This window comes from Ammodytes marinus (assembly GCF_949987685.1).
Source record: "Ammodytes marinus genome assembly, chromosome: 3".
NCBI lineage: Eukaryota > Metazoa > Chordata > Actinopteri > Uranoscopiformes > Ammodytidae > Ammodytes > Ammodytes marinus.
The window spans coordinates 11,534,912-11,665,705 of NC_137232.1; the positions used below are offsets into that span (position 1 = coordinate 11,534,912).

Consider the following 130,794-nt stretch of genomic DNA (forward strand, 5'->3'; position numbering starts at 1 on the left):
ACACCGTCGTACAAATAAATATGCCATATTACTTCAAGATTAAATACACACATAGGCCTACGCCTACCTTGTTGATGGATGATACCACCGCACTTTCCAAATCTGTGTCTGACACTAGATTTCTTCTACGAAGGTTGTGCTCCTCACAGAACCTCCTCACCGTCATCACTGAGCACTTCGGAGCACCGGCTTCCTTAAGAGCGGCACTGATTTCTTCGTGGGTCTTTCCAGCGTCAAATAGTTCCCTTACATATTCCCCGTAAGGCTCAAGTGCGGCCATAACTATGTAGTGTAGTGTAGTAGTGCGGCTATTAGATCAGATACTATTTTAGCTGGTTTAGGCGGTTTGCTATTTTCTTTGCCTTCTGTCTTCCGGTGTAAATGTATCTATTTTGTTTCTGTTGTTCTGTTTCGGGTTTAGTTAGTTAGTTAGTTAGTTAAATCTTTATTGTCCACGGTGTGGAGATTCGTCTTCGGTCTCATACAAAAAACAACAAGCAGGACAACACAACAACAACAACAACAAAAGCAACAACAACATTTACACACAGACATCTTCAGGGCAAGAAGCAGGACAGCAGTGGCAGTATACACATCAGCGGGACATGGTGTTCAGTACCCCAATCGCTTTAGGAGTGAAGGAATTTTTAAAAATGTTACGATTTGCCCTTGGCACTCTGTAACGTCTACCCGAGGGAAGAAGTTCAAACTCCCTATGGAGTGGATGGGACGGATCGTTTGCTATTTTAACAGCTTTTTTCCTCAGCACTTCGTCGTACATACAACTTAAATGTTTCTGTTTTGTCCCTATGATTTTTGAGGCAAGGTTTATTATTCTCTGTTGCTTGCTTCTTCCTTTTACGTTTAGGTTACCATACCACATTGCGATATTACAGGTTAAAATGCCCTCAATAAGGTTCTTATAAACTGTTTCCATAATGTGCTTGCTCACTCTGAATGAGTTGAGTTTGCGCAGTAGATGGAGACGTTGGTTACAGGTTTTAAAAATATAGTCTGTGTTTTCACTAAAATTTAGATTGCAATCAATAAATGTACCTAAATATTTGAAACTGTCTACTACCTCTACAACTTGTCCCCTAATTGTAAGGGGCTGCACATGGTCCTTTTCATGAAAAACAAGTTCCTGTGTTTTTGTGACATTCATCTCTAAGGAACTTACATCACACCACTTCTGAAGAGATGACACATATGCTCTATATACTCCCTCTCCGACTGTGTCCCCCTTCTTTAATAAGGCAACCAGGGCCATATCGTCAGCATATTTAAACAAACGAAAGTTTTCCAGATCTAATTGGAATTCGTTTGTATATATGGAAAAAAGTAGTGGGGATAAAATGGTCCCTTGCGGGGCACCAGTATTAAGTACAGTGATGTCGGACCGAGTATTATTAACCAGAACCTGTTGAGGACGGTCAGAGAGGAAGTCCCTAACAAGGTGGATAATACCACCGTTTACTCCTATCTCGATAAGTCTTTGCAGCAAGATGTGAATCTGCATGCTGTTAAAGGCGGAAGTAAAATCGATAAACAAGGCCCTAGCAAAGTGGGAGGGGGCTTGAAGGTGCTTTGAGAGAGTGTGGACCATACTGATGGTTGCGTCATCGGTTCCCCTATGGCTTTTGTAAGCAAACTGAAGATGATCTAAGCTGTTAGAAACCGATGCTGTGATTTGTCTGCTTAAAAAACCAACACGCACACAAAAAAAATGCAGTTAATTTGTTTATTCCTTATTCCCTTTTTCCGATTTGAAACCAAATCAGAAAAACCAAAAAAGAACTCTGTTATTTGGTTTTTCTGATTTGGTTTTAAATCGGAATGTTCAAAGAACAAACCATACACGGATTGAATCACCGCTCGTAATTTCGTTTTACTGTTTTCCAGCTGGAATGCAGAAACAAAAATACCATCCCTTTCTTGTTTATTGGTACAAAACCAAAAACTAATATGACAGAAACAAGGAAACGGGAGAACGGAGATATTTTCTGTTTTATTTCCCTTTGTTTGATTCAGACGTGAAAACAAATAAACGAGCGTCATTGGCTATTGCATCTGTGGGCGGCTTTCTTCTGATTGGTTGCAGTGCTCCGTCATCTATGACGCTGAGAGCGTCCGACTTCAGTATTTCCATTGTAAAAGGGACCTTTATAGTAGGCTTGTTAATGATCCGTTTGCCGGACCCATATTGAGCACAATCTGATTAAAAAATGATACATGTTTGAATAAAGTAATAGCCCACATATTGTATTTATTTATTTAAGATTACACTCACTGTCTCCTCAATCACATTGTCTCCTCAATCACATTGTCAACGCAGGTCTACTATCCACAGTGACCCTGACAAAAACTGAACAGCAGGTGTCGCACTTCCATCACGTCCCAATATTGTCAGATTTTGATGTGGGACAATATAGCCTACCTCTAGGCTATATATAGCCCAATCTACTAATTTCGAAGAACATAATCAAGTTCAGTTACCAAGAAAAAGTAGGTTTTTATTGAGGATAAAGGGAGTTGTGAGGAAATAGAAACATAGATGTCTCGATTGAATAACAGGTGCTCTGGTGGCGTAGTAGGTAAGGTGCACGGCTGGAAGACTGTGCTCGTCTGACTGGTCGCTGGTTCAAACCCAGCATTAGGCGTTGCATTTTTGAACTGTAAAATGAAGGTTAAAAGATAGCTCCCAGAAATATATTTAATTTAAAAATGAATGTATAGGGGTATGTATGACCGGAAGCGGAAGCGTGCAGGAAAAGCGTGCAGGAAAAGTTTGTTAAACTAGTTCGGGGAAAAAACGACATAAATCACTAAATTGATTAACTTTTGCCTGTGCTAAAGTTAAGTTGTCTTCGGTTAAAACTATGGGAGACAAGGAAGAGAGGTCATCGCGGCAAAAAGATAAGAAAGAACTTGAAAACACCGATATGAACGCAATTCTGTCGGAGCTCAGATCGCACCGGGACGAATTTAAAACACTTAAATCTCAGAGTGCTTCACTCAAAACACAGATCGATGAAGTACACACCTCCCTGGGAAAACTTTTGGATCGCAAAGTGGAGCGTCTTGAGAAGCTAATTGCTGAAAATCGAGAGGAGCTAAAAGCCGAGATGGATACGAGAGTAAAGCAAATACAGGCTAATCTCGATTTGGATGTTGGACATTTAGTGGCAAGAATGGAGAGGATCGAGACTAAAGCGGAAGAAACGAAGCACTCGTCCGCCGCATTTCACCCGGAGGTGTCCATTATTATTGTGGGACTTCCCTTCATGGACGGGGAATCTCCATCAGAGAGAGCTGAAGCTTTGTTAGCGGAAGGATTGCATTGCGAACCTATGCCGGAGATCGTCAACGCAGAGAGAATGAAGCCGAGAGTTGGAGGGCCAGGAATAATCAAAGTGGAACTCAAGACCCAGCAGGATAAAGTCGCTGTGTTACGTCGTAAGAAGAATCTGAGGAACAGCGAGAGTTTTGGCCGTGTTTTCATTCACTCCGCGAAGTCACATGCAGAGAGGATAAGCCATATGAACTTCAAAACTCTGCTCAATGAACTTCCAAGGGGGAAGGAGTATTTCCTGACAAGCAACGGGAGGGTGGTGAAACGCCAGACTCCGGAGGAGACAGATGACTACCGTGGGCCGAGGAGAGTGTCGCAGAGCAGCAACTGAGTGGTAACTGCCCAACCCTTAAATGTTAGCTTTGCCGTACCGACTGTTGATAATCTCACAATAATCCACTGGAATGTAAATGGCTGGACGGAGTGGAACGGTGACCTTAGAAAAATGATACTTCTCGATTGTAATCCAGATATTATCTCTCTGAATGAAACGCATTTAAAGGGCAATGACGTTATTCAGGTACCGGCTTACACCTGGTTTGGACAGAATCGAATGATGCACATTAAAGCAGTTAAAGGATCAGGAGGGGTCGGTTTCCTTGTGAAGAATAAATTATATGAGAGTTATGATGTTAAATTAAAGGATAGTTCAGTTGAAGGGATATTAGCACTTGAGTTTAGGAATAAGTTCTCCAGTTATTGTTTTGTTATTTTGTCATGCTACTTACCCCCGGAAGGCTCTACAAGATCAACTAGCACTCAATTCTTTGATTACTTAACAGCTCAAATGTTTATCTTGTCTGATATGGATGCTATCTATGTTTGTGGGGATTTCAACTGTCGGATTGGTAACCTTGATGACTGTATAAGTGATGTGGATAGCATTTGTAAAAGATCATGTTTAGATTGCACTATTAACAAATACGGAGAAACATTAATTGAGTTTTTGAGGGATACAAAATGTTGTGTGATCAATGGTAGGATACCCTTGGGCAGGGATAATTTTACCTCTGTTTCAGTGAAAGGAAAGTCAGTAGTAGATTACATTATTGTTCCACATGAAAGTCTATTAAATTGTGTGGAATTTTGTGTTTTAACCCCAATTGAGTTAATTGAGAGATTAGGGGAAGAAGGATTTTCATTACTGGGGTCGAGATGTAAACTACCAGACCATTCTTTGCTCATGTTAAAAGTTCAAGTAAGATCGTGTTTCGTCAATGACGACATACATGTATCATTTAAAAGAAAATCTGTGTTATGTCGGAAATTCCATGATTTATTCATGTCCTCTAACCATTGTAGGCGGAGGCTGATGGACTTTATTGATCAACTTGGGAAAGGCAAAATTAAACAAAAGGGTTTGGACACGTGGTATGATAACCTGTGTAACTATATATATTCAGAACAGAGAGCAGGTGTTAACCAGCAATCAATTAGCCAAAAAATGCCAAGAAAAAAATATAAACCCTATTGGAACCGGGATTTGCAGACTGCATGGGATCATTTAAGATCAGCAGAGAAAAAATTCCTCAGATGTAAGAATAAAAACTTTAGGGATGAGCTGAGGACAGAATTTAATAGACTCCAAGCAGTGTTTGATAAGAAGTTACGCACTGTAAAACGGAACTTTGATAGAGGTATCACGTTGCATATTGAACACCTGCAAATACACAACCACCAACAATTTTGGAATGAAATAAAGAAATTGGGTCCCAAAAAACCTAATTTTATTCCTTTGGAAGTAAAGCTAGATAATGGTGAATGCAGCTCTAGCCTAACGGTTGTACTGCAAAAATGGCAGGAGGACTTCGCAGATCTGTTTTCTGGCCCAAAGAGTTCATTTGATGAAATATTTTTAAAGGAAATAGTCAATTTAAAAAACCAAATGGAATCTGAAATGAAAGCGGATGAAAAAACTTGTAATCCATTTCTGAATACAACATTTGCTCTGGAGGAAGTGAAAAGTGTAATCGATAAATGTAAAGTTAGAAAAGCTATGGGAATTGATGAAATTTCGAATGAATTACTGAAGTTGCCGCAAATGTTTGATGTTTTATTTGAACTTTTCCAGTTTTGTTTTGATAGTAGCATAATTCCGGCTCTGTGGCATAAGTCCTTTATCAAACCAATCCCTAAATCCTCAAAAAATGATCCTAAAATTCCACTTAATTATAGGGGTATAAGTCTTATTAGTTGTGTGTATAAATTATACTCGTCTATTCTGAATGGTAGACTTGTAGACCATCTTGAAAGGACTGGAGTACTTGTGGATGAACAAAATGGATTTAGAAAGGGCAGATCATGTATTGACCACATTTATGTAATCTCTTCTATCCTTCGTTCAAGAACTAAAATGAATAGATCTACTTTTGTTTGTTTTATTGATTTCAAGAAGGCGTTTGATTGGATCAACAGGGAAATGCTTTTATATAAGCTGTTAAAAGCAGGAGTTAACGGAAAATTTTATCTTGCCATAAAGTCTCTGTATCAAGCACCTGCTGCTTGTGTTCAAGTTAATACATATACAACTGGATGGTTTCCCCAACAGTTTGGTGTAAAGCAAGGAGATGTATTGTCCCCAACATTGTTCTCTGTTTTTGTTAACGATTTAGCAATTTTGATTAAAGCCACGTCAGTGGGAGTGAAAGTTGATGACCAAATCATTAATATTTTATTATATGCTGATGATATAGTCTTGCTTGCTGATTGTGAAGAAGATTTACAGATTATGTTGAACATTGTTGCAGAATGGTGCTGGAAATGGAGAGTAGTGGTAAACCAGGATAAATCTCAAATAGTACATTTTAGACAAAAGCCCCAGAAGAGAAGTTCTTTTTCTTTTTCTCTGGGTCCAATTGCTTTGACATACACTGATCAGTACAAATATCTCGGTTTAACATTGGATGAGCACATGACATTTAAAGATGGCGTTAATGTCCTGGCGCAGTCAGCAGGTAGAGCACTGGGATCTGTACTAAACAAGGTTAAAGGGTGCAATAACTTAGGGTTCCACGTCTATACACAATTGTACAACTCATGTGTATGCCCTGTGTCAGATTATGCTTCTGGTGTGTGGGGCTTCCCTGAACAATCGGGTTCAAATATGGTGCATTATAGAGCGATTCGCTCTTTCTTGGGAGTCCATAAACGGACATCAGTTCTGGCTGTGTGTGGAGATATGGGATGGGTACCACCCAACATCAGACATAAATGTGAAATGCTTAGACTCTGGAATAGATTTGTGAAGATGTCTGATCAGAGGCTCACTAAGAAGACTTTTTTATGGGATGTGTCTCAATGTCATCCCTGGGCAAAGGAGCTAAAATCTTTGTTTTATACACACAATTTATCTTATGTTTTCCAGAATAGATTACTTTGCAACATTCAAGACACAAGGAGCGCCATGTTTCATAGGTTCAAAGATAAATGGTCAGTTAACATATGGGACAAACCAAAATTAAGAACATATTGTTTAATAAAAGATAGTTACAGCTTAGAACCCTATGTAAATTATAATTTAAGTAAAGGCAAAAGATCGTTGTGTGCACAGTTACGCTCAGGAACACTACCACTAGCGCTGGAGACTGGTAGGTTCAATGATACTCCAGAGGCAGACAGGCTCTGTTTGATGTGTGACCTCAGGGAGATTGAGAATGAGATTCATTTTATGTTTTATTGCCCAGTTTATGATGATTTGAGGGATGTATTGTTTACTACGATGTCTTCCATTTATGCTGATTTCTTTTGGTTCGACGACTATGAAAAACTTGAGTTGTGTTTTAAAAAGGGAACCTTTTATGTTGCAACCTTTCTCTGTAAAGCCTGGGAGAGAAGAAGAAGTATGTTGTTCAGAGACCCAGCTGTACAATATTCTGTATTTTGATTGTAATGTAGTATGTGATGGTGTCCTATAAACCCATGAGGGTTGGGCACTTTGAGTGCAGGACACAAAAACCAAAATAAAAATGAATGAATATAGTATTGTCGCTTAATGTTGTAGGCCATCTATTAAGGGTGGACACTGGTTAGAAGTTGATGAATGGCCAACCCTCCTTCAAAAATAGTATGCTACAGGGCACTCTTGTGGCATAGTGGTTAAGAGTGTGCACTCAAAACACATTGCCCTTTTCTTAGTGGTGGCTGGCTCCGACTCAACCAATACTCTATGGTTTTGGACAGTTAAATTAAGGTGATGAAGGGCCAACCCTTTGGCAAAGGCCTCTGAAACACTTTCAAAAGGATAATACAGCTACTCTCTTAGAATGTCACAGCTATTTTCTCTCTAGTGTTCTGCTATGTGTATAAAAACCCTCCTGTCATGTCATGAAAGTCAAGAATCCATAACATATTCAAATGTATTCAATACAAGCACATCAGTCAAGTAACTGAACATAATTTATTGATTTGAAACATAGAACATGGAAATAAAACCTTTAAAAATATTTAAAAAAACTGAACATAATTTATTGATTAGAAACATAGAACAACATAGAACAAGGTGGAAATAAAACCTTTAAAAATATAAAAAAAACTGAACATAATTTATTGATTTGAAACATAGAACAACATAGAACAAGGTGGAAATAAAACCTTTAAAATATATTTAAAAAAAAAACTTTAAAATATTACGGCCGGACGGTGTCCCTGAGGGCATTTACCACCTCCTCCATCCCAGTGACCTCAAAGGAGGTACTGGCGAAAGCGGGGTCCCTGCATTTGGGGCAGTTCCCCTGAGCTGCTGTCCACTGTCCCACACAGGCTCTGCAGTCAATAAGACTGCAAGACGGCAGTGGAGTCTAACGCTGACAATGCCTCCTTGTTATATTGATCAAGTCTCTGAGCCCTTCTTTAAAAAGTTCTGGCTGATTGTTAACAGCATTCCCCAACATTGTGCTAACATCTGGCCAGTGCAGAGCAAATTCTCTCTGTGCAGCTTCCTGGTCCTCTCTAGTAAAAAACGGGTTTGTCCCAAAGACTGACACCAGTGTCAGCGAACCGACCTCAGCTCCGTACCAGTCTGCAGCCACTGAAGTATCTGGCAGAAGATCTGCAGACACTTTTTTGGGGCATCCCTCTCTGGCCAGGAAACATGGGATCCCCTTTCCTAAAATAAATTGAGCAAAAGAAAATAAGTTACTATAAATATATATTACATTTTCGAAATGTGCTGACAGAATCCTGACCTTCAGGATGAGCGTAACTGAAATTAAACACTAGGTGATAGATTCAAGATCTCCTCTATACTGTTTCAACCTCATTGTTTGACCAATAATTATTTTCACCCAAAAACAACACTTGTTATCTTACACAATGTTGTTATAACAGATTAGTTAAGAGGCATCAACTTATAACACTGGTTTTATGTTAACATTTGAAGTTAGCAGTTATTTGATTTGATTTCATTAGCAATTACTACTGAAAACCATGATGGGATTGCATCACACATGCAGCTCAGTTTTTGAAAGCAAAGCCCACCCCCCCCGCCCCCCCACACATACAGACTAGAATAATCTGTATTATAGTCAAATTCATACCTCCAAGAGAAGTTGACTCTAGATCAAACCTTATTTGAGGATAGAGGGCTTATAAGCTATTTTTTCCGAAAGATAAAAATCTTCAAGAGATTCAACCCGATTATAAAACTGCCGGCTCTCATGAACCAATATTGACAGATAACATTTTTTTTTTATAGTCTTGTTATTTATTACAATATATTGTTTAGTATTGTATAAGAAAAACCTGTACTACCTTCTAAATATTTAAAAATAACACATTTCACATGTGTTTAAATTTGTGTAGAAATACAGATCAATTTTCCAATATCAAAAAGAATTGAGAGCACATGGCTTGACTTGCATGTTAAATTGTAACACTTATTTGGGAAAAGTGAGATGCCTTTACGCCAGCTTTGTTTAGTGCTTAGTACACAGTCTGAGACTCTGCTGCACTCTAAACAACTGGACTGGAGCTCCGCTTGAAAGAGGTGGTCTCAGGGCGTTTGAAAGTGAACTCTGGAGCGGATCATCTCTGGTGTGAACACTATCCGCAGTAATCACAGGAAGTGGAGTATTTATGCATCATTTCACCGTCTTTTGCATGTCTTTCATTAAATACATGTGTTAAGTTATTTAGCGCACGTTGTCTCAGAGCATAAACTCAAATGCTCTGCCCGCTACAGTCTGCTGATATTGATACGTGGGCTGACAGTGGAAAGTAGCAACACATTTAGTAGATTCTTGCTGTTACAATATGCGTTCCACATTAAGCATGAAAATAACCGGCAAATGCTCGATGATTTAGGCAATGGTAGAAATTGCGAGCAATCTGACTTTTTACTTGCTGAACTGTCTGACAGCATTTCCGTGCTTGTGGCTTTTGTTTGTACTGTACTTTGGTACTTTGGTGTGAACACGACCTTAGACTTTCCTTACTCAAAAGTGTACCCAATTACACTCTACCTTGTCACACTTTTTTTTGACAGACAAACCTGGAATCCTGTGGGCGTTCCATGCTTGCACCACGCGGTGTACCCCGAGCTGGGCAAGCTGACATGTTAGCGATGAAACGCTGAATTTGGTCAGGTTGTCCTCCATATCCAGCTCCTCTTGATCAACAAGATTGACCAAAGGAGCTTTTAAAGGGTAGTTTACTCTGTTGTTGACCTCTGGCCAAATTCTTTCAATTGTGTGATTCTGTAAAATATAATAAAAATCTTCAGATTGTAACACTTTTTTTTTTAATTACAAAAAATCCTTGATATTTGATTTAAAATGTTGAGAATGATCTTCTTTCAGCTCTCGATGATCACAATCATCATTAATTAAAGACTGACATATTGTTTCCTATTACAATCAGGGTGTGTAAAATGTTAGATTCACTAAACAGTATATATCAAGTTGTTTTCTAAATACAATCACCTTGGTCGATGGTGTTTGCCTGTATGGTGGCCTCTCTGTGTTGTGCCGGTAACTGGCAAGCTTTTCCTGGACATACAGGGTGAGGTAAAACTCTTTACCGTGGTCTACTCTGACCTGGTCCCACATCCCATGCTCCATTACCGCAGTTCTGCAAGAAAAAAGAATATCTGATCTGAGTTTGATTTGCTACTTCATGATGACGGGATGATTTCTTCACGGTCTCGGTTATTCATACAGGGTACTTTTGGTGTTTTGGATACTGAGACAAAGATGTTTAAAATGAATTATATATTACCTGTAAACGTTGTTGTAAATTGTTAGGTTGTTTTTAATAGGCATAGTGGAATGTCCAACAATTTTGCTTGAGAAGCCATCTATCGCCATGACGTGAGTCACCCCAAACATAGCAAGTTTCTCATTTTGATCCATGTGGATCTTGTGACCCACATAGGCTGCTCTGTATGGAACCGGATTCAGGTTCCTGGCTCCCTTAAAGACGAACAAAAAAATTATCATCGGGACATTACAAAGTAAAACATGAAGCACCCCTACTTTACTTTATTTAAGTGGGGGTTCTTAGGTACTTAGGTTTTAACAGCATCTTTTATAGAGTTCCAACACTACCATTGACTAACTCCTACAATTGACGTTACTAACACTACAATAACTTCTGGTGCAACAATTCGCCAATCATAGTTCTGCTAAGAATAAAACAGCTACAATTTCTAATGTTTCCACAAATACTATTACAATTAGAATGTTCTAATGTTTCCACAGTTACCATTACAATTAGAACTGTCTTACAAATACCCCCACCAATTAAAATACATGAAATAATCAAATTGAAAGTCATTGGTAAGATACGGATAATGAACACAAAATAAGCCTTCCAACCTGACATCGTGCCCTATGATAAGGGTGATTGATGTTGCGTAACACGGCTCCCACGCGGACCTCTGATGCTGCTGCAAGATAGCCGGTCATCATTTTTCGTCCATAGGTAGGACCCAGGGCCGCTGCTACACTTTTGGGTGCCCTAAGCAGAAATTGTCAGTGATGCCCCCCCCACCCCCCTCCCCCCAAAAAAAACACCCAGAAGCTCGCGTCCGCAGGGCGCGAGCGAACATTTTTTGCCCTTGAAAGATCTCTGCGACTGCTTTTTGGCACATTTGCCAGCATTTACTAACAGAAAGAACAGCTTAACTTGTGAAAAAACTGCCTTTGCAAAGGAATTGAGTGATAGGATCATAGACTGATTATGAGATAATGGGCCCCTGGGCTTACACTCTTAAAGGGCCCCCCACTTGTCCCTATCCAGTCAGGTACACTGAATTTTCTACACGGATACATACAATTAATGGCAAAAACATATTAAGGAAGTCAGTGTTTCCCACAGGATTTTGGGGTATTGTTGGAGGGACCCTGTACCTTGTTGGGGGGTGGGTGGAATTTTTTTACCTTTTTAAAGTAAAATGCATCAATCTGGTGCACTTTGTGAGGAAATTTTAGAGACTAGAGAGATATCAAATCCTGAGATGCAGAAGGAACATTATTTTTCAGATTTTTCTTAAACAGGTAGCACTCTTTACTCTGCAACTGTAAAAACAGTAGATTGGTCTGCAGACCCATGTTCTATGATGGAGGGGCCCATTTCAACAGATAAAGGGTGGATATGAACAATTTAGAATTCACACATATAAAGTTTATTTGTGTATGTGTGAGGGGGCCTTCAACCCCCTTAGACAGAGCTACTAATGCTGTTGTTTTTAACTTGCTTTTGTATTTCTCCCCTACTAGTTGAGGGGCCCATGATGATTTCTATCTTGTTACATTTTAATGAGTATTTATATTTAGGCTATTCCTTTTTGGACCCTGTTATTGGCATCAGTGACTGAGCTCTTTGACTATGCAACATGAAAAGTTACTATCAGTATCTCTGGCTAAGGGCCCCCCTGAGCCCTTGGGCCCCTGGGCCTGTGCCCAGTGTGCCTGTGCAGTAATCCACCCCTGGATAGGTTACACAATTAAGAAAAAACAACGATGGGCCTGTTCATAACTAATTTATATATTTTTTGTAATGTAATGATTATCATGAACTTTAAAAAAAAATAAACTATTTTGGGGGGGCCCCGGACCATCTCTTTTTCCTTTTTAATTAAAAAAAAAAAAAATATATATATAATTTTTTTTTTTGTTGGGGTGCCCCCCCCCAGGAACTTGGTGCCCTACGCAGTCTGCGTACTCTGCGTATAGGGAGCGGCGGCCCTGGTAGGACCAGTCTAATGTGGAGAGAGAAGAAAATTGATTGAAATTGTGTTAGACCGAAAGGCATCAAAGTTATTTCACAGTTGGACACTATACACACTTTCATACCATAGCATAGGGGGAAAATACATTTTGTTTCGTAGGTGTACGCTAGGTTTTGTACATCCCTTTCATGGGAAGCACCTCATGATTGTTATTGGTTTAATATACTATATAAATAAATACACCTGCTCTTCTTCATTTAAAATTGTTAAACCATAGTCTTTGTAAATAGGCTACTCTATTCTGATTGGCTGGAGTCCATTGCGTTAACTTATGATATATGGACACCTATTGAATTCCTAACTGGTTCCAGCAAATCATTCTGTCCACTTGTCCAAATGAATGGTCGCCCCTGAGCTATAACAGATTAGTAAAGCCCAAAATAAATCTAGCCTGCCTGCCTATAAAACAATTTCGCAATATAATCTGAACACCACAGGATGGCGCTCGTAACACACGAGCTGCAATAATGCTAGTAGTTAAATAAGTGGTTAAAACATTAGTATCCAGCTGTAGCCCCGGAGGCAAACACCCTGATGGGACAACACCACCAGGCGGGCTGAAGTACTGTGGTGTGATGAACGTTACCAGTACGTTAGATTATTTTTTATTTTTTTTGCTACGTCATTAACTGCTAAGTTGGAAACAACGTCAAACAATAACAAGACCGCAGACAGATATAGGCTACTAAGTTTGTGTTATTTATGATTAGGTTCACGCATCACAGCTGGGTGGTTAGGGTTAGGGCAAGTGAGTGATGTAGCAGACATAAAAATCACGTCCGTCACACCACAGTACTTCCGTGGTGTTGTCAAGCCAGGGTGTTTGTCTCCGGGGCTGCAGCTGGACTGTACTCGGCTGAACTGAATGACCGCTGGATATTTCCCAATAGTTTTCTTATCAAACGGTGATTAGGCCCCGTGTTTAATTACAAAAAGTTAACCACTCAAGCCCGGTTTCACTTTATCTGAGCTTAGGCTACTGCTATCAGTCACTGTTCAGCCTGTAGGCCTATTGTCAGGCTGCCGCCCATAATAGGCTCGGGGGAAACGAATGGAAAGTTAGCTTGAACTGTTATTAAAGTGTAACTGCACCCCTGTTTGAGCGTACTGCACACTTTTGAAAAATGCATTCAGACCATGGATTCTGAAATTCTGTTTTAGAACCATTTTTTTTTAAACATTCCGACATCAGCCGGCCGAGATTCGTGAGGGAGGGGGCGTGCGGTGTCTGTGAAGGAGGGGGCTAGCTGCTAGCTGTCACTCAGGGAAGATCTGAATGACATGACTTCCTTGAAAAACTCGAGTGACACGAAGTCTAACGGCACTACACAGTGAGCTCATATGCCACACAGATGGGTCGAGTGAGGTGGAGGACTTTCCTTATTCTAAATTGTTCGCGGGTGTTTCTATCGTAGCGTTAGGAGGTTAGGAGACAGAGTAGCGCAAGTAAGCTAGCGGCATTGTGTCTCACACAAGCGAGATAGTGCAGACACTGCCGGTCGAAGTTAAGGGTGTTAACCCCCGAAATAACATCCTTGGAGGGACAGTATAACCCGCTCTAGTAGCTCATCCATGGACCTGTACAGAGCGTGCGTGACCGGCTTTGTGGCGACGTGATGACGTACATTAAGCTCAATGTACGTCATTTTACGAACCCGAAGGAAAAAGTTTTTTTCAAATCTTAGTAAAGTACTAAAATAATTTACGGGGCCCCCCTTCCAGATACGATCTCAGAGTTGCTTGGGAAACTGAGATGGTTGTTAAAAACCTTAGCCTATATTTTGACAGCAAAAATAAGTGACCATAATATTATACCGCCCTTTTCCGCCGCCGCGGGACAACTTGCCGCCTTCATTAATTTCAATGACCATATTATAAGCGGGTTATGGTATAGCGCAGGCAGTAATGTTGGCACTTTGTTTTGAATAGTGATTTACAAATCATACACTTTACAACAAGGTGTATTTTTTTAAAGACTTACCTCTTTTATTGCGTTGGAGACGGCGGCTTCCAGCTTGTGGTCATCCACTTTCTGCCTTTGAAGGCCATGGTCTGAGCAGAAACGTCTGATATTTGCAATAGATCCCCCTTTCATCAAACCACATTGAACCGTTAAATGGTTCTGTATTTCCTTGTCCGAACTTCCACTACTCATCATACTGGCTATCAGTTCCAGGTATGGCAACAGCTGTGACTCCATGGTTGGCAGGTTTGACAAAAATCGCAGCCTGGGGCTGGGCGGGATCCGGATTGTTATTTTATAGTTGGCGCGCTCAAAAAAAAAAGGGCGCGCGTGGTTATATCGCCAGTCATTGGACTAGAAGAGAAGTAGTTAGCCAATCATAGCGCTTGGGGACGGATCTCGGACCAATACATAGGACCAATATTGGAAGCTGGGGAACATTCGTCCGTATGAGGGGGGGGAGAAGGGGGAAAAGAAGGAAGGAGAAAAAAAGGAAAAAGGAGAAAAAAAGAAGAGAAAAAAAGGAAAAAGGATGGAAAGGAAGAGGGCGTCCACCCTCAACTACAGGGTCGGTGGTTCGATCCCCCGTCCCCCCGACACATGTCCAAGTGTTCCAGGGCAAGACACTGAAGCCTAAATTGCTCCCAATAGTTAGTTTGCACCATAGATTGTATACAAAAGATTTGCACCCTGCGTGGTAGCTGCTGCTATCGGTCTATGAATGTGTGTCACTCTGGATAAAAGTGTCTGCTGAATGACATGTAATAATAATAAACTATTAAATGAGATATGTAATGACCAAAAAATGTACTACTTTGTGTGTTTGTTGTTAATGTAGACATTTGACTGTTACATTAAATAATAGGCTAGTTATTACATAACTGCTAGGGTGGTCAACCCTTAACTGCAGGGTAAAGAAAGGATGAAAAGCAATCTGAAAATGATCAGAGAGCAAAGAGTGTCTCTGATCTTGGAAGTTCAAGATGTTGCCTCCTTGTCAACACCTCTTGATTTACGACAGGTAAATTACCTGGGAAAGCTCGCATTCCAAAGAGTGTAAAACCTTTGATTAAACCTTTGTTTTTTTTCTTTGAACACTGATCACAACAATCCATTTTGCTGCTTTAACAGTGTACATTTTCCAGCTGTGGGAAGAATAAAGGGATATCATATCTAAGTGCAGTGCTGACAGGGTAATACCACTCTAGATATAAAACTGTGGCATGAAACTGGTGTTCAGGTTTATGTTTAATCAATTATCCAACTGAGTTTTCTTTAGTCCTGTTGGTCACATGTTTTACTTGATCACTTTGTTGAGCATGGTTCAAGGAGTGATATACAAAACGTTTCATTCTTGCTCTTACCTTTCCAAAAAATGACATATTTGCTATAATGAAAAGCAGAGGTACTTAATACAAATGAAAAGGGGATGATTGAAGTAAATGCAACATCAAGCAACATTTTTGTATACACATTTATTGAAAAACAATAAAAAATCTATTTAAATGAACAATAACACAACACCAATAACAATTATTTACATAATTACACTGAAGCTAAAACTTAATGTTCAGTTTTTTTTTCCAGGTCTGCTGCCTGCATGGCCCTCAACCACTCCTCCTTTGACATCTCCTCTGTTTTTGGGCAATATATCTTGCCTTTAAACTGGCTGTGGCCAGTCTCGACAGTCCGGTACTGACCACACTTTCTGCAAATATTTGTACTAGCAGTCCTGTTATACTTCCGTTTGGGAAGCTGGGGTTCGGTCGGGGCATTTGGTGCAGTGGGTTCTGGTTGTGGGAATGCAGAAGGGACAGGGTAAACTAGGGCAGCTGGTGCAGGAAAGAGCTGCCGCCTTGACCCTTGCTGGATGTGGGGACCATGGTGCTGGACAGATGGGGCTGGAGGCTGAACTGCGGTGGATGTGGGTTTTTTGGACTTGGTTTTTGCCATCCCTGCTGTATTCGGTGGCATTGTGTATGTTGCGACCTAGAATTGCAATATATCTAAATTGCACTGAGCTAAAAATGTACATGGGAATAAGATTTAACAAGTTAAACAGATGTTATTTTATAGCTTTATTTTCTTGTTAAAAAGCGGAAGTAGTAGTATGACCTTGTACGTTATCAGGATGCGTTCCTGATTGTGGTGTGTTGAAAAGTTGACCGTGAATAAGACATGCTGTGAAAAAGTCCGGCTGCTTCGTGAAAACCTTTCTAAAAAAATGCAGTCCGGGGAGAATAAAGTTGCCAAAACGAAAGAAGACAGAGTCGTTCTTTAAGGGTGCAACATAATTTTGGTGTTTCCGCCCGGTCTTATAGTTTGTGGAAACGAAGCAAATGGATTGTAAAGGAAACAGACGGACCAACGCAATACCGCGACACACGGACAGCAACAATAGCTGCTAAGCTAGCATGCTAACAACCTGAAACAACGTGAACCAAACGAACCAAAGCAGTAGTGAAGGTAAAAGTTTCCTATCATGGCTGAGGCCTGACCAATGTCGCTCGCTTGGGAGAGTGTATTGGCGGAGATAGAAGAAAAGTTATTGACGTTATCTGCACCGAGGCTAAATGACGTCTGTGAAGCACTAAGTGTGATCGTGAAGGAGAGTGACAAAGACTTACCACGTAAGTTGAGGAGACTTATCCTTGAATATTTGGAAAGTGAAGATGTAACGTCCCAAGAAGATGAGGGAATGGCCATATTACTGACGATAAATGACACTATTGACGAGATAAAGGGGAAACGTGACGGCTGTGATGAGCCCCAGGCTAAACAGATAGAGCAACGGCGTGGCCTGGTGGACATAGATGGTACTGCACCCAATAGTCCAGATGACGGTAGAGAATGCAATCCTGCTCCAAATGTCACAAAATCAGCCACTGTCTCTGTCAAAAAACCCAGAATTGTCCACCCATTCTTCAGACGAGATTTAAAAATCGTTGGGCAAATAGGAGAACCCAATCAAAAGGACAAATTGGGATATGCCAGCCTGGAAAGACAAATCCGAAGTGCATTACAAAAAGGATATGATGAGGGGGAAGTTGTGGAGGCCGTCATTCTAGCCATTGTCCCGGGAACTAAGCTGAAGAGTTACCTGGAAAGCAGGGTTGATTTGACATTACAGGCTCTCAGACAAATATTACGGACGCATTATATCGAAAAGGATGCAACAGAGCTGTATCACACCCTCACTCTTGCGGCCCAGGAGCCAAAGGAAACGCCAATTCAGTTTTTGATGAGGGCAATGGACCTGCGACAACAAATCCTCTTTGCCTCAGAAAGAGTTGAGTCTGGACTGAAGTATAGCTCTGAATTGATTCAAAACCAGTTCCTACAAACGGTAATCACTGGTATCCATGATGACACTATTCGAGCTGACTTAAAGCCATATTTACAAGACTCAAAAGTAAAAGATGAAACTCTTTTGGAAAAAATGACGGCTGCATACACGTTGGAAATGGAAAGAAAGAACAAGTTGTCAGCTGCAGCAAAAGCAAGAACGACAAGAGTTGCAATGGTGAGCAAAGCGAATGATAACACTGAAGAAGAAAGCGACACACAAGAACCAGACAAGTTAAAAAAAAGTGAAAGACAGAAACGTGACACATTGATGGAAAAGGTTGACCAAGGTAACAAAGCGATATGTGAAGCTATCCAAAGCCTTACCACTCACATTGCAAGCCTAAATCAGATGCCCCCACCCCAAACAATGAGAGCGAGTGAACAACCGAATCGGAAATATCAGCTGCAGCCCAGAACCACAAACACAAGACAATGTCAGCAGTGTCAGGTGTCCAATCCGGAGGGAAGGTGTAATCACTGTTACAAATGTGGCAGCGCAGAACACTGGTCAGCGGGTTGTCGTGCTAAAAAGATCTCAGCCACCACCAATAAGATTGAAATCTCTCCACATCCTGGAGGAGATAAGGATAAAGTGGACCAGTTCACCCTGACAGCACCTCTCTCTGGTAAGCAACAACAAGCCGCTAAGCTGGTAGGGAAGAGATGTCTTGTCCGAGCGGTCCTTGGTGGTGTCGATACAACAGTACTGTGGGACACTGGCTCTCAGGTGTCAATAGTGGGAGACAGCTGGAAAAGAAAATATCTTCCAGATGTTGAAGTGAGACCAGTTGAAGAACTGATGGATGAAAAAGAACTTGATCTTTCAGCAGCAAATGGAACAGCTATCCCCTATGAAGGATGGATGGGAATCGAGTTTACTCTGTCCAAAAACGCTGTGTCTGGAATGAGTGACAAACCAGTACTAGTCCCAATTCTGGTTGCTAGCGGTGACCTTGAACGCCCCATCATTGGATTCAATGTAATCGAAGAGCTGGCAATGGCAAATGACACTTCTGGAGATTGTATTCACCGTGATCACATGGTACAGAGACTATGTTCAGCACTAGAGGTGAGACGCAAAACTGCAAGAGCTGTATTATCTGTTTTAAAAAAACAAAAGGCAGAAAGCAGCCAGACTGGGCAGACTACCAGTTATCATACCGAAAAACAAAACCATGGAAATAAAATGTGGTCATTTGAATAAAAGTGTTCTGAGCGGGTCACATGTGCTGTTGGAGCCAGATCAAGAGGCAACATGGCCCGCAGGACTAACCATCAGAGAACAGTTAATTCAACTGCCCCAAGAGGATGAAGGGAAAATTGTAGTGACCGTTAGAAACGCAACGGACAACGACATTACACTGGCTGGTCGCACCACACTGGGCTGGCTACACAGTGTTGATGCAATTTATCCGCTGGAAACTGAGTCTATGGAGTGTCAGGAGCCCCAGTTATCGGACAGCGATGTTGCACCTCCATTGAAGCAGCCATGCCAGACGCCGCAGGGTGAGCCCTGGGATCCAGATGTGGACGTGAGTCACCTATCAGAGGAACAAAGACAGCAGGTAAAGCAAATGCTGAGGGAGGAGTGTGACATATTTGCAAAGGATGATTGGGACACAGGGTGCATAAAAGATTTACAGATGGACATTCTGCTAACAGATAATCGCCCAGTACAAAAAACCTACAATGCAATCCCTCGTCACCTCTACCAAGAAGTCAAAGCACACATACAGGACTTACTACACCGAGGCTGGATCCAGAAGTCCTGCTCTTCATATTCCTCACCTGTGGTTTGCGTCCGGAAAAAGGATGGGAGTCTTCGCTTGTGCATAGACTACAGGCTTTTGAAAGGGAAGACAATACCTGACCGGCATCCAATCCCGAGAATACAGGAGATCCTGGAAAACCTGGGAGGCAACTCCTGGTTCACAGTGCTGGACCAGGGGAAGGCCTATCATCAGGGCTTCATGAGTGAGAAAAGCAGACCCTGTACGGCATTCATAACACCATGGGGACTTTACGAATGGTCCAGGATCCCATTTGGCCTCACCAATGCGCCAGCGGCTTTTCAGCGCTACATGGAGGGATGCCTAGGGGACCTAAGAGATGAGATTTGTGTCCCATACCTGGACGATGTGCTTGTTTTCAGCCGCAGCTTCGAGCAACACATCCAACACGTGAGGCAGGTATTGCAGCGACAAAGGCAGAGTGGAATAAAGTTGAGGGCAAAGAAATGTGACTTTTTCAAACGAGAGGTGTGTTATGTGGGTCGAATGATCTCTGAAGAGGGCTACAAAATGAATCCTAGAGAGGTGGAAGCAGTACAAGCTCTGAGACATGAGACGCCAACTACTGTACGAGAGGTGAGAAAGCTGATGGGTTTCCTCAGTTACTACCGGTCGTACATACCAGACTTCTCTAGGACAGCCAAGCCTCTCTATGAGCTTCTAGCCAAGCCAAAGACTGGACAAAAGAACACTCAAAAGAAAAAGGGGTCTAGTCGCCAAGCTGCTCAATTACCACCATCTCACCCAATTCTGTGGACAGAAACCCATCAAGAGATACTGAGTAAGTTGATACATCAGCTGACAAACCCACCTGTTATGGCCTACCCAGACTTGGAAAAACCCTTTATCTTGCATACAGATGCTTCAGAAGAGGGCCTGGGTGCTGTTGTATACCAGCGACAAGATGGAGCACTCAGAGTGATCGCATATGGATCCAGGACACTGACGGCCGCCGAAAAGAACTACAAGTTACACTCTGGCAAATTGGAATTCCTGGCGCTGAAATGGGCAGTAACGGAGCGCTTTCGTGACTATTTGTTTCATGCACCTCATTTTACTGTGTACAGTGACAATAATCCACTGACGTATGTCACCAAGTCAGCAAAACTCAATGCCACAGGACACCGCTGGGTGGCAGAGCTAGCGGATTACCGGTTCACCCTCAAGTACAGGCCTGGATCATCAAATGGAGATGCAGATTTCCTCTCCCGGCGACCAAAGCCCATGGAAGAAATTATGCAGGAATGCACAGAGGAGTTTCAAGAGGAAGCTATGGAGGCCATCGGAAAAGCTCTGAAGGGGGAGAGAACAGGAGAAATGAATTGGATCTCTTCTGTCACCTGTAATATAGATGCATTACCAGAAGAGACCATTGTTCCAGAGTCCATTCAGCCTGTTGCAGTAGAAGACATCAGAGCTGCCCAAAACACAGACCCAACAAAAGCAGAATCCTTGCACTGAAAAAAACACATGCATTCCTAAAACATAAACACAAGCTAGCAGAGAATGAAAATGTCAGACAACTCATCAGAGAGTGGCCCCGTTTGAAGATCGACGACGAGGGGATCCTCAGGAGGGAGACGGCATCCAGGACACAGCTGGTGGTTCCTGAGTCCTTAAAGCCCCTCATCTACAAACACCTCCACGAGGAAATGGGACACTTAGGTGGAGATCGGATGGTTGCTCTCGCTAGGGAACGCTTTTTCTGGCCTAAGATGAGACAGGAAGCAGAGCACTATATTTCTCATGTGTGCCAATGTGTAAAAAGGAAAAAACCAAACAGGATAACTAGGACGCCACTCCAAAACATTGAGACCTCTGCACCTTTTGAAATGATTTCAATCGACTATGTACACTTGGAGAAGAGCAGTGGAGGTGAAGAATATATACTCGTTGTTGTGGACCATTTCACGAAATATGCACAGGCATATGCAACCAAGGACAAGTCTGGGAAGACAGCAGCCAGAAAACTCTATGATGATTATATCATGCGCTTCGGCTTCCCATCTCGGGTCCACCACGACCAAGGGAAAGAGTTTGAGAATAACCTCTTTCACAAACTCCAAGGTTACTGTGGCATTCGTCATTCCCGCACAAGCCCATACCATCCACAGGGCAACCCTGCAGAACGCTTTAACAGGACTCTGCTGGGAATGTTGCGCACATTAGAGGAGACCCAGAAATCCAAGTGGAAAGAGCATTTGAATAAAGTAGTCCACGCCTACAACTCGACAGTGCATGAAGCGACAGGGTTCTCTCCGTTTTTCCTCCTATTTGGGCGTGAGCCATGTCTGCCAATCGATATATTGTTCCCAAGGAAGACAGAAGAGGGAAACAGGTCACACGCTGACTACGCAGATAAATGGAGAGAAGCTATGCATGAAGCATATGTTATTGCAATGCAAAACATGAAAAAGTGTGCAAAAAGAGGACAGAGAAACTACAATCAGCGTGCATGGAGCTCCACTCTCAAGACAGGTGATCATGTTCTGGTGAGAAACTTAACGCCGAGAGGGGGGCCAGGAAAGCTGCGTAGTTACTGGGAGGATACAGTCCATGTGGTCAGTGGGAGGAAAGGCCCTGACAGCCCTGTATATTCAGTTGAGCCACTACAAGGAACAGGGAGAAAACGAGTGTTGCATCGTAACCTGCTCCTGCCGTGTCCCTACCTGGTTGAAGAGCGAAAGGTCAGTGACCCCAACCCAAGAGAGAAGGAGAACAAAGAAAAACACAGGGTAAAGAAAAATCAGAAAGTCAAATATGATCGTAACCTGACAGATACAGACAGCTCTGATGAAGAGGAATATCATGTTTGGACTGAAGCAAGACAAGAAGAATTTCCCTTTAATGCAGAGGCACAGGAATTCTGCCCTCAAAGAGAGACACAGCAAGAGAGAGCCGAGGAGCTGCTCATACCTGAGGTGAACCTTGAAGAGGAGCAAGTACAGGATGAAAACCCGATGGAAGAACAGGCAGAAGCATCTTCTACTGGATCTGAGGACGAACAGGTGGATGTGGAAACAGGGACTGAAAGACCGATGAGAGCCAGACAGCCCAGGCGTATCTACACGTACGACCAGCTAGGTCAACCGACCTTTCAACTGCTGAAAACCTGCACTGTTGGCGCCACAACATCTCCCAGAACCAACCATGCCATCTCTTCTAGATCATCCATGTGTCCTTGTAATGAGTAGATAAAAATGAGGCAGAGACACTAAGTTTATTTGGCAAGTTATAATTGTGGCCTACTATAACCATTGTTACAGTTCATGGTGAAGTAATGTGACTACCTGTATTACAAGTAATAGAGAAACAGGCAATCTGTACATTTTCTTTGAGTTAGAATAAGTACAGTGAAGGGTAACTATCTGAGTATATGGGTTTATATCGAGTTAAAGCAACATGTGGCTCACACGATAATAAGAAAAGGAATTGTGTGTACACTTGTTTGGATAGACTAGCTGAATGCGTGGCATTGAAATATGTTAAAACATAATATTGTGTGTATATGGTAATTTCCTTGTCCCTAAGTGAAGATTGGGCACCCACCAATACTTCTATGGACTATTCACACTTCAATACTGTTGGACTTTGGACACTGAGTCGAGTATTTTTGCCATGGCTGTTGAAGAGATGAGAACTGAGACACTAAAGAGAGATAGTACTACCTAACCCTGTTATATGTAATAATGTGTGTTACAATTTACCCGTCACCAAGAGTTTGATTGTTGATACATGTTTAGTATCATTGTTTGAAAAGGAAATGTAAGGCAACATTTTTTTCAGTGGGGGAGGGTGTTGCGACCTAGAATTGTAATATATCTAAATTGCACTGAGCTAAAAATGTACATGGGAATAAGATTTAACAAGTTAAACAGATGTTATTTTATAGCTTTATTTTCTTGTTAAAAAAGCGGAAGTAGTAGTATGACCTTGTACGTCATCAGGATGCGTTCCTGATTGTGGTGTGTTGAAAAGTTGACCGTGAATAAGACATGCTGTGAAAAAGTCCGGCTGCTTCGTGAAAACCTTTCTAAAAAAATATATGCAGTCCGGGGAGAATAAAGTTGCCAAAACGAAAGAAGACGGAGTCGTTCTTTAAGGGTGCAACATGTATCTAAGCAGGAGATGAGGTTGATGTGGTGGTTGTTGCATAATAACAGGCTTTCTCTGGGCAGGCGGTAGAGGCTGTGATGCCACTGGCCGTGCCTCAGGGAGCTGCACGGCTTTGAGGAGGATGGAAAGCTCTTGCTGCTTCAGGCGCTTGTTGTGCCATTGTATTAATGTGGTCTGATTTACAACGACTGGCTGTAGGGTGGTGTGGTCCAATATGACCTGGTTGCAGAGAAGCAGCTGGCGAATTTTATCATAATCACTGATTATGAGAGACCATCTTGACAGGCTATCTGTCCCCTGCTTATTTGGGGACCTATGAATCATACATAGCCTGACAAAGACGGTCTCAATCAGCCGGCAGCAGTTCGGCCACTGAGCAGGCGAGCCCGTTGAGCCCAGGAACACCCTCTTTGTGCTCTCCACTCCTGGTGTGAAATCAGACTTCTTTTTGCTAATTTGGTAGCGCCCATGCACCAGCCTCTCCTGGTGTCGAGCAGCATACTCCACCCTCTGCTTGTCCAATCCCTCTAAGTTTTGCCACAGACTCACAATTGTGTGAGCCTGCTGATTGGTCAGGGTTAAACCTGTTTGATGGCGTAGCTCCACCAGGTACTCTGCTAGTGCGTCCACTTTCTCCATGCCAGGAACACCATGGTTGTCCACGGCCTGGAGATGGGCTGGAGGGAGAAGAGGAGCTGCTGGCAACACATGTGATGGAGGGAGGAGAGGGAGGAAAGGAGCTGCTAACTGTATAGATGGAGGGATGAATGTGGCTGCTGGCTGCACATGTGATGGAGGGAGGACAGCTGCTGCTGATGGCTGCACATGTGATGGAGGGAGGAGAGGAGCTGATGCTGCTGGCTGCACAGGTGATGGACGGAGGACAGCTGCTGCTGCTGGCTGCACATGTGATGGACGGAGGACAGCTGGCTGCACAGGTGATGGACGGAGGACAGCTGGCTGCACAGGTGATGGACGGAGGACAGCTGCTGCTGCTGGCTGCACAGGTGATGGACGGAGGACAGCTGGCTGCACAGGTGATGGACGGAGGACAGCTGCTGCTGCTGGCTGCACAGGTGATGGACGGAGGACAGCTGCTGCTGCTGGCTGCACAGGTGATGGACGGAGGACAGCTGCTGCTGCTGGCTGCACAGGTGATGGACGGAGGACAGCTGCTGCTGCTGGCTGCACAGGTGATGGACGGAGGACAGCTGCTGCTGCTGGCTGCACATGTGATGGAGGGAGGACAGCTGATGCTGCTGGCTGCACAGGTGATGGACGGAGGAGAGGAGCTGCTGATGGCTGCACATGTGATGGAGGGAGGACAGCTGCTGCTGCTGGCTGCACAGGTGATGGACGGAGGAGAGGAGCTGCTGATGGCTGCACATGTGATGGAGGGAGGACAGCTGATGCTGCTGGCTGCACATGTGATGGAGGGAGGAGAGGAGCTGCTGATGGCTGCACATGTGATGGAGGGAGGACAGCTGATGCTGCTGGCTGCACAGGTGATGGAGGGAGGAGAGGAGCTGCTGATGGCTGCACATGTGATGGAGGGAGGAGAGGAGCTGCTGATGGCTGCAGATCGAAAATATTTGCCACTGTGAAATCCTCTAACGTCACTTCAGCAAATCCTTCATCCTCTTCCACATCCAGCTCCTCCAGTTGCTCGCAGGTTTCTAAACAACTAGTAGACAAGACCTGCAGTGGCACATTATTTTGCCTCAGCAAATACTCAATGCCAATCAGCTCCCCTGAGAAGATAGTAACAGTACAAAATATTATTAGGTATGTTATTATTATACACATTATATATGTCAATCATTTTGAAAATGAAAAAAAAAATGCAGTCACTGTAAACATCCTCACCAGTGTACTGCATTGGTGGCATGAACTGAGGAAGCAGTTTCCGCCCAAAAACCTTTTGGAAATTTGTGTTGACAGAGTGAATCAACTCCCCCGTGTAACTACGAAGGTGAGTTGGATCCACTGCATCAGCAGCAGCACGGTCCTGTTTCCAGCGGTGGAGACCTTCCAACAGATATATCTGGTAATTGACGCTGTTGGCGCTGTTCCCTGAATTCAGTAAAGATAGACAGAAGGAAAGAGAGAGGACAACAAGCAAAATATTAGAGCCAATACTGGTATAGAAAATATGTTAAGGAAGTAAACATTGTGAACATTAAAATGTTCTTTCTTTGACTGCAAATTGTTATAAAGACAAGTTTGTTAAAATATAATCACCATGGATAAAGAACACTAACCTGGGATGAAGCGAACAAGGTGGCAGTGAAAAGATTCCAAAGATGTGGAGCCCCTGGCACACCGGTATGTTCTCAGCAAAACCCCTCCCTTGGTGAGGCTTCCGGTGTCAGTGTAAAGCAGCACACCTGGAGGGTCCTGAATGCATGCCACATGCCGTTTCTGGGTCCGCCAGATGTGCTGCATCCGCTGATAGTCTATCAGAGGGACACCAAGTGCGTCTTTCCCCTTGCTGCTCAGTTCCTCTATAAGCTGGTCAAGGAGGAGAGTGGTCTGCTCCTCTCCCCGGGTCCTCCGCCGACAGTGCAGTGCCAGCTCAGCCTTAGTGATGTGGCGATCCAGTTCTTTCTCCGTCAGCCTCGGCCAGTTCTGTTGCGTCAGCTGCTCCCTTTTGGCCCTTCTCAGCAGAGCCAGATCTTGTGCATCCCATTCAAAAATTGATGCTGACAGTTTTGCCATGAACGTCCCGAACAGCTGATGCGCGTCTGTCGTGCAGCCAACTGCCAGACGCCGCATGAAGTGCCAGATGTCAAGGCGCACGATGAGATCTGGCCACCCACCGAAGCGCAACTTCAGCTTGGTCTCCCCTACTTCCTTGCAGCAGCCACAGTCCACATATAGGAGAGGAGGAGGAGCCACACCTGCCTGCTGGTACCGGTCGACAAGGCCTGCAGCCATAAGGTCCAATCCAGGTCCTTCACTGGCTGTAAGGACACTCACAAGTATCTGACCCACTTCATTGCCAACTGAAGTGAGCCATTGTGCAGTGCCCTTAGCAGGTCCTGTCAGTTTTTTTGTGATCTGAAAAATACAGACAAATAAACACAGTGTTATTAGGTAAGCTATGAAGTGTTCAACTCGATTTACTAATCACATAGATTGAAGTGTTTTGATACAAAGATATTCATAAGGATAAACCCATTGAGATGAGGAATATATTAGCACAAATTGTTGTAGGATCTTGAGGAGTATTTTATTTCAAAACTAAATTTACAAGTAAGAACACGGTTATAGATAACAATTATTCAAACCTTTTTGGTAGAGTCCAGTTTTAAAATGGATCCGTATGTGCTCGTTATACGAGCCTTGATATCCTCCACCCTGTTGAGGATATCGTGGCTGTAGACGGTCAGGATCCATTTGTAGCTGGGGACTACTTCTGCTTTTGGGGGCTCCTCGAAATGTGGACGCAGCAGGCTTGGGTGGGCCATGAAGGAGACACACTCTGAGGTGTAGCGTGCCACCCGCTGGAGCCACTCCTCATGGTGGTTCTCCTTCAGCTGGTTGACTATCCTCACTGGGCCATTCCCAAGGGTCCGCTCACGCAGCAGGCGGATGACCCGTATGTCACAGGCATATCTTATAAAAGAGAAGTCAAATAAATGATTCCAGAAAATATTTGAAGGAATAACAAAATATTACAAATTTAGTGTATAACTCACTTCCGTGTGAGAATGACCCTGAATTCAGAGCGATGGGCATGGTCCAGCTGTTTGAGGATAACCTGACTGGTAGAAATGTGGCTCGATCTACATTTGCTGCAGATCAGGGTCTCCGTGACAAGATGGTAAAAGCTGTCGATGTCGAGGACTTTCCTAACCCTCCTGTGCTGACCACCCCCAGCAAGCGGATGCCCTATACAAGCAGGGTTGGTGCAAACAAGCTGCACCTTCCACAACCTGTATGGCATCCACAACAAGAGGCGATGGGAGAAAAACCTATCTGGGGTGGGAGCCTGGTGGTACAACAGGGGAGGTGGCGGAGGGTTATACCAGAGCTGCAGCTTGTCACGCAGCTCCATCTTTCCACTTGCCCCAACCTTAAAAAGAGCTGAGCCCACCCACTTATGGTCCTGTTTAGCTAGGGTGCCTTCCCACATCTGGGGAATACCTGTAGGACCATCTGGCTGAAAGGGGATCTGCTGAGATAAAATATAAGAATACTTAAAAATAAAAGCAAGAAAAGCATGAAATAATATACATACTGTATGTTCAAGATGAAAATAAAAATGTACCGGGTTCATCACAGCAGCAGCAGCAGAAGCAGAAGCAGCAGAAGGCAAAGTTGATGGTGCTGGGCCTTGCACAGACTTTTGTGGTGGTGCAAGGAAGAAAGCTGAAGATGAAGCAACAGTAGTGCGAGTGTGGGAAGATGTAGTAGAAGGTCTTGGAGAGAGTGAAGGTTGTGGAGATGGAGACTGTGATAGGGGTGGGTCAACACCAGCAGTATCTTGTGTCTGTGTAGAAATGTATGATTAGCAAAACAAAGCAACAAATTAACTTTTTGTGAACCTTAAGTCAAAACCTATTATACAAAGAGTTTGTGGCGTACTAACATTTTACTAACCTGAACAATTTTCTTTCTTTGGACATTTACGTTTGGTTTTGCAGCTGCCACATGGGAGCCCCCAAACCTTGAATGCTCAAACTGGAAAAAAGAAAAAAGAAATACAATTAAAACAACTGTCATTAATATTTACAACGGTTATTACTATATAATTGTTACTATTTATTCCAAAGGTCTTAAATGATGATATCATAATAGCAAAAGTGTTATTGTATTATTTTTGTAGTAAAGGTTAAATATACCATAGATAATGCCAATTTAGGCTTCTTTGCAGGACTTGCATTTGCAGGACCAGCATTTGCAGGTCTTGCATCCCTCGCATCTGTGGATTCACTGGCTGTAGGACGTTGCCTTGCCTAAAAAAACATCATTATGTAAATACGTTATATAGGCAGTCAACATTCAGAGAAAACACAATTCTATTTTAGATTACTTTTTCGGATTTAATGAAACTTACCTTGTGAAATCCACAGGAGCAGCTCAGTGGTCCACCAAAAAGTGTAGTCTGTCCTCTACGCTGAAGAGGACACTTTTCTATCTGTTAGCAATATAAGTATATCTATATTACAACATGTACTGTCCTATTACATTTGAAATCTTTTGCATGTATTATATAGGGTATTTTATTCCTTAGTTAGAACACACTTTTTCGCTTATAATTTACCTTTTTATAATACTGGTGCCATTTCTTCTGCTGTGGAGCAGGTCTGTTGCCCTCACCGGATGGCCATACACCTGTGTCTGCAAAGTGATGTAGGCGCTTTAGCCAGGTGGAGTCATCCATTCCTTTGTGGGATTTGGATGCCATCTCAAATATAAAAGAATAATACACATTAGTAAGGTAAGTTTGATAAAAAATTCAAAGCAAATAATACTGCAAATATTACTTTTTATAAATAAATAATAATAAACTATTTTTTAAGTGTGAAAGAAAGAGTTATTGTAAAAAGATGTCATGGCCAGGACTACACAGAGACCTGCTCAGGTAATAGCATGGGAATAGGGTCAACAGAGGATGAAAAGCAATCAACAAAGGTTGATCAAAGATCAAAGGGTGTCTCTGATCTTAGAAGTTCAAGAAGTGGTGCCCTTGTTCACACCTCTTGATTTACTACAGGTATCTGGGAAGGCTCACATCTAAAGAGTTTAAAACCTTTGATTCAACCTTTGTTTTTTTCAACAATGATCACAACTAAGTAACATTTATTTTTGATTGTGACTTCAATGTCTCCAATTATTTTCTTTACTCATTTACAATGACTAAAATTAGTAGGCTATTGAAAACACTGGTAACAATTTGCTATAGGCCCTACTGCTCCATTCATGTCTTGTCATTTAATACCTCAATTAGAAAAAAAAAATGAAAAAAGCCCCTGTCGACTGCACTACATTTCAAAGCAAAAACTACTTTTCATTCAACATATTACACAGTCAGTACATTTTCTAAATTATAATTAAAGTACAGCATCTGTGTGAGTTGAGCCTACTTCCCGTACTAACATTTTACTGTTGCAGTTAGCCAACGTCCCCAACATCGTCGGGAACTTATGAATAAAAAGTATTACTAGGCTATACTAGCTAGTTTGCTGTGAAGTTAAAGCTATCTTGGCAACGCCAGTGTTGGTGCCAAACAGTGATCGCTACCTTACCTTTTCTATCTCCTTAGCTCATATTCAAAAGCAACGTTACTAAAACAACATTTTACCATGTGTAAACTAAACGGCGACAGTAGCAAGTTTGCTGTCAAAACTGTAACGTAACGTAGCTAATACGATATACCTAGCCTATATAGACTTTTCTAATTTTTTCTCCGTGTGTAAACTTAACAGCGACAGTAGCCTAACTGCAGTGTGTAAACCAAACGGCGACAGTAACAAGTTCGCTGTCAAAGAAACATCGATATATCAAACCATAACGTCTGATTAATCATTCATTTACCGGTAGATAGCCTACATTTTACCATGTGTAAACTAAACCGCGACAGTAGCAAGTCAGTCGAACGGAGCTGCGGTGTGTGGATTGTAAGAGTTTATGAATGACTGCACGTACAGTTGTCAGATTGCGGAACCCCGAACAATGTTGTTGCCTAGCAACTTGCTCGAAAATATTTCATTTTCCTGGGCGGGTAGAATTGACCCAATGCATTGTGGGGCGGTTGAGTAGGAAAAGTATACAATCGATTCATACCCAAAATCTTCCCGGAAGTTAGTACTCATCCGGGAATTTCTCACATACCCAAACTCGCATAACCAACCATACTCAAATTGAAGTCAAAATGAGTATGAGTAGGACGTTAGTAGCCTATGGCAGTCCGGACACGGCCAGAGTGTGTGTGTGTGTGTGTGTGTGTGTGTGTGTGTGTGTGTGTGTCACCAAATGATTGGGCATGTCCACTTTAGTTGGAAATGACATCTTATATGTTTTATTACATTGTATGGTTCCAAAATGATGAGAGTTTAAACATTATACCCAGCGGAATGTCGGCCATCTTGGATTTGGCGTGTCACGGCCGTCACGGGCAAAATCTGACTTCCCTCCACATCTTAAAATACACCTTATGGCATGTACTAACTATGTTAGAAATTTCATGCTTTTCTCAAAAAGTGCACAATTGTTATGCTTATCCGCTGTACTACTACAGTGTACTTAATAGCAAGGATGGGGAATGGAACAGCAGCCTATACTCACACGCTGCGCTCCAAATCACATAATTTTTCTTTTTACTACACTGCATACTAAAGTACAGAATAGTTTTAGGCCACAGGAGTGGCCTAAAACTATTGGCCACAGGAGTGGCCTAAAACTAGTGGCCACAGGAGTGAAAAAAAAATCAGAAAAGGAAGATTTTTTCTCATTATGTCGAGAAATGTCAAGAATTAAGACGAATACTCCAAAATGCTATTGGAGTTAGTGGGGCATTCATGTATTTTCAGCATACTACAATTGGCGTGCATGTATTGGGACATCTATAGGACATGTATTGGGACATCCTAAATCTTTTTCTGGCGTACTAAATAGCAGGGAATTATGGGGATTGGAACGCAGGGACAGTCACAGCTGAAAAGTCTGAAGACAATGAATAGTTTTTTGGCGCCCCTTTGTGGACGGATAAAGCATTACAGCCAACAATTAAAAATGGCTTGATCTCTGTTCTAGGTAATCATACCCTGCGTTCCAATCCCCATACTTCCCTACTATTGAGTATCTCAGAAAAATATTAAGGATGTCCCAATACATGCATGTCAACTGCAGTATGCCAAAAACACCTAGAGACCCCACTAATTCCAATTGCATTTTGCAGTATTCGTCTTTATTCTTGACATTTCTCTAAATAATGAAAAAAAATCTTCCTTATCTGATTTTTTTTTCTCTCCTGTCTGTGGCCCTAAAACTCTTCTGTACTTTAGTATGTAGTTTAATCAAATGAAAGAGTATGTGATTTGGAACACAGGGATGATAACAGGGGCCACTTCAGTCATTTTTGGGTCTAAGGACAATATACCTTGTTCCCCTCCTTGTTCAATCCCTATTTATCAAACTAAGGATCTCTGTGTTACAAATGTTCTTCAAATGTAAAATTAAAATATCTTTATTGATATATAAGTTTCAAAAACAATGTTGCTAAAGCATCAAAACACAATTTGTCCAGTGAACAGTAGACAATTCATTTTATTTAATTATGCACTTCAAAAAAAAAGTGGAAATATGGAGAATTTGGCTCCCAGGTGCCATACATATTTGGTCTCTGTCATTAATACACAATTGGAGTGTATTGTTCAGGGTAAACGAAAGGTAAATGTCCCCTGAGATCTCCTAACGGATTTTAGTTTTTTTAGAAGATAGATAGATAGATAGATAGATAGATAGATGATAGATAGATAGATAGATAGATAGATAGATAGATAGATAGATAGATAGATAGATAGATAGATAGATAGATAGATAGATAGATAGATAGATAGATAGATAAACACAACACAAGGGCGGACCCCAGAGACGACTGTGGACACTCGGACACTCTGGAGGCTAAAACCAGCTTCAACAACAAGCCAATTATCATTCTGTATCACCGGGCATCATGGGAAAACGTCATGCTGTCGTCGTGGCTACTGATGTAAACACTTCACCTCCAGGAGGAGTTCATGTTTTGGTCAAGAAAATCAATTTATTGTTGTTTAGATGAGACACAGCGGGGGGGGGGGGGGGGGGGGGGGTCATGGTGTAGTGGTTAACCCCCCCCCCCTGTATGACTAGTTGCTTTTATATGTATTTATTTTTCTGTATTTCAGGTGTGTGACTTTATTAAAAAAAAAAAAAATTCTGGGGCACTCATGGTGCAGTGGTTAGAATCCTCCGACCCATTTCATCTCTACCACCTTATGTTGCACGTAAGATGTTTACATTTTATGTCATTTAAAAACAAAATGCATACTGGAAGGAAACCAGGAAATGCCTGTGACAGACACCTATGTATTAGATTCTAAAATGACATAACCTGTAAAAATAAAGACCGCAATTTACACCAGAAATTTATTTTATGCAGAAAAGGACCAAATTGGTTGATAAACGTGTTGGGGAAGTTATGTGATGCAACAAAACTTAAACCCTCTGTATTGCAGATGGTACGTCTCTGTGTTAACGACATAGCAAGAAACATGTTTGAGTTAAAGTTCTTTAATTTACACAATTCATAAGAGCGCACAGTTGTACATTTGAATACTTAAAGGTGCAGTCAGTGACTCTGCAGAATGATTGTTGTCAACATTTGTTTTGTCAAAATCAGTGAATATCTATAACTTTAAGGTTACATTAATAAAGCAGGGAAATGTCTTACAGGCGGACAGAGTGGTGCACAGACAATAATCTGACTCTCATAATAAAACTAAAATAACTCATAATTGATCACAGGAAACAGCAGAATGTCCATTCACCACTACACATCAAGGAGTAGAATGTAGAGAGGGTGTACAGCTCCAAACTGTGGGCCCTGCTGCTGTAAACAACAACAGTGAAACAGTAACTTTTCAGGAAGCTTTCTAACTTCAAACAGTGTTCCAGGGATCACATTTTCAGCATCAAAACACGCACCACCAGCTTTCTCAAAACATATATTGCACCTTTAAAGGGTCACTGTGTAGTTTCAGGGGAGGGGATTTGTTTACATTCACAGAGCCTGCAGTTAGTTTACTAAACATATTTTCTCTACATGTAATTCTTGACATTAAATAATTCTATCATCATGCATCAAAACTAAATTATTTTGAGAAACCTGGAACTAAACATAAGACTAGAATATACTTTTAACAACCAAACTGTGGGCCCTGCTGCTGTAAACAACAACAGTGAAACAGTAACTTTTCAGGAAGCTTTTCTAACTTCAAACAGTGTTCCAGGGATCAAATTTTCCTATGAGGATACTGTGTTTAGTCAGTTATGAGAATATATCTTAGAAAAAGTTTCTCTTCTCTGACACATACAATATTACACACTGCACCTTCAATGTGAAATAACAAATGTACAATAGTATCAATGAGCTCTTTATGCAGTTTTGATTTGATTGCACTTGTATTTTGTTTGTACGATGGCAATATATACAGTAATCTAATCTACGTAGAAAACTGTTAAGAGTTATTTCTTCCATTTGAAATTAAAATGATACATGTGACACGGATTTTGGAGAGATTCAGGCCGTACATTAGAGGGTTAAAGATGGGCGGACATGTCAGAAAGTACAATGAAAAAAATATACGCGTCATTTTCGGTGCATTGTTCGTCTCAGACCTGTTCTGTATTAACTCAACCACGCTCAAAAGAGCAAAATGCAAGATGGAAGCAATGTGGGGTGTGCACGTGCTGACAAACTTTTGTCTGGTCTGTTTAGAACCGTTAAAACAAACTTTCAAAATCTTAAAGTATGTGAAAAATATTAGAATTAAAGGAACAACGAGTCCGCAAAACACGATAATGAGTGAATATATATAAATTGATTTGGTTTCATAGCAAGCAAGCTTTACAATAGAGTGGCTGTCACAGTACACTTTGTTAATTATAACCCCACAAAGCTGCAAAGAAGACCTCAAATACGCCATTATTAATGCTAAAAGCAAAGGATACAGCCATGCAAAAACAATAAGGGTGGCTATTTTGTTATACGTCATATGTGAGTGATATTGTAGAGGACGACAGATAGCAAGATATCGATCATAAGACATAACAGCCAAGTTTATATATTCTATACCTCCATATGTTTGCACAAAATATATTTGCACAAAGCATAAGGGCGCAGATACAGTGTGAATATCAGAGAGAATTTGCACCAAAAGCAAAGGGAACAGTGCAGTGCTGCCATACAACTCATTAACAAACAGGCTGCAGAGGAAAAGGTACATAGGCTCATGTAAGCTTCTGTTCATACAGATAACCACTATGAGCAACACATTGGCACCAACTATGAAAATGTAAAGAGAAATGGTTATTATGAAATACAAGTATTTGAGAAGTCCAGTGTCAAAGTAAGCAGACAGTGTGAAATACAAAACCTGGGTAGAATTTATCATGATGAATAATTCTACTAATTCTGCACACAAAGCAATAGTTACTGCAAACTCTCTTAGGTCTGTACATGCGGTAAAGATTTGCAATTTGGTGCAATGTGCAGCTTCAACATTAATGCAGATAAATGTTTTGAATGTCACTTAATAATAACAAAATAAATAATAAAAATAGACAGACAATTACAAAGCAGTGTTATAGTTGTACATGAGTCACTTTTAAACAAAATGTTTCCAACCTACTCTTGAAAGAATAAGACACACATAAACACACACAAACAGAAGTCAGAGTAGTAGTAACTCTAGACACATTCGTTATAATGAAAACAACTATAAAATACAAATGTAAATGGCTCATCATTTCCTTTACAAAATGAGGACAATCATACCAGAAATAACAGCGTTTTGGACGAGTATACTTTCATATTCACCTGTCATGCAGCTTCAGTCATACAGTGAATCCCTCCTAACTGAGCTCAAACTATGATTCCACTTCTTTTAAACATTCCAGGAGAGAAAAACACCCACAGCAGCACAGTGCAATGACGCCGCTATCACTGTGTGTGTGTGTGTGTGTGTGTGTGTGTGTGTGTCTCAGTGTGTGTGTGTGTGTGTGTGTGTGTGTGTGTGTGTGTTTGCAGGGGCGTAGCCATCATTTCAGAAGTGAGGGGGACAGATTGTTTAGGAGTAAGCCGACGTCTATTGAGTGATTTATCATCCTCGCATTCATTGAGCCTCTCCTCAGTCGCTGAATAACCAAATACCAGCTACAGTACTGCACAGACTTAAGTAAAATGATCAAAATCAAAAGTTTGAGCTGCCAAACTCTGTATGAGTTGACATGTAAAGCCGGTAAGGCATCTGCAGCGTAAATAGCCAGAGTGACAACACAGAACATAGAAAGTTCAGTAACACATTGTTCTTATTAGCAGTTACACTAAGTTCTAGCTATAGATTACATTCCCATGTGCTATTTGTAAATTAGATAGAAGACTAACAACACAACATATTGGATAGTTGAGGCACTGGCTCCAACTGAAAGGGGTTTATTAGAACGTTTTGGCACAACTATTAGCAAGTTATACATTAACACCACACACTGAACATACTTCACTTGATGAAAGCTACAGGCAGTGGCGGAGCCAGGAAATTTTCATTGGGGTGGCCAGGATGGGGCCAGTGATAATTTTTGGGTGGCAAGCACAAAGGCTTCGGTTTTGCTTCAACATAAGTGGGGGTCTGGGGGTACTCCCCCAGAAAAAAATGTACTTCATACACCATTTTGTGCATTCTGGTGAATTTTAATGTACTTATTTATGCCTTCTGTAGCCTATTTAATTATTATGGTGGACATGTCTACATTTCTGTTAAGGAAAAGACAACAGGCTCCCAGTGACGTAAATATAATGTTATAAAAAGCAGTAAGGCTCTCAGGCATCTGTATTGCTTTCAAATATTTACTCTACTGTATTGTTCAAAACATTTTTTTTAGGACACTACTCATGACACAGCAGCAGTGTGAACTATTATGACACTTTAAATTTTGAAATCATAGGGGAAATGTATTAACAATTAGGAGATATATCAATGTTTCAACACCCTAAACTGTTATTTTTACCTCTTTTGGGGGAATAGGCTTTCTTACTTTTTGAGGAGGAAAAATATATCTCTTCTGATTATTGGGGTGGGGGGGGGGACATCCCCTGTGCCCCCTCCCCCCGCCCCACCTCCCCAAATCTACGCCTATGGGCAAGCATGTGTCTGTGAGTTGCTGAAAAAAACTGCACCACAGCTGCCACCGAAATGTTCAGACTTCAGAATTTGCATCAAAGCCCTAATGATCATAAAAACAAGATGCTTTATTTAAACTATGTTTAGGTGGTGATTGTATTTTTTTCGGCTGTACTGAAACTAACGGCGGGAGTCAGGCGGCTCACTCTATAGGCATTTCCTCTTGTTGCGCTGTAAGTTCGCAATGCCTACATGGCTGTGTTTTCATGCTCGTGAAATGCAATCCGATCGCGGAAGCCTCCCCTGAACAACGTTAGCGGACATGAGATCCCCGTCGGCCGGTTATCATTTTAGCCATTAAGCCACAGAGCTTTTCTCACCGGCAAGGTGATGACACCGTTACCCACAGTCACAGTCTCACCCCATGTTTCACTGGGTGAATCACTGCTTTGCTCGCGCAAGACTTTTGTGTTTCGGTTTAACATCAGTCTTGGGCGAGCGAATGTTTTAACTTTATGCTGAATAACCATTGCACTGCAATCGCTGAAAGCGAAATAGTTCAGGCGGGGGCGGGGCAGAGCGGAGCGCACTAGTAGAGATGGAAGGGTTCGCTTACTTGCCAGTCGAAGCGTCAGGTCTGTAGTAACCCCATGGTAGTAACCATGGTAGTAACAGGCATGGCTTGAGCTGTTACATGATGTGTGCGTGCGGCTAAAAGGTCCGACAGTGTACTAGCGGTGTAAGAAAGGTTCCGCATTTTTCCACAGCCGTCAAAACTATTGACGGCTGTGATATGGCGCTTGGGGTGGCCAATGGGGTGGCTGAGATTCTGCGGGGGGTGGCCGTGGCCACCCCCGGCCCCCCCCTGGCTCCGCCACTGGCTACAGGCTCAAATTATGCCTCATTTAACAACCTGTTCAAACAGTTATGTATGGTACTTATCTCTGTTCCAGAACCACAGACCAACTAATTTACCTGCAATAAACAAACAAAAGGAACATCTTGTCTGACCGATGCTACAACTTTCTAAACAAGCTAAGTTATGAAGGTTTACCAGTCACCAAAACAAATATTTTTAAGGAAGCCCCCATAGAAGAAGTTCGACGGTGACCACATATTTTTGAATTCATTTCACTTATTCTGTAAGGAAGGGAGACAGAGGAGAGAGGAAAGCACATTTAAATTCAAAAAACAATGTTTTGCCCTCCAAAATAAAATGTATAACATCAAGGTTTTTTGATTGCTGTGTCTGAACAATTATAGACAACTTTGAATACAAGCATCATGTACACATAACCTAAGTGAAGCACCCAAATGTGTTTCTGCGCCTCTCACTAACCAAAACAAATTGCTGAGCTATCTCTCTCCTATTTAGTTTCTCCAGTTTCTCTTTGTGTAATATCACGAATATTAAAGACAGTTAATCATTGATTTAAGAACATTATGCATTTATTTTACTTTTAACAAGGTTTTTTTCTAATAACACCATGACTTTGGACTTTAAACAAAGGCCTAATTGGTCTGAAAACAGGGAGAATAGAAATAGGCCAAATAAGTGAAACGTATTTTTAATAATTGAATAAAATAAATATGTCAAAATGAAAATAACCAGTTGTAAATGGTGTTGATAGGGCACGTCTTTTGATAGCATTAAATGTAAGGGCATGATTTATTTATGTCAAGGAGCAGGGTGGATAGGCAGTTGCCACCACAACTGTCAACACTACAATAGTGTTGACAGTTGTGGTGGCAGGAATCAAGGAGCTTAAAACTTCCTGTGTTTTTTATTCATTGATTGCTTGGTCATAGACCACTATGATTCGACTTAAAGTGAATAAACAAATTGGTCGGGATGTTTAGAGGTGCAGATCAGGTCGTTCTCTCTCTCTCTCTCTCTCTCTCTCGCGGTCGCGTTACTCGCGTGTCCGCGCGTGACATATCTTGCACATTATTTTAGTTTGTTGTGAGTCTGAAGTGTTTTCAGACAACATAATTAGTTTTACCTTTATTCTCGTCATCTAGAAGTTTTTCAAAACACCCGGCAATGCTCAACATTTCCCTCCTACTCTTTGGACCAGCCGATAGCGAAACTATCAGGTGAGGGAGGGGCCGAGCGCAGCTCACGGCTCGGCTGAAAGGGTGCGCTGCATTTAACAGCCTGCATGCCCCGGCGTGCGGAACAATGATAGTTTAATAACGATTATTTTGTTTTCATGATTGAGGGAAGCCGTAATAGTAATCGAAAATGAAATTCAAGTTATTGCCCAACCCCTCAAGAAGGATGACTTAAATTGGGCTGAATTTGGAGAGGTTTTAAATAGCTTTGGCGCTCCTGATTTTCCTTTGGCGCTGGATAAATCCGCTTTGGCGGGCGCCAAAATTTTCTCTATGTAGGAAAAACCCTGCATACAGTAGCCTAACCCTGGAAAAAAGAAGACACAATTCTGCTTTACAGCGAACGTCTCAATTGTATGACGCAAACCGTATGCCACCGTCACGTGATGCCGGCTTCTCATGGTGCGTTTAAGGACAGCTCGGAAAAATGTGTTACGACATAACAAATGAATTAAGTGGTTGTAGAAAGTGCGGGGGACAGAGGGCACAGACACGAAAAGTGCGGGGGACACGTCCCCCGTGTCCCCCGCGTCGGCTACGCCCCTGTGTGTTTGTGTACCCTCAAGGGCTAGAACCAGGTCTACAGGCGCACCACCCAATCACAATCATGAAAATAATAATGTCAATGAATCAATGAAGAAATACTGTAAATGAACGAAAATAGTGAGGGGCCCGACTAAGAATGGTTCAAGAAAACCCTAATGGACAAACAAGTTAGAAGAGGAGAGACCCTGCCCGGAGAAAGCCCGGGGCCCCCGTCTGGAGCCATGCCCAGAAAGGGGGCCGGGTCTGCCACAGGGCCCGAAGAAGCTCCGTGGCACCAGCTGATGGGCCCACCACTCGACAGAGGGACCACTGGGGTCTGTGCGCTGCCTCATGGGGCAGTGAAGGGCGAGGACGGACCAGACCCGGGCGGCAGAGGCTTTGGGGACACGTCACCTCGCTGTGGGGGAAGGAGCCGGAACTGGTGCGGGAGGTGGAGCGCCATGAATTAGATCTGGTGGGGCTTATCTCCACGCACAGTAGGGATGGGGCCGATCCGATCCAGTATCGGTATCGGGTCCGATATGGCCGAAATCTGCGTATCGGATATCGGACTGACAGCTCCGATATTAAAATCCGATTTTTTTATTTTTTTTTTATAATTTTTTTATTTATTTATTTTTTTTTCTATGTAACATGCGCCGACGTTCGGTGGAGGGAGAGAGGACATCACTTTATAATTTGACATACAGTACATATGAGTTTGTTAGCCAGTGAGCTAACCAAAGCTAATCCAAGTCAAGGAGAGGCTTGTGACAAATTCTACTATGTAAAATACAGCCAAAGAGAGAAAGACTGTTTAGACAAACAGACCACCACATATTCTAGTGGGGCAGAAGTGATCATTGAGAAGGATTTCTGCCTTTAAGATAAACCTATATGCATTTGTGTATATTTATTGCTCTTTTAAATTAGAATTGCTTAAGCCTTCCTATACATAACATCACCACCAACGAAAAAATGTATAACAATTATGATATCGTATCGGTCAGTATCGGTATCGGCCGATATCCAAACCCCAGGTATCGGAATCGGATCGGAACTAAAAAAAGTGGATCGTCCCATCCCTAACGCACAGTCTGGGCTCTGGAACCGTACTCCTGGATCGGGGTTGGACTCTATTCTTCTCTGGAGTTGCCCAAGTTGTGAGGCGCCGGGCCGGTGTGGGGATACTCACGAGCCCCCGGCTGAGCGCTACTACGTTGGAGTTTACCCCGCTGGACGAGAGGGTCGTCTCCCTACGCCTCCGGGTTGTGGGGGGAAGACTCTGACTGTGGTCTGAGCATATGCAGCAAACAGCAGTTCAGAGTGTTCGGCCTTCTTGGAGACCCTGAGCACAGTCCTGCAAGGGGCTCCGGTAGGGGACTCCATAGCTCTGCTGGGAGATGAGCAGCGATGGAGACACCTGGAGAGGCGTGATCAGGAGGAACGGCCTTCCCGGTCTGAACCCGAGCGGACGTTTGTTATTAGACTTCTGTGCTGGTCATGGTTTGTCTATAACGAACACCATGTTGGAACATAAGGATGCTCATACTGTACGTGGTACCAGAGCACCCTAGACCGAAGGTCGATGATCGATTTACGTTCAAGAGATCTTCAACTTGCACGTCCGGCTGAGCTTTTCCATCCCTGTGAAGATTGGGGACATTGAACCCGAGTGGTTGATGTTCAAAACTTCCATTGCTGAAGCCGCGGCGGGGAGCTGTGGTCTCAAGGGGCGGTAACCTTCGAACACAATGGTGGACCCCTGTGGTCAGGGAAGCCGTCCGACATAACAATACAACATACAAATACACATCACAAACACGACAGAATACTGCAAATAACAGTTAGCAACAAATAAGTTAAATAAATAGTGGTATAAACTGACATTTGGTATTCCTTTGTATGAGGAATCCGTGCCCAACCGGCCCAGGGCCAAGGAAGCACTGGGAGATCACACTAGACTTTAGGGGGCAACAATAATAATAATGAATCACTAATAAACAGTGTGGCGCCAGATGCGCAATGGACACACTGTGTCATTCACTGGGAAGCGCCGCTAGCGTCAAGGCAGCTCATCCCCGAACTAAACAAAGTTTTGACAGAGGTTGTGAGTGTGATCAATTTCATCAAAACCCAACCGATGAAAGCGCGATTGTTCTCCGCACTTTGTGAGGAGATAGGAGCTGATCACACACACACACACACACACACACACACACACACACACACACACACACACACAACACGCATCATACAGCTGGGCTCACAATGAGGCAAATTGTAGTAGTGCGTCTTTGAGTTCAAAGCGGAGATTCGGCTCCTTTCTTCATAGACTGCATATAAAAGTGTTGTAGGCCTACCGTCAACTGTCTTACCGTCAACTGTCAACTCAGTCTTGTATAGTTAAAAAAAACTCTGTCAGCTGCAGTGGCGTGGCGTGGGGATTTTTTTTGAAGAAGCCAAATGAGACAACACCTTTAATCTACATGTTTATTGGAAGGTGGGGGACAGAAAAGAGTAGGCTACGTCGCAGCTTGTATTTAATGTAACTACAAGAGCTATTATAGCGCCTGGTCACTTTACCAGGACTTGCACACGCCTGTAATCTGTCCGACACCGCTCGTTCGCTCTCTCTCTCACTCACTCACTCACTCACTCACACACCTCCTAATCGTTTTATTAAATTATACATTGTATTATAAATGCACCCCCCACCCCGACCGGAATGCACAACTAGCCGCTTAATGCCCAATACAGATTCGAAATCATTCACAATATAATTAGGGGGCGTTTTATAGGCTATTTTAAGTTTCACGTTCACGTGAGACACGACTCACACAATCAGTTATGTGCTTGACATACACACATCCCTGCAAACACGTCTAGTTGGGCCCCACATGGGCCTCACTTGGGCTAGATGGGCTTCGGCTGGGCATGGGCTCAGAGTGGGCTTTGTTGTTGGGCCCCACATGGGCAGTAGATGGGCATAAGATGGGCTAAACTATGCATGGGCATAAGTGGGTTCCAGCTGGGCTCCACTCTTAAGATATTCAAAATTGAATATGGATGCTTTTGTTATAGGCCTATTTTAACAACAGTCACTGGCTAGTTTCACTTTTCATAAAAAAATGTATCAGGCTTTTTAGCTATTTAGAAGTGTAGCCATTGCACTTTAATAGTGGTTTTAGACAGAATATGAATTTCAACAGACAACATTGTAATAAAATACATTTACTATTATTTTTATTATATTATTGTACTATCTATGGGGTTTCCCTGTTCCACCCCATCACGGAGCAAAAAAAAAAAAACATCACTTTGCCGCCTTTCAAGAAAAATATTGTTTTTTGAATTTGCAGCCTAAAAAATTGCCGCCTTCAGTACCAACGTCAGAGCGTCATTGTCTGATAGCTTCTGCTGCAGTCAGTCGCATTTCTCGGATTTAAGACACCATCATCGGTTTAACACGGAAAAAACAGGTAAGAATCTGCCTCTATGTATACTTAAACGGGGGATGTATTTTTCACGCATGAGGTTTACCAAAAGCTTTTATGGAGAGTGTTCGGTTAGCCAGTTTTGAATTTAAATTAATGAGCTTTCAGTCTAACTAGCAGCTTTCAGCTAGCTATGGTAATTAAACCTGGTTAAAGCATGGTGTTGAACATACAAGTCCAATTTATTAAGTCAATATCAAGCATGTTTTGAGCTTATTTTGAGTGGTTGACTGACATATATTGTTTGGAAGGATTTGGTTGTTAACTTGTTAGCAAGGCAGTCCAACAGGCCTAGTTAGCAAGTGGTTAAAAAAAGCTTTAGCACTATAGCTAAAATTATCACTATAGCTAAAATTTCCACATGTGCATGTTTCTTGTCTGTTGCCTTCCCTCCGGTTTTCTCGAATCGGATGAGTACTGTTGTGTAGTTGTTTTGAAGAGAAGGGACTAGCCTAGATCAATGGACGGTGAATTTGGTTCTTTTTTGTTGGGCTATGGAGAAAATTAAGGAGGTGAGCGCAGCGCACACACACATGAGAAGGAGAGAGATGGTTAGGCTACAGTCTCTCAACATGCTAAATTACTCTTTTCTCTTTTCCAGAAATAAATGTGATTTTAGCTGTGGTGATATTAGTAGTTCTTGTTGTAATAGCAGTTCTGTTAGACTGCATATTATTTTCACTTATTATTAATGTGGCACTGTGTGTTTTAAGACCGATAACTGCCCCCCTTTACATTTTTAACTGATTGAAGCTAAAGTCTAAACAACTAATGGTAGGGGTGTAACCAGTTAGTAAATCAATACATTTAGGAAAAATCAATCAACAAAAACCGAAAATGGGGGGGGGGGGGGGGGGGGATAGTATTGGAAAATGATTTCAATATGTTTGGGCTGGATTAATTATCACACTTATCACAAACTGTTTATAATTGAATTGAATTTACTTTTGAATTTAAATTATTTATAATTGAATTGAATATTTGGGTATGATTGATAAAAGCTAGTCTGCAGAATGTGTGTGTGTGTGCGAGCGAGTGCGTGTGTCAGCACTGCAGACAAAGGTTCCCATTTTCACTTTTTCTCACAACTGTATGTATTTTATGTATTTGTTTTTCTTTAAGCATGTTGCCTTTCGCGATAGTGGCATTCGAAAATAATGGAGGATTGGCAGTAATACCAACAAAATGATTTACCGGGCCTGAGGAGGATGAATATTACTGGCCACCAGCCAGGATCAGCATGGCAAAGGCGGTCAGAGATCAACTGGACCCGCACACTGATTGGGACATACAAGTTGACCGTCAAGAGAAAAGCCGGTAATATGTCCAAGTTCATGTGTATTAAGTAAGGGATTATGTATAGAACGCCTGTCATCATTATTCACTGCCACACATTTGTTTGTCTCCCACAGCAACGTATGGAGTTGCCCGCTCAAAATTGGTGGAGTATGAGGACAACACAGATGTCCCGACCGAGTCTGATTCAGAGAACATGGGAAAAGGACAGCGCAAAAGGAGGTGAGTCTATTTGAATCATGAAATGGTAGATACTCAATGGATGCTGACACTTTCCCAATGACACAGGGAGGGAAAGTTTTGTGAGACTTTTGTTAAGTGTATTGAGGGATGTATACAACAGATATGTGATAAAACAATAGATAATATTAAATGTAATAAATTAATAAAAGTAAACATCACATGTTTAAAATACTTTAACTCATTGATTGTGCTTGTATTAAACATTTCTAGGGAGGATGCTGCAAACTCTTTTACAACAGCGTGTAACCACCGTCTCCACCGTCTCTTCTACCCCAGAGGGATTCCCCTTAAAGACAGTTAATGAGGTCATGAACATGGAAGAAAAACTGACGAACACGAACGTCATGTCTGAACTGGTATGTACTATATGTTCTAGTCTAGGGTAATACAACTTCATTCAATTTTATTAGCGGGCTAGCAGTGAATTTCATCTGAAACTTCCCAAGTGTGCTCACACCCATGCTTATGGTAGTTCTTTCAGGTTGATAAATTTGCTTTGTATTGCCTTTGTTTCCCCTCAGGTCGCAACTGTGGCTGACATAGGGGGGGCAACTGTTGATGGGGCCACAAGATGGATGATGGCCTTCCTCCTAGACCACGGCCTATCCTGGAAATACAACCTTGTGGGAGGCAGGAGGCATGAAGAAAAACCCGATGACCAGCCAAAACTCTAACTACAGTCCGCAGTACCATAGGTCAGCTGAGCTGGGGCCGTATTCACAAAACATTTTATCTAGGGCTGTCAAACAATTACAATTTTTAATCCGATTAATCACAGGATTCTGTGGATTAATCAAGATTGACTCTTCCATTCAAAATATGCCCAAAAAATTACCATTTTCTCTGTATATTGTTGTATGAATTGAAAGATAAAGGACATAAGGTCTATATTTACATTTAAATGTATTTTATCCATTGAAAATCCAAATGATGGTGTAAATACTGCAAATAAATTATAATCAACTAAAACATATGCTACCACACCATACTTCAATTTGGCTGTCTCTATTCCTATGTATATAGCAAATATAGCATAGGCTATAGAATGGCATTTATTTGGTGAATCCATGGTTTTGCACTCCTAAATACAACCTGATTGCAGTTTGCGTGTGTGTTTGTGTGTGTGGAAAAGGCCCCGAAGTTCATAAGTTAGTGTTTTATATTTCTTACAGTGTGTTAAGATGTGTTTTATTCAGTGTTGATAACTGTCAGTTAGGGCCGTGACATCTACAGTGTGTGTGTGTGTGTTTGTACGCACGACCACTTTCTATAGGAATGTTAGCAGTGTTTGAAAGGCATAAGGCCATAATCCATTATGTTTTGAATGTGTGGTTTACAGTTTTGGCAGCAGTGTGTTTAGCATTTGAACAATGTCCTGTAAATCCCCAGTGTCTTGCAGGTTGTGGTTAAGGTGTATAGATAAGTTTAAAGAATTTTGAGAACTGTGCTCGCAATGATAATGCATGTGGTCTGTGTGTTGCTTTGAGTGACAAATAAAAATGTAATTAATTGTATTACTGGTCTCATTGTTATTGTAACTTGTTTAAATAACTGTTTGGGCTACCTGTAAAATAAGCCCCAAAAATCACCACTAGTACCATCAGGGACCCATAATCAGCCCACATGGGGCCCAGCTAGTGGGCCCTAGATGGGAGTAACCTGGGTTGCCCATGTGGGATTTAGCTAGGGCCCACCCGAAGCCCACCTTCAGCCCATATGGGCTTGCCCACATGGGGCCCCTATGGAACCCCATGACAAAACTGACTGGGCCCCATGTGGGCAAGCCCATATGGGGCCCACTCACTAGCCCATATACAACCCACATGGGCCCCACATGGGTGTGTTGACAGGGATACTTTCTATACATCCTTTTCGTTTAAGAGCTAGGTCACTTTACCAGGACTTGCACACGCCTGTAATCTGTCCGACACCGCTCGTTCGCTCTCTCTCTCACTCACTCACTCACTCACTCTCTCACTCACACACCTCCTAATCGTTTTATTAAATTATACATTGTATTATAAATGCACCCCCCACCCCGACCGGAATGCACAACTAGCCGCTTAATGCCCAATACAGATTCGAATTCATTCACAATATAATTAGGGGACGTTTTATAGGCTATTTTAAGGTTCACGTTCACGTGAGACATGACTCACACAATCAGTTAGGTGCTTGACATACACACATACTTTCTATACATCCTTTTTGTTTAAGAACTAGGCCAAATGTTCATTATACAACACTACTTAAGACAACCCAGAACAACTTCAGTGGATACCAATGCAACTTAATCAAGGCACAATTAGCAATAAAATAACACAAAACACAACATATAGCTAAACGGACAGTAAAGGGAACAGACCCGCGCCGGGAGAAGGTGTGTATTTTACTCACTATTTGTAGAGGAAGGCGCTGAAGATTGCCGCTACCAGCTAGCCACTCGGTGCGGACATAGTTCTCCTCACGGAAAGTGCGATAAACTTCTTTCTCTCCACAGGCATTGGCCTGCCGTCAGATTTGATTTTTAATGGCTCCTCAATTGGCAGTTTGGTAAAATAATTTTTTACTAAATACTCAAAATCTCCACCCTCCATAACTGTTCTTGCTAATATGATAACAATGCAAACATGCTAATCTCCCGCTATTGTTATTGTTGTTAAATTTCAGTGACGTTGATAATGATGCTTTGATTTGATTGGTGTGAAGCCAAGGGCTGAGTGGCTTCCCTTGGCACCCTCATGACACCCTCCTGACCAATCACAGGAGGGCAGTGTCAAGACAATAGCCTCACCTGATTGGTCAATCATTCTTTCTTTTTTTCACCAAGGGATGCCAGCTCGGGCTGGCTTCCTCGCGGACATACAGTGTGCAGTATCGTGTTTCGCCGCGTCTTCAGAATCTAAATGTAAAGGGGCGCTGTTTCGCGCATTGTGAAATGCTCAATGAGAGGAGAAAAATGGGGAAGAAATGACAGCAACACAGCACCAAAGAATTACCGAAACTGTTAATAAAATTTTTTTTATTGGATGACAACTACAGCCTAAAAAACAGGGAAGCCTGGCTTCCCTTGGCCTCCGGGAGAAAACGCCACTGGTCAGCTGCTGCTGCATCAGACGGTGTGCAGTCGGGCTCGGAGTCCGAGTCGGCACCGTGCATATCAACAGTCATTCAAAGCAGCGGTGGTAATCACACAACCAGACGGTGGAGAAAGTCCCGTCAGTTAAAAATAGCAATCCAGTTTTCCAATCCGCGTTAAAATCGGCAGGATATAGAGCTAATTTGCTAAAAAAAAAGTTGCTAACGGTGTCAAATATGTTGTGTTCAGGTCGGCTCGGTAATATTTGGCAAATGTCTATAAAAGGTCATCATGATGTGTTCAAATGTAACAAAAAAATAATAATTTAGTTTTCTGTGAGAAACTTGAATATTATGGTTTTGGTGAAACACTTGTTTTCCCAGCAATATAAAATAAATAGTAAATATGGATTTATGACCTGTTTAACGTCCTATCTTGAGCTCTGATGATCTTATAGGCAATTAAAGCAATAATACCAGTTCTCTTTCAACAAAATAATAGATATCAATAAAAAAGTAGCGATCTCCATCCCTACTTGAGATGCAGTATTGAGCCTTCAGCCCTATTTTGAAAATATGTGCAGTGCAGAACAGGCTCATTGCAGCCACCAATGCAGGCCTAAGACTCACATACTGACTTGCTCTTTGTTTTTGACAATTTTCTTGGGCTCAGATTGCTCAGATTGCAAAGTAAGGACACAAATGCTCATATTTTCTCTATTTTTGAATTGTATTCCTTGATTTTATTTCAATACATTTTAAACTTTTAAGCCTGACCTATTTAGTTACTATATGCTGACGCAATCGGGGAACGGTGGGGCTCGAAAAGATCCCCATCTCCAAAGTGGGGAATGACAAAAAAAGTTTGAGAACCACTGACATAGACTGAGACCAGTTGAACAGCAGATCATACATCAGCCGGTTAAAGCTATAGTGCGTAACTTCTGTCGCCCCCATGAGGAATTCTGAGTAATTACAACAACACTGTCGGTGCCTCACTGTATATGAGGTAACCCTTTGGTGATGGCACATGGATTTTATACCTTCTGCTGTACGTCCAGGTTTTTTTCTTAGTAGTACAATCAACAACTGAAACATTTCTTGGGCTCTTCTTGGGATTTTCCTGAGCTCCTGCGCCATTGTCAGGGGGGACACCAGTTTGTAAACGCTGCCATACTGAGAAATACAGAGAGAGGTTTTTGGAGCTGATAATAGGCTTAATCAACTTTGTGTCAACTCATTTGGAGATGGCTTGAATGTAACAGACATTCATTGATATAAAAAAGGTACGCACTATAACTGTTTAAGTCAGTGCTAACTTTATTTCCTCTTGAGGTCAAAGGTGTAAAACATGTGTAATAGTCCTTGTGTGGGCTCCAGTGTGATGTAATGTGGACAGTGGGGATTCTGGTTTCATCATGTTTACTGAACGGTTTCATAGTGACGAGTCTCACTGAAGCAAAGAAGATATTTACATCGTTAGCACAACACAAGAGACCCAGAGCCTCCAGAGTGTCCAAGTGTCCACAGTCTCTGTGGTCTGGCCTTGTGTTTTGTCTATCTATCTATCTATCTATCTATCTATCTATCTATCTATCTATCTATCTATCTATCTATCTATCTATCTATCTATCTATCTATCTATCTATCTATCTATCTATCTATCTATCTATCTATCTATCTATCTATCTATCTATCTATCTATCTATCTATCTATCTATCTATCTATCTATCTATCTATCTATCCGAGTGTCCACAGTCTCTTGGGTCCGGCCTTGTGTTTGTTAGAGATGTTAATATCTGTTTTGCTCCAGCGAGACTTGTCACTATGAAACCGTTCAGTAAACATGATGAAACCAGAATCCCCACTGTCCACATTACATCACACTGGAGCCCACACAAGGACTATTACACATGTTTACACCTTTGACCTCAAGAGGAAATTACGTAAGTTAGCACTGACTTTTACAGCTATAGTGCGTACCTTTTTCATATCAATGAATGCCGGTTACGCCAGAGTACGAGAAGGCTACTCTGGTCGGGCGGCGGACACAATATGACCCAATATGACCCAATATGATCACGCGGCGCGGAACCTGCGATTCGCGCGGCCATACGCCGCGCCGCGGAGTGCAGTGTGTTCGTACCTTAATTCTCCGCTCAGGAGGATAATTCAGATTATTGGCAGAAGTGATTTTACACCAATGAGGACATATTTATGAATGAGGATATTGATTTTAGCTAATAAATTACTTAACCTTCCTCCTGTGTTAACTTTCTGTTACCATCCATGGTGTTAGCGGGTCGACCCGTGTCTGAAATCAGCTGTAAAAAACACTAAAAACAATTATCTATCATCCTTTTTGTTTCTCATCTCTTGGTTACCTTGTTAGGCTTCCTTATCCATGAAAATATTGTTTTTAATATTTTTGGTGTAGGCGGCTGGGCCTTTTTTTTGTCAGTATGCGCCTCAATTTCAATTGAGGCGCAGAGGTTAAAAAATGGTAAAATGAACCTCAAGAGAATCATATAAATAAATATTTGGTTGTTGTGTTACCTGATTATTACTGAGGGGTATAAGAACACATTTCTTAACTAAATTTGTTTCATTTATTTTTTCATATTAATATTATTGACCTTTTTAACATCTATTACTGTTACTGGTCAATTACGAAATCTGTAAGACAAAATGTAAGTGGTTCTTTTATGCATTTGAAATCCAAAACGGGTCGGTGGCGACCCAAACACGAGAGGAAGGTTAAAATGCTACACAGTGTCCCTTTAAATTTGCTTCAAGTCAATCCGTGGGCACACGTTTGGTTTCAACATTGGAGCCTAATGTTTAAACAAGGGTCTCATTCTCTGTTAGGTTTGTTGTTGAGATGAACATGATTATTTGATGATTCTGATTTTTTTATTTTTTTTATTTATTGTCTGTTTTTATCATTGCCTGAGTCTGTATATATCTGTGCTTATATGTTTGTCATCTTCCTAAGTGCAAGACAAATTCCCCTTGGGGCAATGAAGGTTTATCTATCCATTTATCTATCTATCTATCTATCTATCTATCTATCTATCTATCTATCTATCTATCTATCTATCTATCTATCTATCTATCTATCTATCTATCTATCTATCTATCTATCTATCTAGAACTCCCCCCCCCCCCAATGTTGATACGAAACCTACGTCCAGTGTTAATTTTGGCAGCAAATTCTGATTTAGTCTTAGTCTTTTGAATATCACACCATTTAGTCTTAGTCCTATTCTAGTCATCTAAAATATTCTACTAAATATAAGCAGATTTTAGTTTGACTAAATCTACAGCGGACTTCGTCGACTAAGTGTTTTTCTTCATTGAATGGTATTAAGGTTTGAATATGCAATACAGACACAGATTTAATGGTTGTAATACAAAACATGTATTCTATTTCATTAGTAATAATCTCACATAAAATCAGTGTACCTGACTGGATAGGGGGGAGGGGGGGCTTTAAGAGCCTGTGCCCGGGGGTCCATTATCTCATGATCTGTCTATGAACCAACTGGATTCCACAATCTTTTTGCTTTATTTATAAAATAAAATAAAATAAAATAAAATAAAATAAAATAAAATAAAATAAAATAAAATAAAATAAAATAAAATAAAATAAAATAAAATAAAATAAAATAAAATAAAATAAAATAAAATAAAATAAAATAAAATAAAATAAAATAAAATAAAATAAAATAAAATAAAATAAAGAACATATTTTAAAAAAGTGGGGGGCACCACACTAGGTCTTGAAACGGGCCCCGAGATCGTTAAGGCCGCCCCTGGGCAGCAGCAGCAGCACGCAGTTGAGGTGCTGATAAATTTGAGCAACTGCGCCTTCCTTTAAGCAACACTGCTGCCGCTGTGTGTGTTCGGACTTCTTTTACATCAAAGCCTTTTAGATAATACAATTACAGGTTTTAATTGAACGCTGTCCATGCGTCGGAGTTGATTGTAACTTAAAAACAGAAACTAACGGACGGAGGCGGCAGTTTCACATGGCTCTGTGTATTCAAACTCGAGACAGAGCACGACGCTGAAGTTGGCAGCTGATTCGCAGCAGCCGATTCGGCAGTTAAGGAAAAGTTAAGGGATTCTTAAGGAGCGGCGAAGTGACTGATTCTCCGTTGTTTAACCTCCTAAATCGCCGCAGTAAAGCCACATTAATTAGTCTAGATTATCTAAGAGAGTCTAACCATTCTTTAAAAACAGTTTAAAATTGATTTAACCTTTATTAAGTTTGTTTAAAAGAAAGAGAGGGGACATTTCACTGCTTTTTTTTGCATCTGGACCACATTAGAACTGGTCCTGATTGAAAACCACTGCACCTAGACTCTTCAAATCTGGACTAGAATATCACAGAGAGGCTATACATTATAGAAAACATAGTTTCTGATTTGTGAAACTTTTTTCCTATTTGTGAAAATGAAATAAAGGCACATGTCAACGCTTTTTTGGGGTCTAGACCACATTAGAACTGGTCCTGATTGAAAACCACTGCACATAGACTCTTCAAATCGTGACTAGAATATCACAGAGAGGCTATACATTATAGAAAACATAGTTTCTGATTTGTGAAAGTTTTTTTCTATTTGTGAAAATGCAAACAATGCACATTTTAATGGTGTTTAGTGATCTAGGCCGCATTAGAACTGGTCCTGATTGAAAACCACTGCACCTACACTCTTCAAATCTGGACTAGAATATCACAGAGAGGCTATACATTATAGAAAACATAGTTTCTGATTTGTGAAACATTTTTTCTATTTGTGAAAATTAAATAAAGGCAAATGTCAAGGCTTTTTTGGGGTCCAGACCGCATTAGAACTGGTCCTGATTGAAAACCACTGCACCTAGACTCTTCAAATCTGGACTAGAATATCACAGAGAGGCTATACATTTTGGAAAACATAGTTTCTGATTTGTGAAACGTTTTTCCTATTTGTGAAAATGCAATAAAGATACATTTCAAGGTTTTTTTTGGGTCCAGACCGCATTAGAACTGGTCCTGATTGAAAACCACTCCAAGTACACTCTTCAAATCGTGACTAGAATATCACAGAGAGGCTATACATTATAGAAAACATAGTTTCTGATTTGTGAAAGTTTTTTTCTATTTGTGAAAATGCAAACAATGCACATTTTAATGGTGTTTAGTGGTCTAGGCCGCATTAGAACTGGTCCTGATTGAAAACCACTGCACCTACACTCTTCAAATCTGGACTAGAATATCACAGAGAGGCTATACATTATAGAAAACATAGTTTCTGATTTGTGAAACATTTTTTCTATTTGTGAAAATTAAATAAAGGCAAATGTCAAGGCTTTTTTGGGGTCCAGACCGCATTAGAACTGGTCCTGATTGAAAACCACTGCACCTAGACTCTTCAAATCTGGACTAGAATATCACAGAGAGGCTATACATTTTGGAAAACATAGTTTCTGATTTGTGAAACGTTTTTCCTATTTGTGAAAATGCAATAAAGATACATTTCAAGGTTTTTTTTGGGTCCAGACCGCATTAGAACTGGTCCTGATTGAAAACCACTCCAAGTACACTCTTCAAATCTGGACTAGAATATCACAGAGAGGTTATACATTTTGGAAAACATAGTTTCTGATTTGTGAAACTTTTTTCCTATTTGTGAAAATGCAATAAAGATACATTTCAAGGTTTTTTTTGGGTCCAGACCGCATTAGAACTGGTCCTGATTGAAAACCACTGCAAGTAGACTCTTCAAATCTGGACTAGAATATCACAGAGAGGCTATACATTATAGAAAACATAGTTTCTGATTTGTGAAACTTTTTTTCTATTTGTGAAAATGCAAAGAATGCACATTTTAATGGTGTTTAGTGGTCTAGGCTGCATTAGAACTGGTCCTGATTGAAAACCACTGCACCTACACTCTTCAAATCTGGACTAGAATATCAAAGAGAGGCTATACATTATAGAAAACATAGTTTCTGATTTGTGAAACTTTTTTTCTATTTGTGAAAATGCAAAGAATGCACATTTTAATGGTGTTTAGTGGTCTAGGCTGCATTAGAACTGGTCCTGATTGAAAACCACTGCACCTAGACTCTTCAAATCTGGACTAGAATATCACAGAGAGGCTATACATTATAGAAAACATAGTTTCTGATTTGTGAAAGTTTTTTTCTATTTGTGAAAATGAAATAAAGGCACATGTCAAAGCTTTTTTTGGGTCCAGACCGCATTAGAACTGGTCCTGATTGAAGACCACTGCAAGTAGACTCTTCAAATCTGGACTAGAATATCACAGAGAGGCTATACATTATAGAAAACATAGTTTCTGATTTGTGAAACTTTTTTCCTATTTGTGAAAATGCAAAAAAGTTACATTTCAATAATTTTTTTGGGTCCAGACCGCATTAGAACTGGTCCAGATTGAAAACCACTGCATCTAAACTCTTCAAATCTGGACTAGAATATCACAGAGAGGCTATACATTATGGAAAACATAGTTTCTGATTTGTGAAACTTTTTTTCTATTTGTGAAAATGAAATAAAGGCACATGTAAACGCTTTTTTTGCATCTGGACCACATTAGAACTGGTCCTGATTGAAAACCACTGCAAGTAGACTCTTCAAATCTGGAATAGAATATCACAGAGAGGCTATACATTTTGGAAAACATAGTTTCTGATTTGTGAAACTTTTTTCCTATTTGTGAAAATGCAATAAAGATACATTTCAAGGTTTTTTTTGGGTCCAGACCGCATTAGAACTGGTCCTGATTGAAAACCACTGCATCTAGACTCTTCAAATCTGGACTAGAATATCACAGAGAGGCTATACATCATAGAAAACATAGTTTCTGATTTTTGAAACTTTTTTTCTATTTGTGAAAATGAAATAAAGGCACATGTCAACGCTTTTTTTGCATCTGGACCACATTAGAACTGGTCCTGATTGAAAACCACTGCACCTAGACTCTTCAAATCGTGACTAGAATATCACAGAGAGGCTATACATTATGGAAAACATAGTTTCTGATTTGTGAACCTTTTTTTCCATTTGTGAAAATGCAAAGAATGCACATTTTAATGGTGTTTAGTGGTCTAGGCCGCATTAGAACTGGTCCTGATTGAAAACCACTGCACCTACACTCTTCAAATCTGGACTAGAATATCACAGAGAGGCTATACATTATAGAAAACAGTGGCCCAATCTAGATCCACCCCCTACACCCTATCCCTATCCACTATCCCTCCGTTTGCGCGTTCGCGAGGAGGGCCCGCCATATTGAGTGTCGTCCCAAACCACAGAGCCTCGAGTGTGAGTGGGTTATAAAGCCCTCGATCACCGAGTCTGCATCGATAGTGGCTTAGCCCTACGTTTGACACAGATGTCCGCCAATCAATTAAATCCGGAATGGAGGAGCTAACTTACAAATGAGAGTTCCATGGAGTTTGTTTCCCGAATTATAAATGAAACGTTCTCTTACCTCAAACAGACATTTGATTGTTTATTTTTATGCATAGCCCTAAATGACGGAACCAGAGGGTAGCCTACAATTTTGGAATTAACATGTTGTTTTACACTTGTTGATTTGATTATGCCACGTACTTGTCTACCGTTAGTGTATTTTCAAGGCGTGGATAAAAGATAAAACGAAGCAGATGAAGAAAATGCCCACAAGTTAATAAGGGACAGTGATTATTATTTCCTTAAATTGTTAGTAAGATTTGTGTTACTGTTAAAGCCAATGAGGGGTAGTAATAGCGGCGGTGACGTCAGTCAGCTGGAGCGCATGACTTTTCTTATTTATGACCACCCTTGCAGTGCATTATAATTTATGCACGCTAATTAACTGCCGCGATTCGCGGGTCGAAATGGCAGATTAACGTAGCCTATCATGACAAGTGGAATACATGCTTTAGCAGACTATTGTTCTTTTCCCTGGTTTTGTATGCTGCTGTGCATGTAAACTAAAAGGATAATTAAACAGCGGATCACCCACCCGTTTTCTCCACTACAGACTGAGCTGGTAAAATTAAGAATATGCAGTTACAAAATGTTTAAGAAAAAATAAATTATGCAGCCAAAAAATCATGGGAGTGAGTTTGCTTTTATTCAATACTACATTTACTCTCACATGCGTAGCTTATGAATGTAAAGAGTGTTTCAGGTCAAATATAAAAGTGGTGGAATTTTATTTTAGGGTGAGAAATAAAGACTTAACAGTTAACTAGTGTCTCCAGGTTTCTTCCTGTTTCCGTCTGACAGAGGCGAGGGCTTGCCAAAGCCGCGCCGTTGTTATACCCTCCCCTTAATGATCGAGTGGCTCTCCACAGCCGCGAGGGTGACTCCACAGCGAGTCACACTCGCTCACGGAGTGGGAGTGCATAGGGAGTCATTTGGGAAAGGGCCATAGTTTCTGATTTGTGAAACCTTTACCCTATCTGTGAAAATGCAATAAAGGCACATGTCAACGCTTTTTGGGGATTCAGACCGCATTAGAACTGGTCCTGATTGAAAACCACTGCACCTAGACTCTTCAAATCTGGACTAGAATATCACAGAGAGGCTATAGATTATGGAAAACATAGTTTTTGATTTGTGAAACTTTTTTTCTATTTGTGAAAATGAAATAAAGGCAAATGTCAAGGCTTTTTTGGGGTCTAGACCACATTAGAACTGGTCCTGATTGAAAACCACTGCACCTAGACTCTTCAAATCTTGACTAGATTATCATAGTGAGGCTATAGATTATGGAAAACATAGTTTTTGATTTGTGAAACTTTTTTTCTATTTGTGAAAATGAAATAAAGGCACATGTCAACGCTTTTTTTGCATCTAGACCACATTAGAACTGGTCCTGAATGAAAACCACTGCACCTAGACTCTTCAAATCTGGACTAGAATATCACAGAGAGGCTATACATTATGGAAAACATAGTTTCTGATTTGTGAAACGTTTTTCCTATTTGTGAAAATGCAAACAATTTATATTTCAATTATTTTTTTGGGTCCAGACCGCATTAGAACTGGTCCTGATTGAAAACCACTGCAACTAGACTCTTCAAATCTGGACTAGAATATCACAGAGAGGCTATACATTATAGAAAACATAGTTTCTGATTTGTGAACCTTTTTTTCTATTTGTGAAAATTAAATAAAGGCACATGTCAACGCTTTTTGGGGATTCAGACCGCATTAGAACTGGTCCTGATCGAAAACCACTACACCTAGACTCAACAAGAGAAAGAGCAGGCTTCAGCCTTCACAATCAACAGAGTTCCTGGGCATTTGTTTGGATGCCAAATCAGGAACCCTTCTTTTTTTTGACGTCAGCGAGACAGGCCGCCCTCAGGGCGTGCTTATCCCAGTTTCGTTTGGGGGCCAGAGTGACCTGGATATTCAGCCTCGACTCTTTGGGTTATTGGCAGCCACGGTGCACATTGTGTCCATGGCCCTTCTGAACATGCGCCCAGTGCAGCGTTGCCTCCTGAGCCTGGGACTTTGTCCCCATAGAGATCTGCATGCCAGAGTGTTGGTTTCACGCAGACTGCACATAGCTCTCCGCTGGTGGGAGGAACCAGCCAATTCAGCACGGGGCAATGCACTGGGGCCGGTGTTGCGTCGCCAGGTGGTGTCCGGCGACGCCTCCCTGGTAGGCTGGGGAGCCGTACACAAGGGTCAAGGCATCAGTGGCCAATGGCACGTACCCTGGTTGACACAGAACATCAATCAGTTGGAATTGCAGGCTATTAGCTCTTTTGCACTTCCAGCCAGAGCTGGAAAACCGCCATGTACTGGTAAGGACAGACAGAACAGCGGCAGCAGTATACATAAACAGGCCGGGGGGCCTGGGTTCCCCGCGCCTTTGCAGATTGGCTCAGATAATATGGGACTGGGCGTATCCACGATTCAAGTCCTCAGGGCGATGCACGTGCCGGGTCAGGTGAACCTTGCGGCGGATCGGCTCTCCAGAGGGGGAACCCTCCCCGGGGAGTGGAGACTGCATCCGGAGGTCGTGAGCGATATCTGGGAGTGCTTTGGTACAGCCACAGCCGATCTCTTCGCCTCAAGGGTGACAGCTCACTGTCCCCTCTTTTTCTCCATGAAAAGGGGCGATCCTCCCTTGGGCACGGATGCCATGCCAGTGGCCACAGGGCCTCCTGTATGCCTTCCCTCCCTTCACCCTCCTTCATACACTTCTACAGAGAGTTCAGGTGGAAGAGGTGAGCCTCATCCTGGTGGCCCCCAACTGGCCCCAGATGATTTGGTTCTCAGCGATTGCACCCCTGCTTCAGGGACACCCGTGAGAGCTCCCGGGTCGGTAGGACTTCCTGTCCCAGGTCCACGGGACTCTTTTTCATCCTTTTCCCCAGGGTCTCCGGCTTTGGGCCTGGCCCCTGAGAGGGCCGGGTTTCTAGCTAGGGGTTGCCCCAGTCTGTGGTTAACACTCTACAAGGAGCCCGGGCTCCATCAGCGAGGGCGGCATACGCTTATCGTTGGGGAGTGTTTCAATCATGGTGCAATTCGAGACAGGTGGATCCCCTCGCCTGCACGGCCCATGACATTCTCCAGTTCCTCCAGGAAATGTTGGAGGTGGGCAAATCTCCCTCGACATTGAGGGGAATAGTGGCAGCCATAAAGGCAGCCCGTATTGGACCTCGGAAGCTGGCAGAAGGCTGTTGCAACCTTATTGCTCAGTTTCTTAGAGGTGCTCGTAGGGTTACTCCACATCGCAGAAGGCCAGCTGTCCCCCCATGGGATTTGGAGGTGGTGCTGTTGGTCTTTCAGAATGAGCCATTCGAGCCCCTGGATACAGCTAGGCTACAATGGTTTTCTCTCAAGACAGCGTTTTTGCTCGCAATTAATATGGGAGAGCTGCATGCTCTTTCAGTGCATGAGGACTGCTGCCGCTTCTTGCCAGGTGGTGCTGGGGTGGTGCTGCGCCCGAACCCTGCATTCCACCCTCAAGTCTGTTCTGAGTCCCACGCCGGTCGATCTATTGAGCTGCACCCTTTCCACCCTCCTCAGGAAGGTGAAGCAGGGTGGAGTCACTACTGTGCCCAGTCAGGGCCTTAACAGTGTATCTGCATCGGACACGTGGCCATAGGACAACGGGCCAGCTCTTTGTCTGTTACAAGCCCAACCGTCTTGGACAGCCAGTCTCCAAGACCAGGCTTGCCCACTGGGTTGTGGATGCTATCCAGCAGGCATATGAGAGGGCAGGCAAGCCGACCCCAGTAGGGGTGCGGGCGCACTCCACACGGGGCATTGCTACGTCATGGGCTCTATGGCAAGGGGCCCCTCTATCGGAGATTCGTACGGCGGCCTCTTGGTCGACCCTGTCGACTTTTATCCGGTTCTACTGCATGAATGTGGCAGCCAGCACCCCATTCTTGGAGCGAGTGCTGGGCTCAATGCAGCAGGACGGTGCGCGTTTGGGCTAGGCCATCTACCCATTCATGGCTGGCTTTAGCGTCTTGCAGGGCCAGCTTAGCCTTTGTAGCGTCTGGCGCCTTGGCGAGGAGTGTGTACATATGTATAATTGTAAATAGTTCCTTTATACTGGGCACATGGGTGAACACTGGTGGTGGTGACGTGTCATTCAAACTCAACTGCCTTTTTTTATTTAGGCTCCCGCAGGAGCAGCTGGGTCTGCTTGGTTTCCTCGCGGTGTGTCTTACAGAAGTCCCCGTACATATGGAATATGTAGGGTGGAGAGATAGTCTTGACACGATAGAGAACGGTTGGTTACGTTGTAACCCAGGTTCTCTGAGTGGAGAGACTCTCTCTCTCTCCAGCCAAGATGCCGCTCAGAAACGCGTTCCAATCAAGGTTCAAACCGAAGAGGCCACACGTGTGTAGCTTATATAGCCATGGCTGGCCAATCATGCGTGGCCGCCACAAGTGGTGTGTCTTAAAGAGTATCCACGTCAACTGCCCCTGTGGGGGTCAGTCCCCGTACATATGGAATATGTATGGTGGAGAGATAGTCTCTCCACTCAGAGAACCTGGGTTACAACGTAACCAACCATTCTCTGCATGTCACTCCCCTCTCTGCCCCATTTCAACTCTGTCTCTACACTGTCAATAAAGCATAAAAATGCCCAAAAAATATCTTTAAAAAATAGAACAAAAAAAAACAAATATAAAGACATCAGCTTCAATCAGGACCAGTTCTAATGCAGTCTGGACCCCAAAAAAAACTTCAAATGTATCTTTATTGCATTTTCACGAATAGAAACAAAGTTTCACAAATCAGAAACTTTGTTTTCTATAATCTATAGCATCACTGTGATAATCTAGTCGAGATTTGAATAGTCTAGGTGCAGTGGTTTTCAATCAGGATCAGTTCTAATGCGGCCAAGACCACTAAAAACTATTAAAATGTGCATTCTTTGCCTTTTCACAAATAGAAAAAAAGTTTCACAAATCAGAAACTATGTTTTCTATAATGTATAGCCTCTCTGTGATATTCTAGTCCAGATTTGAAGAGTCTAGATGCAGTGGTTTTCAATCAGGACCAGTTCTAATGCGGTCTGGACCCAAATAAAAAAAACATTGAAATGTATCTTTATTGCATTTTCACAAATAGGAAAAAGGTTTCACAAGTCAGAAACTGTTTTCTATAATGTATAACCTCTCTGTGATATTCTAGTCCAGATTTGAAGAGTCTAGGTGCAGTGGTCTTCAATCAGGACCAGTTCTAATGTGGTCTAGACCCAAAAAAGCGTTGACATGTGCCTTTATTTCATTTTCACAAATAGAAAAAAAGTTTCACAAATCAGAAACTATGTTTTCTATAATGTATAGCCTCTCTGTGATATTCTAGTCCAGATTTGAAGAGTCTACGTGCAGTGGTTTTCAATCAGGACCAGTTCTAATGTGGTCCAGATGCAAAAAAAGCGTTGACATATGCCTTTATTTCATTTTCACAAATAAAAAAAAAGTTTCACAAATCAGAAACTATGTTTTCCATAATCTATAGCCTCACTATGATAATCTAGTCAAGATTTGAAGAGTCTAGGTGCAGTGGTCTTCAATCAGGACCAGTTCTAATGTGGTCTAGACCCCAAAAAAGCGTTGACATGTGCCTTTATTTCATTTTCACAAATAGAAAAAAAGTTTCACAAATCAGAAACTATGTTTTCTATAATGTATAGCCTCTCTGTGATATTCTAGTCCAGATTTGAAGAGTCTACGTGCAGTGGTTTTCAATCAGGACCAGTTCTAATGTGGTCCAGATGCAAAAAAAGCGTTGACATATGCCTTTATTTCATTTTCACAAATAAAAAAAAAGTTTCACAAATCAGAAACTATGTTTTCCATAATCTATAGCCTCACTATGATAATCTAGTCAAGATTTGAAGAGTCTAGGTGCAGTGGTTTTCAATCAGGACCAGTTCTAATGTGGTCCAGATGCAAAAAAAGCAGTGAAATCTCCCCTTTCTTTTAAACAAACTTAATAAAGGTTAAATCAATTTTAAACTGTTTTTAAAGAATGGTTAGACTCTCTTAGATAATCTAGACTAATTAATGTGGCTTTACTGCGGCGATTTAGGAGGTTAAACAACGGAGAATCAGTCACTTCGCCGCTCCTTAAGAATCCCTTAACTTTTCCTTAACTGCCGAATCGGCTGCTGCGAATCAGCTGCCAACTTCAGCGTCGTAGACAGAGCCTACTACAAACAGATCGCGGAACTTAGCCGTTCCCCTAGACATCGTTAACGGGCAGGATATCCCTGACTATCATTTTTGTCCATCATACCGCAGAGTTTTTCAGCACAGCGGCTCACTCCACCCGCTCACACCTGCGCGGTCTCCCGTCGATTTTCACTGACACAGGGTTGAATTCGCTGCTTTGCACTGATTGGATTTCTTCCCAACTTGTCCCACAAAAGGAGTAGTTCTGATTGGATCTCTTCTCCATTCGTCCCGCCCTATCAGTTTCGTCTAGTTCCTATTCGTAGACTATAGTGTCAGTTAAATTAGTCTCAGTCTTCGTCATCACATCTGCCTTTTTATTTAGTTTTTATTTAGTTTACGTCCGTGAAAAAGGTTCGTAGACGAATATTTTTCGTCATAGTCTTAGTCTACGAAATTAACACTGCCTACGTCCATGTCGTATGCTTTTGCTTACCTCCAAAGTGGGTATGGCTTAAAAAAAAATAAAAAAATTGCTATGAAAAACACGTGGACGTAATCTGATTTGAAAGGTTTAAATAAGCAGGCTTGGTTCTCCTCTGTCTGTCTGTCTGTTTCTTCATAACAGAGCTGACAGCAAATTCCACACTGTGTCACAAGCTGTGTAAGTGCTCACAATGTACTGACTGTAGGTAAGGGAGGCTTTAATTTGTCATAATTTCCTTTTTTGTGACCAAGTTTTCTTTAAACAATTCCGTTTATAAGACTTGATTTATTTACTGTTTGCAGGTTGGATACTGATCATGTATTAATGCAGTGATTTTAAAATAAGTGCATACAATAATTTTTTCCCAACTTCAACATGTGACACTGCAAGCCTTTCAAACTGTGCTAACTCTAATTGTTGTGAGTGTGAATCAAACATATGAGGATGTTGAACTCTACCCAGGTTTCATATTTCGTTTTTGATGCCTATGTGGACACTGGGCTTCTCAAATACCTAATCTTCACCATCATGATGTGTTTTTATATGTTTATTATTGCTGCTAACGTCTTGCTCATAGTGGTTATCTGTATGAACAGAAGCTTACATGAGCCGATGTATATTTTCCTCTGCAGCCTGTTTGTTAATGAGTTGTATGGAAGCACAGGGCTGTTCCCATTCCTCCTAATCCAGGTTCTCTCTGACATTCACACTGTATCCACTTCATTTTGCTACCTACAGATTTTCTGCTTGTACACATATGTAAATGTTCAGTTTTATATCTTAGCCGTCATGTCTTACGACCGGTATCTTGCCATCTGTTGCCCTCTGCAATATAACACACGTATGACATCTAAAAAGATTGCCATACTTATTGCTTTATCCTGGTTTTTTCCTCTTATTGCCATTGTTGTCATGATTGTACTAAATGCCTCTCTGCAGCTATGTGGCAACACCCTCAACACATTGTATTGTAATAATTACTCTATTGTGAATTTGGCTTGCTTCGACACAACAGTCAATAATGTGTATGGGCTGATCTACACTTTTGTCGTGTTATTTGGACTAACATTACTAATCTTTTACACGTATATTAGGATTCTTAAAGTGTGTTTTTCCGGCTCCAAACAGACCAGGCAGAAAGCTGTGAGCACATGCACACCGCACCTTGTGTCCCTGCTCAACTTCTCCTGTGGGTGTTTCTGTGAAATAGTGCAAAGCAGGTTCAACCTCAGTCACACACCCGCATTAAGCATCTTTTTATCCTTGTACTTTCTTGTTTTTCAGCCGTTTTTTAACCCTTTGCTGTACGGACTGAACTTGTCAAAGATACACGTCATTTGTAAGAGTCTACTCTTTGGAAAAATGTAAAAGTGGTAATGTTGAACACATGGGTTTAGGTTTTGGGGAAGCACTATCTTGGATTTGCACCATTCAGTTTTATTTTATTTAAACTTAAATGTGTTGTTTTACCTAGTTGCTGCTCTTCTATTTGCCTTATAAATTGTATATATTCTGCATTGTTGTTTTTTTCTATTTTACTTGTATATTGTATATTGCATATTTTCATGTTTCTTTCTTGGCATTCAGTCTTTGGAAAACAAAGGAAGAATTTCATTGTATGACTGAGAGAGAGAGAGAGAGAGAGAGGGGGAGAGAGAGAGAGAGAGAGAGAGGGAGAGAGGGAGGGAGGGAGGGAGAGAGAGAGAGTGTGACTGAGAACATGTTTCTTTTTGTGCACATGACAATAAACACTTTGAATCTTGAATCTTAACATCTTCCCCCTAAGATTCTGAGCATCAAACATGTCCAGGGAACCCGCATGAATCTCCAAGATAAATTAAAGACTTTTGTAACAACACTTAAAATGAATTGTAATGCCAAAGGTAATGCCATACTAGCAAGAGTACGAAGGATATAATGCAAATTATAAACCCATATTAATATACTCACATTGATACGCTGAAACAAAAAGCTTTGTCAAGTGTGTGTATACTCTATCATTATTAAAAACAATATGAAGAAGTGTTTATTTGTCGCATAAAAGTGGTGGCTAGTATTATATCTACGGTGCCCACCATCTCTACCATTGTGTCCTTGAGCAAGACACTTAACCCCAAACTGCTCCAGGGGCGCTGTACTATGGCTGACCCTGTGTGAGGACCCCCTCTGGAGTGTGGGAACTTGAGCGGGGAGATGAATTTCAATATACCTTGTGTAAATTGACAAATAAATGAACTTAACGACCTCACTACAAGTATTTAAAATGGCAATACAACATTTAAGACCTTTGTAAAGGAAATTCAATGCTTTGTGTTAAAATTAAATACTTTTAAAACCTTATTTTGAGAACATTAAATCAAGTGTTTTTCTAATGCTTGTAAGATCCTGTGGGAACCCTGACTTAATTTCCTGAATTCTGGTGAATTTTTATGAACCAATTTGTGCACCATTAATACTAAAGGATTATTCTGTTTCCTCTTTCGTAACCATGCCTTATGGATCTAAATGTAGAACTGTGTGTTTTTGTAAATTGTGTGAATAAAGTACTTTAACTCAAGCAAACATGTTTCTTGCAATTTTTATGCACAAATTTGTGACTTTTCTGTGTCAATTTGTGATGTAAATGTCTCTAAAGGAAAAGACAACATTTAGGTTCTCGCTGACACAAACATAATGGGATTTAATGCAATAAGGCTCTCAGGCATTCTGTGTTGCTTTACAATATGTATTCGCCTGCATTGTTAAAACCTTTCTGCACAGTCAAAACATACGTGTTTTGTGATGTTTTTTTCTTAGGAATCATGTTTATCTCAACAACAAATCGTTTAGAGAATGACCTAGTTTCACAGGACATGACAAGTTTCACATGAGAAACAACATTTCGCATTTAAAAAAAAAATCAAGCTTTAAAGGCACTTTCAACAAACGCAGAATATTATACATAATTTGACTGCTAGACCGAGTGTTGCAAGTACTAAGTAAAAAGAAACAAAATGAGCAGGTGAGGTAAACAAAAAAAAATTTGTAAAGGAAATCTCTCCTCAAAGGTTGTTAGATGTAAATAATAATAATAATAATAAAAAAATAATAAAAATAATATATATATACAGGTGAAACTCATATTATTAGAATATCATGGAAAAGCTCTTTTTTTTAAAACCTAATTGAATTCAAAAAGTCAAAGTTCCATATAGTCTAGATATATTAGACATAGTGATATATTTCAGGCATTTTTTTGTTTAAATGTACAGGATTCCGGCTTACAGCTCATGAAAACCAGAAATCAAACATCTCAAAATATTAGAATATTCCATAAGGCCAATAAAAACAAATAGTTATAATACAGAAAAGTCGCTCTTTTCATAAGTATTTTCATTCATCTACTACAAACTTGGTCTGGGTTCTTATTTTGCATGAAATATTGCATTAATGTGGCATTGCATGATGACGATCAGTCTGTGGCACTTCTGAGGTGTTATGAAGCCCAGGTTGCTTTGATAGTGGCCTTCAGCTCGTCTGTATTGTTGGGTCTGATGTGTATAATCTGCCTCTTGACAATAGTCCATAGCTTATCTATGGAGTTCAGGTCAGGAGAGTTGTCTGGCCATTCAAGTACAGTAATACCATGGTCAGTCAACCAGTTACCAGTGGTTTATGGTACTGTGGGCAGGTGCCAAATCTTGCTGGAAAAGGAAATCGTCATCTCCATAAAGCTTGTCAACAGACATAAGCATGAAGTGCTCTAAAATCTTCTGGTAGATGGCTGTGGTGACTTTGGACTTGATAACACAGTGGACCAACAGCAGCAGATGACATGATACCTCAAATCATCACTGATACAAATGAAATCAAGGTCCCACAGTCTAGAGGAAGAGTGGAGGGGCACACAATCCAAGTTGCTTGATGACCAGTGTCAAGTTACAACAGTCAGTGATGATTTGAGGCACCATGTCATCTGATGGTGTTGGTCCACTGTGTTATCAAGTCCAAAGTCACCACAGCTGTCTACCAGGAGATTTTAGAGCACTTCATGCCTGCGTCTGTTAATTAGCTTTATGAAGATGCTGATTTCCAGCAAGGCTTGTCACCTGTCCACAGTGCCAAAACCACTAGTAACTGGTTGACTGACCATGGTATTTCTGTACTTGATTGGCCAGACAACTCTCCTGACCTGAAACCCATAGATAATCTATGGAGTACTGTCAAGTGGCAGATGATACACACCAGACCCAACAATACAGACGAGCTGAAGGCCACTATCAAAGCAACCTGGGCTTCCATAACACCTCAGCAGTGCCACAGACTGATAGCATCCATGCGATGCCGCATTGAGGCAGGAATTCATGCAAAAGGGGCCCAAACCTAGTACTGAGTACATATGCATGATTATACTTTCTAGAGGGCCGACATTTCTGTATTGAAAATCCTTTTTTTATTGATTTTATGTAATATTCTAATTTTATGAGATTTTGAATTTGGGGTTTTCATAAGCTGTAAACCATAATCATCAAATTTATAACAAATAAAGGCTTGAAATATCTCACTTTGCATGCAATGAGTATATATAATATATTAGTTTCACCTTTTAAGTTGAATTACTGAAATAAATGAACTTTTGCATGATATTCTAATTTTTCGAGTTTCACCTGTATATATTATTGTTATTTTAAATTTTTTTAAGTCTAAAGAAGACAGACCAACTTTCTCATACAACTTGTGTTGTTGCATGATGTGTATGGCAACCATTATCAGGGACAAATCGTAATGCAGCATGATGGTACACTGGCATTTTCAGGGTCTATGAATTTTTCATGCATATATAAAATATCACTATAGTCAATAACTGATAAAAAAAGAGTGTTTTGACCAAAACTTTCCTTGCATCCCGTGTATCCCCCCTGAAACATTCGCCCGTGGTTGAAAGTCATGTAGTTAATTATATGAATGTACCTTCTGACAATGTGTGTAATACTACAAAGATTAACCTATATTGCTAAGGAGAAGCGGAAATACTTTTATTAGGCTCTGGGAACCATACATGGCTGTCATGACAGATGAACCTTTTTTTTAATTTTTTTAAGAAATTACTTAATTTGTGTTCTTAAGATGGTGCAAGTGTTTGTTTGTGTATATTGTTAAAAAAAAGAAATGACAATAAAAAAAATATTGTGGAAAGACAATGTGTGTGATAAATGTGAGATTACATGATTGTACGTTCTAAGAATAGATAAAGAAAGGCTGTTTTGAAGGTTTGGTCTTTAAATGAGTAGACAGAGGGAGAGAGACAGTGGCTCTGATAACGTTTGTTGTGCCACCAAAAAGTGCAAAAAAGAATGTCCAAAACGGTTCCAGAAAAAGCCCCAATTGGACGTTTTCTTTGGACACATGATTAGTTAGATAATAATTAAATCTGCATATTTATTCAATCATTTCTGAAATAATTGTAATACAAAGAATAATAGTTTCAATGTCAATAATCAACTAGAACAGTTGTATGATTTTATCTATAAGTTAAAAATGCTACCCTATTCACCTGCCGTGTCTTATCTTAGATATACAGTCATTTCAGTGAAGTGTAACACATTACATCTAGTGCATTTTGCCAACAGTAAATCAACAATAAAAAGAAAATATGTTCCTTGTATTACAAATATAATCATAATAGTTTCAAAAGTTACACAACTTATAACTATTTTATTTTATTTTTCAATCTATGACAAAATGCAGTGTCACTAAAGTATATGGCATTTTACATTAGGGCAGCTTGTGTGTGTGTGTGTGCGTGTGCGTGCCTGCGTGTGTGTGTGTGTGTGTGTGTGTGTGTGTGTTTCTGAGTTGTTGTTTAGATGATGAGGTCATAAGGTTCTATTCTCCCCCTCCCCCACTCCCCCTGCTGTCTGCCTGGTTATAAACATTAGAAGAAGAGTTTGGGCTCCTCAGTGTGGAGAGGGAGGGTGTGTGTGTGTAATATGGATTCACACGATGACACAATGACTGACCCAATCTACCTATCTGTTCTAACCATGACACTGACTTCACTGCAGGGCCGGGTTCATGTGTTGTTTCCAACTCAAATGTATTTCTCTCTTTACAGGCGAAGTGGGATCATGACAAACTCAACACAAGTTTCATATTTCATACTTGGCGCTTACTTTGACATCGGTCTTTTGAAATATCTGCTTTTCACCATCATTATGTTGTATTACGTTCTGATTAACTGTGCCACTGTGTTGCTCATTGCTGTTATCTGTATTAACAGAAGCTTACATGAACCTATGTACTTGTTCCTTTGCAGCCTGTTTGTTAATGAGTTGTTTGGCAGCACTGCACTGTTCCCATTCCTTTTGGTGCAAATTCTCTCTGATATTCACACTGTTTCTTCTCCGTTTTGCTTCCTACAGATTTTCTGCTTGTACACATACGCAACTGTGGAGTTTTTAAATTTAGCCGTGATGTCTTATGACCGATACCTTGCCATCTGTTTTCCTCTGCAGTATCACACACGCATGACACACAGGAGGGTTGCTGTCCTTATTGCAGTAACATGGTTGTATGCATCGTTTATATGTTTTGTTCCAATCTCACTGACTTTCAATTTGCAGCTGTGTGGGAACTACTTCAACAAAGTTTACTGTGACAATTATTATATTGTAAAATTGGCCTGTTCTGACACAAGAGTTAATAATGTATACGGACTGGTTGCCACCTCTTTCACGATCATAAGTCCCGTTTGTCTAATCTCTTACACTTACGTAAAGATTTTTAAAATATGTTTTTCAGGTTCGAAGCAGACCAGACAAAAGGCCGTCAGCACCTGCACTCCTCACCTTATTTCACTGCTTAATTTCTCATTTGGAGCTTTCTTTGAAATATTACAGAGCAGGTTTAATATGAGCAATATCCCAAATCTGCTGCGTGTATTTTTATCCTTGTACTGGCTCACAATCCAGCCCATATTCAACCCTGTGCTGTACGGCCTGAATATGTCCAATATCCGAATCATATGTAAAAATCTTTTTTGTTCTGTCAAAAAGAGGACTAACGCCGTTCATAATCCCACGTAATGCTTTATTAACAATGTGCTTTTTCTCATAGGATGCTGGTTTATGCATAATAGGGCTGTGAAATGAATTATATTCAAATTGCAATTACAATATTAACATCTATCTAAAGCAGGGCTGTACGCTTATTTTTTTAGGTGGTAGCACTGGTGCTAGCAAGCAAAAAAAATCAGTAGCACAAAAATAAATTCAGTAGCACACAAAGTATGATCGAAAACTTGCATAACCTTAACCCATGCATTTCGCTCTAATTACCTTTTAGCCTGTCATCTTGGTCTCATTTGAAATTCTCAATTAATATCATATCCTAGTGTGTGCAGTAATAATTGTAGAAAAATTAATAGGGGTGCACTGATTGCAATTTAGACAAAAAAATCTAACCTGCCAATTGTAATTTTTTGCTGATTCAGAATTATTTCTCCCCATAAAATTAATATCTATATATTTTCTGTATATATACATATCATTATTATATTCATAATATATTTTTTGTTTGTTAAATGTCCTTCTGTTAATTAAAACCAAACTTTAAAACATTAAACATAGCCTATTAAATAAATAAGTAGGCCTATGCATATTGGTAACATTTGGAATAAGTTAAATAGGTTGTTGTGAATGTATTGGGAGTAGTTCTTCAGTGGCTTATCAGTTATTTCAAACTGTGTTTAAAAAGACTACTGTTGACTGCTCTCTGCAGCTGAAGCAGTTGATTTTCAAGCTAGTGCACTGCAGGGCTGTGAAGCGCTAACTTCTTGTTCTTACCGGCTTAAAAATAAAAGTCAACTCACGTTTGGCTAGTAAAAGGCTTTTAATGTGAAGGCGCACAGGAAATGTTCTGTTTGCACACGCGCTAACTTAACTGTGTGCCGTCTCTTTCCGGTTATTACCGTTGGTGAAGTGTATTAATCGCCGCACAAGCACAGGTCCCGAGCACACATCTTTCACCAGCCAAAGTGGAGGGTGGACTCAATAAATTACTTGCCTAAGACTACATTTACCCGAATTTGGAGAGTGTTAATGTAGAGCCCTCTAAGCAGTGTTGTGCAGCACTCCTCTGTGTCTCAGACGGACAGCATCTGCTCATTAGAAAGCTGTCGCACTCGTGCGAGTGGAATGGTATTCATCATCGCACGTGATCAATTTCAGTAGCAAATGCGATCAAAACTGTCGCACTGTACAGCCCTGATCTAAAGCACTTCGAATTGCCTCTGTGTGTGAAATGTGCTTTATAAATGAACTTGCCTTCTAACAATTATGAAAATAAGATAATCTACTTTAACATGAGAATGTTTGTTAGTCAGGTCATGCCTATATTTTAGAGTTGAATTATATTTTAAATCAAATGAATCGACTGTTAGACTGAAATACTTTAGTTTTTACTAAATGCATGATATCTCTAAAGCTAATCAAATTCAAGGTGCACTGTGTAACTTTGTGTGTGTCTGAGAAGTGAAACATTTTTTAAGATATATTCTCATAACTGAATTAACAAACTTTACTCACAGGAAAATGTGATCCCTGTGAACACTGTTTGAAGTTAAAAAGCTTCCTAAAAAGTTACTGTTTCACTGTTGTTGTTTACAGCAGCAGGGTCCACAGTTTAGTTTACAAACATATTCTAGTCTTACGTTTGGTTCCAGGTTCCTAAATTTTTTTTATTTTGATTTATGATGATAGAATTATTCAATACTAAGTATTAGTGCTGCTTGTTTGTGCTTTATTCTGCTGTATGTTAGTGCTGCATGTTTGTGCTTTATGCTGCTGTATATGTGCTGTGGTAAGAAAAGTCAAGCAAACGGTGATATAGTGTATAGCATCAGGTTTATTTTCAATCAAGAATAGCAAGAATTCTCCGCGGAGAGGTCACTAGTTCCAACACATGTAACGTGCAGCAAAGAGTGACCAAGTTCACTCAAAATCATGGACTATTTAAGGACAGGTAATCAAGAGACAGACAGGTAGGCTGAAGGAGGGGAAGACAGGTTTGGGAGACAGACAGGGCTTGAGATATACATTCATATTATAATCGTGGGTGGGGCAGGCTGCCCCAGAACAGCAGGAGGCTGTCTGCAGGATCATTGTCACCTTTCAAATGTATAGTCAGGCTGGCTCCACTCGGGAGATTGAGGGGGATGGTTGAAACTACATTTCAGTTAGTCAGTTTACACTAGAACAGTCAATGTATGTTTTATACAGGCCTGTAGCAAATGTTTCCTATTTCATTAATAAGCATTCTAACATTTGAGTCCAGACATACATCATATGCAAAATCCGCCACCACACTTCTCTCTTTTTATCATATTATGATAACATAAAAGATAGCAAACCACAGTAAGGCAAAATATACACTAGGGGAGAAAAAAAAATAAACCCCAAAACAGTCAAAAGGTAAGGCAAAAGGAATAACAGGGAATAATAAAAACCTCGTAAGGAAAAAATATAAACCCAGGACAGGCCAATAATCAAAGGAGAAAGGCCAAAATATCAAGAAGTGAGTTTAATGTGAAAAAACCTCAAATAGAATTCCAAAGAGGAAAAACATTAAACCAAAAAAACAAACAAAAGGCAAAACAAAACAAATCCCAGAACAGTAAGAAAGGAACCCATTACAGAGAGTCGCCCATGTGGAAGTACTCAAAGCAGTCCGCAGAAGGGGGGTCAATAGGGGCAAGGCACTCGGCGAAAGGGGGAACCCAAATTTCGAGGGGGATTGGTTCAACCAGGTTGCCGCTTGGCATCGTTAAGGTGGAATGACTAATACAACACTTTAGAATGGCCTTGATGAGACAAAAGAAAATGGAGAACAGCACGACAAGGCAAAAGAGTCCCAATAAGCCTTTAAAAATCAGAGATCCCCAAGCACCAGTCCAAGTCTGGAGATCATTGAGGGGGTTCCAGCCATGAGAGTCGTGTAGTTGTGTGACACCCAGGGCATTGTCAGCAATAACGTCATGAACAGGGCCACTAGAGTCAGAGATGAAACTGCAGCATTCAGACATAATCACTTTGCAAACGCCTCCACTAGAGGCTAAAATCAAGTCCAGTGCCATCCTATTCTGGATGACCATACGTTTAATTTCGTCAATCTCGGTTTGCATTGCGGAAAAGGCGACAGATGTTTTATTCAGGTGGCGTTCCAGCACCGTCGACAGAGCCTCAATCTCCACTTGGCTCCGGTATGTTCCATAAGCAGGGATGAAAACACTCAGAATTCTAGAGGCCAAAGAAATGCTACGCTTAGTGAGTGTATGAAAGGGGGCTAGTTCCAATGGGTCCGCAACTCTAATTAGGGGTATGAGGTAGGCTAGATAACAAATCCCAGTGATGTGTTGTCGATGCTGGCTAAGGGGTGAAGGAATGCAAGCATAAGCTAGGTTGCCGCAGACTAAATAAACTCGCTCTGGTAGGGTAAGGTTATCAGATGAATTATGTAGGGGAATTACATTATGATTGCAGCTGCTATTGCCAAGGAAAAGACCATTGCTAGAGAGAAAACTAATGCAGTGGCTAACATTAGTTAGAGGATGAATGGGAATGGGAGGGGTCAAAGAGGTGCATGCTCTGATGACAGGCTGTTTAGGGAGTAAAGGTTTGGAACAAGAATGTTTGGTCCAAGTTAAATGGGAAATAGAGAGGTGACTAAATGAAGGGATACTAAGAAGGCCAACTTCGAGTCTGATGGAGGCAGTGTTAGGAGTAACAATGCAGTCAGGGCTAGGGAAAACATGATTGGATGTGCAATTTGTCTCAGCCAAAGTCAATTGTAATTTATATCTTAAACCCTGTTGAATGTAGCTTCTAAAAAAAGTCAATCGATAGAGGACGGTCCAATTAGTGCAGGGAGGTTTGTGTTTTTGATTAAAAGTTTCAATAGCAAAAGAAACAATGTGTTGCTTATCGGTGGTGTCAATATTATGGGTGGTGTGTGAAGGAGGAGTGTAGCAAGCTTCATCATCATGGGTAAGGTGATTTTGAACGGAAGGCCATGACATAACAGTCCAATCTGCCAGGGAGAAAGGAATAGGGGTCAGCATCGGAGCTGTGGAGGATGTGGGCAGCTGTTGGCAAATCCAGCAGTTAGAAAGTTGTCTTTGCTGGGCAAACTCGGTCATCAGGGTGATGGCTGTGTTGTCAGAGGGGTGGGCATGTGGAGGGTTGGGGTTTTTAGATAGGGAGGGGGGGGCTTGCGGAGCGAGGGGCAGATCGTCCTGTAGGTCTGTACGGATGCAGAGGGACCGCCAGTCCCTGTTGCCCTGGTATGCAGGTGTATCCATGCAGCTTTTAGGACGGTTACACCAGAGGGGAGAGTCGATGTTGGAGTTGAAAACTTTGTGGGTTTCCACGGTGCACAGCTGGGAGCTTGGTGGCTGATTGTCGCAGGAGACGGTGATGAGGCTCCTTTTGACAGCCATCAGGAAAGCGGCGTTTCTGCCGTTGGTAATGATGCCGTGGATGGGGCAGTGATCTTCATTACATTTGGTGGCAGGGCAGGAGAAGGAGATGACGCCAGATTTCCAGGGCTGCGTTTCACAACCGGATGAGGGCGGGGGCCTGGCCAGACACATCCAGACTAGTGCCCAAAGCACAAATGTAAGGCCAGGGGAGGAAGGGTGTCGGCTGGCTCTCACTGGAGCGAGGTGTTTGTCCGTCTTCTTGTCGTTGCTGGTTCCGCTGATGTCGTCTGGGTGGTTGCCCGTCTTCTGGTCGTCGCTGGTTCCGCTGATGTCGTCTGGGTGGTTGCCCGTCTTCTGGTCGTCGCTGGTTCCGCTGATGTCGTCTGGGTGGTTGCCCGTCTTCTGGTCGTCGCTGGTTCCGCTGATGTCGTCTGGGTGGTTGCCCGTCTTCTGGTCGTCGCTGGTTCCGCTGATGTCGTCTGGGTGGTTGCCCGTCTTCTGGTCGTCGCTGGTTCCGCTGATGTCGTCTGGTCCAGGCTGGTGGTCTGCTGTCCTGTCGTTGGTGTTGCTTGATCCGTCGGCCGGTAGTTGGCAGCGATTCTTTTGCAATGACTGGCATGGATCCAAGTGGTCCTCTCTGCAACCTTCACTGCCGTCATAGTGGTGAGGAGGATCTGGAAGGGTCCCGTCCATCTCTTGTTGTGCCAGTTCTTCCGTCTGAGGTCCTTGACCACTATCCAATCTCCGGTTTTCAGGTTGTGAAGCTGGGTGGTGGCTGGTTGTGGTAGTGCCGCCTTCACTTGTCTGTGGAGGGCAGAAAGAGAAGAGGAAAGGGTATCACAATAACGTAACATCTCATCTTCACATAGATCAGTGCTAGGAAGGACCCTGTTGGCTGGGCCGATGCCAGTGTTTGCTGGTCGGCCAAAAAGGATTTCAAAAGGACTCAGGCCATTTTTAAGGCGGATTCTTGTTCTCATCTGCATGAGAACAATAGGAAGGGCCTTGGTCCAGGAAAGACCAGTCTCATCACAGCATTTAGCTAGTTTTAGCTTGAGCGTGAAATTTTCTCTTTCCACAGCGCCAGCACTAGCTGGGTGGTATGCACAATGTTTTCTCAAATCAATACCAAAATAGGCACTGAGTTCTGTTAGGGCAGCATTAGCAAAATGGGTACCGTTGTCGCTACTGATTTTTCCAGGGATGCCCCATCTTGGAATAATGTCACGGATCAGCGCCTTGACAACAGACTGAGCATCTTGTTTTGAGGTGGGAAAGGCTTCCACCCATTTGGAGAACATGTCAACCATAACTAAACAATGACGCTTACCTTCACTGGGAGAAAGCTCAATGAAGTCGAGTTGTAAGTGATCAAAAGGTTTACCTGGCTGTGGGTGTGCCGCCTGTGGCATGTGAACGCCGCGACCTACATTATTTGTGACACAAATCAAGCAGGAACGACAATATCTTTTTGCATAGATACAAAAGCCCTTAGTAAACCAAAACTGATTGATTTGAGCGAGCATGAGGCTTTCAGAGGCATGGTCAAGGCCATGACATAACTTAGCATAGTGAGGAAACAAATACTTGGGTAGACAAGGCAAACCTTTGGGGCCATACCAAGCCCCATTCGTTATACTGCAGTCGTTTTGCTTCCAAAGACGGCATTCTTCAGGTGTGGCCCTCGTTTGCAGGTCCTGCAATTCAGAAAAGGGAGTGACAGTGACAGTAGGTGTGTATAGAAAAGTGTTTGTGGAAGGCTCATCTTTTTGTCTAGCGGCAGCCTTAGCCGCTAGATCAGCTCTAGCGTTGCCCATGGAAATATAATCTGTTTTGAGTGTATGGGCCTCACATTTGCACACTGCAATTTCTTTGGGTAGGAGAATGGCATCAAGCAGGGTTGCCACTAGTTTGTGATGTGCAATGGGTTTGCCTGAAGAGGTCAGGAAGTTTCTGTGTTTCCATAGGGTGCCAAAATCTAGGCAGATGCCAAAGGCATATCTGCTGTCTGTGAAAATGGTGACAGACTTGTCCTTAGCTAATTTGCAAGCCTCTGTTAGAGCAATCAGTTCAGCAGCTTGGGCAGATAACTGTTTTGGCAGAGGTCTTGCAATCAGTGTGTCGTGTGCAGTTACCACGGCGAAACCAACTTGGTTTAGCCCTGTGTCTGGATTCCGTGAAGCTGATCCATCCACAAACAGCTCCAGTTCAGGATTGGACAGTGGTGTCTCCTTTAGATCAGGCCTGGGGGAGCACACTTCAGCAATCACAGCTACGCAGTTGTGAGGCTCACCGTCTTCTTTGGCGTTCGCAGGCCGCTGTGGATGGCCGTCATTATTATGCGAGACGTCCTGTGGAGCCTTCGCTAGTCAATTTCCATCGTCACGGTTGGGACAATCGCGCTTCCAGTGCCCGGATTTCTTACAATGGAAACAAGCATCGCGGTCGACTTTGTTATTACGAGATTTGTAGTTGTTTGAATTGTAATTCTTACTGTTCCCATTTTGCCTGAAACGGTCATTTTGGTCCCGCCCTCTCTCGTTTGGCGTGCCCTGAAACATCGCGAGGGACGAAGCATGTCTTTGTTGTTCCTCTGCTAACATTGCAAGGGTTGAAGACACCTCGAGGCTAGCTTTGTGCTTTGCCGTTGCTTTCTCTTCCAACGTCTCCTCATCCTGCTGCATTAGAAACTGTTCCACGTGGTCTGCGTAGTCCTCGATCAGCTGCATCTTTGCATTAACCCATGAAACACACAACTTTTTAATCATATCAGCATTTCTTTTGTGCATACCGCTAAAATATGCGTTACGTAAGTGAGCTTCATATGCTGTAACCAGTCCTTCGTTCAGATTTTTTGGGGGCGGCATTCCACCATAATCATTGAAAACGATCGTAAGACGAGCGAGATAAGAAGCAGTAGACTCGCCTTTGTTCTGTTTACATCGGGAAATTTTTCCCATGTCAATTTTGGGAGGAAAAGCAGAATTGCAACGCTCGGCTAATTTGATAATAATGGTTCTGTATAGCGCGTTGGAATCGTGTTCGTAAGCAGTGTGTGTCAGTCTGATCTCATGTTCAGGGAATGAGCTAGAGAGCTTGGCCCAATCACTGCCAACTTTCTTAATCAATAGACGCCGTAGCTCGGTGGTTGTGGGCTTAAATTCTTGGCAGAATTCCAAAATTGCATCAGCGAAACGTTTGCCCCCCACGTCTTTTAAGACGGGGAGGAGGACCATTGCGTTTTCAATATCAGCCATATGCCATGTCCTGTGAACTAACATCGGACCCTCCGGACCCGCTACTTCGATCATAGGCAGAGTGTATTCAATGTTTTTGGGATGATCAGAACAAAGTGGCCTTAAAGGCAAGGTAGATAAAGGACTCGTTGGTGCTGGCTGGAGCATGGGGAGGGCACAAGCAGCGTTAGTGGTAAAATCAGGATTTGTACTCACCAGGGGAAGCTGAATCGGCTGTGGTTGGAATGACAAACCTGAGCGTGTAAGAGAAGCGGGCACAATGGGGGGCTCTTTTCCGGGCTTTAGCCCTCCGCTTTGGTGGAGCTGTGCCAGAGGATACAGTGGCAATGCATTGTCGTAAGGCGGTGGGTTGGGGTTGGCAACGCTGATGGTGACGGTGTTGCCGGCCGACTCTGTGGGTGCGTCCGCCGAGGGAAGCACTGGGGCCGGAGCTTCTTGTATTGTGGGGACAACCGCTGTTGGGACAGGGTGGGTCGGTGCTGCTGGTGTGAGGCCTGCGGGCAATACCGCCGCTGTCCGTCGGAGCGGGCCAGGGCTTCTTGTATCATGTAAATCGTCCTGTAGTTTAAGGCACTGGGAGACACAGTTAATCTTATCTTCAACGGCTGGCTGACACTTATTAGCCCGCCGATTAGCCTCTTCAGACCAGTGGGTAAATGCCAGCCAGTCGGCCCGGAAACGTTTAGACTTCCGTTTGTGACTACTTTGTTCTTCAGCTCCTTGTAACTGTGCTTTCAGCAGCTTGAGCTGAGCGACGCTAAAACTACCCCCTATTGGAAAACCAAAGCGATGCCAATCTTGCATCTGTGTCACAGCTGAATCCCCATAATTCGTTCGCATATATTGTATACAAGGCGAATTTGGAGTGACTAACTCGGCTCGTTTGCTAAAAATCATCCCCATTGTTATAAACACAGAAATAAGCCCACAATTTTCTTACCTTTTCCTTGTGGTACCGTGGCTAGTTAACACAAAGCAAAACAGAATGAAAAACAACAAGACAATACAAAAAACAAAGACAAACAATAAAACACTTATGAAATTTCAAAATTCTTGCTATTTGATCGAAAACAAGCCCCACCAACACAAATATCTTGGTCTGTAAAAGGGTTAACAATTCTAGTTTAATCTCCCAGAAGGACCTGTTTAATAATTCAGGCTTTCCAAGAAAACTAAAATCTCTCTCTCTCTCTCTTTTTTTTTGTAAAACACAGAACTCTCCACTGTCAACAAAACAACCAAAATAGAGGGCCAACTCTGCCCTTATGCTATGTTCACAAGAAGGGAAAAGTTTTAAAGGAGTTAAAACCTGCTGGAGAAAAGAAAATTAGTACAAATGAAAGCACTGTCCAGCTGCTTGTCCCGGTCCGTCAACCGAACAAGTAACATTACCAATTACTAAACTACCTAAAACCTTCCTCTCAACCTGCTCAGTTCAACTTGAACAAATAAGACTAATTCGTCAATTCCAGTCCAGTGCTTGGCGGAAGGCCATTCAGATGCATTAACAGTCACACAGCACCCGGGCCGAAGCTAACTCGTGGCTGTTCACTTTGGCGTTCTAGCTTTATTACATTAATGGTTAATTAAAGTTCATGCTCACTACCAAGTAAATTTAAACGGGAGAGTTTCGCTCCGACTGTAGTGTAAAAATTCCTACAGAGATGTCCTTAGAAGTAATCCTTTAACCCAATTGTTGTTGCTTTAAAACAAAACATATTCTCACATACCGATTCGGAGGAGATGACAGAGTTCCCCACGGGCTGGCCAACAGAGGTCCTCTCTGTCCCGAAATGGAAGGGCTTGAGAAAAAGGTGATCAATCTTCTTGCAGTCTGTTGTCCGGTTCCCGTGGACCCTCTGCCGGTGTTCTCCCTCCTGGCTAGCTCGCCAATTACTGTGGTAAGAAAAGTCAAGCAAACGGTGATATAGTGTATAGCATCAGGTTTATTTTCAATCAAGAATAGCAAGAATTCTCCGCGGAGAGGTCACTAGTTCCAACACATGTAACGTGCAGCAAAGAGTGACCAAGTTCACTCAAAATCATGGACTATTTAAGGACAGGTAATCAAGAGACAGACAGGTAGGCTGAAGGAGGGGAAGACAGGTTTGGGAGACAGACAGGGCTTGAGATATACATTCATATTATAATCGTGGGTGGGGCAGGCTGCCCCAGAACAGCAGGAGGCTGTCTGCAGGATCATTGTCACCTTTCAAATGTATAGTCAGGCTGGCTCCACTCGGGAGATTGAGGGGGATGGTTGAAACTACATTTCAGTTAGTCAGTTTACACTAGAACAGTCAATGTATGTTTTATACAGGCCTGTAGCAAATGTTTCCTATTTCATTAATAAGCATTCTAACATTTGAGTCCAGACATACATCATATGCAAAATCCGCCACCACAGTGCTTTTATTGTAGGTGTGTTTGTCCTGCTCTAATCTACTGTTTTGTGCACTTTCCTATAATGTTTAATGCACGCTGTGTTTTATTGTCTGCTTATTATACTGTTGTTTGCCATTGTCTGTCAGTTCGTTCTTACTATGTGTTACTGTTTTTTAATCTTTGTGTATTTTATTTCTGTCATTTTAGGTTGCCTTTTGAATATCTGGCCGGGGACAACGGATGTAAACTAGCATCTTAGGCTAACTCTGGTCTAGTTTGATTTGATTTTGATTTGATTTAGTTTATTTTTTCAGACATCCACATACAAAACAAAATGAAAAGCATGGAAATACAATAAATATGCCTGAAAAGGAGCAGGAAGAAGTATACACTTATTTAATCCTACCCCTTTCCTTAAAAAAAAATCAAAATCAAAATATTTATTAAATAAAAAAAATAAAATAAAAAATAAAATAAAATAAAACAAAAACAACAATTATATTCGCTTCTCTTATCTATATTCTCTGTACTATTGGCGATACTATATTTGCCAATTCCATACAACTTAATATACTATACATTTTTTATATTTTATATATTTATATAATGCATATATCTATATTTATATTTATAAACAATCAATATATCCATATATACATACATATCTATACAATCAGTATATATATATATATATCCATATAATTATAATTACCCTCTTACTTCACACCCTCATCCCTGTACCTTATGAAAATCATTGCTTTGAACCTTTTTTTAAACTGGATCATGTCTGGACATTGCTTATGCTCCGTGCTCATCCCATTCCACAGTTTCACACCCCCAATTGAGATGCAATGACATTTTAAAGTCGTGCGTACCGCCAGTGTCTTAAAGTTTAACTGTTGCCTCAAATTGTAACCCCCCTCTCGGTCAAAGAAAAGTTTTTGTATGTTACCTGGTAGCAGTTTATTTCTAGCTTTGAACATGATTTGTGCAACTTGATATTCAACCAGGTCATTGAACTTTATGATACGGGAATGTAAAAAGAGGAGGTTGGTGTGATCATAATATCCAGCTTTATTGATTATTCTTATGGCTCGTTTTTGAAGTGTGACTAGTGGTTGCAGTGAGTGAGTTTGACTGTTGATTAGTTTGCAATGTCCTTGAAATAGACCAATAAATAAATAAATAAACTAAGAATTACATGTAGAGAAAATATGTTTGGTAAACTAACTGCAGGCTCTGTGAATGTAAACAAATCCCCCTCCTCTGAAACTGCATAGTGACCCTTCATATAATAATGATCTCAATATCAGTCAAAATAATTGCAATTATGATTTTTGGCATTATCACACTGCACTGTCAAATGCCATATACTTTAGTGACACTGCATTATGTCAAAGGATGAAAAATACTATAAAATAGTTATAAGTTGTGTAACTGTTGAAACTGTTCTGCTTCTATCTGTAATACAAGGAACATTTACAACAATAATCATTATGTATAACCGTTTGTTGTAAAATTGCATTAGATGTCATGTGTTATACTTAGAAATGAAATGTATATTGAAATGTATATTTAAGTTCAGACACTGCAGGTGAATATGGTAACACGTTTAATTTATAGATATATAGATCCAGGTCTCTCTTGTAAAAGAGATTTTAATCTCAATGAGACTAACCTGGTTAAATAAAGGATAAATAAAATAAAAATAATCATACCAGATTTGCAGTTTATTACTAACATTATAATTATTATTTTTTTGTATTACAATTCTTTAAGAAATTATTGAATAAATATATACAAATGTAACTTATATCTTACTAATAATGTGTACATTTGCCTCTCTTTAAAAATATAGACGTTGTTTAAAGCCAGAGTTAAAATCTTTATTTCATTTTTACAACATATTAGTGTCCAAAGTAATTGCAGAACCGATTTTGGATACAACCTTTATTCATTTTATAAATCAACACATTCTATGTACAAGTCTTTTGACCAGTGCTTGATGAAACAATGTTTTTGCCTTTAAGAGATGAGAGGGAGAAAGCCATTGTTAATACAGTTATATCTAATAAACAGTTCAACATTGCTTTGAGTATTTATTTCATTGTTTTGACCCTCGTACGACCAAAACAAACCAGAATACAAGACGTTAACATAGGTCTTCTGCTCTATCGCCAGATTAAAGGTGTAGTCAGTGATTCTGGAGAACGCTTGTTGTCAAAATACATTTTTGTCAAAATCAGTGTATATCTCCTCAAGATTCGCTACCTGTCCAAACATAAAAAAATAAATCAAGTTAATACACATGCTAGGCTCTGAAAACCGGCATGTTGCTAGCTATGATTTATTTTGCAGCACAGACACAGTAAGTTAAGTTGCCTTATTAGTCAATGGTCGGTTACATTGAAATTTGTTTTTTCACATATCCCCTCTCAAGTTACCACACTTCGGAGGGGGTCAGGGCACAGGGTCAGCCGTAGTACAGCGCCCCTAGAGCAGTTTGGGGTAAAGTGTCTTGCTGCAGGACACAATGGTAGAGATGGTGGGCACCGTAGACGTAATACCAGCCTCTGCTAATTTTACAACTAACACCCTCCTGTCCGGTGCCGGGGATCGAACCAGCCAGTGACCATGGTTACTAGTCGGCCACCTTTCCTCTAGGCCATCGTACCAACCCAGCATATTCACTGATTTGACAACATGCGTTCTCCAGAATCGCTGAGCTGATAAGTGGGAACGTGATATTTGATCTTTGCTCTCACATCTTTAAGCCTACCAGCTCCACAAAACTCTCTCTGTATTTCTCAGTATGGCAGCATTTACAAACTGGTGTCACTACTGTGTCTTCAATTGCTAAGAAAAAACCTTGACGTACAGCAGAAGGTATAACGTCCATGCATCCATGTAATTACTCATCCATAGAATTCCTCACGGGGGCCACAAAAGATACACACTATAGCTTTAGTGTGCAACCTACAAACAGTAACCATATCTCAGCTGGATTTGACTTTAGAAAGACAGTCATATATATTTTTGTTCGTGTTCATTACTCCTAATTTTTCTTTAAATTTACTCTGCACTTAAAAAAAATCAAGCATGTAACAAAAATATTTCAAATAATGCATCTAACTCCAACTTTAGTTTTAGCAATGAAGCAAAGTGTTTTGAGGAGGCTATATATCCATTCGCCATTTTGGCTGGTAAGAGGTCGGTGAACTCAGTTAACTAAATGCATTATTGGCTATTATATAATATATTTTAACTAATAGATATCATAATTAAACTGACCTTAAAATTGTAACTTTTTGCAATACAACTTTTCAGAAATGTTTGAATAAATACACAAACAAAACAAAAATCTTGATCTGTTTTTGCAATGTTTTTATTCATGAAATTAATCACAAAATTGCAGTTGCAGGAATATATTAATACATTTTTTTTACAAGTATTCTAGCGCCATTTTTTCATTTCCTTCCCTTGTGCGAACATATCATACACAGTGACATACAGAACAGATTTTGAATACAGCCTTTTCTCTTTTAATTAATAAAAAAAAAATTATCTTAAGAATTGTGGTGTAGGAGAAAATAATTGGAAGTAGTGGCACAATAATGGTGAGTACGATCCTAAAAAGGCCATAAATGTTATCCACCGTTGTGTCAGAACAAGCCAACTTTACAACAAGGTAGTTATGACAATACAGACTGTTTATGACATTCCCACAAAGAGGCAAACATATGTTCAATGATAAAGTGATTACGAACTTCACAAAAGAGTACAACCATATCAAAATAATAATGATAAGCGATATTTGCCATTATTCTTCTGTTCATTCAAACAAGCACACACACACACACACACACACACACACACACACACACACACACACACACACACACACACACACACACACACACACACACAGCTAAGGACACTTCAACATGTGGAGAAACAAAATGCAGAACCTGCTCTACTAACTAACAATGAACTTTAGCGCGCCCAATAAAAGATATTGTGAAAACATTTTTGTAATTCCCTCGCACACTATCTCTCTTTTTATGACAGCACATGTGTATATATGTTTTTCTTATTTTGGACATTTGCAATCCAAACATGATAGGATTTAAAAGTGGCTGTAGGATCACAAAATACACAGACAGAATCATGCTTAACACACTGGGTAAACTGCTCATATCAAATCTACTCTGAATAATTTCAAAGCAGCAACCAAATGAAAAGTTAATGAGAGACACCATCTGAGGTGTGCAGGTGCTGACAGCTTTCTGTCTCGTCAGTTTGGAACCAGAAAAACAGATTTTAAGAATTTTCATGTAAGAAAAAATAATTGGAAACAGAGGCACTACCACAGAAAGCACGATACCAAAAAGGCCATAAATGTTATTCACTGTAGTGTCAGAACAGGCCAACTTAACAACAAGGTAGTTTCTACACAAAAGACCGTTTAAGACGTTTCCACACAATGTCAAACGAATGCTTAAGGATAACGTGATTAAGAATTTAACAAAAGAGTACAACCATACCACAATGATAAGGATAAATGCCTTTTTAGATGTCATACGTGTGTTATACTGCAGAGGGCAACAGATGGCAAGATATCGGTCATAAGACATGACGGCTAAGTTGACAAACTCTACACTTGCATATGTGTATATACAATAAATCTGCAGGAAACAAAATGAAGTAGATACAGTGTGAATGTCAGAGAGAATTTGGATTAGGAGGAATGGAAAAAACCCCATGCTGCCATACAACTCATTAACAAACAGGCTGCAGAGGAAAAAGTACATCGGTTCATGTAAGCTTCTGTTCCTACAGATAACCACTATGAGAGATGAGTTGGCAATAACTATCACAATGTACAACAATGCCGTTATAACAAAATAAAAGTATTTCATATCCCCCACGTCTTTATAAGTGCTAAGAATGAAGTAAGATAGAGTTGAATTTACCGTCATTCTTGTACTTTGGTAACAGTTTTCAAAGTCTATACAAGGTTTGCAGTTCTAATTTTAACCCAAAATGAACCACTTGTTTGAATTAAGGAAATGTTTCTAAAAAACACAGACATTGTTTACAAAAACTGCTCAGCTGTCTTTTTCCTGTAAGCATAAAAGATTAAAAAAACTCACAGTTACAAATACAGTTACATTGATCACAGTTACACACAAGTGTTAAATGTTGTTACCTTCTGTGTTGCAGACCCCTGCACTGTCTAGTGGGAGGCTGCCGTAATATCTGCTACGTATAGGTCTGTGTATCAAGAGATAATCAATACATAACCCTAACAACCACCCTCGATCCATGCCATGTTCTCCAGAGAATACCATAGCTAATTGCCACTTTCTGAAGTTGAGTTGTTTGTTGTTAACAAAAAAGGGTTAATGAATGGTAAAAGTGGAGCCAGCAATTCTGGAGAATCCTTTTTGTAAAAATATTTTTTTTTGTCCATTTGGAATACCTTTGTATGAGGAATCCGTGTTCCCAAATGGACACTTTTTTACTAATATGTTTTTTTTTAAATTTCCAATGCTTTATTCATAGTGCAGAGAGGCAGAGATGAAATTGTGCAGAGAGGGGAATGACATGCAGAGAACCAGTGTTGGGAAAGTTCACTTTCTACTTGAACTAGTTACAGTAATATGTTGCTGCAAGATATTATTTTTCAAAATGATTGCCACAGCCCATATAGAACCACAGACAGCAATCATTGAATCAGTTTTAACACTGAAACTATGCTTCAGATTTCATCTTCATATCCAATTTTGAATCCTTATCCAACCAGGGTTTACATTAGCATTGAGGGGACAGTCCTCAGAATACTGGGGCCTCATTTATCAACCGTACTTACGCACAAATCTGTGCGTAAGTAGGGCGTAAGAACATTGCCACGCAAAGTATGGCATTTACCAAAATGTACTTAGACTTATGAATGTGTGTAAATGTAAGCACAACTCTGACCATGCTTACGAACATAATCTAGTGGTAGAATAGCGATATTACAAGCACAAAGCAAAGCATTTAAGAGTTTCAACGTCTGCATTAACACTAGAACCGCCAGCCAGGGCCGCTGCTACGCTTTTGGGTGCCCTAAGCAGAAATTGTCAGTGAATTTTTTTTACCTTTTTAAAGTAAAATGCATCAATCTGGTGCACTTTGTGAGGAAATTTTAGAGACTAGAGAGATATCAAATCCTGAGATGCAGAAGGAACATTATTTTTCAGATTTTTCTTAAACAGGTAGCACTCTTTACTCTGCAACTGTAAAAACAGTAGATTGGTCTGCAGACCCATGTTCTATGATGGAGGGGCCCATTTCAACAGATAAAGGGTGGATATGAACAATTTAGAATTCACACATATAAAGTTTATTTGTGTATGTGTGAGGGGGCCTTCAACCCCCTTAGACAGAGCTACTAATGCTGTTGTTTTTAACTTGCTTTTGTATTTCTCCCCTACTAGTTGAGGGGCCCATGATGATTTCTATTTTGTTACATTTTAATGAGTATTTATATTTAGGCTATTCCTTTTTGGACCCTGTTATTGACATCAGTGACTGAGCTCTTTGACTATGCAACATGAAAAGTTACTATCAGTATCTCTGGCTAAGGGCCCCCCTGAGCCCTTGGGCCCCTGGGCCTGTGCCCGGTGTGCCTGTGCAGTAATCCACCCCTGGATAGGTTACACAATTAAGAAAAAACAACGATGGGCCTGTTCATAACTAATTTATATATTTTTTGTAATGTAATGATTATCATGAACTTTAAAAAAAATAAACTATTTTGGGGGGCCCCCGGACCATCTCTTTTTCCTTTTTAATTAAAAAAAAAAAAAAAAAAAATCTATTTTTTTTTTATTTTGGGGTGCCCCCTCCAGGAACTTGGTGCCCTACGCAGTCTGCGTACTCTGCGTATAGGGAGCGGCGGCCCTGCCGCCAGCGTTCTCTTTATATCTATAATCGCCACGCGTCAAATCCACCCGTGCATTTCTAGGGTAATATAAAGTCATACATTTGTTTGTTTAATCATCATCTGTGTTTTGGACCTCTTGTTTTATAATCTAAGTTTCTTTAAGAACACTGATCACGACTCAGTAATGAAACTGAAGTAGATGTAAAATCGCCAATACATCAATGAAAACAGATGGTCAAAACAGCGTCCAAATGAGCTAACATCCTAAATGCAATAAATAGTTATATGGCACACTTATTTTTAGGTAAGCTCTAATTGATTATTCATTAAATGTGTCACGTTTACATGTTTTGAAGCGGAGGATCCCTCCGATGCTCTCTGTGCGTCTCAGCACTCAGCTGTGAGCTGGACGAGCCGCGGTGACTCGCCAGACTCGCCAATCACTCATTTCACTTAGTAGGCTAACTCTATTGTTGTTAGGAGCTTATCTTCATCTCTTTTTTATTGAAAGAGTTTATGAATGACTGCACGTAAAGTTGTCAGATCGCGGCAAACAATGCCGTTGCCTTACAACTTGCTCGAAAATATCAAATTTTCCCATGCAGCAAGCTTTCTTTTGTTTTAATGCCTGCACTAAGTGCGCCAACAAAATATGTTTTGCTTCGATTCAACCTCGTTTACAAGGGTTTCCATTTCTGTGTTGGAGAAGTTTCTTTTCGTTACCCTCGGCTCTTTACCATTGTGGCGGAGAGGGGTAAAACACATTCAGATGGTTGATATAGGGATGTGTTGTGACCATATATGGTTAATTGGAGGCGTTTCTGAATGCAAATGGGCTGAGCGTGAACGAGCATGACACTTAAGAACATGTGGGATTTATCAAGATTGATGACTTACTGGTGTGCGTACGATAGGCCAGCGCACGTTTGATAAATACCGATTTTTTTGTACTTAAGCACATACTAAATTTCATTCGTAAGAGTGAATTTAGAACCTTTTCTACGCACTGTTGATAAATGAGGCCCCTGGCATTTCCCCATTTTTGCTTAAATGCTTTGCTGCCGCCCATTCAGTCCGCACCAGAAGCCAGCTGCAGCCTTCACCCCTACAGTAGGCCTATAAGCAAAGCAACAGCGGCGGATATGTCTTATTTTTACACGTGTTGCCTTTCGCTTTTACTTTGTTAACCAAACACAACCTATACAGCGTATTTTCGCTGCTCGATTTGATCGCTACATTTGGTAATTATGTTGTGTTTACGTCTCGTAGTAGCAATGTTTTCAAATATGGCGTCCATGAGGTTTGAGTTGGTCTGGTTGGTCAGGATAATCCCTCCCCCGTCCCCTGACGTAGGCGGTTCATATTTTCTAGCCCAGCTTGCACCAGTTTTTCCAGCCCGGGCCGGCTCTCTGGCGGTGTAAAACCAAAAAACTGGCTCTTACTGGGCTCTAGCTCCGAACTAGCTCCGATTTTGAGTCGGTGTGCAAAGGGCAAGTGTGAACACCAGGGCAGCCTTTTTGACAACAGTTAAAAAGCCTTTATTGGAGGCGCTCCTATGGTGTAGTGGGTTGAGAGGCTCAGTCCTTATAGCAGCAGACCCGGGTTTGACTCCCCTGCATGTCATCCCCAGACATGGGGGACTCGAGTCACATGACTTGACTCGAGTCGCAAATTTGAGGACTTGAGACTTGCTTGAATAACACTGATAAAAGACTCGACTTGACTTTGACTTGGTCTTCATGACTTGAGACTTGACTTAGACTTGAGACAGATGACTCGAAATTACTTGCATTTTTAAAAGTTAGATTACGTTAGAAATTATGTTTTATTTTGAAACATGATCGGGTGATTTTACAGTGCAATGCACGCAGCGCGCTGCACGGACAAACAGCGTAAGCAGGTCAACACAGGACAGGAGCAGCAGTAATGGAGGCAGCTAGACCAAGAATAATTCACGTGAGCCTCCCACACGCTTATAACCCAATCACAGTAAATGTGTAGCGCCTTCTTCCCTTCCCTTTTCACGTTGTAACGGCACCGGAAAGTCGTGTAAAAGAAAACGAAAGTAACGAGCGTTTCCTGCAGCGCTGCTGCCTTGATAACGCACGCTTCCTTATCGAGCGCCCTACCTCCACGGACTGTAGGCTTTATAAAAGCATGAGACAAAACAGCCATTATGAAGTAGGCCTAGGCCTATATTGGCGCTTTTCCACCGCAAATGTAGCTCGACTCGACTCAACTCGACTCAGTTTAACTTGGTTTGGTAGCAGCACGGGTCGTTTTCCACCGAAAATAGTACCTCCTGAACGTGGGCGGGGTTGTCGTAAGGGGCTGAAAGCCAACTCCGGAGTCAAGTAGCAAAGCAGAAATTACGAGCAGTTGTTGCACTATTAACTGAACCAACCGCCAAAAACACGGATGAGAAATGTTTAAGAAAATACTCCCCTTGTATCTGTTTGCTAAAAGAAGTAGAATAATATTGCTACGGGCCGTTAAAAGGGTAGGGTTTGTGCAGGGCCGCTGCTACGCTTTTGGGTGCCCTAAGCAGAAATTGTCAGTGATGCCCCCCCCCCCCCCCCCCCCCCCCCCCCCCCCCAAAAAAAAAAAACACCCAGAAGCTCGCGTCCTCAGGGCGCGAGCGAATTTTTTTTGCCCTTGCAAGATCTCTGCGACTGCTTTTTGGCACATTTGCCAGCATTTACTAACAGAAAGAACAGCTTAACTTGTGAAAAAACTGCCTTTGCAAAGGAATTGAGTGATAGGATCATAGACTGATTATGAGATAATGGGCCCCTGGGCTTACACTCTTAAAGGGCCCCCCACTTGTCCCTATCCAGTCAGGTACACTGAATGTTCTACACGGATACATACAATTAATGGTAATAACATATTAAGGAAGTCAGTGTTTCCCACAGGATTTTGGGGTATTGTTGGAGGGACCCTGTACCTTGTTGGGGCGTGGGTGGAATTTTTTTTACCTTTTTAAAGTAAAATGCATCAATCTGGTGCACTTTGTGAGGAAATTTTAGAGACTAGAGAGATATCAAATCCTGAGATGCAGAAGGAACATTATTTTTCAGATTTTTCTTAAACAGGTAGCACTCTTTACTCTGCAACTGTAAAAACAGTAGATTGGTCTGCAGACCCATGTTCTATGATGGAGGGGCCCATTTCAACAGATAAAGGGTGGATATGAACAATTTAGAATTCACACATATAAAGTTTATTTGTGTATGTGTGAGGGGGCCTTCAACCCCCTTAGACAGAGCTACTAATGCTGTTGTTTTTAACTTGCTTTTGTATTTCTCCCCTACTAGTTGAGGGGCCCATGATGATTTCTATTTTGTTACATTTTAATGAGTATTTATATTTAGGCTATTCCTTTTTGGACCCTGTTATTGACATCAGTGACTGAGCTCTTTGACTATGCAACATGAAAAGTTACTATCAGTATCTCTGGCTAAGGGCCCCCCTGAGCCCTTGGGCCCCTGGGCCTGTGCCCGGTGTGCCTGTGCAGTAATCCACCCCTGGATAGGTTACACAATTAAGAAAAAACAACGATGGGCCTGTTCATAACTAATTTATATATTTTTTGTAATGTAATGATTATCATGAACTTTAAAAAAAATAAACTATTTTGGGGGGCCCCCGGACCATCTCTTTTTCCTTTTTAATTAAAAAAAAAAAAAAAAAAAAAAAAAAATCTATTTTTTTTTTATTTTGGGGTGCCCCCTCCAGGAACTTGGTGCCCTACGCAGTCTGCGTACTCTGCGTATAGGGAGCGGCGGCCCTGGGTTTGTGTCCTGATGTGTGACTGCCACACAGCTGTAGGGATGCGTCACGTACATCCCTATGCACGTAAACACGGGCATGATAAAGTTGACTGTTAAGTGCTTGTTTCAGGATACGTGTTTTCAAATGCAAGCCGTGTCTCAGCCTGAATATTTTATTGAGGTAATCAGTGCAGTCCGAGGCTTGTAATGTAATCGCTCGCTATCATGTCTGTCCCAGCTTGCTGCTATAGGCTATTTAGCCTAGCTGCTATGTCTCCTCTCGTATGTTCAAAGTAACTTCCCCAACAGCCAACACAACTGGGTGAGCTTAGCGAATATATGGAGAGAAAAAAATCGGGTCTGTGATGCAAATCAAATGAAAGCGAGCCAAAGAAGGCTGCACGCGGCGAGACAAAATACACATAAAAGTCCCGGAGAGTTGTTGAGAATCAAGGGGAGAATAATCAACAGAATGAAGCCGGCAGACGGTAGTCTCTGGCCAATCAGCGGCCGGCCGTCTGCCGACGTCACCTTTTAGCTCGACTCAGCTCGCTTGGACCCTAGAGCAAGGCGATACTAAAAAAGCAGCCGCTAGCAGGTACCAGGTACCATGAAATTGCGGTGGAAACGCCAAAAATGCGAGTTGAGTCGAGTCGAGCTGATACCATGCGGTGGAAAAGCGCCATAAGATGCAGTTCGACCTTCCACGTTCACCGGCTCCTTCCGACAGCTCACAGCCGCCGCCCCCGCACCGACAGCACAGCAAACTGCCCGTTATGACAGTTCGCCCCCCAGTACGAAAAACTAATGAATCGGGATAAATCAAAATGTGATCCAGCCATAAAAAAAGGTGATATGATATTTTTGCCATAGCGCAGATCATTGCCCTGTTTTATTTTAAATGCATTATGGGCATTAAGTGTCTGTTTTGTGTAAGTATAGGCCTATCTGTTACTATTTGCCTTTCTTGTTTTCCATGTTAAAAGTAAGCTATTGGAAATTGAAAGTAGCCTAAATGTGGTTGAAAGAAAAGGAAAGGTGCGGTGTTGATCATATGTGATAGATAAGGGGTCGCTATTGGATGCAGACATTATGAGATTCGGACCTTTGCTGTAAGAAAATGTTGTCAACTGGACCCATTTAAATTTTAGTTGAGGACCCCTCTGTCAGACCAAGAATAATTCAATTGTAGTTCAAGGATGATGTTGTCGATGACGGTATGAAGAAGATAACTTTGAAATGCAGGTCTTTTAAATGTAGAAACTGGGTTAGATAATGTGATTTTTGTATGACTTGACTTGTGACTTGCTTGACCTGAGCAATGACTTGACTTGTGACTTGCTTGATTCTCTCCACAGTGACTTGGACTTGCTTGAGACTTGAAGGTTATGACTTGAGACTTGCTTGTGACTTGCACATTAGTGACTTACCCCCACCTCTGGTCATCCCCCTCTGTCCCCATTTCAACTCTTTAACTCTTTCTAAACCTAAGTTTAGCCTTAAAGCAAGTATTCACCCTAGAATGTAATATAATGATATGGAGAATTCTATATTGTCCCCAAAAGGAAGGTACGTCCCCACAATATCACTGTGTAAGCAGGAACATGTCCCCACAACAGCAGTAAAACAGGCCCACACATACACACACATCCCCTAACAAGCAATGGTGTGTTTGTTTAGTTTTTAGTCCTGCTTTTGCAATTGCAATTTTAAATATATGAAGGGGAGAACGGGGGAATGTGAACCATCGGGTAATGACACCCCCTGTATCTAGGCAATGGAACACATTTTTGGTCGTGTGAGATATATGTTTTCAAGACCCTCTCATTTCCCCTTGGCCATGAAAGAAAGGACCTCATGGTGATGTTGTAAGCATGTTTTTTTCACAAAAATGTATTTTTTGCTTGTAAAAGTAAATGTTCTTGCTGTCAACTTAATCGATTGTTGTGCCAAAGCAAATTGATTCAGGTAGAAAAACTTCTATCATACATGTTGATGAACTACCAACATATGAAACCATGTGATGATTACGGAAGATTAGCCTGATTTGCTGAGAGCTAGTTTTTTCTCAACTTGTGGCAGTGGGGTAAAGTGAGACAAATGCTGTGGGGTACAGTGAGACAGTGTCTGTGCCCTCTTTTAATGAATCCATTATATTTGAGCTAGCAAGGAGACTAGTTTGAATAAGACAAAAGAAAATGTGGGCTGGAGGTGGGGGTTGATGGTTGAAGGGGTGTCAGCAAGGGCATGGTTTGGCACGTATGTATGTGGGGGACAGGAGAGTGACCTTTAACACCAATAAACTCTAAGTAATATGTCTTTCTTTATTCAATGAATGATCCCAATAAAACAAATGCAGAAGAATATTAATCAAAGACTCAAAAGATGGAAAATGACAGCTGGGTCTAGTCCTGTGTTCTGAGTCCCAGGCTGTTCTGGTTCTGATTGTTCCCCATGATTCTGTTACTAGTCCGACATTAGTTTTGGAATATTTGGTTTTCAAGCTAGCTGTCAGGTTACTGAGGTGGAATCAGATAATAGGTGGCCGAGAGGGCCTTTGATTCCACGAAATCTGAAACTAGAAGGAGACGTGCAGAGAGACTCGGGAAGATAGTTCTGGTCTCATCAGGTATACTTTATTCTTCAGTCACTAGTTACAAGTGAGGAGACACAGCTCCTAATACCAATACAGATGTTTAACCTATACAGGTCTAAAGACAGCTAAAGATAGGCTACCTCTTAGATCTTTAACCATAATTCTAGCCTAACCTTAACCGAACTTGGGAAAAGGGAAACCGAACCACAGCCATTCCTCGGGCCTCTGGAACACAGGCAGTAAGGCTGCCTGAAGAGCGCCACCTTAGTGGCAAGGCACTCTGCCTTATACCAGCTCAGTTGTGTGTGTGTGTGTGTGTGTCTGTGTGCTTGTGTGTGAGAGTGTGCATGTGAGTGCATGTGTGTGTATGCGTGTACGAGTATGTCCAATATCTGACCATATTAGCAATTGGCTGCTTCTAATAGATTTTCAGTTATTAATACGTAACTGGTGTCTGCTTGTTGATGTTACCAAATCTGAGCAGCTGGTGTTGTTGCTGCTGAGGAGAAGGTCATGTTCTCGTGTGTGCTGTGTGGCACATGGAAGGTTATCCTAAGGTTGCCTTGTGTCTCTGATTAATACAGAGTTCTGTAACTACTTTCAAATGTGACATACTATGTTGAAATAATCCTACATTACAATTTGTGTTGTTATGGTAGTTTCAGAGGGGAAAAAGTAAGTGGATCAGTTTACCCCCTTGATCTGTCTGGTGAGACACAAGACAACTTTTTTTTTAACAATCATACTTTCACTGCCCTGCTAATGCCATTTTCTAGGAATCCTGAATTAATGGGAAATGTGTACATTTGACTGATAAATCATTTTAGCTCGCTTAGAGGGGAGCAAATGTTAAAAGTGTCTCACATTACCCCGTTCTCCCCTACATTTGTATGTGTAATCGCAAACATCAAATTCTCATGTGAGTACATTTTAGATTTTTATTTCATTTTTGTATTGCTCAATTTCTATTTTTCAAACCCCTTGACTTGAACTGATTTGAATATATTTTAGCAGCATGTCCCATTTCACACCTGGAGCTGTTTATTCTGTATACTGTTTCAATGTTAAACCTTATTGCATTTATATCTGCACAATATATTTTGAATAAGGTAAACTGCATGTGCACACTGTATACGTCTTAGCTTATTTCTATGTGGAGACACTGCAGGTAAATAGGGTAGCATATTTAAGGAACTTAAAGATATCATCATGGAACTTTGCCAGTTGATAACTGACATAAAAACTGTTTTTTTTCGTATTACAACTTTTCCAGAAATGTTTGAATAAATATTATGTGTAAATACAAATCTCGTTAAAAAACAACAATCTATGATGTTGGATAAAGCCAGAGTTCAAATCTTTATTTAGATTTTTACAACATATCAGTGTCCTACCTTTTACAGAACAGATTTTGGATAAAGCCTTTTATCATTTTATAAATCAGAGAACATGTACACACATTTACAACAACATTAATTTATTTCACAATACATCATATGTAAAAGGTAAATTGCTGCATTTATACTTTGATGCTTATTCATCCATTCAACACACACACACACACACACACACACACACACACACACACACACACACACACACACACACACACACACACACACGCTCGTACGCTAAGGGCATTTCAACATGTGGAAGTGGAGGAGCAAACTGCAAAACCTGCTCTACCAACTAACAGTGGACTTTAGTGCGCCCAACGAAGTGTATTGTGAAAGATTTACTGACAATTTTGTGTTGCACTTGCACTGTATTTCTCCGACCAATCCACATTTTATGACAGCACATATGTGTATATGTTTTTCTTATTTTGGACATTTGCAATCCAAACATGATAGGATTTAAAAGTGGCTGTAGGATCACAAAATACACAGACAGAATCATGCTTAACACACTGGGTAAACTGCTCATGTCAAATCTACTCTGAATTACTTCAAAGAAGCAACCGAATGAAAAGTTAATGAGAGACACCAGCTGAGGTGTGCAGGTGCTGACAGCTTTCTGTCTCGTCGGTTTGGAACCAGAAAAACAGATTTTAATCATTTTCATGTAAGAAAAAATGATGGGAAGAAGAGGCACTCCAACAGAGAGCATGATACCAAAAAGGCCATAAATGTAATTCACTGTTGTATCAGAACAGGCCAACTTTACAACAAGGTAGTTTCTACACCAAACACCATTTAAGACGTTTCCACACAATGTCAAACGAATGCTTAAGGATAAAGTGATCACAACTTAAATAAATAAAAGAATAATGGCACACACACACACACACACCTACTGTGCAGACGTCATTGAACATGCCCATTGATAGACAGTGGTTCTGGCCTGTTCTGTAAAGTATAAAGCAGACAGCGTCTCTACAGAATAGCCAGTGAACAGTAAACAGTGAACTGTGTGATGTGACACTGTGTTTCATTTAACACTGAGGTACATTATCTACTGTTGAGGAGGCAAGTAAACGATAGCCTACGGTACGTATTGGACATTTGGGAGGTTTGGGAGTTTTTGACATTTCCACTCAGTTGTTAATAATGGCAAATTCTACTTCTTTAACTTTGTCTTATTTCATTCTTGGAGCTTATTTGAATGTTGGGACTTTGAGATACTTGTATTTCATGATAACTGCATTGTTATACATTGTGATAGGTATTGCCAACTCATCTCTCATAGTGGTTATCTGTATGAACAGAAGCTTACATGAACCAATGTACTTTTTCCTTTGCAGCCTGTTTGTTAATGAGTTGTATGGCAGCATGGGGTTTTTTCCATTTCTTCTAATCCAAATTATCTCTGACATTCACACTATTTCTGCTACATATTGCTACCTACAGATTTATTGTATATACACATATGCAAATGTAGAGTTTGTCAATTTAGCCGTCATGTCTTATGACCGATATCTTGCCATCTGTTGCCCTCTGCAGTATAACACACGTATGACATCTAAAAAGGCATTTATCCTCGTCATTGTGGTATGGTTGTACTCTCTTGTAAAAGTTGTGATCACGTTATCCTTAAGCATTCGTTTGACATTGTGTGGAAACGTCTTAAACGGTCTTTTGTGTAGAAACTACCTTGTTGTTAAGTTGGCCTGTTCTGACACTACAGTGAATAACATTTATGGTCTTTTTGGTATCGTGCTTTCTGTGGTAGTGCCTCTGTTTCCAATTCTTTTTTCTTACATGAAAATTCTTAAAATCTGTTTTTCTGGTTCCAAACAGACGAGACAGAAAGCGGTCAGCACCTGCACACCTCAGCTGGTGTCTCTCATTAACTTTTCATTCGGTTGCTGCTTTGAAATTATTCGGAGTAGATTTGACATGAGCAGTTTACCCAGTGTGTTAAGCATGATTCTGTCTGTGTATTTTGTGATCCTACAGCCACTTTTAAATCCTATCATGTTTGGATTGCAAATGTCCAAAATAAGAGAAACATACAAACACATGTGCTGTCATAAAAACAGAGATACTGTGCGAGGGAATTACAAAAAAAAATTCACAATATATTTTATTGGGCGCGCTAAAGTTAATTGTTAGTTAGTAGAGCAGGTTCTGCATTTTGTTTCTCCACATGTCCATGTGTCCTTAGCTGTAATATGTCTTTTTTTCAATGAATGATCCCAATAAAACAAATGCAGAAAAGTATTAATCAAAGACTCAAAAGATGGAAAATGACAACTGGGTCTAGTCCTTTGTTCTGAGTCCCAGACTGTTCTGGTTCTGATTGTTCTTTGCTCTGACCCCCAGACACTAGCTGGCTCTAAGGGTCCTGTGTTCTGACCCCCAGACTGTGTTTTAATCTAACTGGTTCTATCCGTCATTTGAATGTTAATTATTGAATATGAATTATTAGTTGTATGAATCTGTTGTCCTCTGCAATATAACACACGTATAACATCTAAAAAGGCGCTCATCTTTGTTACTTTGATGGTTGTACTTTTTGTGAAGTTCTTAATCATTCTATCCTTAAACATCCGTTTGACATTGTGTGGGAACGTCATAAACAGTGATATTAACTGTTGTCATAAGTACCTTGTTGTAAAGTTGGCTTGTTCTGATACAACAGTGAATAAAAGTCCATCGTTAGTTGGTTTTATCCCCTATCTGCACATGTTGCACCTTAGATAAAAGTGTTTTATAAATGCAGCAATTTGCCATTTTCATATGAAGTATTGTGAAATGAAATAATGTTGTTATATGTGTTGTGTTGTGTTGTACATATTACATAGTCTTTTTTTATTTATACAATGAAAGAAGGCTTTATCCAAAATCTGTTCTGTAAAGCTCTGGACACTGATATGTTGTAAAAAAAAACTAAATAAAGATTTTGACTCTGGCTTTACCTAACATTTAGATTGTTGTTTTTTAATGAGATGCAAATCTACACATGAGTCTCTGCTTGTACACATATGTAAATATTGACATTTTAAATTTAGCTGCCATGTCTTATGACTGAAACCTTGCCATCTGTTGTCCTCTGCAATATAACAGAAGATTTTAAACTCTGGTTTTACCTGACATCTAGATTGTTGTTTTTTAACAATACGCAAATGTACACATAGTTAGATACAGTGCCTTGCAAAAGTATTCACACCCCTTGAACTTTTCCACATGTTGTCACGTTACAACCACACACATAAAATTATTTTATTGGGATTTCATGTGATAGACCAACACAAAGTGGTGCATTATTGTTAAGTGGAATGAAAAATGAAATATGATTTACAATTTTTTTTATAAATAAAAAACTGAAAAATGTGGTGTGCAAAAATATTCAGCCCCCCAATACTAATAATAGTCAATACGTTGTAGAACAACCTATCGCTGCAATTACAGCTCCAAGTCTATTGGGGTATGTCTCTACCAGCTTTGCACAATTGTGTCGGTTCTACCAAATACCAATTCACATTAAATTAATTGGTGCCAAGTGTCTTTGCTTTTGATACATTTTTACCCGAGAGTTTATAGAAAATTAACCTAACCTCTAACCACTACACCACGAGTGCCCCCCACTTAGGTTGTACTTCTGTAATACGATTTAGAGAGTAACGTACCAAAAAGGTTGTCAAAATCAGTGAATATCTCCTCACGGTCCGCTACCTGTCTGTACAGTGTGTGATCTGAAAACAAATGCAGTGTTAATACACATCCTAGGCTCTGTAAACAAAGGGGGCCCATCGTAGGTAGCAACAAGCCCATTTACAGAGCCTAGGTTTGACACTGGATTATTTGTTTCAGGTCGCACACAGTCGAGACACGTAGTGGATCATGAGAAGATATTCACTTGGAAATTTGGACAAAAAGCGTTCTCCAGAATCACTGACTCCACAAGAATCTGAATGTTACAATATCAATTAAACTTTTACTGATCAATACAACTTTTATTTTCTCAAGTTGAAGTTCTGATGAGGTATGACGGAAGGTCCTTATGGCCCTCTCTGTAGACCAGTGTGTGTGTGTGTGTGTGTGTGTTTATACTGATTGGTCTCACAGCTCGGACTGCAATTTTCCTTCTAAGGGAATTAGTTGAAACTGTTGTTAAACAGAAGAATCCTCAGGGACACACATGTTGACTGGCTGAAAGGACCTTTGCTCTAATGATCTAACTACACAACAGCCTTTTATTAATAGTTTGTACAATTAGTTCTTTTGTTTATGAGCATTACTTCTGTTTTCACATCAACAAAACAAACGTCAATGTTTTGTTTTGGTTTTACGGCACATTTATTGTATTTTTCTCTAGAGAGTTCAGCAAAGCGTATGTCATGTCTGGTCAAGCTGTTACATGCACAATGTCAGACATATTCAAATAGATTATTGGGATTTTTCTGACGCATATTGTGTGTATTAACGCACATTAATAGGCATTATCTCATGCAACATGCGTACATACAGAACGTAATAGGTTGACATTTTCATTATTTATCAAATCCAAATGTTTACACTCTTCTATGACCTTATAATCATTGTCATTGTGAACATTGTGATCCCCTCAGCAAATCTGTAACTTCAAGGGTTAATATGTACGCATATTTAATGAGATATTGGCTAATTTGCATATTTTATTAAATTTTTAGACAAAGTGTAATACAAAATGTATTTCTCTTAATATGAAGATTAATCTTGTAGGAATGTATGAGGCAACACAGTCTCACTCCTAGAACGTCAAAGTGCGACTGTGGGCCAGGGCCTCTTACCGTCCGTCCGTCACCCTAGTGCTAAGCCTACCCTGCGTGGTAGCTGCTGCTATCGGTGTATGAATGTGTGTGTGACTGGGTGAATGTGTACAAAAACAATGTAAAGCGCTTTGGGTCTGTGATAAACGGAGATATAGCGCTATACAAGTCCATTTACCATTACCCCAATTGAAAGTTTTTTAAAACCAAAATCTTTTTCTTTTAAACAAAAAAACAACCAAGGAGTATTATTATTGTGGTAATGCAATTAATCAATAAATCTGTTAATTAATTTCCATTCAAACTGATGAAGGCTACCTAGGCCTTCTACAAACCAATCACATAAACTGGTATGTAAACAAAGGGGGCCCATCGTAGGTAGCAACATGTTACAGCTTGCTATAGTGAACTACACACACACACACACACACACACACACACACTAATGATTTACAATTTTTTAATAAATAAAAAACTGAAAAATGTGGTGTGCAAAAATATTCAGCCCCCCAATACTAATAATAGTCTATACGTTGTAGAACCACCTATCGCTGCAATTATAACACACTGGGTAAACACACTGGGTAAACTGCTCATGTCAAATCTACTCTGAATTACTTCAAAGAAGCAACCGAATGAAAAGTTAATGAGAGACACCAGCTGAGGTGTGCAGGTGCTGACAGCTTTCTGTCTCGTCGGTTTGGAACCAGAAAAACAGATTTTAATCATTTTCATGTAAGAAAAAATGATGGGAAGAAGAGGCACTCCAACAGAGAGCATGATACCAAAAAGGCCATAAATGTAATTCACTGTTGTATCAGAACAGGCCAACTTTACAACAAGGTAGTTTCTACACCAAACACCATTTAAGACGTTTCCACACAATGTCAAACGAATGCTTAAGGATAAAGTGATCACAACTTAAATAAATAAAAGAATAATGGCACACACACACACACACACCTACTGTGCAGACGTCATTGAACATGCCCATTGATAGACAGTGGTTCTGGCCTGTTCTGTAAAGTATAAAGCAGACAGCGTCTCTACAGAATAGCCAGTGAACAGTAAACAGTGAACTGTGTGATGTGACACTGTGTTTCATTTAACACTGAGGTACATTATCTACTGTTGAGGAGGCAAGTAAACGATAGCCTACGGTACGTATTGGACATTTGGGAGGTTTGGGAGTTTTTGACATTTCCACTCAGTTGTTAATAATGGCAAATTCTACTTCTTTAACTTTGTCTTATTTCATTCTTGGAGCTTATTTGAATGTTGGGACTTTGAGATACTTGTATTTCATGATAACTGCATTGTTATACATTGTGATAGGTATTGCCAACTCATCTCTCATAGTGGTTATCTGTATGAACAGAAGCTTACATGAACCAATGTACTTTTTCCTTTGCAGCCTGTTTGTTAATGAGTTGTATGGCAGCATGGGGTTTTTTCCATTTCTTCTAATCCAAATTATCTCTGACATTCACACTATTTCTGCTACATATTGCTACCTACAGATTTATTGTATATACACATATGCAAATGTAGAGTTTGTCAATTTAGCCGTCATGTCTTATGACCGATATCTTGCCATCTGTTGCCCTCTGCAGTATAACACACGTATGACATCTAAAAAGGCATTTATCCTCGTCATTGTGGTATGGTTGTACTCTCTTGTAAAAGTTGTGATCACGTTATCCTTAAGCATTCGTTTGACATTGTGTGGAAACGTCTTAAACGGTCTTTTGTGTAGAAACTACCTTGTTGTTAAGTTGGCCTGTTCTGACACTACAGTGAATAACATTTATGGTCTTTTTGGTATCGTGCTTTCTGTGGTAGTGCCTCTGTTTCCAATTCTTTTTTCTTACATGAAAATTCTTAAAATCTGTTTTTCTGGTTCCAAACAGACGAGACAGAAAGCGGTCAGCACCTGCACACCTCAGCTGGTGTCTCTCATTAACTTTTCATTCGGTTGCTGCTTTGAAATTATTCGGAGTAGATTTGACATGAGCAGTTTACCCAGTGTGTTAAGCATGATTCTGTCTGTGTATTTTGTGATCCTACAGCCACTTTTAAATCCTATCATGTTTGGATTGCAAATGTCCAAAATAAGAGAAACATACAAACACATGTGCTGTCATAAAAACAGAGATACTGTGCGAGGGAATTACAAAAAAAAATTCACAATATATTTTATTGGGCGCGCTAAAGTTAATTGTTAGTTAGTAGAGCAGGTTCTGCATTTTGTTTCTCCACATGTCCATGTGTCCTTAGCTGTAATATGTCTTTTTTTCAATGAATGATCCCAATAAAACAAATGCAGAAAAGTATTAATCAAAGACTCAAAAGATGGAAAATGACAACTGGGTCTAGTCCTTTGTTCTGAGTCCCAGACTGTTCTGGTTCTGATTGTTCTTTGCTCTGACCCCCAGACACTAGCTGGCTCTAAGGGTCCTGTGTTCTGACCCCCAGACTGTGTTTTAATCTAACTGGTTCTATCCGTCATTTGAATGTTAATTATTGAATATGAATTATTAGTTGTATGAATCTGTTGTCCTCTGCAATATAACACACGTATAACATCTAAAAAGGCGCTCATCTTTGTTACTTTGATGGTTGTACTTTTTGTGAAGTTCTTAATCATTCTATCCTTAAACATCCGTTTGACATTGTGTGGGAACGTCATAAACAGTGATATTAACTGTTGTCATAAGTACCTTGTTGTAAAGTTGGCTTGTTCTGATACAACAGTGAATAAAAGTCCATCGTTAGTTGGTTTTATCCCCTATCTGCACATGTTGCACCTTAGATAAAAGTGTTTTATAAATGCAGCAATTTGCCATTTTCATATGAAGTATTGTGAAATGAAATAATGTTGTTATATGTGTTGTGTTGTGTTGTACATATTACATAGTCTTTTTTTATTTATACAATGAAAGAAGGCTTTATCCAAAATCTGTTCTGTAAAGCTCTGGACACTGATATGTTGTAAAAAAAAACTAAATAAAGATTTTGACTCTGGCTTTACCTAACATTTAGATTGTTGTTTTTTAATGAGATGCAAATCTACACATGAGTCTCTGCTTGTACACATATGTAAATATTGACATTTTAAATTTAGCTGCCATGTCTTATGACTGAAACCTTGCCATCTGTTGTCCTCTGCAATATAACAGAAGATTTTAAACTCTGGTTTTACCTGACATCTAGATTGTTGTTTTTTAACAATACGCAAATGTACACATAGTTAGATACAGTGCCTTGCAAAAGTATTCACACCCCTTGAACTTTTCCACATGTTGTCACGTTACAACCACACACATAAAATTATTTTATTGGGATTTCATGTGATAGACCAACACAAAGTGGTGCATTATTGTTAAGTGGAATGAAAAATGAAATATGATTTACAATTTTTTTTATAAATAAAAAACTGAAAAATGTGGTGTGCAAAAATATTCAGCCCCCCAATACTAATAATAGTCAATACGTTGTAGAACAACCTATCGCTGCAATTACAGCTCCAAGTCTATTGGGGTATGTCTCTACCAGCTTTGCACAATTGTGTCGGTTCTACCAAATACCAATTCACATTAAATTAATTGGTGCCAAGTGTCTTTGCTTTTGATACATTTTTACCCGAGAGTTTATAGAAAATTAACCTAACCTCTAACCACTACACCACGAGTGCCCCCCACTTAGGTTGTACTTCTGTAATACGATTTAGAGAGTAACGTACCAAAAAGGTTGTCAAAATCACTTTTTATCAAAATCAGTGAATATCTCCTCACAGTCCACTACCTGCCTGTACAGTGTGTGATCTGAAAACAGATCCAGTGTTAATACACAGCCTTGGCTCTGTAAACAAAGGGGGCCCATCGTAGGTAGCATCAAGCCCATTTACAGAGCCTAGGTTTGACACTGGATTATTTGTTCAGGTCACACACAGTCGAAACAGGTAGTGGATCATGAGAAGATATTCACTTGGAAATTTGGACAAAAAGCGTTCTCCAGAATCACTGACTCCACAAGAATCTGAATGTTTCAATTTCAATATCAATATCAATTAAACTTTTACTGTTTACTATTTATCAATACAACTTTTATTTTCTCAAGTTGAAGTTCTGATGAGGTATGACGGAAGGTCATTATGGCCCTCTCTGTAGACCAGTGTGTGTGTGTGTGTGTGTGTGTGTGTGTGTGTGTGTGTGTGTGTGTGTGTGTGTGTGTGTGTTTATACTGATTGGTCTCACAGCTCGGACTGCAATTTTCCTTCTGAGGGAATTAGTTGAAACTGTTGTTAAACAGAAGAATCCTCAGGGACACACATGTTGACTGGCTGAAAGGACCTTTGCTCTAATGATCTAACTACACAACAGCCTTTTATTAATAGTTTGTACAATTAGTTCTTTTGTTTATGAGCATTACTTCTGTTTTCACATCAACAAAACAAACGTCAATGTTTTGTTTTGGTTTTACGGCACATTTATTGTATTTTTCTCCTTAGAGAGTTCAGCAAAGCGTATGTCATGTCTGGTCAAGCTGTTACATGCACAATGTCAGACATATTCAAATAGATTATTGGGATTTTTCTGATGCATATATTGTGTGTATTAACACACATTAATAGGCATTATCTCATTCAACATAAGTACATACAGTACGTAATAGGTTGACTGTTTTTTTAGCCATTTTCATTAGTTATCAAATCCAAATGTTTACACTCTTCTATGATCTTATAATCATTGTCATTGTGAACATTGTGATCCCCTCAGAAAATCTGTAACTTCAAGGGTTAATATGTATGCATATTTAATGAGATATTGGCTAATTTGCATATTTATTACATTTTTAGACAAAGTGTAATACAAAATGTATTTCTCTTAATATGAAGATTAATCTTGTAGGAATGTATGAGGCAACACAGTCTCACTCCTAGAACGTCAAAGTGCGACTGTGGGCCAGGGCCTCTTACCGTCCGTCACTAACGTGAAATCAGACTTTGCCGCCGTCTGAAGACGGATTGGGGGTTCAATTCACTACAATGTAATGCCACCCCGGGCGCTATTCATTTCTATTGGACAGATACATGTCACGTGACTTTCAAGTTTCTCCCGGGGAAATGAAATCCAAGCTGTGGCCGCCATTGCTACAGTTTTTATTCAGATTTTTAAAAGATTTATAAGTTATTAATTGGGTTTTTGATAACATTGTTGGTGAGAAATGTGTGTCATACTTTCACAATCTTCACTCAGTGAATGTGTACGATTTAGTTTTATGGTTATCACGAATATTATTCTGGACCTCGCAAGGTTTGTTTATCTTTGATCAGCTGCTTGCTGTGACGCTTATGACGCTGCCTCAACAACGTGCATTTGTTGACAGCGGAGATTGAGCGTGTATCACGTGACAGTAGACAGCCCTTGTGGACTTGCAATGGCTGCCACCAATGCCTTTTTCAGTGCGAATTGTGAGCTAAAAAGAGCATAAATCCTTGTGTGGTGTTGTTTTTATAAGATTTCTAGCTAGAACTTTGTCCTTTACTTTCATAATCTTGATACAGCAAATTCATATGATCTGTCTGAAGCCTGATAGTTGTCACGGAATTTTCGGTAGCTATTCTAACTGCACTGAAAGATGTTTTACACAAACAGCTGAGAAGAGCGCTCACTCCAATCGTTTTTCATAAAAACCAACTCGCCAGTAGGTTTAAGAGAAACAGAACCTACGAACGGAGTAATAGGAAACCATATGAATAGGTTATAGAAACAACAGCGTTTCACATTTTTACAATAGATGATTCAGATAGGCCTATCATACTCAGAAAATAAATGGCACATATATTAGTGGTCCATGTGCAAAATAGCTCACGATAATATGTTTGCTCTAATCTGGGACAGTCTGTAGTAGCCTATGCATAAAAAAACAATATCCCCTTAATAAATGCAAGTCATAAACACTCATGGTCTAAGATGCATTACTCAGGTTTGATGGTTTAAATTTGCACAATATGTTCTTGCTTCCTGCTAGATAAAAAACATAATTTGATTCGTAATTGTATCATAACAATTTGATTAAAATAATTAACATTGTTTTAATAATGACAAATGTAAAGCCTTAGCATTGATTTCCTCTAAAACCTATTTCACTGTCCTTTTTCTGGACTTCACATGGTTTACTTTGACTGTTTCCCCTCCATTCTCTTTATAATCAAAACTGAGAATTCATATGACTTCAATCACAGGGAACCCCTGTCAGTCAGAAATGAGAGATAAATGTTCTGGACCTTAGGTGTCCCACATTAGGGCAACTCACCCTATAGATTTCCAAAGCAGAATTCTACATTACTTCAGTAGCCTATTTCAAAGCATGTGGCGGAACCATGAGAATCTTTAAATGTCAAGAGATTTCCAGCAATGTATTCGTTTGGTCAACAAAGTTATAATTTTGTCATGGATGTGTAGCCTATTTTCTCAAGCCTATTTTCAGATACCACAATATGAAGGCCCCATGAAGCTTTTCTCTTTTGTTCTTTCTTTGTTTTTTTCGAAGTAGGAACCAAAATTAGCTAATTTTAGAGATTATAAAACATAATGCAATCGACAATCTAAAATCCAAATTGAATAGGCTATACGATGGATAGATTTACTGTAGGCCTAAATGGCCTACAGGCCTATACTTTATTCATCCTCAAAGGGAAATGTAAGTGTCCCCGCAGCAGTAAGAATGTAAACAGTCTGCACGTTACATTTGCTTTAATCTGTTGTCCAGGTGAAGGTCCAGGTGTTTGTAGCCTTCCATCAACTCAACCTCTTCTCCCAGAATGGAGATTCAGCTTAGTCCTCCTGAAATTCAGCTAACACAACTGTCCACCAGTTCCCTGTCCTTGTACACTGTCCCTTGAGCTGCCTACAGAACTGAAACACCCTACATCTGCTGGATCATCTGAATATTTTATTAAAATAGGCCCATGTGAAAATGACAGGTGTTAATTGAGGGATGTGAAATACAAAGGCATTTTGAACAAAACAGGCTAGAATCATGGGACCAACTGTTATAGAGAGATCTTAACCTTATCATGCAGATTAAATCAGGGCGCTGTCAAGGCTTCCTCTCCCAATGCCACACCACAGGTCCAGCGCGATACACAGGCGTAATGTCTCTCCCAGTATGAAAAGAACAAGAATAAATCTCTTGTCTTATCATGCCAAGTGTGTGGTGGACAAACTGCCGTCAAAACCACTTAAATATGAAGACGGGGGACAATATAAAGAGTCAACTGTCACTACTTCAGCCACAATTTAGTTTTTTGTCACTTGTCTGTTCCCATATTAACTCTCTTGTCATTTCAGACCCGGCCACTCCCCCCTGCTCTGCACTCCCTGCTGATTACTTCCACCTGGCCTAACCACACTCACCTGCTCCCCATCAGCTATTAGCCCCACAGTATATATACCGGTTCATTCCCTCAGTTCCCTGCCAGATTGTCTTTGTGTTACATTGCTCTCCAGCCTATTCCGAATTCCTGCCTGTTTACCTGCCTGCCTGTTTGTGTTCTGACCCATCCTTTTGGATTTTGGATTCCCTTTGCCTGCCCCTCTTGGACTTGTTGCCTCGCTACTACCTGGTTTGATTCTTTATTAAACTTTGTTGCTATACCTGAACGGTTTGTTGTCGTGCTATTGGGTTCTGGCCTGCCATTTCGGTACAATCCTGACAGTACAATCTGGCCCAAAGATGAACCCAGCCGACACAAAGGCTCTTAAGGAAGAAGTGGCAGCACAAGGTGCCGCCCTACACCAGCATTCGAGACAGTTCACCGCTATGGAAGTGGCTTTCCAGGAAGCTTCGGAACGCCACAATCAGCATTTTGAGGTTCTGAGCGGCCAGCTCCAGCAGCTCACGCTGGACAGCCAGACCCCAGCGGTTCAACCACCCACCAGCCCTCCTGTCCCTGCTGTCTCGCGGCCAGAGCCCCGCTTAAGTGCTCTAGAGCGCTTTTCTGGAGCTCCAGATACCTGTCGCTCCTTTCTGACTCTGTGCTCATGGACTTTTGAACTACAACCTCTCACATATCCCACGGAGAGGTCGAGAGTGGCTTTCATGATCACCCAGCTTACTGGGCGGGCCCGGAACTGGGGTGCCGCCGAGTGGGAGAAGCAGTCGGCTCTCTGTTCTTCTGTGGCTGCCTTCTCTGAGGGTCTTCGGAAGGTGTTTGATCATGCTACCCCTGGTCGAGAGGCTGCTCGGGGTCTGTTTAACCTGGCTCAGGGGAGCCGGAGAGTGACTGATTATTCCATCGAGTTCCGGACTATCGCTGCAGAGAGTGACTGGAACTCTTCCTCCCTGGCTGACGCCTTTTACAACGGACTTTCTGACGCCATCAAGGACGAGCTGGCGGCCCGGGATCCTCCAGGGGATTTGGACGTTCTCATCGCCACCGCTATCCGCATCGATGGACGTATCCAGGAGAGGAGACGAGAGAAGGTACTGACCAGCACTTCCCGTAGCCTTCCACGTCTTCCAGTTTCACCTTCCACTTCAACGGGTTTTCCTACCGCTGCTGCCTCTAGTGACCCAGTTGAACCCATGCAGCTGGGCAGGACCAGGCTGTCAGCTGCTGAACGACAACGGCGCCAAAGGGAGAACTGTTGCATGTACTGTGGAGAGGGAGGCCATTACGTGTCATCCTGTCCAGTAAAAGACAGGGCTCACCAGGAATCCAGAGGGCGCTGGTGAGCCGCATCAAGAACTTTGAAGGTCCCTCTCGAGCACTACTTCATGCCCAGCTCAACTTTAATGGTCTGTCCCATACTGTCGCTGTCCTCATTGACTCGGGAGCTGACACCAACCTTCTGGATCGGGGCCTTGCCATGCAGCTGGGTATTAACCTGGAACCCTTGGCCGAGCCTATTGAGGCTACTGCTCTCGATGGGCGCCTCCTCTGCACTGTAACCCATCGCACAGTTCCTGTTCATCTGGGCATATCAGGTAACCACACTGAATCACTAACCTTTCACCTGATTAATGCACCTCAGCAGCCAGTGGTCTTGGGGTATCCTTGGTTAATTAAACATAATCCACACATTGACTGGAGAACCGGTTCCATTCTACAATGGAGTGATCAATGTCTTGCGGTCTGTCTGAAATCTGCCTTGTTACCTGCCTGCAGCACCCCTTCTTCTAATGAATTCCCAGATCTCTCAGGTGTCCCGTCGGAGTACTACGACTTAAAGGAGGTGTTTAACAAGGTACGGGCCACCTCTCTTCCCCCACACCGCCCGTATGATTGTGCCATTGACCTCCTCCCTGGCTCATCCCCACCCAGGGGGAGGCTCTACTCTCTGTCAGCCCCGGAGACCAGGACCATGGACGAATACATAAACAACTCACTGGCAGCAGGCCTCATCCGTCCCTCTTCATCACCTGCTGGAGCAGGGTTTTTCTTCGTGGGTAAGAAGGACAAATCCCTCCGGCCCTGCATCGATTACCGCGGTCTGAATGATGTCACCATTAAGAACAGGTACCCCCTCCCACTCATCTCTTCTGCATTTGAACTTTTGCAAGGGGCCACTGTGTTTACCAAGCTTGATCTCAGGAATGCCTATCACCTAGTTCGCATTCGGGAGGGGGATGAGTGGAAGACGGCGTTCAATACCCCTAGGGGCCACTACGAGTACCTGGTAATGCCTTTCGGACTCACAAATGCTCCTGCAGTATTCCAAGCCTTAGTGAATGATGTGCTCCGGGATTTTCTCAATGTATTTGTGTTTGTTTATCTTGATGACATCCTCATCTTCTCCAAGACCGAACAGGACCATGTGCAGCATGTCCGCAGGGTTCTCCAGAGACTCCTAGAGAACCAGCTGTTCGTGAAGGTCGAGAAGTCCGAGTTCCATGCCACTGAGGTGTCGTTCCTGGGATACATAATTTCAGTCGGAAGTATTCACATGGATCCCACCAAGATTAAAGCGGTGGTGGATTGGCCGGTCCCCACCACTCGTAAGAAGCTTCAACAATTTCTGGGGTTTGCCAATTTCTATCGTAGGTTTATCCGCAACTATAGTTCTGTAGCAGCTCCCCTGACAGCCCTCACCTCCCAAAGGGTAGCCTTCCAATGGTCCCCTGCTGCAGGAAGGGTGTTCAGTGAGTTAAGGTCACGGTTCTCTTCTGCTCCCATCCTCATCCTACCAGATCCAGAACGCCAGTTTGTCGTTGAGGTGGATGCGTCAGACTCCGGGGTGGGGGCAGTCCTGTCTCAGCGGTCAGGTAAAGACCAAAAGTTACATCCATGTGCCTTTTTCTCCCGCAAATTGTCCCCAGCGGAGAGAAATTATGACGTTGGAAACCGGGAGCTATTGGCGGTTAAGATGGCTCTCGAGGAGTGGAGGCACTGGTTGGAGGGGGCGAAGAATCCGTTTGTGGTGTGGACGGACCACAAAAACCTGGAGTACATCCGGTCAGCCAAACGGTTGAACTCCCGTCAGGCCAGGTGGGCGTTGTTCTTTAATCGTTTTGATTTTACCCTGTCTTATCGCCCAGGTTCTAGGAACGTCAAACCAGATGCCCTGTCCCGTCAGTTCCAATCCGAACATGTTCCCACACATCCTGAGAGCATCCTCCCCACTAAGATGGTCATCGGCGCAGTTACCTGGGACATTGTGGACAAGGTAAAACGGGCCCAGGCCGACCACCCGGCCCCCAGTGCTTGCCCTGATAATCGTCTGTATGTGCCTGTGAATCTCCGCTCTCAGGTCCTCCAGTGGGGACATTCTTCTCGCCTTGCCTGTCATCCAGGGGTTAGGCGCACTCTAGCCCTGCTGAAGCAACGGTTCTGGTGGGCTACCATGGAAGAGGACGCCAAGGAGTTCATCGCTGCTTGCTGTGTTTGCTCCCAGCACAAGATCGCTCGCCATGCCCCTGCGGGCCTTCTTCAGCCACTGCCTGTTCCTCATCGTCCGTGGTCCCACATCTCGATCGACTTCGTCACCGGACTGCCTCCCTCCGAGGGTAACACCACTATTCTTACTATTGTGGACAGATTTTCTAAATCTGCTCAGTTTGTTCCGTTGCCCAAGTTACCATCTGCCAAGGAAACAGCTGAAATTATGTTGCATCATGTTTTCCGTCTGCACGGCCTTCCCTGTGACATTGTCTCCGACCGGGGGCCGCAGTTCACTTCTCGTTTCTGGACAGAGTTTTGTCAGCTGTTGGGGGCCACGGTCAGCTTATCCTCGGGTTTCCATCCTCAATCCAACGGCCAGACTGAGCGGATGAACCAGGAGATGGAGACTGCCTTGCGCTGCATCACATCCCAGAACCCGTCCTCCTGGTCCAAGCAGCTCCTATGGGTGGAGTATGCTCACAACACACTTCCAAGTTCAGCAACAGGTCTTTCCCCCTTCCAGTGCTCTCGAGGATATCAACCTCCATTGTTCCCTGAGCAGGAGCGAGAGGCCAGTGTCCCGTCTGTCCAGGCGTTCGTCCAGCGATGTCGGCGCACCTGGGTGCGGGCCCGTGCTGCTCTCCTGCGCTCGTCCGACCGATACCAGAGATATGCCAATCGCCGTCGGACCCCTGCACCCGGTTACACTCCGGGTCAGAAGGTTTGGTTGTCTACACGGGACCTTCCGCTCCGGGTGGAGTCTAGGAAGTTGGCTCCCAGGTTTGTGGGTCCGTTCTCCATCAATAAAGTCATCAATCCTGCTGCAGTCCGTCTCCGTCTTCCTCGCTCCATGAGGATCCATCCCACCTTCCATGTATCCAAGATCAAACCCGTTAAAGAGTCCCAGCTCCAGCCCTCCTCCAGACCCCCGCCGCCCCCCCAGCTCATTGATGGAGGGCCTGCCTACTCGGTTCATCGTCTCATCAGGTCGCAACGACGGGGAAGGGGTTTCCAATACTTGGTTGATTGGGAGGGTTATGGCCCTGAGGAGCGCTCGTGGGTCCCGGCTCGCCACATCCTGGACCCCGACCTCATCACCACATTCCATAGGGACCATCCTGATCAGCCTGGTGGGACGTCAGGAGCCGTCCCTAGAGGGGGGGGTTCTGTCACTACTTCAGCCACAATTTATTTTTTTGTCACTTGTCTGTTCCCATATTAACTCTCTTGTCATTTCAGACCCGGCCACTCCCCCCTGCTCTGCACTCCCTGCTGATTACTTCCACCTGGCCTAACCACACTCACCTGCTCCCCATCAGCTATTAGCCCCACAGTATATATACCGGTTCATTCCCTCAGTTCCCTGCCAGATTGTCTTTGTGTTACATTGCTCTCCAGCCTATTCCGAATTCCTGCCTGTTTACCTGCCTGCCTGTTTGTGTTCTGACCCATCCTTTTGGATTTTGGATTCCCTTTGCCTGCCCCTCTTGGACTTGTTGCCTCGCTACTACCTGGTTTGATTCTTTATTAAACTTTGTTGCTATACCTGAACGGTTTGTTGTCGTGCTATTGGGTTCTGGCCTGCCATTTCGGTACAATCCTGACATCAACTACATATGCAGAAAATAATAAACGCTGATTAGCCATTCGTCTCTTAAAATGTGCAAGAATTAAGCAATCTTCAAACTACACCCATTTGAATTACTGGCCTACTTCTTCAACAACATTTCATATCATTAAGTAAAAGAGAACAACCAAATATATCCTAGGCTACTGTATGTCAGGGTAGAAGATGTGACACACACACACACACACACAACAATATACACTAAGAAATATGTCTTTATTCAATGAATGATCCCAATAAAACAAATGCAGAAAAAATACTCAAAAGATGGAAAATGACAGCTGGGTGTAGTCCTGTTCTGAGTCCCAGACTGTTCTGGTTCTGATTGTCCTTTGCTCTGACCCCCAGACACTAACTGGCCTTAAGGGTCCTATGTTCTGACCCCCAGACTGTTTTAATCTAACTGGTTCGCCCGGTCATTTGAATGTTAATTATTGAATATGAATTATATGTTGTAATTGATCAGAATTACTTTCAAGTGTTTAGAAAAATGCTTTGCTTAATTGACCAAACCCCATGATTCTGTTAGTCCGACATCAGTTTTGGAATATTTGGTTTTCAAGCTAGCTGTCAGGATTCTAACTGTTACAATTTGTGTCGTTATGGTAGTTTCAGAGTGGAAAAGCAAGTGGTTCAGTTTACCCCCTTGATTTTTCTGGTCTTTCTCAGTTTACCCCACAGCTGGGGTAAAGTGAGACACATGACAACTTTTTTTAAAACAATCATATTTTCACTGCCCTTTGTCTTGAATAAATTCAGCTGATGCCCATTTCTAGGAAACATCCTGAATTAATGGGAAAAGTGTAAATTTGAGTGATGAATCATTTTAGCTCGCTTAGAGGGGAGCAAATGTAAAACGTGTCTCAGATTACCCCGTTCTCCCCTACTTGTTTTACCTCATGGGTTGTTGTTTGTTAGGTTGAAAAGTTGGATTATGATTTCTCCTTGCGGTGAATTGTATATTTGGATGTATACATTGTAAATTGTAAAGTGGAGAATAATTTTGTAAAAAATAAAGCATCAAAAATTATTCAAGATTCAAGATGGTTAAAGACCTCACCGGTGGAAATATTAAGGGGTGTTGAACTCTGAGATCCTATGTAGCATAAATGTGCATTTTTCTTTTAGAAATCGGTTCATCCTAGCCTGAGAAAAGGCAGAAAGAGTGTTTTATGGTCTCACTGTCTAACCCTACATTTTCGAATGTATGACATCACACATGGTAAAATGTAGGGTTAGGATGAACAGGACAGCTGGGCCAAGGGAAGACTGAGGGAAGAAAAACCTCATTCATTATATTATAATAGCGATTATGTAATGATAGAAAGCCGAACAAACCCTTTGTTACAGCAGTCCTTCATTTAAGTCAATAGTTGCACTTTGCCACTTCTCAAAATGTGTTTTTTTCAATACTCTGAACCGAAAATCTCAACTTCTAAAGCACTTGCATCAACTAAGCTTTCCATAATCATTCTTAGAACTATTCAGAATGTTATTACAAAATTATATTTTGTATATGTAACTAATTGACTGGTTTATGATACAATTTGTTTTTTAAAACATGACAAAAAGGATTTTCTTTTCATGCAAAGCAGAGAAGGCATGTGCGGTTTGACTCAGTGGTTTAAAAGCATGTGCTCGTTGTTTATCTGAGCACATGCAGTGTCCACATGAGTTGCTCAACCCAAGAGATTATTTTTTTTCTCTGTGTGATAAAATAGATAAGCACACACACACACACACACACACACACACACACACAACCAATCTGCTCCAACATCCCTCCTTTGCAAACATCGGCCTACTATCTGCACGCCAACAAACAAATAGCAGATGGACAGTTAATATCGAAAGACGCACAGTCATTGTGACAGCAGCATTTATTTAGACATCACACTTGGAATGTATTTCAAATAAGAAACAATGGATAGAATGGAATAGAATGTGGATTAGGAAAATATATTCACAATTTGAAAAAAATATATATATGGTATATACAAAATGAACACAGTGATAAGACAAACAGTGTAAAAATACATGGTTTAGACTATACAGCTCTAGAAAAAATTAAGAGACCACTCCAAATATTTAGTGTCTCTCGTTTTACTATTTATAGGCATATGTTTGAGTAAAATGAACATTTTGGTCGTATTCTATTCTATAAACTACTGACAATTTGTCCACCAAATTCCCCCCAAAATATTGTCATTAAGAGCATTTCTATTAAGTAATGTAAAGAAGAAGATCGAAGAAAAATCCAGACCGGTCTCTTAATTTTTTCCAGAGCTGTCCATGTGGCTGTCTAAAATCATCACACCACTCACCCTAGTTAACCTCAAGCCGTCCTGTAGCCATGGAAACAGTGATACTACACAGACAGACAGTGTTCAGGTGAGTCAAGATCATTAATGATTTACCTGAGGAGCAAGCCAGGACCAAGACAGCTTCATTCATTTATACATTAGACGCATAGAAAACCCAGTAGGCCATTCATGAATAGCAATGCCCTTATATTATAAAGGAAAAACCAACACATAGGGTTTAAGAGAATAAAATAGCTTTCAAACAGTTTCTATCCCTTTCTATAGTCAAATCTTAAAGGTGCACTATGCGGTTTCAGAGGAAGGGGGATTTTATTTACATTTGCAGAGCCTGCAGTTAGTTAACAAAACATTTTTTTTCTCGACATAGAATTCTTAGTATTGAGTTATCATCATAATAAATCAAAACAGAAAATCATTTTGAAGCACCGCTGGAACCAAATGCAAGACTAGAATAGCCCTTTAGCTGCTGTAAAGAACAACAGAACAACAGTGAAACAGTAACTTTGACGTTAGATTTGTAACTTCAAAACAGTGTTCCAGAGATCCAATTTTCCTTCAATATATTCCTTAATATATCCTAGAAAATGTTCACTTCTCTCACAACCCAAAAGTTACACATTGCACCTTTTTTAAAAGACAAATCCGCCACAGTCAAACGCGTCAAAGTCGGAGTCTCCCTCGAAGTCGAAGCTGTTGAAGTGAGTGTCAGAGTTCATGTCCGTACTGCACGTGAAGGCGCCCCCCGCAGGCAGCTCGGAGAAGGTCCCGTTGCCGTGGGCGAGGAGGTCCGAGGCCCTGGCAGCCAATGGGGACGAAGCAGAGGCGGAGTTGATGAAACCCAGGGCAGAGGTGGCCTGAGCCCCTCCCATCAGCAGACACAGGCCCCGCACCGCCCGCGCATCGCTGCTGTTACCATGACGGAGACAATCTGACACACGGTGAGGGGGCGCCACGGAAACACTACGCAGAGGCTGCCGCTGGCGGCCAGTGGCTGTAGGAGATATATGGGAAATAATAGCAACAATAAGCAATGATATGTAGTTTATTTGATGACTGATTTACTTAAAGTGACAATTAGGAACTTTTTTTTTTGTTGATTCTAGCTCCCGTTTGGACATATGAGGTAGTGTTTGTATGACACCAGCGCCTGAGGGTGGAGGGTGCAGGATGCATTGCATGAGATAATACTTATAAGTGACCGTCAGATTAATAATGGTAATATGATGATGGTGAAAGAAAGTTAACTTTGATTTAGTAGCGTTTAGGAAACACAGGACTTTCCAGTCTGCCTGCCATATATTGTTTTGTTGAAGTTGGCGGGGATTCAGACCCTAACAAAGGAACTACATTTATGAAACATTTACTTGAATTGACAACTAGGAACTTTCAGTATTTGTTGATTCTAGCGCCCCGTTTGGACAAAAGCAGTAGTGTTTTTACGACACAAGCATTTCTGCATTTGTTTAGGAAGCGAGGTAAAGAGAGACAGCGATGAGGTAATGTATTAATATTTGACTGTTGGATTAATAAAGGTAATATGACGATGGTGAAAGAAAGTAAACTTGGATTCAGTACCATTAAGGAAACACAGGATGCTCCAGTCTGCCTGACTAAAATCGTTTTGTCTAAGTTCCCGGGAAAATGTATCCGCACAAAGGCATACAAAACAAAATAGCATTGTTTACGCTGATGGTCTCATTTGCTGTTACAGGTCATTTATGATAATCCCAGGAAAAATCTGACTTTTTCATAAACTTTGAGTTCCTCTTTAAATACACCAACTAAGGGAAAAGTTTGCATGTTGTCACATTGTTGAAAGTGATCCTTTTTTTCACTCTTTATCCAAATTTGGAAATACATAGTAATTTCCCTGCTTTAAACTATTGCCAGAAGTCTTCCAATATTCCTGAATGTGTATAAGATCAAGTAAGCTGCAAACTTTCCCTTCGTGAGATGGGGTTGGACACAGTTCAAACACAAACATCAAATAGCTACACTTAACCACTATAAAGAGTGGCTTGTGAAGAATAAAGACATTTTTCCCTGAGATATGTATAACAGGAGTTGGTCTGCCATACCACAACTAAAACACTAGGGGAGATATCCTTAAGATATGGTTTGACTCCATGCTGTCTGCTGGATGTGTCAGCACAAAACGGCATGCTTAAATGTGGGCTGTAATAAGTTGATATTGGCAACAGTATACCATCCAGATGTTTGTCAGTGAGTTTGTCTTTTATGCTCATCCGTTTCCCACAGCTGAGAAAGCCTCACTCATGACTCACACAAACAAATGAAGAAAACATGGCCGCCCCTTTGACGATGTATGAGCCACTTTTATCAAAAGCAAACCTGCATATCAATATAACGTTACCGTGAGTGAGAAACACATGTAAAATACAAAAATGCTGCAGGACACAATTAATTCTTTGGTAACACTTTATAATAACTATCCGTTGTAACTTGTTAATAGATCATTAGTAAACTCTTAATTAATGATTATTAATGATTTGTTAAGTGTTTGTTAGCAGTTTGTTAAGGATTTATAACAATGGTACATGGTTAATAGCTTAATAATTGAATCAGTTCATCTGGGAGGTAATCCGAGATACCAACGAGGCTGAAATAGGCTATAGACTATACACAGTGCATGGGCAACTGAGGGCAGCCCCATTTTCAAATATTTTTAAATAAACTCAATACACACTGTGCATGCCATGGACTTGAACGTGACGTGATCAGTTAATCTCGGATTACCTCCCAGATGAACTGATTCAATTATTAAGCTATTAACTATCTACCATTGTTATAAATCCTTAACAAACTGCTGACAAACACTTAACAAATCATTAATAATCATTAAATAAGAGTTTACTAATGATCTATTAACGAGTTACAACGGATAGTTATTATAAAGTGTTACCAATTCTTTCAAAACAATAAAAACTGATGACTATCATTATATCTATCTTTCCAATATGTATTACAATTTGTTACTGTGTTTCTTAATTTGCTTGTGTTTTATTATATGCCATTTTTCTCTTCTAAATGAACCCTATGTCTAGTCTAAGTGGTTGAAGATGTTTTCTGTATTTGCCTTTTGTTTTTTTCTAAACCCTCCCCCCCAATAAAGTTGTCTGAATCTGAATCTGAATATGAATCTATCAAGTAACTTCAGACCACCTGCTGATATTGGATATATTTTAATGAATTTCTTATTGGTCAAACATGTTATCGCTTTGGGTATGGATGGGTGGGAGGGGGATTGTTTTTGCATGTGTATATCTCTGGGTGTGTCGTGGGAGGGGGGTGGGGGATTGTATTAAGCACTCTGTGCTACATTTGCTTTTATGAAAAGTGCTATGTCAATAATGATTGATTGATTGATTGGTTGATTGATTGATTGATTGATTGATTGATTGATTGATTGATTGATTGATTGATTGATTGATTGATTGATTGATTGATTGATTGATTGATTGATAGCCCACCTGGGTGTTGGCTGATCCTGAGTGAGCCTCCTCGCTCAGTGACTCGTAGTGAGGGCGGCGTTCCCTCTCCAACGCGGGGCGAGCCGGGCTCTTTATCACTAGACGAGTCGGGCAGCGGCTCTCTGTCTGTGATGCAGGGAGTCACACTGCGCTGCCTCGCCAGGGTCAGAGGAGACATCACACCCTGGAAAATGAGATAAACAAACAATGTCAGAGAAATATTTAAAACTTTTTTTTGCAGCTTATTGTGTTGCCATATTGTTTGGATAAAGGGGGTTGGACTTTTGAGTTTGTTGCCAAAGTATCGCTGGATTACAAACTGTGTCTTGGCCACATTCTTATTTGGGGAAACGTGACCTGTAACAGGATTCAATGGTGAACTGTAACTGTGAAAAAAATTATCCACAAAGCATAATATACGTTATGTGCAAAATAATGCCCTACAACACAATGAGATACACTGTGTACTAGTAGTACCTCATGGCTTCATATATACTGTATTATGTGAACAAACACCCAAAAAAATCCTGTTGGAATGTTATGTCAAAATGTAATTGAATTGAATTGAATTGAATTGTGTTTTTTTCGAACGATTAAAGAAAAAATAGGAAAATCTAAACAATAAATGAAAATGATGAAACAAGTGGACAGACATAATAAAGTCATATTTTTCAAACAAGAACTGTTGACTCACCTCTCTCACTTTCCTGATCAGCTTCAGCCAAAGACTGTGGAAGGTAAAACGAGTCATTATACTTGAACCAGGGCCAGGCTTGTAGATATCATAAGTAAACATGCAGTAAACATGTCTGATAGAAAGTGGGGCAGAGGAGATCTCAGTATGTGTGTCAATAAGTCACTGATTGCAGTTAGCATTTGATAATGAGTGAGGCAAAGGCAAAGGACATAGACCCTTGAAAATATATAGATTTTTGTTGTATTATAGCCTATTATTTGAAAGTTTTTGTCTCATATTCAATTCCATTCAATTTAGCTGACACTTTAATCCAAAGTCACTTCCAATATGTGCATTCCACCAAGAAGATGCAAACTCAACTCAACTGAACAGCAAGAATAATGTTATCGAATTTGTATTACTGTATATGATGTTTTGGCAGTATTCCTTTTCATAGTCATACCTAGGGGGCAAAACCCCTTTTTTTGGAAAAACAGACATGGAGCGTTGTAAAAGGTTGTTCACCAGAAATGATATCCAGGACCTTCCAGGATCCCAACCTGGGTGGACAACCTGGTCAACTAGCTGCTGGAAAGCTACAGGGGGCCGACATAGAGCAAATCAGAACCACTGTTTAAGTGAATGGGGGTGGGCTAATAAGTAATTTTTTAAACTTATAGATATCATTATGAAACTTGATTACTGACATTAAAACAACAACTTTTTGCATTACAGTATTTTCCAAAAAGTTTGAATAAATATGTAAAATCATCAATATCTTACTAATGATGCGTACATTTGCATATCTGCAAAGCCCCAAAATCTAGATGTTGGACAAAAGCAGAGTCAATTTGTCTTTAAATTTTTAAAACAAAACAAGTGTCCAACTGCCTGAAGCCTTTCCTATTCACAGTTTAAATTTGATCAATAACCCATAGAAAATGAATTTGTTACACTGTTTTTTCCAAGGGAATGTCTAGCCGTTTCCTAAAATACCAGCTGGAGACTCCAAAAGGACACTTTTGGTCCATAGCACATAGAGACAGTGCATGAAACAGCGTTCCGTTCACTTTGCATTGAAGGAGACCGGTCTTCTGCAAACACACTTAATTAAAACTTAATCAAACATCCATTTAACAAAAACACGTTACTTTCTTGAAAGCCACGACTCTTATCTGTCTATACGAGCTGTTTTTGTGAAAAATAATTGAGTAATTTTCAATATTGAGGTGTTTTTGTCCGGTCGGACCCATCGTGGGGGAAACCGTTGAACACTGTTACGTTCACTTTGTATTGAAGGAGACCTGTCTACTGCAAACAAACGTAATTAAAACGTATTCAAACATCCTTTTAACAAAAACACGTTACTTTCTTTAAAGCCACGACCCTTGTCTGTCCATACGAGCTGTTTTTGTGAAAAATAATTTAGTAATTTTAGATATTGAGGTGTTTTTTCCCGTCCGACCTGGCTAGCCTACAGCAGAAGGCTAACATTAGCCTAGCATACAGCATACATTAGTTAAGAGTTTTGTCTCGATATTCAAAATTACTCAATCATTTTTCACAAAAACAGCTCGTATAGACAGACAAGAGTCATGGCTTTAGAGTATGTAACGTGTATTTGTGAAAGGCATGTTGTATTACCTTTTTATTAAGTTTGTTTGCCGAATACGAGTGTCATTCAATATAAAGTGAACGGAGCGCTGTGAATTGTTTTCCCCCACAATGGGCGTGGCCTCCGATTATGACGCGTTCCGCACTGTCTATGAAATGTAACTGTGTAAAAAATGTATTTTCTATGGGTTATTGATCAAATTTGAACTGTGATTAGGAAAGTCTTCAGGCAGTTGGACACTTGTTTTGTTTTAAAAATGTAAAAACAAATTGACTTTGTTTTCTTCCAACATCTAGGTTTTGGGGCTTTGCAGATATGCAAATGTTCGCATCATTAGTAAGATAATGATGATTTTTCATATTTATTTAAAAATGTTCGAAAATACTGTAATACAAAAAGTTTTTGTTTTAATATCAGTAATCAACTGGCAAAGTTTCATAATGATATCTATAAGTTCAAAAAATTCCCCATTAGCCCATCCCCATTCACCCCCATTCACTTTAAGCGCTCTGAGTGAGAGAAGAGCGCTATATAAATAAAATTTATTATTATTATTATTATTAAAGGTGCAGTGTGTAATATGACATCATCAAGAAAGTTTTACAAAGTTCTAGAATGCAACGCTCCCTGGGTAACCCCACCCCTTTAGAATAATAACAGAAGCTACAGTAGCCTTCAAGGACAAGAACAATTCTACATTTTAAACAATGCACTAGGCCTTGGTCCAAAATATGCAGAAATATGGACATATATGAGACCCTTTCTAAGGGAAAAAAAATTATTCAAAACATTTTTTTCAGCTATTATGCACTAAATTAAATGTACTTATGTATATTATAATTACTTTCTACAAAATCTGCTAGGAAATAAAACCCAAAATTCTACACACTGCAGGTTTAAACAGTGGTTCTGATTTGCCATGTCGGCCCGCTGTAGCTTTCCAGCAGCTTGTTGACAAGGTTGTCCACCCAGGTTGTGATCGTGGAAGATCCTAGATGTCATTTTTGGTGAACAACCTTTTACAACGCTCCATGTCCATAAAATCACTTTGCCCCCTGGGTATCATGCAAAAAAGCTTGTTAAAGGTTGCGTCACAATTATGGAGGATGCATGTTGTCAAAATCATTGACTATCTACTCATGAACGGCTGCCTGTCTATACTGTGCGTGCTGGAAAATAGTCTGGTGTTAATACACAACCTAGGCTCTGTAAACTAGTATGTAAACAAAGAGGGTCCACTAGTAACATGCCCATTGCATTTACAGAACCTAGGCTGTGTATTATCACCAGTTTTTATTTGCAGTACACACATAATATGAACAGTTAACGAATCATGGGGAGATTGACAAAAAAAATTGACAACAAGCATTCTCTAGAATCGCTCACTACACCTTTAAATTTAAACTACAAAATTGAACTGAAACCCACTTGCAGTCCTCGGGGTTGTCGGAGAGCAGCAGGAGGAACTTGTTTTGGGGCAGGATGAGGGCGAAGCAGCAGTCCCTCCTGCCCCCTGGAGGCAGCCGCGGCAGGTCCAGGATGTCCCGGCCCGACGCGATGGACTCACAGCTGACCTGTAGCGCGATCACCTGCTCCGGAGGGGAGTCCGGGTCCCGACACAGCAACAGGCTGCCCTCCATGGTCAGGACGAGGTACTTCTCCTTCCACTGCTTAAACATGAAGCCCCCTGCAGCAGAAAACAAACAGAGATACATGTATGTAGGAGGTAATCCAAGATTGATACATTTCAGTCTGGACATAAATCTTTGATATTAATAACAACTGTGTTTGATTGGTTCCCCCTTCAGTTGAAGGCTTGCAGCCATGGCCTATGTTCCTATCTTTAATCATTTAACTCCTTTTAAAATATGTAGTAATAACCCAATAATTATTACACTAAAGGGCCATAAAGTTAAACACACTGAAAACGGTAGGGTCATATTTACCAGCACATTAGTTATAACTTATATTTCAAGTAAGGGCAAAAACCTTTTTAAAAATAGGTAAATGGAGCAGGACATGAGGGTGTTAGATTGTAAGCGTTCTAGACAGACAGCCGGCCGATGTGCACTAACGATAATAGATTGAGAGCACATGTTGACAGGAAGAGAGGGATCTGCTCTGTTTCTCCATACAGAGGATTAAAAATGGAGGATAGGTGGATTTGCAAAGAGACCGAGAGAGAGATAGAGAGAGATAGAAAGAGAGAGGGAGAGACGAAGAGAGAGAGGGAGAGAGGAAGAGAGAGAGGGAGGGCGAGAGAGAGAGAGAGGGGTGGGGTTATGAGTTCAAATGCCTGTTATTATAATGGCATACACTTGGTACATGAAAGTATTTTACTATCATTACTCCACAGTCAAGAGAGAGAGAAACAACTGCTGACATAGCAATTAAACAGTATCTTCCCTCAGTCCCTAGACAGCACTATCAAATGAAATGGAGGAAGATATAAAACACATGTAACATTAGCACATAGACGTGAGATACATTGGCATGACTCCTGAATCCTGACTTGGCTTTTGAAAATTAACATCAATGCATTCATGAACAAACACATCTGGGAGTGTTTATATACGACACAGTGACTCTCGGATTGACATCACTCATGTAAGAGTTAATGGGCTGATCTGAGACCTTTTTCCTCTTAATATGTTGTCAAATCTAAAACCCCAAGAGCTCTGTTGTCATTAGAAGAATAAATACCACAACTATATTACTCCATATGTTGGAACATTTCACCCTTAATAAGCCCATGTAGTGCAATGAGTGCAGATGTATGATTGCATAGGCTTATTTAGTCAACTAAAACCCTTTGGTCCTTCAAGGGTATACATTTAGTTTGAATTGTTTTGCTGTTAATAATGTTGTGAGAACAATTAGAGAGGTTTTGTTATAGTTTGAATGGCCAATGAATGATCAAAACTGGACACAAGGGATCAAATAATGAGCCTCTGTCCACCATCTGATTATCAGATTGTCATAGTGATGCAGCCAAAAGCACACTAACAACTTTACAACATAATTCAATAAGTAGAAACTGCAGCCAAACAGGGACGAAAAAGAGTATTCAAAATAACAGTGCATGTATCAAGTAACTGACATTTAACGCTTAAAACAAACTGAAATACAGTGTTACCTTGACCCCTGAGCGATAGAGTGAGCATACACATGAACAAAACGACAGTCAAACAAAGGGATACAGTTACACAAAGGCAGAGAGACTGCATACCGATGAAAGGGTTCAAAACAGGCCTACCATATTTCCTGAGGAAGCCTCGATGAACGCCCGCTGTGCTTACGCCTGTGTTCATCACTGCAACACGGACTGAAATGACAGGCAGAGAGATGGATGATGAAAAATAGGGTAAAGAGAGAAAACAAAGAGAGGGAGAGAGAGAGAGAGGAAGAGAGAGAGAGGGAGAGAGAGAGAGAATAATCCCTACTATTGAGGCCTTCTTTCCCTAAACCTTTGCTGCTGTGAGCGAGGTCGGAGCCCTGCCTGCTTTTACACACATAAACATCATGCGTTCATAAGGCCCAAATAATCATCATGATGCAATGGCTAAATCCCCACCAGAACGATCCAATGATTTCATCACAGCCCATCACCAGATGTCCCTGGCGTTGTTGGACTTGCCCCACACTGCTGCTCCTCTCTCAGGAACACACACACACACACACACACACACACACACACACACACACACACACACACACACACACACACACACACACACACACACACACACACACATTTAAGCCTCGATTTGCAAGTTCCGCAAACAACATATGGGCCATTCCTAATAGCCTTTCATTAAACTGTCGTCAGACCTGTTTTATTACTGTATCTGTGTGTGCCCTTGGACGGACTCCGAATCCGAAAAACCACGGCTTGGACCCATTTCTGTTGAAAGAGATTAAAACACAGGGATTATTATTGGTGCACAGCTGGAAAGCCGGTTGTTGCATCGCTGTGGACAGGACAGTCCCGACAATGACAGTTTAATCTGACCGGACCTGGGATATGTTGTTCCCCAGCTCGCGTCCAGGCAACAACAACCTCCAGGAAATATAATTGTTTTTCAATGTCATGTATTCCACGCCGGATTAAACGCCACTCAATGTGTCAGATGTGTGATTGCGTACTGTGTAGAGTAACATTATGCAACAAGAGGGAGCTATAGAGACGCTATCAAACCACAATAAAAAAAGGTCCAGGGTAAATGTGTTGTAAGATGGTAGCAGCCTGAAAGAGGTACATCCAAATCAACTAAGAACTGGAGGAAGGCAGTTAGATAATTGTCTCGCCTAAGGACTCTTTGGACTTGCCCAACCATTACCGGGAATCAAACCCTGGTTTTCCTATGCCAAAACCAGTGATGTTATGTACTGTGCTAGTTAGATGTTGCTAAAAAGGTACATTCATTCAAACCTTTCTGAAAAAATTGTAAACCAAAAAATCATAAGCATTGAAACAATATATGTTTAAAGGTTTCTCAAAGTTCCCATTCACCCATAGAAGATCCCACCTGCACATTATCTTTAATCTTGGACTACTAGTTTAGTACCACTTTAGTTTAGTGGTCCGTACTAAAACATTTATCCTCCAAACTGCAGTTCCAGGCCTTCAGAGGATGAAGCTTGAAAATAAAAATAAATATTTAAAGGATCATTCCAATGTGTCTATAGTTTTTTAAGTAGAACTTTTCAATTCTCAAGTGATTCAAATGATGTGTTCTCTCCCCAGTCGTATTTCTTCATGCGCAATGCAGTTACTTCTGGATAAAAATCATTCAACTTGTGTGACAAAATCCAACAGGGGACGTTCCCTATAACCTAATTTGTGCTTATCTGTAGGTCTATCATTCTGAAACATTCTCTGAGTCAAACCACTGAATTGATTCAATCAAAACTATTTTTTTCTGCACTAGAGTAATATTGTGACACATAGAACATTCATGTTCTCATGGGACTGGAACTGGGAGTGCATTAACCACAAGCTGATGTTGAAAAGTCAAAACCACATCTTTATCCAAATTAATTTACCAATATTTCTTCGCAACGGCAATAGAACGCCAGAGGCATAACGTTTGTGGATTGTCTGTCAGTATGTCAGTATGTCAGTATGTCTGTTATGTCGTGTGTGCCATTCTTGTGAACGCAATATCTCAAGAACGCTTTGAGGGATTTTCGTAAAATTTGGCACAATCTCACCCTTGGACTCGAGGATAAACTGATCACATTTTAAAGGTCAAAGGTCAAGATGACTGTGACCTCGCGCATTGTGAACGTAATATCTCTTGAACGCTTTGAGGGATGTTCTTCAAAGTTTGCATACATGTCAACTCTGACTCAAAGATGAACTGAGTACATTTTGGAGGTCTTAGGTTACTCCGAACTTACATATTATCAGGTTGCAGCTACCCTGTACCATATTTTAGCTACTTAGGAGCTTTACCTTTTTTAAAGCATAGCTAACGACCACTGTACTTTCACCGTTCGGCAATTGTATCAAGGGGTGCTATCAAGTGGATTTCATGAAGTCTATACAGTAATTGTATAAAAGAAAGCAGATGTTACATTAAAAATAAAGGAGAGACAGTCAGGGTTGGGCTCATTAGGAATCTGCTGTGAGTTGGTGGTGTGTTCACTGTTGCTGGTTAACATGAACGCTGAGCTGAATGTTTATGAAATCACTCATTGCAGGGCTCAGCCATGTTGACGTACGTACACCCAGACTAACGAGAGGACTCAAATATGTCCTACATTTAGCACTGATTCCATCCTGCAGAAAAAGGTTTTGACTTGTTACTGTGTTGTATTTGTGTGACCTGCCAAGGGACTACAGATGCAAATTAGCTTAAAGCTATAATCTGGTATAGTGCATCAAATGGCAACATTTATGTTCTAACTGTACATTGTCCCTTTTAAATAAAGATTTTAATAAAAAAAAAAAAAAATTGTGTTGGCTGGTCTGTGTTGATTGTTAATGGGACACTTGGGAGTCTTTGCTCATTGTTAATAGTTACAAAACATAATGCTAAATGAATAAGAAAATAAGTGCATGAATCAATATACTTATGTAAATGTTGGCATGTCAGTATTGTTTAAAGATATATATATATAAGAATGGTAACCTATGTTTTAAAGTATAGGCATTTCCTAAATCAGTGGAACATTAAGTTTGAAAAAGTTATGATAATAACCTTCAAACTAGGATACAAAAATGTAAGAAAGCCTCCAAACTGTTGTTATTGGTAACAATGAGGCACAACACATTGTAGTAACTTTTACATAGTTATGCATTGCTACATAGTTTTTTTTTTTACCAATTCTTTTTTTATTAACAACATTTTGAAAACTATATTGTAGGCAATGCATAACTATGTAGTAGTTAGTAAAAAAACAAATAACTATGTAGTAGTTACTAAAAAAACCTATGTATTAGTTAGGCAAGTAGTGACTAAAATGTAATGTACCTAATTGTAAAGTGTCACCTAGTCAGGTGCTTGACATCCCTCATATGTACATTATACACGTGTAAATAAGCGTACTGTATTCAATTATTTTATCAAAATAAATTATTTTTCTGTGTAATTTACAGAACAAGTGATTTGCTATTGTCACCAGAAGGGGGCAGGAGATCCTCTGTAAACTTGAGGCAGTCACGTGTCATTGTAGCCTTTATATCAACAGGTTGGGGGGGTGAAGCAGTTTGTTTGTCTGCATCAACTCTGCAGTAAAAGAAGTTGATGAAGAAGAAAAAAGGAGAGCAAGAAGAGTTTAGCCCATTCCCTGCATTCCAAATCACATGCTCTTTCTTTTTACTACACTAGGGCCTCAGGACAGAAAAAAAAATCAGAAAATGAAGATTTGTTTTTCATTATGTCAAGAAATGTCAAGAATAAAGACAAACACTCCGAAATACAATTGGAGTTAGTGGGGGCACTAATGTACTTACAGCATACTGCAATTGACATGCATGTATTGGGACATCCTAAATCTTTTTCTGGCACACTAGGGAAGTATGGGGATTGGAACGCAGGGTTTGTTAGCCCTGCAGTGGCCCTGTAGATGGGAGAGCAGCAGGGGGGTGTTTCCCATGTCTTGCAGCCAACAGCCATTCTCCTCTGAAAATGAACAGGTTGTTTTGTTCAACAGGCAGGTGGACACTCAGGATATTGTAACTGTGATCCGCCTTTGTTACAGTAACATAATAACCAGTGTCCATGTAACTTATTTTCTTTGTTTACAAGTTGTTATTTTGAACTGGATTCTGGAAGCATGTGCTTTTCTGCTGTTAATCCACTTTAGCGTCACCTTAAAAAAAATCCGTAAGTCTTAAAGTCTTGGTGTTCAATGAATTAGGTTTGGTGGGTTTTTTGGTGCAGCTTAAGCCAGATCCCCCTGGTCATTCCAATGGACTTAACTTTTTCAGGAATCTCAAGGAATTTGAGAGGTTGAGCGAAATGCAATTAGATATTCAAACATTGCTCCTAAGAGAGACATTGTATGTGTGGACCTTGAACAACTTTAGCTGCTGTGATCTTAAGCCAATAAACTGGGAACAAATGGAATGATATGAATAAGAGACTATTGAATGACCTTGGGCCTTTTGCTAGTCATAATACAAGATATATATGCACTTTGTTGATATAAGTTATACATTGAAATGTAAAGAAACGTATACATTTTTGTAAAAAAAAAGGTTTCTAAAGACAATGTATTGAAATTCTTACCATTGGCCGTTAGACAGAAAAATAACACATATACAAAAGTATGTTCTTTTTATTTACTGTCTATTGCTTATGATCTATGCCTGCAGTTAGAGTCAAACATCCACCATTGCAATATCTTTTGTGCATGTTTGGATAATAATTGGATTCTGAACGGGTTAAAACCTGCAGATCTGATGCCCATCCCCCCTCAAAAACCCAAACATGCACTCCTCCCAGACCCAAAAAACTTTGTGTTTTTGAGTAGAACACCCCTCTTTCTTGTACAGGACCCCCTCGGTGACCCTCCCTCCCTCTCTCCCTCCCTCTTTCTCTCCCTCCCTCCTTCTCTCCCTCTCTCCCTCCCTCCCTCCCTCGCTCTCTCTCTGTGCTTCTATCTGGGAGCAGTGAGAGAGCACCATTGCTCAAGCTCCTATTGAAAAGCGAACATATACAATGGGGTCTTTCTCAATCCTTCTCTGTCTCCATTAAAGACCCTGGGAACACAACACTGTCCAGATAGAGCCACTCTTAAAGGGCCAGCAGGACCGGGCAGGTCTTCGCTAAATAACCTGCGTCCCTCCCCTTTTATATACTATCTATGGTCCCTCCTAGTAGCACCTCCCATCACTTTCATGGGAAAAGAGAAGAAAAAAACTACGAATCTACAGAGAAAATCAATTATTCATGAATGGTATGTGAACTCTGCAGGGCCTTCTTCTAACCAGCTTGACTCTCTGTCCAAACAAATACACACACACACACACACACACACACAAACACGCACACACACACACACACACACACACAAGCACGCACGCACGCACGCACGCACACACACACACACACACACACACATAAACACACACAGTCACCTCAGATCATCACAGTCTGCAACAACACTGCTGATGTGAATCAGGGACTGCAGCATTTATTTAGGCTACAGCTGAGGATGCTTCAGTCTGTTTGGGCTGAAATGACCAGTTCAAACGAGTTCCCAGACAGTCTGATGACATAATCCCATTTATAGGGGAACAGCAATAAATAAAAACACAATAAGCCCAATATTATCACTGCGATTTTATTACATTGCATTTTTTCGTCTCATCCCTTTTTCCCAGGCTACGCTTACTGACTTGTATCCATCTCATTAAAGGTGGACTCAGCGATTCTAGAGAATGCCTGTGGTCCAAAATCACTTTTTGTCAATCAGTGAATATTTCTTCATGATCCGCTACCTGTCCATACTGTGTGTGTGTGTGTGTGTGTGTGTGTGTGTGTGTGTGTGTGTGTGTGCGCGCGCTGAAAAAAAAACTATAGTGTTAATAGACAGCCTAGCCTCTGTAAACTGGTAAGTAAACAAAGTGTAAGTAAACAAAAAGGCCCCACCTAATAGCTAGCAACATGTCCGTTTACAGAGCCTAGGCTGTGTATTATCACTGAATTTCTTTTCAGCGCACACACAGCACTGACAGGTAGCGGATGGTGAGGAGATACTCACTGATTTTGGCAACTATCACTCTCCAGAATTGCTGACTCCACCTTCAATCTTTTGCTTTAGGTGGATCATACAAATAAGCCAATCAAACTGTTTCTGTAGCACTTGGCTGTGACCCTAAACTTGACATTAACCACACAGAAAATCATACAACATTTACTTACAGGTATGAAGATATCACAAAGCATTATTAACAGTATATACAGCAGGATACAACATGCAGGTAAAATGTAAGCAGGGCACACTTAGTTAAAATCAACATTATATGAAAACTGAAAGAACGATTATAGGTATTGTTATCAATGCATGTGAGAATTATATTAGGGCCTTCTATATAACAAACAAGTGTGATCCGATCAAAGTAAGTTACTGCTCTTTAATAGACAGAGATGAACGGTCTTTGTCAAAGGTAATGTAATTGATCCTCTGCCAGACAGACAAACTCTTGTCTGTTGACCATGTCACAGACCGACTGACACATAGCCTACTTTGTTTGGTTTTTCTCGCGGGAAAAGGGTGATTTACTGTCGGCTACTTACGTCTAGTGGGGATCCGCGTGTAATTAAAAAGCGAATGGGGGATTGTGCTGAAGACAATCGGAGCACCGCAGGGTTCCTCCTCACATCCTCTGAGAAAAGGAGCGAGACTTTTTAGGCTAGTGTGTAGGGGGAGGGCGGAGGAGAGAGAGAGATAGAGAGAGAGAGAGAGAGAGAGAGAGAGAGAGAGAGAGAGAGAGGGAGCCTGAGTTGAGGAATTTGAATCCTGTTTGAAGGGGGAGAGAGAGAGGGAAAAGAAAAGAGTCAGGGGAATGTCTCTGTGTGTCTGAGCGAACAGGAGAGAGACTTTGGACGACAGACACACTGCAGGAATACACTGGCGTAAAAACACTCCCTCCTTCGATTGCTGGAAATATACTTTTTGGACAACTTGTTCGGCGTCACAAAAAGTTTGGTAGCAACTTTTTTTGTTTGTTTGCTGTGCGCTAAAAGTTCGGTGGCGCTGGTGGACTTTCTGTAGACTTACTGTGTTGTGTATTGGGCTCAACCCAGAACAACAGTGGAGGACGCTTTTAAGACGCGTTGAGGTTATTTTTTCTCACAGTGTGTCCTCCTAAAAAAGGAACTGAAAACGAAGGGATACGGGTTTTTTACTTCGGTCCCCATCTCTGCGGATAATCAATTTTTTTCAGCATCAGCTTGAAACTTTTTCTGCGGAGTCGCTGAGATGCGGTGATGGAGTTCGGTAGTGTTCTCAAGATGCCTTTCCTTCTTATAAAGCACATTTTTAAAGGTGATCGCTTATCAACGAACACAATGCATTGGTCTAAATGGTCTTTTTTCACCATTGTTGTCATTTTTGCTGCGTCTTGGAGGCCAGTTACCGCGGATGGCACCCTGACAGGTAAGGTGGCTTTTTCATATGCACCGAGTAACCCTATGCATCAGCGTTCTACCCACACATCTGACTGTTGTTTGTCAACTCCAGCGCGTGGAAAAACCTCGTAATGAGCGATTTAGCCCCAAAGCCCAGTCAGGCAGCCTCATTCTGCTTCTAACCCTAACTCACTCATTAAATCAATTTGCTTTGGTTTAGCGAGTGCAACCACCGCAGCTGCAAGTGCGTTCAACATCTGGCCGACAAGAAAACATTCACCACACTCATAAAAAAACGAAAACTAAATTTTAAACAAAGTGTAAACAAATTCAAGATTCACTTGATTGGTTTAATAATACTCATTCTAGGCTATTTATCCACTGACAGTAGGTAAGAGGTGATGGATGGATGGAGGAGTGTGTGTGTGTGTGTGTGTGTGTGTGTGTGTGTGTGTGTGTGTGTGTGTGTGTGTGTGTGTGTGTGTGTGTGTGTGTGTTATGGAGAGCTGTTTTCCATGTCTGGCATAAGCAGTGCTGTTAAGGATCAGTTGTAGCGTGAACCCTTCTGTAACTTCTCCTGGGAACTCATCCAAAAAACCAGGTATCCTATCCAGACCAGGGTTCCCACACAAGTCATGGTATTTCCGGGAGTATACTGTGGAATTGTGAGAGATATGTAGCTATTCCAGAAGGCCAGGGGAAGTACATGGAGCTTAAAATAAATCCTACTGGGAAGTCAGGGAATCATAACAGTTTAGAAAGTCACTTTACGTTATTTCTTGGTTGCTTGGATACGCTTTGCCTACACTGTAATATGAAACATGGGATCCACTTGATATTTTCATTTCACCTTCTTAACACAGTGAATGTTCTTTGTTTGCAAATGAGTTAACAAGGTTTTATTGGTTTCACAAATTTTCCATACTCTTTCAAACAGTACACACATTGGGATATAGCGTGTAGTGTGTATATAGTGTGTGTATTCAAAGCTGATATACATTATTTGCATTATCATAAACCACTGATTGTGAAACTTATTTGAAACTCCTTTGGACAAAGTTATCAGTCCTTCTCCATCGTTAAAACTTTACACTTCTGTTCTGCTTTTTGCAAGCATGGATCAAAGAGACCCCCCCCCCCCCCCCCCCTGTATGAAAGAATCTATTAATTTGACAACATAATACTATGTTGTTCGGAGGTCACTTTGGCAACAGACTTTCAGTTCAGTCCATTGTGTGAACTGTTTTGAAAACCTCAATTCTACATGAACAGTTGCCTTTACGGTAGGCAATTGAGAACAACTGTAATATAACACAATCTGCAGCTTTGCCTCTGAGCAAAAGCCGGCAACCAAACTCCAGAACATAGTCTCCACACATAGGCGCTACAGTGTTCATTTTGCATCAAGCG

General features: G+C 41.1%; 7 protein-coding genes across 7 annotated transcripts in view; 4 read left to right on the forward strand and 3 right to left on the reverse strand.

The window, feature by feature from the left end:
• Nucleotides 1–7,977: 7,977 nt before the first annotated feature.
• LOC307248317 (uncharacterized protein) lies at nucleotides 7,978–16,494 on the reverse strand (the record flags this gene model as incomplete). Its single annotated transcript, XM_080024718.1, has 7 exons — nucleotides 7,978–8,128; nucleotides 8,366–8,456; nucleotides 9,840–10,044; nucleotides 10,270–10,417; nucleotides 10,565–10,758; nucleotides 11,164–11,288; nucleotides 16,200–16,494. 7 exons carry the CDS (start codon nucleotides 16,492–16,494, stop codon nucleotides 7,978–7,980), a joined length of 1,209 nt encoding a protein of 402 aa, XP_079880844.1.
• A 45,531-nt stretch (nucleotides 16,495–62,025) lies between these two features.
• Nucleotides 62,026–62,955, forward strand: LOC307248588 (olfactory receptor 10J5-like; the record flags this gene model as incomplete). The annotated part of the gene is made up of 1 exon (XM_080025008.1): nucleotides 62,026–62,955. One exon carries the CDS (start codon nucleotides 62,026–62,028, stop codon nucleotides 62,953–62,955), a length of 930 nt encoding a protein of 309 aa, XP_079881134.1.
• A 4,826-nt stretch (nucleotides 62,956–67,781) lies between these two features.
• Nucleotides 67,782–95,596, forward strand: LOC307248319 (olfactory receptor 6E1-like; the record flags this gene model as incomplete). Its single annotated transcript, XM_080024722.1, has 3 exons — nucleotides 67,782–67,988; nucleotides 94,834–95,370; nucleotides 95,591–95,596. The coding sequence occupies 3 exons, from the start codon at nucleotides 67,782–67,784 to the stop codon at nucleotides 95,594–95,596; spliced, it is 750 nt and encodes a 249-aa protein (XP_079880848.1).
• On the reverse strand, nucleotides 76,385–83,663 carry LOC307271258 (olfactory receptor 4B13-like; the record flags this gene model as incomplete). The annotated part of the gene is made up of 5 exons (XM_080053668.1): nucleotides 76,385–76,437; nucleotides 76,533–76,857; nucleotides 77,240–77,260; nucleotides 78,030–78,195; nucleotides 82,756–83,663. 5 exons carry the CDS (start codon nucleotides 83,661–83,663, stop codon nucleotides 76,385–76,387), a joined length of 1,473 nt encoding a protein of 490 aa, XP_079909794.1.
• Nucleotides 92,669–94,663, reverse strand: LOC307271259 (olfactory receptor 52N5-like; the record flags this gene model as incomplete). The annotated part of the gene is made up of 3 exons (XM_080053669.1): nucleotides 92,669–92,690; nucleotides 93,786–94,233; nucleotides 94,660–94,663. 3 exons carry the CDS (start codon nucleotides 94,661–94,663, stop codon nucleotides 92,669–92,671), a joined length of 474 nt encoding a protein of 157 aa, XP_079909795.1.
• Nucleotides 95,597–99,397: 3,801 nt separating the features above from the next.
• LOC307248320 (olfactory receptor 10A3-like) lies at nucleotides 99,398–105,020 on the forward strand (the record flags this gene model as incomplete). Its single annotated transcript, XM_080024723.1, has 2 exons — nucleotides 99,398–100,336; nucleotides 104,952–105,020. The coding sequence occupies 2 exons, from the start codon at nucleotides 99,398–99,400 to the stop codon at nucleotides 105,018–105,020; spliced, it is 1,008 nt and encodes a 335-aa protein (XP_079880849.1).
• Nucleotides 105,021–128,808: 23,788 nt separating this feature from the next.
• Nucleotides 128,809–130,794, forward strand: part of axl (AXL receptor tyrosine kinase) — a 41,783-nt gene continuing 39,797 nt past the window's right edge. The window contains exon 1 of the mRNA XM_080025098.1: nucleotides 128,809–129,412. Coding sequence (XP_079881224.1) covers nucleotides 129,244–129,412 — 169 coding nt within the window. The 5' untranslated portion in view covers nucleotides 128,809–129,243. The remainder of the gene's footprint in view (nucleotides 129,413–130,794) is intronic.